Genomic DNA, 142,418 nt, shown 5'->3' with positions numbered 1-142,418 from the left:
ACCTGGAGAAAAGCCAGGATGTCTACTGAAGAGCAGTGGCTAAAGCTGATCTCTTTAATCCCCCATCATGTCCCTACGGCTAAGGGCCCTGCTCACCACATAAAGGTCCAAGAAAAGTCACAAGAAAAGAAAATACTTGCACAGGGGTAAAAAAAAAAAAAAATATATCTACACTGTAGCAACAACTTAACACAGGAGGTAAACGTGAAAGGTCAAACTTATAGTAATAGTATGCCCAATCCAACCCAGCACGGCCATAACCTTACCTTCTAAGCCACCTGCTGAGAGCTGCCCTGGGGTGGGGACTGAGTGGTAAACGAGGAAGCAGGCCAGCATACTTAACTGAGATTCTTCAGTAGGCTGCCCGCTTAGGTAGGAGTGCAGCGAGACGTCCCCTCCAGCTGTAACATACAAGGGAGTCTGCTGAGATTCAGGGACTATCTTCTCATTTGTTGAGAGAACAGAATACAGAGAGGCATTGGAGTGGGACATTGCTCCCTGCCACATGGGTTTGTTGGAAGGATCTCCCCCCAGCACCGACTACCAAGGCCAGGGCTTTGGCTTGTAGCGGCTCTTCATTCAAGGACTACCACCATGACATTCTTCAAACCTAATCCCCACCTCGCTCTCCGCTTCACTTTGCCTGGGCTCACAGGACATCACTGCCCCTCGGAACATTAAGGAAGTCTGAGTCATCTCCTGCATTAACCCAAACTTTCCACACAAGGAAGCAGTCACACAGAGCCCTCAGGGTATCACATACAAACGCTACGTTAAAGCGTTCCAGTTGGAACACAATGTTCTCAGAAGGTGCATACTTGGGACACCAGGTAATTACACAAAATGCAACACACCCAGAGAGAGAAGTGCAGACACATATTGCTGTTCTACACAATACACACTACATGGGGCCTCCCATGACACAGGTAACCAGATTTTGGAGACTATTTTAAAATTCCAGTGGTGGCAGCAACTCAGAGCACCAGCTCAGCTTTTAAGACTACCTGGTTTTGTGCAAATATTTAAGAAAAAAAAAGCACAAAAATCAGCTACAATTCCTTCTCTTGATTACCTGAAGGAGGCAGCATTCACTCTCATAAACTGGCCAATCAGCAGATAAACAGGATTCAAACATGAGCAATCTGTTCTTTATTTCCCCTCCCCCACCTGCACTAAAAACCAAAAAAAAAACCCAGCTGATGGGCAAGATACCAACGAAGCCTGATTCCCAGAAGCTGTACCGCAGGGTGTCAGATCTCTCTCAGTGCAGGGTCACAGACTCACACCCAAAATGTGGCACTATACTCATGCTGCTCTCTTTACCTTGTAGCCACTGGTCCAAAGTATTATCAATAGTGCACTTCATCACAGGCAGAAATTCAGAGTTCATGAAGAGCCCTCGGTTTGGATTTCTCCTCACCCTCTCCTGGTGGCTTCTGGAGCTGAAAAATTCTAATACCAGCTTTATCTGCCACAGTTCAAAGGTCTCAGACATTTCTTTTCTCTCTAATATCCTCACAGCCTAACAGGAGAGAAAACAAAGATATTCTGTGAACTTGATCTGTACTAGAAAAGAAACATCCCCCCCTCATAACTGCAAAATAACTGAACTTCCCTCCCTCAGTGTGTCAATCTGAAAAAACCAGACTACCCTCTCCTGATCTTTATCACCTCATTAGGTTATTTTTCAATTGCTCTCTTGAAATCTTAGAAAGCTGTCAGTAAACCTGTGATGACAGAGCAATTTCCCATTTCTGGTACCCATGATACGTATGAAAGGAGTGAGACTGACATGATACCCTTCTGAAGAGTCAGTGCTGTTAAGGATTTAAAAAACGAACACTGTTCACTCTACCTGATCTATTGCTATGTATGCAGGCAGCATCTCCGGATTCTCTCGAGTAACACACTCATAAAGAATAGATGAGAAGAGGTCCAATATTTCCTGTTTCTGATAAAAGACATGCCTTTCACAGAGTGCACACTGTTCGTATAATTTATTACAAGTTCTCTTACATTGCTCACGTTGGCTTCTGTTATGGTTAATCCCCCACATTATCTGCTGTAATTCATCTTATGGAAAAAGTTGTGTCCCTGTGTATTTATTCATTAAAAGAACGCAAAATGTAGTTAGATTTTTCTCCCTCCCTTAGTATTTTGGAAGGCTAGTCTCCGATTTCGTTCTGCACAAAGAGAAGACATAGTCTTCATTCACAAGACAACTTTAGTGGCTGCCCTGAATAATATCAGTAACCTACTTTATCTCAGTATTCAGGAGATATACCTTGTACAAACCATAGGGAATTCAGGGAATATAATTGTGAGGTTAACCAGTGGCAGAAGGTTATACTGAAAAGCTTTTTAAGTGCAGGTACCATAGTTCTATTTTGTGTTTCTATTTTTGTGTATTCTTTTTTATGTAATGCCATTTTGTTCTATATAGCAAACTCCTCCAAGGAACAAGTCTTTTCAGAACAATTTTTCTTGCATTACTGAATTAGCTCTGCTGTCTGCAACTTAACATTCATTTTCTGAATTTTATTTATGAAAACAAGAAAAGAAACCATTCTTCTGAGCAATATCCCACATATAGGCAATGTGTACCTGACCCATGTTCACAGCTGGTTTGCAGAAATAGTCAGCAAATGAAAGTAGTGCGGGATCAGAAGTGAAAGCAGAAATAGTTTCTGGCTAAAAAGAGGTAAAAATGCACACTTTAGATTAGGAATCTTTTGCTTTCATTGCATAGGTCAAACAATAATTTATACCCTCCCCTCCTTCCCTACTGTGATTCTCCAGAGCTCAGCTGCAGGTCATTGTAATCTACATGACTGATTTAATGGGCAAAATCAAAGTCTCATAACCTTTGCATCTGACCACTGGAAAAAGCTATGCCATTTATTTATTTAGAAAGTAAAGAGGCAGGGGTGGTGGTGTGGGTGCTCTTAAGACAGCCTGGCCCAATGCTCTGTGGCAGCTGCTCGGCTAATTTTCCTAAAGCAATGCATTAATGCCATTTTTAAGAGTGATTTCAGCACTCCTGAAAAGTACTAGTTTGGCAGCACTCTGCCACTTGAAATGCTGAGTGAAACAGGTACAGACAGTGGCTGTACACATTTCTCAGCTGTACCCCAACGCAGCTTGCTCCACCCCTGCTCTGTAAAGGCCACTTCTAGAGGTGAAATTCCCCACTGACATGCCAATTCACTCTCTGGGCTCTGAAGACAGCAGTTTTGTGCCATGGGCTCCTGGCCAGAGGGAACTGGACTGAACCCACTAATTCACTTCCCACAGGCCAAATAGCTGTGAGATAGCAACAGCTTTTCATCACTACCCTCCTAGCCCATATGTGAACCCAGGAAGGCGGAAGGCTCAGGATCTCAACCACTCACTGCCCCAGTACAGTTCTCTCTCAGTTCCAGCACCGTTCAGGTGAGAACTTGTGTGCAGACCTGCCAGTAACCACAGCGGTCACGTTACTGCTTTGTGCTCACTAGCTGAACAGTTAGATGACACTACCTTGAACGTCCGAGTTTCAGAGTTCCTGTGAGTGACAGCCTGTGCTAACAAACTGCGCCAGCCCATTGGGTCCTCTTTGTACGAGAGCTGCCCAGCTCGCAGTTTTACATACAGGATGCCATCCTTAGAAAGGATCGACCTGAAAAAACAACAACATTTACCATTTTGAACTTATTTAAATCTCTTTCCATCCAGCTGTGGTACTGACACATGACATGGCAAACAGATATAGAAATAACTAGCAACCGAGTAACTTGTACATGCTAATGTCCCTATCCAGGGATTTGCTTCCTCGTTATTTAGCTCCTGTATATGCACGTGCATGGGGAGATCTCGATTTCTCTGACATCCAACCACAGGAAGGCAATCGGGGTGGGGAGGGGAAGGGAGCAGCACTGGGAGAGCGAAGAGGAGTGAGGTTTTCCAGCATTACTGATCTATACAATATTATGAATTCCCTCTAAAGAAATTAATACCTTAATGGGTGGTTCAGCCCCCAAGCACCACCCCCTAAAAATGGCACCAGAGGGTTCCATTCACATTGCGCCTCACTCGACAAAGAGTAGCGCCATGCATCAGTGCTTTGCTCCATTTTCCCTAGAGAACAGGCTCTTTCCTCTTACAGCAAGAGATGGCAACGCCAACAACCCGCTGTTCAGGAGCAACCCTACAAGTTAGGGTGAGCACCACATACGTGAAAACAGCTCAGAGCTTCGCTACTGCAAAGCAATTGAGTTTGTTCAGAAAAGTCCTTTACCTTATTTAGATTTATATAAAAGGGCGCTTTATCCCTATGCTCTGGGATCCGTTACCCATAACTGTAAAATACCCTATCAAAAACACCACATCAACACTATCATGCAGCAGTAACCCATAACCAGGGAGCCAGGCAAATAAAGCTAAAACCAGTGTCCCCTGCAGCTCCACCCAGTCACCAGACTCACAATTCCCCCCATTTTAAAGTTGCTAGGAGGGGGAGGAGGACCGCTTTGCAGCATGTCCTGAATGCCATCAGTTTCGGGCTATTGTGGATCCAAGGGGGTTGCTAATTCCAAAGCTGGGAGCCCCCAGAGAGCATGTCCCATTGGCAGCCCCCATGTTACCTGGGGCACTATGGCATGAGAAAGAGGGACTGTCAGGTAGACAGCTCCAAAGCTACTGGGGGAGTTACAGGTCAAAACCACCACCTTCAACCCCACCCCTAAACCCAAAAGGCAGCCAGTGTAGATTACACAGCACTGGCTGAATATGCTCCCGGTGAGATCCGCCCTTTTCCCAAATGGGCCATCACATTCTACTCCAATCTGTGGGTGGTTTTACAGTCTCTCTCTCTCTACAGGGTGGGTTGCTGTATCTAACCTAATCTTGACTGTGTCATTTACATTAAATGAAATAGCAAAATTACTAGTGAAACATTCAAGTGTTCTTTTCATGCCACTCTAGCTTGCATGTGTCATTTACAGAATTTACAATTCCAGGCTGCTATCTATAATGCTAGGAATAATTTTACCTATGATTCCTATATTCAGATACAGCAAGGAGTCCGGTGGCACCTTAAAGACTAACGGATTTATTTGGGCATAAGCTTTCATGAGTAAAAAACCCCACTTCTTCAGATGCATGGAGGGAAAATTACAGATGCAGGCATTATTATACGGACACATGAAGAGAAGGGAGTTACCTTACAAGTGGAGAACCAGTGTTGACAAGGCCAATACAGTCAGGGTGGATGTGGTCCACTCCCAATAATTGATGAGGAGGTGTCAATACCAAGAAAGGGAAAATTGCTTTTGTAGGGAGCCAGCCACTCCCAGTCCCTATTCAAGCCAAAATTAATGGTGTTAAATTTTCAAATGAATTGTATCTCTGCAGTTTCTCTTTGAAGTCTGTTTTTGACTTTTTTTGTTGAAGGATGGCTACTTTTAAATCTGTTATTGAATGTCCAGGGAGACTGACGTGTTCTTCTACTGGCTTTTGTATGGTACCATTCCTGATGTCTGATTTGTGTCCATTTATCCTTTTACGTTGAGACTGTCCGGTTTGGCCAATGTACATGGCAGAGGGGCATTGCTGGCACATGATGGCATATATCACATTGGTAGATGTGCGGGTGAACGAGCCCCTGATGGTGTGGCTGGGTCATCTGATGGTGTCACTAGAGTAGATATGGGGATAGAGAAGGCTACGGGGTTTGTTACAGGGATTGGTTCCTGGGTTAGTGTTTCTGTGATGTGGTGTGTAGTTGCTGGTGAGTATTTGCTTCAGGTTAGGGGGCTGTCTGTAAGCGAGGACTGGCCTGCCTTCCAAGGTCTGTGAGAGTGGGGGATCGTTTTCCAGGATAGGTTGTAGATCGTTGTTGATGTGCTGGAGAGGTTTTAGCTGGGGGCTGTACATGATGGCCAGTGGGTGTTCTGTTATTTTCCTTGTTGGGCCTGTCTTGTAGTATTCCAAAAGTCATCTCTCCAGCACATCATCAGCGATCTACAACCTATCCTGGACTGAACTGGGCTTGTTAACATTGATTCTCCACTTGTAAGGTAATTCCCTTCCGTTCATGTGTCAGTATATTTATGCCTGCATTTGTAATTTTCCCTCCATGCATCTCAAGTGGGGTTTTTTACCCATAAAATCTTATGCCCAAATAAATGTGTTAGTCTTTTATGTGCCACCAGATTCCTCGTTGTTTTTGTGGATATAGACTAACCCGCTACCCCTCTGATATTCAGATACGATTACTGTCCTTTACAATTGTCCAGTGGATGTATTTAAATGTTAATCTGCATTAATTAGTACTGTGCACACTTCAGAAAAATATAATCTCTGGCACACTAGTAAGAGTTAGCTAGCCACTCTATCAGCAGCGTGCCATTTTCAAGGACAGAGGCAATGAGAAATCTCATCAATTACACACAAAACCCAAAACCTCCACATATTAAAAGTCGTTTCTAGCTAAGGTCCCCTGCCCATTTCCCTTCTCTTGGTTCCTTTTTTTTTTTTTTTTTTTTTTAAATGAAAAACCCACAAAACAAGTGAAACTGACTATCCAGAGGAAGAGTGAAACTGACTACGCACAAAGGGCTGTCAAATGTACAAAAGTAGACAAACTGAAACGGAAGAATTTCTTTAATTTCTTTCAGCTATTGTAAATTTTAGGTGTTACTTCTAACCATAGGAGATGATAAAATTTCACAAGTTTACTTCAATGTTAAGGGACATTAACAAATTTAGTCAATCTAGGTATATAGAATCAGGAATACTTACTTCAGCTGGTGTGTCCCCTTGCTTAAATCTATTAGTAGTTCCCAGTATCGCGGGCCTTTCACTCTGATCTGCCAATGTAAATGTTTTAATTACTAGTGAGGAGCATATCACTGATATGGAGGTAACAGTGACTGCAAAAACAAAAGAGCAATATAAATCTATTTCTGCCCCCTTAGACGGGCAGATACTCCCTCCCAGCACCATCTGCTGTGTGTCACTGGAGACTCCAAGAGGACAGAAACTGGCTGTGTCCCCTGCAGAGGATGCCCGGGGGAATCCCCAGTGGGTGTAGAGGTGACAGGGACCACAGGCAGGATCAGGGGTAGGAAGGAACATGTAGGGGCATAACTATGCACTATGGCTATCCCACCGGTAGGAAATGGTCTCTAGGGGCCAGTCAGCGGACATTGGCTAGAGCTAATCCCAGGCTGCTCTAACATGCACTGGGGCCAGGGCAACGAATCAGAGCTGTAACTAGGTCCCCAATAGCCACCCTCCTTTCTGCTCACTGAGTGAATCTTCACTGCATCACAGAATCTGGGCCAAAATGTACATTACTCAGCTGGAGCCCTGATTTACCTGCTTAAGTAAGTGAAGCTCCGGGAGGAGAGTTGGTGCCATCAATTCCTCTGTGGTTTCTTCATACCATTGCGTGCCCTTTAAACACCACCAACAGTCACGCGTTAATAAAAACAGCTTCAGTGCACAGTAACAGAAAGCATGCCAGTCTCCCAGTTACACCTCTGTTCAGCCTGGCTGCACTGCAAGAACCTTGTATTTTCTATATGCATTTTCCCAGTGAAATGGGTGGCTTAATATTACCATTTATGTCACAAAATGAGAGAGACAAGGTAGGGGAGGTAACATTTTATTGGTGTAACATTCTGTTGGTGAAAGACAAGCTTTCAAGCTCCACCGAGAGCTGCTTCAGGTCTGTCACAAAATGTCTATGGGAAAACAGAGGATGGCAGCATGGCTGAGTCAACATGTATAGCACCGTTGTCATGAGAAGGGGACATTTTTCAACCTAAACACCCACCTTTCAAAAATGAGCTACACGGCCCATAAGGGCAATCTTCCAAAGCAACAACAGGAGATGCTTTCACATGTCTGGTCAGATCACTACGGTCTCTGCAGTTCTCTTCTCCTAAAGGCTGGTAAGGCCTGTCCTTATACCCACAGCTTATTCCATGCCTAGGGCCCTACCAAATTCACAGTCCATTTTGGTCAATTTCATGGTCAAAGGATTTTAAAAATAGTAAGTTTCACGATTTCAGATGTTTCAATCTGAAATTTCACGGTGTTGTCACTGTAGGGTCCTGACCGAAAAGAGGGTTGTGGGAGGGTCGCAAGGTTACTGTAGGAGGGTTGCAGTACTGCCACCCTTATTTCTGTGCCCCTGCTGGCGGCAGCCCTGCCTTCAGAGCGGGGCTGCCGGAGAGCAGTGGCTGCTGGCCGAGAGCCCAGCTCTGAAGGCAGCGTTGCCACCAGCAGTATCACAGAAGTCAGGATGGCAGGGTGTGGTAGTGCCATCCTTACTTTTGTGCTGCTGCCTTCAGAGCTGGGTGGCAGGAGCGTGGCAGTTGCTGGCCCCGCTCCGGCCGCCCAGCTCTGAAGGCAGCGCTGCCGTCAGCAGCAGCACATAAGTAAGGGTGGCACCACTGCACCCTCCGAACATAACCCTGCGACTCCAGCGTCTCCCCTGTTTGGGAAACACTGGTCTCCCCCAGGAAATCTGCATAGTATAGGGTAAAGGTACACAAAAGACCAAATTTCACAAGGAAAGACCACTTTCACGGTCTGTGACACGTTTATCACGGCTGTGAATTTGTTAGGGTCCTAACCATGCCACATCACACTTCAGCTGAAGGAAGTTGTTTGATCCTGAATGTATCTTTCTACAACAGTCCATTGTGGAGGACGGGCACTCATCTCAAGAAGTGCCTAATGGGTGTAGCTGGGAGGAATGTTGAGTATCCCATTTTCAAAGCATTGAGATTTTTAAAAGTCAGTTGGAGCAACCAACTTCCACTGACTCTGTGCCTTTGAAAATCTCCACGGTATTTATACAGATAACTGTTACCCCAGATCAGTATCTGCACTGAGTTCTGTAGGACTTCCCTGTGCATTTCACTTGTCTCTGGTTCTACCCTCAAGGTGCTACTCAAAGCACTAGAAACAAAAGATATGGGTTGGGAGGAGTTCCTTCATTATTTGCCTAGACAATCTGGTTTGACTCCACTAGACCACTGAAAACAAAAGCAGGATTGCAGGCCACAACACTGAGATATGTATACACCCTGTACATGAAGTTTTGAATGAACTTCAAGCTTCACAGCCCCATGCCTCCCTAATTCGGATACATTACCTTATAGGTAACCTCTAGGAGCGTGTAACAAGGAGTGTTTGTATCCACATCAACAGGCACCAGGAGCCTTGGTTCTGCTGCCAGCACATACAGGTGCCGTAGGGCCTGAAGGTGATACCTGTTTATGGGAAATAAAGAATTTAGCACAATGGTGTTGCTAAAGAGAGGTCTCCAAACACCTGTGTGTGCTGGCAACCTACACGAAGGGTAAGAGACATACAGAAGCTCTATTAGACTACAGTAAAACTTGCTGCAATATGTACATATATACATTTACTGATTTTACAAAGACAGACGGTTTCCCTAATAAGACAATATTTATTCACTTTTAAATACATTTTTTTAAATTCCATAGAGAGAGATTTTATAGGTGAGCTTTCATTATAGAGCAAACTGTTATAGCCAAGTTGTATTGACCAGGATGCAGTTTGTTAAAGAAATACAGAGTCATAACAGCATCTCTTCATTGATCTGATCATCACCGTCATCCTGTTCTTTACTTATTGCTCCATTTCTCACAACTATTTGAAAGCTGGCACTAGTTGCTTCAGCTCTAATGTCACTGTAGCCAAAAGGCTTTCAGAGCCTTAGCCCTGGATCATTTTTTGTGGAAGTACCACCTATTGTATGTTAGGAAGACACACACAATTGCTAGCCCTTACCTGTTGTCAGAACTGTGAACGGGGAAGTGAGGATACAGAGCACAAAGAAGAGCAGCAATCGAAGAATCTGACGTACTCAGGGAGTATCTGCAGAGAAACATCACCTATTATCTTTCAGCACTGGTGACTCACCGAACTCTCGCATCCATTCCCAGTGTGTTCTCATGAGCCAGAAAACGGGAACTGTGGTAGCACAGTGCACATATGTAATGAATTTCTATAAATATAAACGTTAGCACAGTAAGCCAAATGTTTTATATGGATATAAAATGACAGATATACACTCAGATTTTAACTCCACTCAAAAAAGGCAGATGGATTTTGCTCAATGTAGACGCTAAAAGACACCACTGCATCTGTTCATATTAGGAAAGTTATCTGTGCAACCGTTAGGGATAAATATTTTTTTTAATGAAAATTTATTTCCTGCTCAAATTGAGAGCCTAGAGAGAGCTTCCAACTTGCCAATGGAGAAGTAGGATTTTTTTCTTTAAGACCTGGAAGAGGTCAAAGTCACTTTGGTGCTACTATTCACCTTGTCCCATGTAAAACTAGGGAACTCATTTAAAATGGGGAAAGAAATATTCATGCAGCAATCTTCCTGAGACATTCACTGTCATAGAATATTACTGACGTAATTAGTTTACCAAGATTCCAAAAAGGACTAGATGTTTATATGGATGGCAATACCATTTGCATTTACACAAGTTACAGCAGGTCAAAATGTGACAGAATTCCTGATGAGACTGGTTGCAGTGCGGGAGTCTGACCGTGCCATCTGCACACTAGATTTCTTATGGGGCAGATTTAACCTATGTGCAAGTGAAACACCAAATATCCACTATACGTTGATACAAAACAAGAATTGACTGTGGTCATTTGATTGCCATAAAATGAAGAAGGTGTTCACACAGTCAAAAAGCCTAGACCGGAGGCAGTGTCACTGTCTAGATCACAGCTCAAAGGGAGTTCACTGTTGCATTCAGACACTTGCCCGCTTAGCATTACTGGAGGATTGGGCCTTTCGTGCGGTCTCGTTGCAGCATCAAGCAATAAAGGGAGACTCTTCCTTGGCCAGTGGGAGAAAGGGAAGGAGAGGAACCTGCACCTGGAAGCTCACTGAGCATGGGCAGGTGAGAAGACCATGCAACAGACAAGCCTGTGCTTTAATCCCACTCAGCCTTACCCCAGAGCCCTGGCAGCTGCAGTGGTGGCGAGCCAAGCCTGAAGAACCCACAGAGGCAGAGGATGAGAAGTTTTGTGTGGCTCGACCAGGGAAGAGAGTTAAGGAGTGAAAACGGGATCCCAGGTAAGAGAATAAGTTTGGTGGGTGGGGACAGAAAGATGAGGGAAAAGAGGAAACTAAAAAAAGAAAACTAGAGATAAAAATGAACTTGAGACACTGAAGAAAAGAACAAGAAAAGGAACAGGACAGGGACCACTGAAGGCAGCATTTCCTGTTCATCCATGATACTACACTTTATGGTACCCCCAGGACAGAAAGGGAGACTGCAGAGAAGGGACAGGGGCAGCTTTCAGCAAAGGAAAATGGAAGGCAAGATTCCACAGGCTGGAGGTGGCCATGTGGTGGGCTAGAAAGTAGCACTGTAGCCCTGGCAGACCCCGCCAGGCATTCTGCAGGATGTGTGCAAACCAATGCTTTAAAGCATCGTTTTTAAACCAAAAACTTCTGCTGCGTTAGTCACTCAAAGCAGCATCACCGGTGGGTTTGTAATCTAGTGTCTCTATCTGCAAAAACTTTTCAGTTTTCCTTTAACCAGGAATTAAAACTATTAGCACCAGCAATCGTTTCTATTGTTTGTGTCATCAGCTTTTCACTTATAAGGGCAGTCAAATTCCTGAGGGACGTACACTTCTGGAGTTCCAGTGAGCACGCATTATCAAAAACGAAGAGATCTAAGTAACCAAAGTGTAGAAAGCAATAAGAGAAAATCCACCAGAAGCTGTGCTACTCTTCTCTAAACAGTCGGCATTCTTCTAGAGATTTACCATCCTCGAGAAGCACGAGATAATTCATAATACAAAGCAGGAAAAAGGCGGCTTTGGAAATAACGGGTTACCTTCCTCCTCCCAAAAAAAGAAGTCCAAGAGCCATGTGATGAGCCAGATGGAACCCATAGTTCATCTCTCCACCTGTCTTCTTATGCATGAAACGACAGAGCTGGAGGACCTTCAAGTTGCCAGAGCCCGCCATCACCATTGCAAGAGACAGCAGCACGACACTCAAACAAGTTTCAAGGTTATAGTGACCTGTCTTGAAGTATATGGGGGGGGGGGAGAGGGGGAAGAAGAGGAGTAATTACACTTCTACACTCTTACATGTGCTTCTCATTAGATACAACGTACGACTCGCAATAGAATATCGCAGATTCTCATCAAAGAGGCCTCATTAGCAACCTTAATCTTACAGCCTCACTAACATACTAGAAAACTCACACTATAATGGCCACCAGCACATCAGTATATGGAGGTACATCAGCTTCACACTTGACACTCCCCACTAGTTTACATTCTTCTACCCAGCCCACAAAGAAGAGACTATTTTCTTCATGACTATTTGGTCTATTCCCCAATGTTAGAAAAATCAGACAACACTGTTGTAGGGAAAAATACAAAGGGTCACTAACATCATTAATAATGCTGGTTTATTGAACTGACAGGTCGGTAGATATAGTCAGTAATATGGGAACTAAAGGTGACATTTTGTTTGCTTTGAAGCTTCATTGAGTTTAATCAACGTGCATTACATACCAGGGGTTCATTTTCGTTGAGAGAATCTAAAAGAACTTACTATTGAAGCTGTAGGTGCTGACAAACATTTCATGAAATCTTTTGCAAATTTAAACTGTAAAGAAGAGCAAAGAGAAACACATGCTAAATACAGATATAGAGGACACAGTTTTTATCTTCAAAAAAATGTCAAAAAACTACCCAGCCTCTTACCAAGCAGTTAAATGCAGCTAGGTTTTCTGAACCAGCAAATCGAAAACCCAATGACAAGCAGGCACCAGCAATGATGTAGACGTGAGCTTGCCTAAAAAACAACATAAACAGGAAACAGCTGATTTACTCAAATTAGGAAACGAAAAACAATGATATCAAAGTGTCACATTGATTTTATAACCTTTTGGTTAACTAAAAAGTGAGACTAAAGCCCAGAACAGTGACCAATAGACACTGGCATCTGCGTGAAGAGGTATACGACAGTCAGGTTCAGGGACATTCCTCAGATCTAAAATCTATTTTTGTACAATGTCTCCCAGCAATTCTGTCAGCACTTTATCACCACATTACTTACGCCAGTGTCTCCAAATTCAGATCTTCTGATGAAGGCAATTCTGTTGCATGAAGGGATATACGGTTCTCTCTTATAATCTAGAGAAAGCATGGCAGATAAATAGACATATCTGTTAATTCCTGAGCCTTCCCAGGTTTCTGTGATTTCACAAGTGATACAAGATACAAAGTTCATTTTATAGGATTATGCACTAAGCTTTTCCTCTACTACACCTACATTATAGTGCTTCAACTCTGACCCAGAAAGGCCAATATTTTGTAGTGAAACACCCTAATCTTCTAGTTAAGTTTGGAATGACAGTGAATCCTGCAAATCGCTAGAGTGTGCCAGAAGCATGCTATGATCACATAAACAATCTAACCCATCAGGAAGTGGAGTACCTGACATGTTCAGAGCCTTTTAATCTGTTTGATCAAGATGATTTCAAGTTACTGTAGTAAGGGCCACGTTTGATCCCTGGTCTCAAGAAAGGTTTGGCACTCCTTTTTCAAACACAGGGTAAGGAAATTTGTTTAGTCAAGGTAGGATTTTAAACTAAGCACCCCTTTATCTGCCTTTTTTTTTTTTTTTTTTTAACCTTAAAGGGACACTGAGGTAAAGTTGTTGGGGTTGGGGGAGGGGGGCTGGTAAATGCTTGCTCACATTACTAACACTTTGTTAAGACTGGGATCACACTGCACTCGGCTTACCCATACATAGTAATGACAATCTAATCTTAACCCATTTTATTGGCCAGTCGGATTTATTTTTTTAAATCCTTTACAGTAATTGCACTGCCCATTCTGAGCTACTGATGAATAGCTAATGATTTTAGCCTCTGGTTAAAGCTGTCAAAACCACTGCTGATTGTGTCCATTCAACCAATGTATTATTATATATCGCTTCCCAGCTTGGGGCTTGCTAGTGCCATTTAGGCAAAGCCCTTTCTTGCAGCAGGCAGAGTTTGGGGGACTCATCAATGGAAAAAGGAGAATTGGGGGTGGGGGGGGGTTAAGTTAATATCACAAGTAGTCTGTCAAAGGTTTGTATCTTGTGACGATCACACTTTCAACATGTCTCACACACACTTTTTGGCCAAATGGTAGTTCCAGATCATGAAGGCAGAGACAGCTAAGCTTATTCAATTCATTAGTGGAGGGGTGGGAGAAGGAAAGGAAAGGCTTTCTGCTCTGCTGCCCCCAGTAACCCAGGTCTGTAAACCCTCTCAGTCGTATGCTTCAGGTGAGATCCACAGGAGGGGTGTGTGTAGGGTAGAAGGGAACTGGGGGAAGACACTGTGGAAAGAGGTATGGGAGCACAGCAGAACAGGGGCAGGAGAGGTGGGATGAAGGCTGCCAGCAGACTGGGAGGACAGTGGAAAAGCAATGTTAGGGAGTAGTGGAGCATGAAACATTCCATGCCTCCTGGAGACCTTAAAAGGCTTGTTGGGATCCCTCTGTAAAACTTTATTAGGCTTGTCAGGATCCACCACAAATACTCCCCAACCAAGTGTTGATGGGTTCAGCTGTGGCCAGCACGAGCTTCCTGCTCTGTCTACTCCCACATTCTGACGATTTTTAAAAACTATGGAAATTCCATAAGAAAAAAAAACTTTAAGGTGATGTTCATGTTGAGTGTGAATATCAGTATAAATCTTGCCAAGAACATGGCTGTTAGCCCTACCCTGCTTCTAGCTTCTCCCCCAGTCCCTGCACCTCTCAGATTTTTAAATACCACACTTTCAAAGAAGGGAGGCTGGACATGTAAGGGGCCAGACTGGCTTTTGTTTTCCTACTTTCAAGTGTTCAGGTTTTTTGAAATACCCTAAGTCACAAATATGCACTCTCAACATGAACTTCACTTTAATGAAGTTTTGTCTGATATTCTGCACATTAAGATGTGTATACAAGCGTATCTATATACATACACATACACACACACACTTCAGTTTTAGCTGTATACAGCAGAACCTCAGTTACAAACACCAGAGTTACGAACTGACCAATTAACCACACACCTCATTTGGAACCGGAAGTACACAATCACACAGCAGCATAGACGGAAAAAAAGGAATACAGTGCAGTGTTAAACGTAAACTACTTAAAAATAAAGGGAAAGCAGCATTTTTCTTCAGCATAGTAAAGTTTGAAAGCTGTATTAAGTCAACGTTCAGTTGTAAACACTGTGGTGTTCGTAACTGAGGTTCTACTGTACCAAAACAAGAACTCTTACACCTCAAAAAAACATTACTGCTTACTGGATATAAGATTTTGTGAAGAGGGAAACAAATAGACATCAAACTCCAACTTTTGTTTTCCAGGGAGGAGATGATTAGAGTGGCAGACGCATTTAGCATAGGGACTTACTTGTGGTACATTACTATCAACCCACTTCGAATTGGGCAAAATGTCATCCCACAAAATCAAGCATCGAGCAAGCGTCTAAAAAAGTCAAAATGGGGTGGAGAAAAAAATAAAAAGCACAATATTAGTAAATAGCATTGGCAATGGTCTTTTTAACACACTAAATATATTAGGGGTGACAGGACAGAAAAATCACAGTATTGCATAGAGGCCTCTTACCTCCTCCTCTTTTAATCGGCAGATAAGCTCTTTTCTTGAGCAGTCTGAGAAAATTCAAATTCCATTTGGATACACAGGGACAGTGGGATATACTATTTCAATATACCAGCTAGCATACCTTTCACAGGTAAATTTAGCTGAAATTGCATTGCAAATATGCAGTAGATGCCAATATCTTACAAATCATACATTGGTTTTCAAAATCAGCTGAATTAATCTGGGAAAAGTATAGAAGTTTGCTTAAAACTTTCCATTTTATTTAAAGCTATATAGAAAATATAACACTTGAATAATTGCTCTTGCTAAAAACAAAAGTCACATGACGTGGAAGTTGCAAACAAAATTATTGTCTGGAAGCAGATAGATTTGCTTTGGAGTGTAAGACTGGCATATCCATAACAGATTGTTATGAACAGAGATATTCGAGAATGAGATGTTTCTCAGTACAGGGTCATATATAGATTTTCAAAGTGCATTTCAATACCATTCTAATAAATGGCAAAATGAAACAAAATATAATCCTACCCTCAGCAAAAGAAATTCTGGTTTTACAAAGTCCAGCAAATACATCGTGTCCGGAGCTCGAAGCCAGTCAGCAATAGACCTATTTAAGCACAATAAGGTAAGTTACATTTGTGTTATGTAATATACTTCAGCAATGTACCAAACTTATTGAACCATATATTGAGTCAATAATTAGCTACTTTATTATTGCTATTATTAGTTGACAGGAGAAGCATGTTTAGTGGTTAAAGCACAAGAGATCTACTTTCAACTCCCCCAACCAGTCGAAGGCAACACGGCCAGCATGGTATTAACATCAAATGGGGATGCTACTTGCAAAAGGGTGCCGAGAGATACGTGTTAGTGTTTATACGCTCTGAGATTGCTGAGTGAAGAGGCCACAGAAGTGCAAAGTGTTATAAAAAAAAATTGGTATTAGAGAAGATGGGGAAATGGATTATTCTTTTAAAATAATTAGCCCTGAAGAAAATAAGGGCTTGGATGCGATGATTACAGATGGTAGGTTTATTTGAAATAAATGTAGAAGACCCAAGGTAAAATTAAAATTATGCAGAAGTTTAAAAGCTGATTACAAGTTATAACAAATATTAAAGCCATGCTAAAGTCAATACCTGTTATTAGTCTTTAGGTAGATCATAGCTAATGCCAGAGTTGCCCCTGGACAAGTAACATCCACATTTATGGTATCTCCTTCCTGTCAAGATATAACATGTACTTTCAGTCCCGTTCACTACAAAGTTCTGTTTTACTAGTTATAAAAATTCAGAATTCTCTTTGTGCATTTGAATGCAAACCCATGGTAATGTATAAGAGATCCCCCAGGCTACAGCTATTTCTGCTTAAATTAGCAGCAGTTCTCTAATAACAACAACTACCTTTATCTGATAACTTGGAGACTTGTGTTTCTCTCGGTGCATTCCTGCTTGGAAACGCTTATGACCTCCAACCATGTACTGATAAAGCTGCTCAGGGACATTGAGGTCAGACATGCCTATCAAGTTACTGCCATGCTGAGAAAAGAGGGACAAACAAAAGAAAGATGAATCAGTCCCTTCATACATGACTACTAATGAAAAAAAAAATTAATTCTGAAGCAACTGGAAGAGAAGGGTGAAAAAAAATCACAAACACAGCAGTCTAGCTTCCCACCTCCTGCAAAAAATGATTCGTCCTTGCCTCAAATATTAACAATCAGATAAACACACAATGTTAACTATTCATCTAATTGTGGGCCCTGACAATCTGTAACACCACTACATATAGACAAATGTAGTCTGTTTGCAAACTGTCTCGAATTTCTACTAACAATTCTTAGCTACAGACACAGCAGTTTGAGAGGTTTCAGAGTAGCAGCCGTGTTAGTCTGTATTCGCAAAAAGAAACGGAGTACTTGTGGCACCTTAAATAAATTGGTTAGTCTCTAAGGTGCCACATGTACTCCTGTTCTTTTTTAGTAGTTTGAGAGAATCTGAAATGTCAACTGTGTGGTTAGTTATTATTGGACACAAAGTCATGTGGGTCTTGCTTAGAGCAGTGTAACAGAATTAGGATTTAAATTGAAAAACGTTTACAAATTCAAAGTTTGCTGTTGAGGATTATTCTCTAACATTTATTTTCAATTAATTGTTTCCATCAACATTCCTGACTATAAACCCGTTTCCTACAATATCTGCATAAAGTGAACACTGAGGGGGCAGGAGCAAAGCCAAGCCTCATTTAATTTTTATTTGATCAAATATTTGTGAGGTATTGGCTCAGCTATTACGCAGTCAATTTGAATGGTGTCAGTCTCTCATCAGTTACATTGATAACATCATTCTATTTCTTTTATCCTTGCTTCATAACTTGGCAATTAAATCAGTTTTACCATTTTATTTCTACTATCTGCAGTTTTACAACAGGAGGAAGACTGGACTTACCCCCAAGCAGACCATGCCCAATGCTAAACCAGCAGCTAGAGAATAGGATTCTCTGTCAGTGCAGTACTCCATTTCAGGACCTGGGGGACGTCCTTTGTAAAAAGGAAACAGCATGAAATTAACCTTCTACAATTCTAACCAAACTAACCATTTTGGGATATTACATTTCTAATAAAGTGATAGTAAAATTCAGACCAGTATATTTTACTCAAGTAGATCAGGAAAATTCTATCAATGGAATTAGAGACAATAACTTCTTAACCTCTTGGATTGTCTACAGCCAGCTGAAAGGACTCTCCAAATGCAGCACATATGTTAAATAACATGGAGGAAATCTGAGCGTATATGCAAATGATCATAGTACAGAAGCACATATTGGCAAGGTCTGGACCTAACCACATGTGGGAAGCACATTTCAAAGATGTGTTCTCAGCAAAGATTGTGCATATTTCTCTACTCCGGTTTGTGAAGTGTTAAGACAGCTCACACCCCAAGCTGGCTCACAACTCTAACAAGCCTATATTTTATATATATTGTAGTAGCATATTCTGCATAAAATAACACCCCTTCACAACAGAAAACAGTGTGTTTGAATCAACTGATGGGTACTGAGGGTATTAAATAGCCAGAGATATAGTTTGAAGATGAAAGTGATGTTCTTAAAAGTACCCATTTCTAGGTTTGAAATAAACTGTATTGTCTCTTTTAAACAATATACACACACACGTGACATGTTTAAAGCTTACCTGTAAAACAAAAAGCAGAACCACTTATGCACAGAAAGAGAAAGCAAGTTATAAGTGACATTCAACACAGAAATCTAATAATTTACCATTAAAAAAAGAGTGAGCTTCTCACAAGGTCTGCTGCCATAGAAGGCCTAAAATGATGCATTTGGGGCCATAAGAAACACCAGAAAAAGCAATTGCTACATGATCGCTAACCAGAGGGCCTCAGATGAGCCAGCAGGAACAGCCCTTGTGGGAACTATACAATTTTTTCTAAACATACATTTAAATGATTTCTGCACAAACTGGCAAGCGAGGAGACACACACAACACGTTTCTGTATTTAACTCCAAATGGATTTGTACTTGGAAGATCATCTTTAAGCTTGACTGAAAGGCGACGGAAGAGACATTTTATAATGTGTTTCACCATCTACTTACCTTTAGATTAATGGTGGAACTCACCAAATATGTTTAATAAATAATTCTTTCTGCTATTCAACCGGCCCCAATAGTAAGTTACTTTGAAAGAGACAATGACAATATGTTACAATTGAATACACTACAGAACAGACAGCTTACAGCTGTTTTGTTTCTTTAAACTGCACGTGCCATGGCTTGGGAAAGAAGAGCGGAGCATGGGTGCATAGGTATTTCTCATGTGAACTAGCTGGGTGTAAGGTACATTTTTCAAGTCATGCAAATGTCATATAAACATACATAGGCCCCACACAACCTCTAATTGTAGCGGTTTACCTATTTCAGCTAGCAGAACCTCTGCCGTGTGCCTGTGAGCTGTTCCTTGATATACCAGGCCGATTCCTATCACAGCCGCCACCTGTACATTATGAGGGACGTCCAGCTCTGTTGAAGTTGGTGGTAAGAGAGCAGGTATGTGGATGCTAAGGAGCCGCGTAATAGCCATATCCATTGTGCCTAGCTTGGCAGCAGAAACACCAAGCAGCAGCCCAATACTTGTCATCTCATGGCCCTGAAATGGGGAACAAAGACAGTGATCAAAGAGCAGTGAGAACCTTAAACATAAGTGTGCTTATCTCAGCTGAAATCAAAGTCTTAAGGTCACACACTCGCAGTAATATATGAAGGGACAAGGAGAAGATCATTTCTATGTAGTTTTGACGAGCTGTGGTTAAACACACACTCTTGGGTTGCCTCCCACTAACAGCTAAATGAGTAAAATTCTCTTCTGAGTTTACAATCACATTACAGATTGAAATCTCCTTCAATATATCAAAGTAAAATCCTTTCGTAAATCAAATATTAAACATTGTTAGATTGAGATTTTTGGCTCCAAGTTCTATCATGGCATTCTTTTTAAAATAAATACCCTAGGTTCCCAGGTTAGCTGACTGGATATTTATAATACAAATTAGAGCAGCCCTACACTGGAAAACATTACTCTAAAGCGGTGGTTTTTGACCTGGGGTCCGCAGACCCCTGGGGGGCTGCAGGCTATGTCTAAGATTTCCAAAGGGATCCGCACCTCCATTCAAAATTATTTAGGGGTCCACAAATGAAAACCACTGCTCTAAAGGTTTCTGACAAAGAACCAAGCCTTCCATTTATCATCAACATCTTGATCTAGGTGAGTCTAATCACATTTTTACTACTTTTTTAATCTAAGGCTGGGTTTAAGGAATCATAGAATATCAGGGTTGGAAGGGACCTCAGGAGGTCATCTAGTCCTACCCCCTGCTCAAAGCAGGACCGATCCCCGACTAAATCATCCAAGCCAGGGCTTTGTCAAGCCTGACCTTAAAAACTTCTAGGGAAGGAGATTCCACCACCTCAAATACATTTGATTCTCTCTACCTTTTCATAGTTGCTCAAGAAAACATTGGGCACTTAGCCATCAGACATGCTCTAGGTGTGTTACATAAAAGAGAAGCATAAAACCACAATGTGTCATTCTGAAGGCTTTCTGAAATAAAAATAATTAAAATAATCTTAACAGGCACTAATTTTATGGTCTTAAATCCAAGAGGAACATTATTCCGTACCTAACAATGCAAAAGCGAAGATCAGCAATAGGAGCCACTTCATTAGGAATGGCCAGAACCAGCCCAAGACAATCCCACGTCGTACCCATCTGATCATCTAGGCAATGCAGAAGAACCCAGCAATCCACAGCATTTAATGCTGCCCATAACTTACCCCATGGGGCAGCACAGGCCTCCACTAGTCATTGTGGTAAGCCAATCATCTTGACCGAACACCTCGCTCAGTACTATGCCCACCTTGAAACTAGATTAAAATATATGCCAATCATTGCTGTTCATGTTCCTACAGCTGTCTCACTGTCATAGAAAAGGATAGGCCCCTTTCCATGGCTATACAGGACAGCCAGGATGTTCCAAGTGCACCAAGAAATATGTATGTCCCATACAGTGAAGTGAAACTGAACCTGTTTGTTCCTATCTAGAGAACAGAGGCAGCTTTTCTCATTTGTATTTCAAGGACAGAACTGTTGGAACTAGGCTGGGGAAAAGCAAGCTCCTAAAGTATATGGCTGACAAGGGTTTCCTCAGACAAAGGAAGCCTGTAGAGACAACCCAGTGCTCCAGATAATTCATTATTAAAATGATGTGCATTTGTCACAGGAGATAAAGGGATAACAGTTATGGAACAGTGGGGAAGGTCTGAGACAGCCAAACAACTGTGCCAGCAGTTAGCAGGGTGAGTGATGAAAGCACTGGCCATTCCCTCACACTAAAACTCTCAGTCAAATATTTTAAAAGAAAAAAAAAAATCACTTCCCCCTCTCGCTTTTGAATGAAGGTCTCACCTTGGTCAAGTAGTCGTGTATGTTGAGTGTGGCAAGCTTTGTGAGGTGTCCGTTCAGACCCAGTGCCATGAGGAAGCCAGCGTATTCATTGGCCAGTTCTGCATTTTTGGGTTTGTTATAGACAATCCAAGCTGAGTCTATCTGGGAAGCAGGTGCTATCTTCAGTCCAGCAGCCACTCCGTTGTGAAAACTGGCCCAGCATGCCATATTTGGAGGGACATCAATGTTCCCACTATTAAGGTCCACAGTAGTGTTCCTAGGCGGAGCACGGCCTGCCCAGAAGAGAATCATTACAAAATGTACGACGACGAAAGTTAGCTCACATTTAAAATGGCTTTGTTTAGCAGAGTCCTCATCAGCTGTCAGAGAAAAAATGCGATGCTAAGCTATGCGTCACCAATTAGTGTATATCAGAAATTGCTCTCACAGTGAGCACCTCACATTTAAGAGTTACTGTACCTGAAAACCTGTGGTAGCAACACAGTAAAAAATGCTCGTTGTGAAGACAAGGCCATGCGTGTCAACAGATTTGTTAGAGTACAGCAGCATGGTACAGCAGACAAAGCACTGAACTGGAAGTCAGAGTGCCTAAGATCTAATCCTGGCTTTGACATTGGGCAAGTCATTTCACCTCTTCTGTTCTCCCAATATGCCTGTCATAATGTATCAGAGCACCATGGCATCTCTAGGCTTCCGTTCCCCATCAGTAATAAGGAGATTAATGATATTTACCTTCCTCTGCAAAGCACTTTGAGATCTAAGGATGACAAGTGCTATAAAAGCTAAGTATTGCGACAGTTTCATCCTTGACAGAAACTACAACAACTGTTAGTCATTCAAGAATCATAAAAACATAACTGTACCCGGTAGTAAGCGATCAACTAAAAACCCAGGCTTCATCGAGAAAACACTAGTCAGCCTGGAAACGCTGCCTTTCTTACTCAAAACAATAACATCTGCTTCTGGATAAATATTTACTGTACCGAACTTCCAAAAAAGCATAGTAACCTTTGGTAAGTGTGCACGGACACACAAAGACCTCACTGTTATTTTATTTCAATTAAATTAAAAGGTTCTTCATGATACAGAGGCAAGAAAACTAAAGACAGCTGTTACCTCTGAGACTTGCAAAAAATGTGACCACAACACAACTAAAAATTGTTATAAGCCCAATATTTCAATCTGGAAAAGAAATCTGAACATTCAGTGGGAGTGAGTGGATATTGTCAGTTGCTGGACCTAATGTATAAAGAGCTAGAAGAACTAATAACCTCAGTTGGAACAATTTTTTAAAAAGATCAGTCACAAAATTCTGCAGGTACAATGCCTGCATCATTAATGATAATGCAGAGTTAAAAATATCTGATTATTTTCAGATACTTAATGTTCACTCTTCCTTGTCTTTTTTCCATAATGCTGATTAGAGGGTGCAAAAATTCCTCAAATTCAATTGGACATTAAACCAAAAGTTGAGTCTCTTTTGTTTCCCCAATAGGGCAAAGGTTAAAGAGTGCCTCGGTGACGTAGGAGCCTAAATACCATTGGGGACAAAAAAAATCAACAGGACTTCAGCTCCTAAGTTACTGAGACACTTTTGAAAGTTTTACCACAGTTAGGCCCCTTTCCAATCAGTGACTGCATTGGCAGAACCCTGCACGCACCTGGAGTCATTTGCAGGATAAAGGACCTTAGTGGTAAGAGACTGTATTTGGTCCCTGTTGTAGGATATTTAAATTAATGATATACAGCATCAGGATGAAATCCTGGCCCTTCTGCTGCCAGTGGCAAAACTCCCATTGACTTCACTGGGGCCAGGATTTCACCCTCCAAATGTTAAAGCACAAACCATATTCAGAGGTCTCCAAACTCACTGAATTTGTTTTAGGATTCTTGGATAAGAAGGTAGAATAATTCTCCATCTGGCGGCAGTTCCCTTATTTTATTGATCAGCTGGGGATTTTGGAACACTATATATCTTCTGCTTTATTAACAATAATGCATAGCTGCAGTTAACAAAACACAATAATCTGCTTTAAGGTCCAATCCTGCCAACATTGCTAAGCATAGAGCTTACTACCATGAGCAGTTCTACTGACTTTATATTGGACCCTGGGAAAGCTGAGACATGCTGCATTATCTGGCGATGATGAAAAAGACACAAAGCCAAACAAAATTAACCCCACAAGGGCTGGTTTGTGCTTCTGGTTTGAATAAATGTTACAATGCAAAATGAAATATATATCCAGTGCACAGTGACAGCTTTTACTTTGCAGTTGGCAAATTACCATCTGAGCAGATTTTACATCTTATCTAGCATTTCAATCTATTTGTAATTGGTGAGAACTCCTGTGTGTAGAATTGTTACTTATGATCCATTTCAAGAATCTTTCCAAGTAATTATTTTGCTCATAACCTATATTTTTAATTGTAACTTTATTTTGTTTTTCTAATGATAGTTTCGTGTCTGCCACTTAATCAAGAACACCGCTAACTGAAACTGCCTGGCTTGTCTGGAAACACCAATGTGCTAAACGTCTGGTGAGGAGAACACAAGAGCATACAGAGGAAGTATAGTAGGCTCAGGAATTCCCCCCACAGCAGAGAATATTGTTCAGTAATTGCCGAAGTCTATGAGAAACATACCTTACAAGGCATATAAAATGCTTCCTGGAGCAGTCATAGCAACTACTCCTCCTCATAAATTTGAATTTGTTTTCTACACATTCATCCTGTACATTAACCCTGGTTTAGTACACACACCAGACCTTGCTTAAAGTGGACACTGCACATAATGAAGACAATTGGGAGCACCTAAGTGAGAGTGAAGGACTAAAACCAATTTTTCTTGCGAGCTCCAATTTCGCTCAAGTCCCAGTAGCTCTTAAAGATATTAAGTCCCAGCTCTGCAGAGACGTATGCCCATGCTTCACTGGACACAGTGAGCAGTGCCACTGACTACAACGGCACTACCCAAGCACGTGTCTTGCGGGCTCACGGCATTCTGTGGCTAGCAAATCTAGGTCATTTTAGCTTGTATCATTTTTAACTCAAGGAAGTCAAATCATCGGGAAAATGCTGAACAACATACCAGTTAGATTCAGTTTAGGAATAGGCAACGGTTCTGTTGGCACCGGATGATATGAGAACAGAGTAAACATTCCTCGGCCTAAGGGGAGCGCCATAGTCCGTTGACACAACTGTAATAACCTGTAAAGGAAATCAAAGACGGAAAACAAAACGCTTACCAGAACCATGTTCACAACATAGGATATAGGCAGATACCAGTCATAAATGGTATGATGGGACAATCCTCTCTCACAATGAGAGTAAACAGCTCTTTTGCCAAGCCAATGTTATAAACACAAACCTAACCAGAAGAAGACGGCAAACTTAAGAAATCTACAAATCTCCGTTTCCAGGAGTTAACAAGAACGTCTGAGGAACAGTGGCGGGGGGGGGGGGGGAGAGGAATAAACAAGGGGAAATAGTTTCACTTAGTATAATGACTCAATCACTCCCAGTCTCTATTCAAGCCTAAGTTAATTGTATCCAATTTGCAAATTAATTCCAATTTCAGCAGTCTCTCGGAGTCTGTTTTCGAAGTTTTTTTGTTGAAGGATAGTCACTTAGAGATCAGACATCGAGTGACCAGAGAGATTGAAGTGTTCTCCGACTGGTTTATGAATGTTATAATTCTTGACATCTGATTTGTGTCCATTTATTCTTTTATGTAGAGACTGTCCAGTTTGCCCAATGTACATGGCAGAGGGGCACTGCTGGCACATGATGGCATATATCACATTGGTAGATGTGCAGGTGAACGAGCCCCTGATAGTGTGGCTGTAAATGTGCTGGAAATGGCCCACCTTCATTATCACGTCAAAATGTTTTCTTTCCCCCCACCCCACTCTCCTGCTGGTAATAGGTCATCTTAAGTGATCACTCTCCTTACAATGTATATTTTTTCATGGTCTGTGTGTATATATAAAATCTCCTCACTGTACCTTCCATTTTATGCATCCGATGAAGTGAGCTGTAGCTCAGGAAAGCTTATGCTCAAATAAATTGGTTAGTCTCTAAGGTGCCACAAGTACTCCTTTTCTTTTTGCAAATACAGACTAACACGGCTGCTACTCCAGAACTTCTTGTGTGAACTGTTCACACAAAAGCACCTCTGTCATTGTACTGGATTTGCTGCTGTCCAGTTAGTTAACAACGATGGTAAGATATACTGTTGTACGTGGTTACACTCATTTAAATCTAAGCCACTAAAAGCATTTGCATGGTGCGTACTACTGTACTACCCAATCACAGAGTCACCACGTTAATAGGGCACACACACTCTACCTCCCAGCCCTTCCTACTCCGTAGAAGTGCTTCATTCTCACAACAGAAGCCGCAGCATTCTAGAATCTGTCCCAAAATGCCCTCGTAGGGTACCATGTCTATTCAGAGAAGTAAAATGGAGGAAAACGTAACTTCAAGGACTACGTCTTCCAATCTACAATGACTTTTTTTTTTTTTTCAAATGCACTATACAGTTTCATGACACACTTTATTACAGAAACACTCCCCAGAGGCATTTCAAATGTTGAGGTTTACAAAAATTCCCACCTAAACGAGACGTTAATGAACAGCTGCTAGAAACATGGAGCGTTTACCGGTTTTCTTTTTCTTCTATGTATTCATGGTCACTGACTTCTGGCATCTGTACTACACTGACGCGTACAGGATGGGCACTTTGAAGGAGTCTGCGCACTTCCTGCACTCTCAAATCCTCACTCCATATTAGTGACATCACTTCCTGGTTCATATCATTCATACCATCGTCATCTTCTTCTGCCTCAGCTCCTGAAGGCACATCAGACGATAGCACCTGGGCAACAGACTAATTGAGAGGGGAAAAAACAGAGGAAGAGGGAGGGAATAATTTCTAAAAAGGCAGATTTCGAACATCTAGCTTTATTAAGCCAATCAGACACTAGCACTTTAACGTGAACGTTTGAGGTGTCGCTGTCACCTGCGGCGAGGGTGCTCTGAGAATGGAGTTCACAGAGATCCCTGGGACTTCCCGACTGGGAATCAACTACAGTCATCCACAAAGGCAGGATAAACAACTCCCAAAGATGAGAGAAAATGGTTTCTTTGGCTTCCAAGGTGAAGCAAAGGAAGTTTAATGACTAACTCCTAGAGCAAATTGACAAGTAAGGGACTATGGGGGAGAGAGAAGTGTGACTAGCTGACTGCCAAAGCATTGCAATCTATCTTCCCAAATGAGCTCTTACTGCAGATGTGGTAGATCCTTTCGATCTTTCCCTAAATCCATCCCCGCCCAATTCCCACACACAGAGCTATTGAAGAAGCACATGTAATTGTCCTGCAAGTTGTTTATTCCCCAAGCTCAGAAATAGAAAACAGAGACCTGCACCAATTTTTTTTTTTTTTTTAAAAGACATAGGAGCCAAAAGTTAGGTGCTCAAATCTATAGTTCGGTTCCTCAGCAAGTGGCCTGTCTTTCAGAAGTGCTGTGCACGCACTGACTTTGGGCCCATGGAATCACAGAAATGTAGGGCTGGGAGGGACCTCAAGAGGTCATCTAGCCCACCACCCCCCCATGCTGAGGCAGGACCAAGTATACCTAGACTATATGCTCAAGTGTATTCCTATTCAAGCACGTGCTTAAGAGCTATCCTGCATAGGGATGTTTTCCTGAAAGAGGGCCTTCATTGGGAGCTGAAGGTGCTCAGCACTTCTGAAAATCAGGTCATTTATTCAGGAGCCTAACTTTAGGTACCCATATTTTACATGTTAGTTCCCATGGCATTTAATTCCATTGTTCATTAGCATCTAGGTAGTTGGTTACATTTTTGCAGGCTCCTCCTCTAGGTTTCCCCTCACCGTGGCATCAAAGTGCCTTCAGAGTTCACGCACCAGTACCACCATATGCCTCCGAAATACGGACATTCCAGACGTTCAAGCTCAATCGTTTTCTTGAAAACTTTGTCAAATTCTCATCTGAGTCTAGCTGTCTCCTGTTAGTCTCTAGGTGTCCACATCACCAAAGCACAACACAGTTTAGCAGCACAGGCAGGCTCAACTTAAAAATAAACCCAAGCACAAGAATTACTGGGACCATGTAGCACAGGACAGGAATGTGCTGACAGAGCAGTGTAGGTCAGCTTGCCCAGCACTTGCCTACACCATGCTTGGTTCAAACCAACCTCTCACTTTCGTGAGCACTAAATTAACTTAAATTGTAGAAAAAAAGTTCTGCAGAGGCTCTTTGCAGACCAGAAATTCTGACAAGTTCCTCACAGCCTGAAGAAATGATTTGGAAAGCATACTTCCCTTTCTCCTCTAGCTTCTGTGTACAGAATCTGATTTAATAAATAAAGAGGTAACTGAAAAGATAAGTAGTGCAGTGTGATATAATCTAGGGGCAAACAAAACAAGAGAACCTCTAATGCAGTGCTTCTCCCCGCCCAAGTTCACTAAAATGTTGTATGATACATTAAATATCAAAAAGGGTCTTTATCCATCACAGGATCTCTTTCAGTTCCCAGCATATGACAATATGAGTAAAAATGCAGTTGATGAATGAAAAACAATTTATTTTGATCAGAAATGTTAATATCTACCAGCACCACCCATCTAGCCAGTGCCTGCTTTGAAACAGGAAACTCCACCCTGCCCCTCTGAAAGAGGAGAAACAATTTGGCTTTTGTAGAATATTTTATCCTTTTAAGGTAACATTTATTACAATACCTCAAATAAGTCAGGTGACAAAAGTCAGATTTGATATCATTTGGGGCACAGTTACAAAAATCCCACTTGGGGTGAAAAGGTCACTGGTAAGAGCTAAAATGAATCTTTAATGAATGGTGGCTAAGGCGATGTAGATTTGTTAGTTTGCTTAATTTCATTCAGAAGAAAAAACTGTAATTTAGATTTTTTTTTTTTTGATATGCTGTTATGAGACACCTGGGTAAAACCCAAAGCTGCTTAAGAACATTCTAAAAACCCAAGACAGCACTAAATATTTAGTGAGGAAGGATCTTTGCCAGGCTGTGCAGAGAGCAGGAACTCTTTCTTCCTGGCCTCTTGGAACAATGCACACTGCCATTAAGCAGTTTCATGCAGGCCACTGACAAACTCTCACCCTATCAAGTAGTGTTTTGGCTTGGTACAAAGGCCTCGAAAGAATGCTCAAAGGGACTGTCAACATGTGAGCTGCTGGTGATTCCAGCGATCAGATGAGAGTGTTTTTTTTAAAAAAGGAATTACTCAAAAATGCTCTAGGACTCACAGAATAGAAACATCCTTAAGGGGGAAAGAAGAAAAATATGTAGAAAAAAAAAAACAGTGTTTTTAAAAGTTGTCGCATTTCCCACAATGGACAGGAAGAGTACACTCATGTCAAGCAAAACGAGTGTCATACTAGGAAATACCTGCTTTCCTTTGCTCTGGTGTAACTTTTGTTGCCAGATGCTGAGGGCAGAACACTGAAACTTCTCACTCATCTCTGAAAGTCATATCTTCTTTGGAATGCAGATACAGTTATAGAGGAAACCATGTCGAGATTTGTACTTAAAGGATTAAAACCCATCTGTTTTACACTCTAACAATTCAATTCAGTCTGCATATTTAAACAGACTCACTCTTCTGGCACCAGATGTGTTTTTTCTGTTAAAAACCTTGAATGTTTGTAAACCATATGCCGCTCTGGCTCACCGATCTGGAGTCCTACATACCATATCTCCCACACATAATGAGCTGTTTTGGCAGCTATGAAGTCAAGAGATCCTAGCTCAACTTTTTAAGCATTTAAGCACTCCCAGCTGAGCATTCAATATGATATTGATATCTGCCTTTCTGAAATCCCACTTTTATGTTGATACTCACAGATTTACCCTTTGCCAGGTTCCCTTCACATGCCTGTTTGGAAAGATCTTGACGCCCAATCAAGAGACAGACAGCTTCTGGCCAATCAGAGGCAGGCTGCTCTCGGCAGTGATATACAGCATCTCTGATAGGAAGCGCAACCCCAAAGGGGAGAGACTCCAAATCTCTTAAGGTGAAACCTTAAAATTAGAAAGCAAAAACTTACAAGGGTTTTAAAAAAATGAATATTTCTAAGCTCAGCCAAAGTGACTGCTCAAACATAAGACCATTACATAAGGCTATCGTAAGTGTGCAAAATAGTAAAAAAGCTTTCCTTACCCACACTAGTCATCCAGATAACCAGCTTTTCAGCTAGGTTGGAAACAGATGTGCTGTGTCTGAAACTATATCTACAAAACAACGGGAAAGCAGACCCCAAGTGAATCAGAAACATAGCAGTATCTGAGTGCAAATTCATAATGTATCAACATTAAATTTACCGATTATCATCTTGTTCTGTTTGCTGTTTTCGTTGCCCTAAAATGGAAAAAGATATCTTTTTGCCAGTTGAATGCAGGAACAATGTGAACTAGTGTCTACAAGCATATTCTCATATCACCAGAATGCCTATTACAGTCCACTTACCTGAAGTTATCCTAAACAAATAATGTGATGCTTCGTTTGAAACGGCACTCTCATCGCCAAGTATGTACAGTGCAACACTCTGCATATGAGAAAGAAATTTTACATTACTATATAAATTGCTAATTAAATGACCAATAACTATCCATTTAAGCCAGCAGAAAGAAATATATTGTAAGTGATGACTTAAACAGGCTCTAAGCTCATTGTGAAGACATCAGTAGTGACTCCTCCATTGAGAGTACATTGAAATTTGCACTTAGAGGACTAAAAACTTTTTGTTTTACATTTTAATGATTAGTATTAGTCTCCAAATTTGGCATAATAACCCTTACAAACTAAATTTTCTGTACAAACTTTTCAAAGAAATGCTTATTTAAAATGCTCCCACCTTGCATTTCCCACATTTCATTGGGTTCCTCTAGCTAAATCACATTTTCCACAAACACCAAACTTCTCTCTCAGACAAACACACCCCCGATAGCATTTCAGTCACAGGCCACTTTGTAAATGCTCTACAGAAACAAAGCTATTTCTCAGTTCACACGAACCTCACTGAGTTTCACCACGGTTAGCCAGTGCAACTGCCCTGATCTAGCAGCCACTTCCACTTTCAGACACTGCCAGCCTAGCTGACTCACAGGAGGCAAAATTTCATCTGAAAAGAATATTTGAATTTGTTTTCATCGCAAGTTTCCGAGCAGCTGTATGCCTGACTCATCCACAAGGTTCCGCACATGCTCCTGGGGTGGCAGGGAGCCAGGCTAGGCAGAAGGGAACACAGAGCTGGGCTCTGGAGAGACACTGGGGTGCATACAGTGATGCGACGGACAAGCTAACCGGGCTGGTGAGAGCACGGCTTCTTTCCAATTAACCACAGGCAGGTTGCCTGAGCAGAGCCCCTATTCCCTACACTTGTCCTCCATAACCAGCTCAAGTCCCGCATCTCTGTTCACCATCCTATACACCCCAATGGCCCTAGGCACCACACAGATTTTCCCCCGAGGGAGAGGGTTGAGGCTCATCAGGAGGGCACAAAGGATAGCACTGAGAACTAGCCATGCAAGTAACTATAAATGTTCATATGTATTTGCTAAAAAGCTGGGAAATTCCCTCAGAAGCCGAACTCTGTTAACTTTGAGTTACACTGCTTGCCTGTTTAGCCCACCAGCACAAACAGTAAAAAGCAAGGACAAAAGCAGGTAAGCCAGGAAGCACCCCACCTACACTGCACTCATCAGTTCTCCTACTCAAACCCCTCTCTTCCACCTCCTGCAGCTCAGATCTCTCCAGTCTCACTTCGCAGAAGCTTTGCACTTAAAAATACAAGAAACATAAAGCAGACCAAATAAAGATAAGCAAGGAGGAGAAACTGGGGATTTTTCCCATTTGCTAACTGCATTGTTTTTAACACTTCTATGTTCTATTAACCTAACTTTTGGGATTAAATTGTATTCTTGGTTATGGATTTGGATCCCAGTTCTCAAAACATTTGTGTACATGCTTAGCTTTCCACACCTGAGTAGCCCCATTAGTCAGTGGAACCATTCACACATGCATACAACTAAGCACTTGGAGGCAAGCATTTGCAGCATCAGCACCTTACTGGTGATATGCCAGTATAAAATCTGTGGTCACTACATGTGCTTTCTTCCTACAGTACATACCAGCACGACTAGTTTGCTCCTTTCACAGATTCCGGGTAAGTAAGGATAAGGCAGGGCTCCTTCTCCCTTCAAACAGGAACTCAGCCACTGAAAGATACTGGGAGGCTCAGCAGAAAAAAACGAGGGATGGTGCATGAAACCTGTTTGGGCTTAATCAGATTAACAGTAATTGTACTGAGCACATGGAAAACAAAGACACCAAGACTGCTCCACTATCCCCAAAATACAGACCAAACCCTACAGTACATTGCTATTATTTTTTAAGTAAGCAGGTGTCGTACGTTGAACATTTCCCCAAACAATTCAATGTCTATAACCTCCAGACAGATGGAGGTCTGCAAAAGAACCTTAACATTTCAAGTATGAGACGACAATGAGCCTTTCAACAAATAATGTTATCTATCGATCCAAGGATCCCAAGAAATCTGACTGATTCTCAAACTGCACTGCTTAAAAAGCCCTGTAACGCAAGCAGCTTATATTAACCTGCTTTGGTAAGAGAGAACAACCTAGTTTGATTTCTTTTGCCTTTCCTGTTTGCAAACACCGGGTAGAAGTTTCAAAAGCCTCTTCTTGACTGATGTTATTGGAGGCCTTTGAATTGACCAGAGGCAGCAGCATCTTTTGCATAACTGCCTCCTGCATTTCATTTGCATTCCTGTGGGTGCAAGGTGGACAACCAGAAATGCAAAAATCTAGGCCCTCATTTACCCTTTTTTTAAATTTCCAGGTTTAAAAAAAAAACACCCACAAAACGTAGTTCTTGTGAAAAGTGGATTGCCAGCCCGACAGATCGTAGGCATGTCACCACAGAACGTGGCAGCGGGACGGATTCCTGCGCAGCCCACTCCTGAAAGGACAATTTATAGGGATGAGAAGGTAATTCAGTCCCAAGTCTCTGAGCCCTCTGCTAGACCACAAGGGTGCCAGCCAGTGTCTGCTGTGGCAGAGCTCTGGTGATATGGTCCATTGGCCACTGGACTGAAATCGTCAGTCATCAACTGGTTGTAATTTCAACTCACTACCACGCTGAGGCAGGCAAAAATACTGACAAAACGGGGCTGTGAAGGCACCAACACAACAAACATCAGTAGTGAGCACACAAGGGTACAAAAAAAAAAAATCAGAATATTTGGACTGATATTTACCTCATATCTGTCTCCAGTCCCTCTAACAAATCAGAACAAAATACAACTGCAAGGCACTTGACAAGCACTGGAAAACTGAAATGCTCTGGTTTTGCATTATATGAGTAATGTCACTTTCAGTTGTGGTAAGAACGGTTACCAGAAGTAATTGTACAGTTTACAGAGACACTTCTCTCATCGAGTCATTTACACGTGACTCTTCAGTAATCACCCTGAAACTCACCTTGATCGATTATGCATGTCTGCCTGGAGGTCTTTACAAGTGCAGGATACTCTCTGTAGTAATAATCTATATATGCTTCTAATTTTAAGTCCCTAAAGTGAAAGAGATGAGAAAAGGCAGCTAGAAGATGAAAACCATTGCTTGTGCCTCCGATTTATGAACTTCGACTGTTGAGTGTTTTCTTGTTGAACGTGTCTGGGATGAGTAGACTGGGCATGAGGAGCAATGCGCTCTCTTTCCTTTCCTATCTAACCATTCCCCTGACACACATCTCCCCTTCCCCCACACACCAACTTGGGATTTTAGGCTTTTCTGAATGGGATTCTGTGGCCATGGGCTGCTCTTCCCCACAATCTTCACCACCAATACTAATCTCAGTGGCCTAACTCCTCTGTCCCTGCAGCTTATGCTAAGTATTACTGGCAATTAGTTGTTAAGGCCAAACACACTGGGCTTGGCTCTCTGTACAAAATACAGACAGTTTTTCCCCTGTGGGATTTGTTGTGTTGTGGGATGAGCTTGGACTATTTTTTGGGTTGCCGACCAACGAAGTTTGAGAACCATTAATCTAGAGAGAAGAATGGTCTAAACACAGAACTGGAATCCAAGAACCTCTGAGTTCCATCCTGGTTGTGAGATGGACCCCCTTCTGGGGCTTTGGACAAGTCATTTAAGAACGCTTCCTCAGTTTCCCCCATTCTGTAAAATGGGACTAATGGGGTGTACCTGAATGCTAGCTCTAAGAGGCATTCACTACAGCTAAATATTTTTTGACCCAGGAAGTTCTTGGACACGGACACACTTTCTCTGTTTGCTGAAATTTGTGAAGTTTGCTTAGTAAGGAGAAGGTTTAGGGCTGACTTGATCACAGTCCGTAAGTACCTACAAGGGGAACAAATATTTAATAATGGGTCTTCAATTTAGCAGACAAAGATATAACACCCTCCAATGGCTGGAAGGTCAAGCTAGACAAATTCACAACGGAAGTAAGGCACCAACTTTTAATGGTGAGAGTAATTGGCACAATTTATCAAGGGTCGTGGTAGACTCTGCATCACTGAAAAGTTTTACCTCAAGATTGGATGTTTTTCCTAAAAGCTCTGCTCTAGGAATTGCTCTGGGGCAGTTCTCTGGCCTGTGTTATGAGGAGGTCAGACTAGATGATCACAGTGGTCCCTTCTGGCCTTGGAATCTATGAATTTATGCTCCACTTTAAAGCTTATTCCCAAATTCACTCTCAAAAATAAGGTATGCATGTCATAAAGAGACACTGTGCAGTATACGACAGCTTGAGTTAATTTCTGTGACTTATTACTGGAAGTACCTTGCCAGCTGAACGAGCAGTACAACCAGTGAACGAATGCCTTCTCCCATCAGGCTGTTCAGTTTAAGCTCCTCATAGATCAGATGAAGCACAAAGAAAATAGCAGGAACGTGGGTGAAGAGAAGAGTTGAGGAATCCAAGCTGAGGCTGGGTGAAAAGTCGTCTTTTGGAAATGAGGTTTCCAATGGATCCAACCGCAAGGCTCTGGCCAGAGGGTGAGACTCAAGGTTTCTGTGGTAGTCCGAATTGAGCAGATACTCCCAGTCCTTAGACAAACAAAGAGAGAATGATGTATAGGTCCCTAAATATATCCTCTCTCTCCAAGAGAGTCCTGAACTGTGATTGATTTCACTGGATATTGGCAGGGGTGGGGAGGGACTCATGTAAAATACATCAATTTACAACAGAACTGTTCAAAGTGACATGATCTATAGCAAACATGAACGACCATCATGAACACGCCAAGCTACTTGGCAGAGAGACGCACACGTAATTCCGAATTGTTGAAGAGGCTGGCAATTCTCCCAGTGAGCTGGGACCTACGGACCACCCAGCTCTCAGTCATTTCTGCGATTAATTACAAAAGCTACTAACAGTTCTCAGGCTCTACTATCGAAAATCCACTCGCTGCTACATTCTCTGCGCCATACAGTACATCATGACGTAATACTGCAAAAGGTAGAATAGCATGCAAGGCGCCACTATCCACCCTGAAAAGTCTGTCCAAAGACAATAATCGGAAAAATCCAGATGTCAGCGTTTGGATTCTCTCTCTTCCCTATTCCAACATTTGGTTATTTTAATTAACAGATCTAGAGTAATCAGATTCCCCCTGTCCCCCATCCACCATTCTGCCCAACAACAGTGCCAGCCTTGATGTCTCATTTGTCCCACTTTCTTCCGCACTGTCCCTAGATATGGACCATGCTTCCTGAGCTGGTCCACAAAACTACTCCCTTCTATTTTAAACTCCTCTTGAAGGTCCACTTCTCCAGTAGACCTATGAGAAACTTGCCAATTATGCCTTCTGCCAATAAAATAAAAAATAAAAAAAAATAAAATACAGCGTCTTTGCTCCAACACACTCTGCACAAGCCTTTACTAACCGCTTATCTTACTGACATGGCATCATCCTTCGGTGCCTACCCCCTCAGCTGCCTTATTACATCACTCATGGTGTCAAAGGTCACTCAGTTAGGTCCCTGATCCTGCAGTTTGTACTATGCAGGCAGAACATTGTACCCACGTGGACCCTCACTGAAATAATTAGGACTTTATCCAACGGCACAGAACATGTTACAGGATTGAGGCCTTAGTTTGTACACTCCTTGGCATGTTTTCCTTCTGTGCTGGAAGGTGCCCAGGACACCTTTGGCTGATGATTAAATAATAATAAAGCAGCTGAGGCGTTAGGCTGTAAAGAACTTTTGTTTCTGTTTCGGCAGAAACTAGCTGCTTCAGCCTGAACTCTTTACCAAAATCCACAACAATACATGCAGTTTATGAGCTGGGGAATTTTATACTGCTGGCTTGTTAAAATGTACTGAGCAGACAGGGATGGGATAGACTATTAGTAAAGGAAGAGCGCATCTTGGGAAGATTTCACATGTGCTTGGGAGCAGTATTTGGGCTTGCTGCTGGAATGAAGTGTGAATCAAATATCAACTACTACTTATATGTTGGTACGTCTGACATGATTCACCCTAGTCAGGGACACACTGTGCTAAACACTGCACAGACAGCTGATGACAGTGCTTCCTCCAAAAACTTACAATCCCATGCAAACCCCATTTGAAAGTAGCCAGAGTTTGCTTCCTCTGATTTGCCTGCATTTTAAAGGTATGATCTTTTATTCAATTGGTAACCTGCTTTTATTTTTAGTAAATGCTGACTCCATCTCTTACTTCATCTGATCCTGTCTCAGAAGGTCTAGCCTTCTTGGGAGCAATGACAGGGGAAAGGGATCCTTCCAAATCAAGCTGCAAGAAATAAAAGGGCAAAATTAACTATTGTAAAACCCCTGAAATTACATACATGAATCACCAACAAGAACTAAAGGTGAAACGTAATGTCTGCACCAAAGTTAAGTATTGTTTCTTGGCATAGCATTAAAAATTACATCCTTTACTTTCCCATAAAATCACGTACAACAAAGAAGGGAGGCAATTATCTATGTACAGAAGTCACAAGTGCATTTGGTTTGCGAATTTCATATTCTGACTGGCTAATATTTAGTGTTTTGGAGGGAAAGAGAAATGCTGATATTAGTGCTGGGCGAATGCATGTCTGTGGCGCCCCTGGAGTTTGCTTTCCGTAAACATACTAGCAGATGAATGCTCTGGCAGGAAGGTCCACTGACACGGAAAGCTAGAGGAATGCTCCAAAGTATTGCAAGTATCTGCACCGCAAATCCCGTTTTTAAAGGTATATGCATCCACTTGGAGAACGGAACTATGAAGTGTCACCTGTGTATTCTATCAAAACAGCATGAATATTAACGATTCACAACTGAGAACGATCACACTTTGAAAGCAGCAGTATCAGTGGTGAAAGGGAGCCTATGATCCTCATAGACAATTGTTTATACGTGGCCTAGGTATTAGCATGATGGGCACACAATAAAAGTCACAGACACAAAATACAGTAAGAATGTGTATCTGTTTTTAAAAAAAGGTACATTTGGAAAAGTTCATTTTATAATTCAGAGATGCCTTGTTTAAAATAGATTAAGGCATGCCTGCTGCTGAACTGAATGTATTTGGATAAACATCTTGAACTTTGTGAAATTATTAAGTATACAAACAATTAACTAATACTAATATAAGCCGAGAAAACAAACTACAAAGTTGTGAGTTTACTTACATTACGCGTCCATGCCAATCTGTCAGTATTGTAACCCATCAAATTCATGAGGCAGGTTACAAATAAACTCCACTCAGAGTGATAACTTGGTCCTCCAGGAGCATTGTAAGCATTATACCACTTGACAAGCATTTGTACAGCAATTTCTTTGGGCAGGATAGACTTAATTCCTTGTAAACATCTTTTCACTGTTTTGGGGGGAAAAGAAAATGTTTATACTATTTTGTCACATCCACGCTTGTAGAATGGAGCCATGTCCATGACTCCACAATTACTGTTGTAAACCCATTTCGAGCCCTACTTTTGGCCCTCTGATAACTGTCAAAAAAAAAAAAAAAAAAAACCCACACACAGTTCAGCTCTCCCCATCTATTGCCTGAAAATTCCCATGCATAATCTCAAACCAAAGGAAAACTTGCTTCAAACTGCAAAGCAATCAGCCACTGTTCAGTTTTAGGACACTGGAAACGTAATTCTAAAAATTTTTTTTGCAACATGTCCCTTTTTGCCCACTCCTAAAGCTGTGTTAACAGATCAAATTTCTCATGCTTTTACTCCTTAAATAACAGTGCACACACTTCTTTTAGGCCAGTTTGTCCCCAATTTACCAGAGAATACTACTGGTTCTGAATCAGTGAACCTACAGAGCATAGCTAGATATAGGTCAGCAAGTCTGTAGCTGATCACATGAACTTACAGCATTAGGTGCCGCATCATCAGGGCTCAAATACCAAACTTCACAGCTGTATAATGAAGTGTGCAGTTATGCTTTATGGGTTGGATTCTGTTCCTTACCTAGCTCTGAGGTGGCGATTTCAGGAATGGTAATCCTAACCATCGAGCTATTGCTGAGTTCCTGATAAAAAAAAATAAATAAAATTGAAGTCAAATTGTGAGGGGCATCTTCAGATAAAACCAAGATCACAGTCCATCTATACAGGAAGCTTTGTACATTAAACTTATCCACAACACAGAGCTTTTTACTAAGCTTGAGACTTTCAAAGTCTGTGGAAGAGAACTGTTGGGCTTATAGGTACTCGAATTCCTGTAAGTGATAAGAGGTAATTTTCCTGAAAAGGACATTCTATAGGGTATGGATGTGCACTGAGCATGTGGAAGTGCAACATCTGTGAGTCAGAAGCTCTTTGGAGAGCTTACTACATGGGAGAAACCAGGGCTCATTATACTTGGCTCGCCCTGTTTCAGAAACAATCCACAGGAAAACACCTACCAGAGTTACTCTGTTGTGAACAGGGTCTCGCACAGAGTGAATGAAAGTTCCAAGTTGTTGGAAAGTACAATCATCAATGTAAGAGGAGTCATGAAGTTTGGAAGAATCCCTCAACTCTGGAACTGGAGACAATAGCACTCCCTGCAAAGTGATAAAACAATAGTGAAAAGCTGAAATTGTGGGTGGGTGAGTTAACAAGTCTGGGCGCTGCATATTCTGAAACCAATCCTCATCCTTCAATTTTAGGGTTTCCAGTAAGACACTAATGACTAGGTGTGACACTAGCAGACCAAGCGCCAGCTCATGCCTGTCTCACTTGAACACTGACACATAGCTGGAATCCACCTGGCTCACCTGTCTGTTAGAATTGTTTAAAACAGATATTAGAATTATAAGAATGTGTGTCGTGTTCAGATTCTATTGAATGCTTGTGAGTTGCTGCCAGCATCAATCTCACTTATAACATCTGTATCCCATATTGTAAGGTAATATTTAAGTGAGCCTCTCTGACTCTGTAAATGTCCAGGCAGAAGAGAGACATTGATTAGTGTGAAAGGCTGATCTTCAAAAGAAGGTGTTATACACTTCCCAACAGGGAAAATCCATTGACACCAGATGGACTATTGTGGGATGTTAAAAAGAGCAAAAGATATTTGTTGTGGATTATAGAGGCCTCTATTACCTTTTGAAGCTTAAGATTTTAATTTGTGTATCTATCTTTACCCTGTAAATCTCTAAAGTCCTTTTCCTATTTAATAAATCTGTACATAGTTTACTATAGGATTGGCTATAAGCATTGACTTCAGTGTGAGATCTACAGTGCAATTGACCTGGGGTTGGTGACTGGTCCTTTGGGATTGAGAGTAACCTGAATGCTGTGATCCTTGGCATAAGGGACCATCTAACACACAGGTAGGCTCACTTGGGTGGCGAGCCAGATCGAAGTACCCAAGGGGACCGTGTGTGACTCCATGTTAAGGCTATTATAGTGCCTGAGGAGTCTATGCTTATTAATTGGCTGGTGAAATCTAAGAACAGAACTCACAGCCAATTTGGGGTTTGTGCCCTGCTTCCTACGAATTGGTGCTCATGCTTCTGAATCACTGCAGGCTGCATTATACTAGGTTTTGAGAGAGACATGAGTTTTAAATGACATTGTCAGCTACTGAAAGAGAGTCATGCCACATCCCTCGTCTCCTGCACTACTACACAACATGCATCTCCATTTTTATCGATTTACACTGACACGCATCAGCAGTGACAAGCTGAATGTGGCAGAGGAGTAAGGGACCACATGAGTGAGCCAAGCACACTGAAGAGCGAGGGCTAGCAGAGTTAGGTGTCAAGGGCAAAGGATGAAAGTGGGGATTGAGCTGCAGGAGATGGATGGGAGAAGATGAGCAGCAAGAAGTCCCTCTGTGACAAGCTGTCAGAGGCTCCTCAGAACAGAGATCTTCTCTGACACACCATGAGGGGTTCAGCCCAGTGGCTCTTCTCTCTTCCCCCACAAGCATAAAACCCATTTCCTCCCCATGCTCTCAGGGGGCGGGTGATTTGGCAGGGGGCTTCAGTGGGTTGCGGCTATAGGGATTGTGGCGAGGGGCTAGGGGAGTAAGTGGAGTTTAAGCTGGGGGGACTGAGTGGGAGAAGCACAATCACAGGCTCAATCTCCCTGTTCTCACGACATCCCCATTCACTCCCCAGCAGCACTCACAGCCCACCTCATACCCAACCTGTGGCCCTGTCTAGACTACAGAGTTCCTTCCTTTGCCTAGCTCTGTCGGTCAGGGGTGTGGAGAGATCTGATCCCTGACCGACAGAGCTAAGGTGGCAGAGGCCCTAGCGCAGACGCAGGTATGCCAGCAGAACTGCACTGTTATGGGTATGGCTTGTTTCGTTGGAGGGGGCGGGGAGATGCAAGGAATGAGCTATACCCAAAAACGTGTAATGGGGCCTAGTCCAGCAGAAAACAGACTCAGGCACTCAGCGACATCATGGCTTTTGAAAGCCTATAACAAACTCTTTCAATAAAAACAGTTTGCTTCTCTCACCTCCTCTAAGGGCCCTAGGTGCTTATTCAAAGGCTTGGAAGGAGTATTCAGGCTATCCAGAGGGGTGCTCGGCCGAGGCATTTGGTTCGACATTGTCAGTGACGGTGCTGGCAGGCCAGGAATAAAAACCTTCCCTACCTTTTTATGAAAAGAAATGGTGAGTTTTAACATGCAGACTCCTCTAACACACATAGGTCAATGGCAGAAGCAGCAGCAGTTATTAATACTTCAAAGAAAAAGGTTAAGAAAATTGGGTATATGGTGAAATTCAAACAAACATCAACAGGCAAGTCTAAAGTTGTCCCATTTTAACTCCTTTTTCCCCAAGCTTTGACACATTACAGTATTTTCCAGTCCTACTTCTATACATTTCCACATGCTTGCATCATTGCTGCACATTTAAGTCAACTTAAAGTTAGGACAGTTTCGATTTAAAAAGTCTACTTTTGAACGGTATAAAAATATCTAGAAAAATCTGGTTTACGCAGTTTCCAAAGATAAAGCAAAAAGCACATTATGTCTTTCTTAACTTAAAAATAGCTAACCCTATTTTAACTATAAAAGTGCAAAAAAGAAAGTACAACGTAACAATAGTCTTTTGCAAAGTAACAAGTTTTGATATTTAAAACCCATTGACACCTCACGAGAGACTGAAAGCTTTTAGCTTTGGAGAACTTCTGCTTATTTCTCATATTTTTAGGATTCTCTTTGTTCTTAATAACTCAAAAGCTGGACATGAAAACCACACATCAAGAAACATTATCTCCAAACCTAATGCTTTTCAAACTGTTCTGTGGTGTCAATAACTCAAGAGCAACATTTCCAGCACCGCAAAAGGCAAATCAGACAGCAGCTCCTGCTTTTGATTAGATTTGATCTGATCCGAGGACCTGCCCACCTCCCCAGGAAGTTGATGTCAGAAGTCTCCTAAAATGGCCTAAAGCAGTAACTGTTGTAGCAGCTTACTACATATCAAACACACTTGACATGACACTGGTAACAGAAGTTACAATAGCCCTGTTGTGACACAGGAAATTTCAAACGTGTTTACCTTGGGGTACTAATAATTTTAACTTGACTACATGACGGTACGTACCCGAACCACTCCAGTATACAGCACTAAGTTTCCATTGCCTTCCAGAACCAGCAATGTGTCAATGCTCTATAAATACCAAACAGTGCGTTAAAACTTCTCATATTTGAGTAAACACTATATTTAGACACTGAAAGTACACCAAGGTTCTATATTTAACACACACACTTACCTCTACAGGGGCTGCGTCCTTTGCCTGTATATTGGTAACAGAACCAAAGATCAACTGTGACTTATCGTTACTCTCTTGAAACTTTACACAGCTAAATATTTGGGAGGGGGGGAAAAAAAAAAAAGATTCAACCAAAAATGTTATATATCAGAGACTCTCTCCTACGTGGCGTTCTGACAGAGGGAGAGGATAGTAAACCACTGATGTATGGGAACTAATTTTCACAGTGGTATCATTCCCTCCTTTTCAACACAAGATAATACTGTTTCTACAGAATCTCTAATATGAGGAATGCTGGGTTTTCTGCTGCTAATTAACATCATTCAAAGTAAAAATCTTTGTTCAATTACCGAGAACACTTCCAAGGGTCTAAAGTAGGAAAAGCAAGCATACCACTGGCAGTACAATTAATTCTTTTTTAATCTTAGTTTTCTTTAAATGCGCAAACTTGTGTAGGCTATAGTTGCAAACATTCATGGGACAGAGAGACACATACATCACATTAATGTAACAGATTTCACTATCCCATATCTGACTAGTTTATTTATTCAGCAATTCACAGGTACCCAGAAAAACCCACACATGCTTACCGCAACTGGAGCTGGGATTCCACTAAAAAGCACAAGAACTTTTGTCCACAAAGGTCAGTTGTAATAAACACTTTTGAGGCTTGGGAATTCTTCTCTCTGTCAATATTGAAACAAGAGGAAGTGATCAGCATAGTGCTTTGGCTCACTGCTCTAGGGTCAGTGGAAGAGTGTTACTGAAGAGAATATTAGGCACAGCAAGCTGAGACACATGGCTGGACATCAGCCGAACAGTGGACTGGACAGCCAGAGTTTGCCCACCCCAATGTGTGTCACTATTCTAGAAATTAGCATTCCTAGATCCCAACCTGCATGCTTCCTAGTTTTAGGCACTCAGGGCACAGGCTTTACAGGCCAACCCTAGTGTCAGATTTGTTTTATCCTTACTTTACTGTTTGATTCCAAATGTTACTGCTCTACTTAGGTTTCTACCTTTAGGTCATATTTTCTCAAAGGCAGCTGTCCCCCACCAAAAGCCTGCAGTATCTGCATGAAGTCCTCTTTGAAGTGAACAGCACCAATTTCAATCACTTAATAGCATTAGAATTTGTATAGTGACCTCAGCAGTAGCGTTGGCATTTGGCGTCAAGCTGGCTAAAGGACTTTAGGAGATGATCATAATGAACGATAGTGCTGGTTTCAAAGGGAGGAAAGTTGCCTGGTCAGGGTTGCTTTCGGGCAAAGTTTTCACCTATTACAATGTAAGCGCTGCTGCTACGGTATCCTTGCACATGCCCAGCTGAGTCCCTGGTGATACTAGCACTGATCACTTCTCATGCGGGCTGGAATAAGCTCCCAGCCACCGGCTGGGCACATGTGCCCCACCACAAACTGTCGATGAATGTCATCCCTCCGAACTGGTGCTGATGGCAAAGGCAATAAGATCCATACACTGATTTTGCTCAAGCAGGAACTGGCCCTGCACTGCCTCTCTTGCACGAGCTGTGGTCCAACCCTCTAGAGCAGGGGCGGGCAAACTTTTTGGCCTGAGGGCCACATCAGGTTTCCGAAATTGTATGGAGGGATGGTTAGGGGAGGCTGTGCCTCCCCAAACAGCCGGGCGTGGCACAGCCCCCACATCCTATCCAACTGCCCCTTGTCCCCTGACGCCCCTGCAGGGACCCCTGCCCCATCCACACACACGCACCCCGCTCTCTGTCCCCTAACTGCCCCCTGCCGCCCCATCCAACCCGTCCTCTCATTCCTGACTGCCCCCCCCCAGGATCCTTGCCCCATTCAACCCCTCTGTTCCCAGTCATCTGACCGCCCTGACCCCTATCCACACCCCCAACCCCTAACCACAACCACGAACTCCCCTGCCCTCTATCTAACCCCCCCTGCCCCCTTACCGTGCTGCCTGGAGCCCCGGTGGCTGGTGGCGTGGCTGCACCAGGACAGGCAGCTGTGCAGCACAGAGCACCGAGTCAGGCCGGGCTCTGCAGCTGTGCTGCCCCAGGAGCTCACAGCGAGCTGAGGCTGTGTGTGTATGTGCGCGCGCGCACGCACGGGGGGAGGTGGGTGGGGCGCTAGCCTCCCGGGCCAGGCGCTCCGGGGCCGGGCAGGAGGGTCCCGCGGGCCGTAGTTTGCCCACCTCTGCTCTAGAACCACATGATCTCCTCAGACAGAAAGGCAGAAAGCTTCAGCCCATGGCTTGGCATTGGCTGCAATGATACCAACATTGGTAATATCTCCACTTTGGGCAGCTCACTTGGTATTCTGCCAAGTACAACCGCAGCAGCACTCAAAGCCGCTCGTGATGCTCCTGTGACTTTAGCTACTTTCTTTATTTAGCATCTTCACTAATGCTCTAGGAGAAAAAGAGCATGCTAATTAAATTCACAGACGATACTGAGAGACGCTGTAAACACCAGAGACAGGAAAATAATAAGAACGTGCCAAGAGACTACAATTATGATCAGATATTAACAAAATGACATCATTTTATCACTGAGGCATGACTGCCAATAGGAAGGACGAGCTCGCACTCAACCCAATTGGAACATAACTCTCTCGGATGGGTTGCGAGCAGCAGGGATTTGAAACCAGGTCTCTATTTCCCCATGCAGGAGACAGTCATGCCTTCAGATCCAGAGCTCTTGTTCTACTGCTGATAACCCAGCCAGGGTGTCCTGTTACCAGTAGAGAGATTTCAGCTGCAGCACATCTCAAGCACTTGGGATGAGCTTCCCAGCCAGGGGAGCATGTAACTCACATTTACGCAGCTTGGATCTCTGTCCCCAGACTAGTGGCTGGATCAGATAATGATCAATGACCCAGCTACAGCTTTTGTGCTGACAGATCTGACTCTGAGCTGAAAGACAGTAGAGGCTCGTGCTTTTAGGTTCCAGGTTCAATCCCTTTGGCTGATGACCCATCCATGAGCATTTGCATTATACAACTACCATTACCCTTAAGAACCACAAAACTAAGGTCAAGATGTTCCACCTACCACATCAGATGGAGCCGAGACTCAAGAGTAGGAATCCTAGCGGACACTATCTGTAGAAACTGACGATCTACTACCCCTATTACCATATACTCAAGATCTATGGTGCCACTCCCATGCACATAGGAATTTACTCATAGTTGGGAGGGAATGCAGCGGCTATTTAACAGCAGACAACAGCTTGGGAGAAAAGTGAAGAATATTTCATCCCCTTCCAACAGGAAGAAGAATTTAGATAGGCAGAATGTAATCACCCAAATCAGAGTTTGGCTAAGACATTGTGGTTAATATGATAACTTGTTTAAAAGAGCCATGGGACCTTTAATGTCTCCAGATGGTAAAGATACAGTCTGACAGCTCATCAAACAGACAGCATCTTCAAAAAGAGAGTGCCCCATATCCCATGCCAACGCACTGGTTCAAGTACTGACCTCCTGCGAAGAGTGATACCTACTGAACCACCCACACCACTTCTGCAGCACACTGCTACTTGAAGGCCTCACATCAAAGCAGCAATCAGACACAACCCTGCTCAGCTCATGAGATCCAGTGGGACAATAATCCAGTTCAGAAGGCGACAGGATACAGAGGTTAACATATTGAAAAGTGCCCAGTCCCATTTTCAAAAGTGAGCTGGCCACTTGGGGTAGGTCTATACTTGCAACTGCACATCTGTGGCCGGCCCACGTCAGCTGACTCTGGCTCTGGCTTGCAGGGCTCGGGCTAAGGGGCTGTTTAACCGCGGGGTAGACATTGCCCGAGCCCAAATGTCTACAGCACAGTTAAACAGCCCCTGAGCCTGAGTCCCGGGAGCCGGAGTCCGCTGACACACGCACGCCCTGAGGTTTTAATTGCAGTGTAGACGTGGCCTGGGAGCCTGACCGTCACTGAGTCTTAGTCTCTGAAGCAGTTTTTGACAGAGGGACTTAGACACTTTTGAAAAGGTTACCCAACAATACCAAACGATCCTTCGTTATGAAACATTATGGTGTACTCAGTAGTAAACACACCTGCTGTAAGAGGCAACGGCTTGCAAAAAGTTTGTACTGAGGACAATTTCACTTTAGTCTTTGTCAGTGGAAATGCAGGTCTACTTAACCCAAATATAAGCTTCCAAACCTCATGGTCATGATGGTCTCTGTCCACAGATGGTCTATGCACAGCTCTGGAACAATTGGCTCAGTTTCTGGAGCAAGGAAGGAGTCACTGGAAGCACTGTTTGGAGAATGGCTCGCACTGTGCCTCCGTGGCGACTGGGTGTTACTGGAGAAATTGAATCTCTGCACTCCGGAGAAAGATTGCACCCCTAAGGCAGGAGAGTGAGAACGGCTGCAAAGACAGACAAGGGCCATGACTGAAAACAGATCATAAAGTCGGGCATGCTCAGGTGTGGGGAGCAGAACACTTTTCCACAAGGGGAGCCAGGGAGCTTGCACACTAGCACGGAATTTTCTCACAGTTGCTAATTCAATACCAGCCCATTTGCTCAAAGGAACACACCAACCCTCCAAATACTTCGCTAAATACTTCTGGCAAAGGCTTCAAAAGGAGGGGGAAAACTTAAAAAAAAAAAAAAAAAACCCTCCGCAATGCACAATCTGGTTAGTGAAAACCTATCCTCAGCCTGCCCAGTATGAATATTACCGACTATAAATGCAGTTCTGTGTTTATGCTAAAAGCTCTATCTTGAGCTGTGCTGCAAGTGGAGGGCCCAATCTCCATGCGCAGGACTTATCTAAAGTGCAAGTGGATGATTCTTGAAGGAAATAAAGCTCTCTGGGGCTTCCTGAGGGAGACGTAAGAAGGTGGGTAACAAGACAGTAAAGCGCACAGAGGATGTTGAGCTTTTGCTCCAGAAAAATGTGGCAGAATGGCTGCTGAAGGCCATTGGTGGGCATGGAGAGGACGGAATGACCTCAGGTGCATCACTCTGTGTTTCTAAAATACTTCAGGATCCCTACCAAGGCCCACAGGGCGCTGTGCGAGATATTTAAACACAATACAACTAGTTTTAAGAAGTCAGCATAAACTCAAAATGAACACAACTGACTGAGGGGAAGGGAAGGAGATCAACCATGTGAAGAGGATTAGAAAAGAGACTGCAGGGAAGTTAGAGATGAGAACCACTGATGGGCAAGATAAAAACATGAAAAAAGTTGAGGCAGTTACACACAAAAAACAAGAGAGAGAGAGAGAGAGAGAGAAATGGACCAGTGATATTGGGGGAGCAAATTCCATACCCTTGGACTAACTTCAGCAAAGGTGCCACACTGTGCTGCAACAGCAGGATCTCAAGGAGAAGGTTGCAATTGTAGATGGGGTCTACACCTTTACAGTACAGTTCTACTCTAAAAAAGCAACTATGTTTAAATGGCACCTTCATAGTCAGCTATCTACATGTGTCAGGTCTGCTGACTTAGTGACAAAAAAAATATGGCTTCGCTGCTTTTTACTCCTGAAAATCCTGTGGAGCCAACACAACTGAGATTTGATTCCAATTTGCAACCCAGAGTTGTTTACTCAACTCCATTCAGTGACACATGTGTAGCCCACTGAAGGCAAGGGGGCTGCAAGGAAGGACCAAATTTGGACTGCAGAATACTTATTACTGGTGATGATGCACATAATGGAAAGAACCCAGCTTGACTCAAAGAGCACAGACTGAGTGTGCAGGGCTGGCCAGCACTCCAACACCAAAAGGAGGTTTTTCGCTTGTTTTTTTTAAATGGGGTGGGCTGCTCTCTGGTCGCCCTTTCAAAGGCAAGAGCAGCAAAAATATACCATATTTGTAGGCAAATATCACCAGTAATCTGGCTGAGGGAGACACTACCCAGAGAATAAAATTCTAACTACCCTAATTTTGACATTTGTTTTTATCCTTTGTGAAACCCTCCCTGTTAACTGGAGATATTCCAGCATGTGACAGCACAAATACCAGAGGCCTATGCAACATACTGAAGGTGGCAAGGTACAACGCATACCGATGCCAGAAACCGCCCAACATTTATGTATATGTATATGTATAAATACATTTATGTTTCTTACATGGTTCAGTATTGTCAATTCACACTTCAAATCCTTTCAGCTTGTTCCATAAAGTAAAGTCAGCCATTTAATTATCCCTTGAAGCCAGAACCTTTATTTGCAATGGCTGACAATTTGGGACAATTTTATCCCAATGGTAAAGATAAAAACATTTCAAAAATTATAAAATAAGACTTGACAATCAGCAGAACATGGGGAGAAAGCAGCGGACACCTGAACTTTGACTGGAAGAGCTGCCACGCTGCCACTTTGCCCTGTCTACAGCACGGCGATGTGGCCAGCTTTCTCACTGAGTTAATCAGGCACCATTGCAATGATCAGCTGGAAAAATCAACAGAAAAAGGAGCGTTCAGGAGTCAAGAATACTGTCTTCCACACCTCAGTACTGCCATGCATATGAATTTCAATACCCGCTCCAAGGCAGCGCAGGTGAGAGGGTGGATAGCCCAGTGGCACTGGGACTCAGGAGACCGGCATTCTGCTCCCAGCAACACCACAGATTCTCTTTCTGACCTGGGACAAGTCACTTGGTCTCTCTCTGCCCCAGCTATAACATGGAGATAATAGCATCGCCCTATCTCACAGGGACACTGTGAGAAACAATACATGGAAGACTGAGAGGCACTTGGACACTGATAACGGAGGCCAAGTAAGTGAGATAGATCGGTACTGTTTTAGATGTTGTATTGAGTCTATTGCTCACCCTGCATCAGATGTGCTCATCTTTTACACTACTAGTTAACACATAATCCCGTTAGCACCCACCTAAGAGCCGCCATGTTGGATATGGAAGGGGAGCGGGAGTGCACGCTGGGCGACGACAACGACCTACTCTGGCTGTGAAGAGAGGAATAATTCTGGAAAGGGGAAGCCATGGGTGAGTCTCCTTTCGAGAGACTCCTGAGGTGGGCGGTCAAAGAGCTGCTGGTGGCCACGTGTTGCGGCGTCCCCACCTGCTCAGAGAACTTTAGGACTGTGTTCTGCTCCTGGAAGAGACAAAAGAAGCTGTACGTCATAAGGAACATGAGTGGGTCATAGCAGCCCGAGTGCCCTGGGGTCACTGACGAGCTGTTTACTTGGCCAGCGCAACTCAAGTTAGATGTCACACGCTCAGACGCATTTGCTGCTAGACTTCTCAACCCTGTAGTCTAGTCAGTAATGCTGCAGCAGATTCTGAAGATATGATCATTCTCCAGGGACACAGTCCTTTCAGTCAAGCCCTAAGTGAGGTAGCTCTCACGCAGTAGCCCCACAGAATGGTGGGAAGGGCGTCTGCCTTTCCCCTAGGACTCCTGCATGGAGCAGGGAGAGGAAGACAGTAAGCAGCAAGGCTAGGTAGATTCTCCCTTTATTGGCTTTTCAAAAAAAAAAATGAAGAAAATAAAGCAGGAAAGGTGCAACAGGGCCACTAGACCCACCGTGGAAGGAGCAGAAGGGCCATGGGGTAACCTCCTGGGACCCCTGCCCGTGGCCTAGAGAGAAGCAGGTGGGGATGAAGGAAGGAAGGCAAGGGGTCAGCACTCCCTGACTCCCGTCTGAGCGTGTGACATCTAACTTGAGTTGCGCTGGCTAAGTAAACAGCTGACTCCCTTCATCTGTTTGTCTCTTTCCCACAAGTTTTCCACCTGGCTCTTAATGGCAGCCAGTTGTTTGTTGCCTTTGTTTTAAATGACAGCTGTTTGAAAGCGCTGAAAGGTTTGGCAGATCTTCAGTCAGCAGATTGCCAGGATGACAGCCAAAGGGGCATGATGACAAACGTCATTTCTCAGCCATCATTTATGTGGCAGGTATATCTATGCCCACCCAGACACCCCCAGAAACAGCCACCATTGCTTAAGGCATTTAAACATCAACAAGTGTTCGGGAAACCCGGCATCCTTAATTCTGGAATGGAGAGAGAATTGAAAGAGGAATTGCTCCTCAGAAGTTCCATTGTTTTTATAAGTTTAACACTATCCATTATACGGACTGGACTGTAGATATTATGCATTTTCACACACACACAAACCTCCACCTTTAAGTCAGCAATTATTTCTTACCTCTGGTTTTACTCTACGAAGGGCCCAGACAGCATGTAAACTCTGAACGGTGTCATAGGTCATCACAATGGAAGGCTCCTCATTGAGGAACACAATGCGCAGTGTGTAATCAGCAACATACTGTACTCTAGCCGAGCCAAACACACCTGCTAGAGAAGTAGCGCTCAGGTTAACCCCATCTAAATCAGAAGGACAGTTTCTGTAATAGTGTTATTAATTACACAAAGCTACCATTTCATGTCCCATTTCTGTTGCAACTTTGGTTCTTCCCGTATAGATTCCCACTCTGGGAGTGTTTGGCAGTTAAGAGTATATAGCTACGCAGTCAGACCCAATGGAAAAGGCCACAGTTTGTTGTACCCAAGTCATTTCAAAGTAGTGTAAATAAGAGGCATTACCACCTAATGGCTAAGGCACTGGCCTGGGACTCAGGAGACCTGGGTTCTATCTAGCCGGGAACACATCTAACTCAATCCAAAGGCTAGAAGTTGAAGCTAGACAAATTTAGATTGGAAATAAGGCATACATTTGTAAGTGTAACAATTAGCCATTGGAACAGCTTTACCAAGGGCAGTGGTGCATTCTCCAACACTGACAATTTTTAAATCAAGATTCGATGTTTTTCTAAAAGCTCTGCTCTAGGAATTACTCTGGGGCAGGTCTCTGGCCTGTGTTATACAGGAGGTCAGACCAGACGATGACAATGGTCTTTCTGGCCTTGGAATCTATTAATCTTTTCCCAGCTCTGTCAATGGTTTGCTGGGTGACCTTGGACATGTCCCCAATCTCTTCCTCAGTTTCCCCTTCTGTTAAACAGGGATAATGATGCTGACTTCCTTTGTAGAGTGCTTTGAGATATACAGCTGAAAAGCACATCACTATATCTCCATGGGGTTCCTGGCCCTCCCCAGTGCTGGGGTTTTGCTACTGGCCCATCCCTTTCCTGCCCCCTCCCTTTTTGTGGGACACAGCTCGCTCTGGCCTCTAGCTGTTACCATGAGAGATGGTGCTGTGAATGGGAGGCATCTCCTCCTACACCCCCACTGTCCTGCCTGGAATAGAGGAGAGGGAATAGGCTGGGGATGCAACTTCAAATGGGAGTTGAATGTTGGGATGACAGGCACCCCCTCCCCACATTTCTCCCTACCACCAACCTCCCATATCCCCCACTCTGACAACTTCCTCCTGGCTTGAACCCCCTGCAAACCCCTTTCCCCTCCCTGCCCAGGGTAGGCCAGAACTCACAGTGCATGGCTGCTCAGGGATGTCTAAGGCACGGACAAACTGGGCACCTGTTCAGGACCCCCTGCAGAAAGGGAGCCCCGGCAGTGATGTGTTTAAAAATAAAATTATCTAGTCTTGACACACATTGAACCCCGTGTGCTTCAGGAAACTGAACTTTCAGATGTCATTCGCGACTTTGTGCCCACAAATCCAGACAGTGATGTTTCTAAAGCAGCCAAACACATGTAAAACTTTCTATTACCATTATGTTGTGTTTTTTAAGGCAAGAATTCCTGTTTATTTCCTACCGTAATATGGTGGAGGCCCCAATTAAGATGGCCCCATGGGTGCTCAAACCACCTCAAATTTAGACCACTATCCCACCCCACGTCCCCCAAGAGGACTTGCAGCTTTCAAGGCAATCCAAGTAAGCATGTGGATTTTAAAGCACTTAGAATAATTAACCTTTGAACAACAAGCAAAACTCAATCTTAACTATAGCTACAATTCCACTATAATTTCAAGAAGGATGTAGTTGGCATGGGGAGTCAGCTGCAATGTGCGTATCATGACTCCAGACCAAGTAACATGCGGGTCAATCACCACAGCTCAATGACAGCAAGGTTTCAAATGTAACCAAGCAAGATAGCAACTCTCTCTTTCCTTTATTGAATGCCTCCTCGGTGGCCAGCCATTGAAAGAGGTCTTTTTAGATACCTTAAATATCCTAAAGCTACAATACCAATTACGGGGTTTGTCTACACCGGTGGTTCTCAACCAGGGATACACATACCCCTGGGGGTACACAGAGGTCTTCCAGTGTATATATCAACTTATCTAGATAGTTTTACAACAGGCTACATAAAAAGCACTAGCAAAGTCAGTAAAAACTAAAATGTCATACAGACAATGAGTTGTTTATACTGCTCTATATACTATACACTGAAATTAAGTACAATATTTATATTCTAATTGATTTTATAATTATATGCTAAAAATGAGAAAGAAAGCAATTTTCAGTAAGAGTGTGCTATGACACTTTTGTATTTTATGTCTGATTTTGTAAGCAAGTAGTTTTTAAGTGAGGTGAAACTTGGGGATTCACAAGACGGATCAGACTCCTGAAAGGGGTACAGTAGTCTAGAAAGGATGAGAGCCACTGGTCTACACATATGCATACTATGCAGCAAGCCAGGTTGTAAATCTACACCAACGCACACATGGAATCTTTTACTGCACAGCAGCAGAGTCCATGCGGACAGTTAGCATGTGGCAGGCAAGTGCATTGTAGATTTACACCGCAGCTTGCCACAAACTAAGTATTCGTATTGAAAAGTCCTAACTGACATGAAATCCTAAATTAATTAACTTAATATAAATTAATTTAATTAACATGGCTACAACAACACTGCATACATGAAATCCTAACAGATAAGCAGCTAAAATAATCCATTTCTAAATTCTTAAAAGAGATATTTGAACATTCATTAGATTGTAATTATAGACTATAAAGACAGGGAAGGTAAACAGTCAATGCTGTATTCAATAATATTGCAGCTGAATGACTCATTTCTATTTATGGATTTTTTATATATATTTTTTTTTAATTAAAAAAAGATAACCTACCTCCAGACTTACAGACAAGAGGTGTTATCTCATCTAAAGGATGTAGCATACTGAACATAGTGGGCAAAGGTTCTCTGGAAAGGAAATGGAAAAATATATTTAAAAATCAAGTGTTAACAAGCTGTAAAATCTAACAGATGGATCACAAATACCCACTGCAAGTTTAACAGTCAACTCCTCAAAAATAAACAAGTGACATATATGTTCCATTAACTATAGATTGTGTGGCTCATCTAATACATCAATAAAAACCCCCAAGCTTTGTTTCTCTAGTACACTTTATCTCTGAGCATCTTAGAAAACAAACTGATATTACTATATAACTTGGAACACTTCACCCTCCACTGACATGATGCAGCTATTTAACAGCACAGAGCAATGCTTAACAGTTCAGAATAGGAAATGAGGAATCCAACTGAAATTGCAAGGGAAATTTAGACAGACATGGAGTTACCAGATAAAAATGTGGCAGAACACAAAGACTGAAGAGCCAAGAGATCTCTACTGACCACAACTACCATGAATGTCAGTTTGAAATCTCATTTGAAAGCTGAAACATTTTGTGTACGATTGCCTTTTTACTACAAAGTGTAAGGCAGGACTAGATTTCAAGTGGTGGTGTGCGTGCTCCAAAGTGCAGTTCTAAACTCTACTATTTTTGAGCTTTTTCCACCAGAAAGACTCCTCTTCCCCTGTGGCATGTGCTAAGTGTAAGTTTTCTAAAAAAACATCAATAGGATTAGAGAAAAAGGTTTTCTATTCTTATGGACTTTGATAGCCAGTAACCAAAAAGCAGCTCAGTTTTGTATGTTCAAACTGGATTAGACATGCAGTCCTTATGGAGAACACATGACTTTCACAAGTCAGAAAAAAGTGGAAGTTCTTAATTTAAAACTTTCGAAATGCAGACTGCTAAATGATGGGTCACTCCCTAGCTATTTAGAGCACACTTCTCACTGTGGTATCTCAGCATGGTTAAAAATAAGAACCCATACTCTGGGATGGATGCACACAGCTCCAAGACAGCTAAGCAAGCCGCTCCCTAGGTCCAACCAATGCCGTAACCTGGCTTTATGCCAATGTCAATCATGATTTAAACGGGCGTGCAGGAAACATTGATTTAAATAATTTATTTTAATCCTGCTTTGCATTTGGACTTCTTGTTTTTCCTAAAGAAAAGGTTGATTCTCATTGATTGGTAATCACTAAAATAAGTTGATTGACAAGTATGATTATAGCCTTTACATGACATTCGGTATTTTTTGCTAAACAGGAAGGTTCACTATGTCTATACACATTTATTTAAGCAATTATGCAGCTTAACATATATTTATTCAGAGTCTTGATTTTTACTTTTTTTATGATGTTGGGAAATGGTGAACACCAGGTTTCTTATTGTGACAGGGTGCACATGGCCCTGGAAGGCCCCCTGCTGGAGGCCCCGTGATACTACCCCACTCCACCCCACAAAAGGAGCAGTGAAGGTCAGTTTTAGAGAGGCTGGACTAAAGCAGCCAATTCGATAAAAGGATCAGATAAAAGGAGCTGCTAGGCCTGAGCAGGTCAGTTCCTGGCTGGGACTAGAGGAGTGAGGAAGGGTGCTCCTTGCTGGTCAGAGGAGCTCGAGAGAGAACCAGGTGGCATTGGCATTCAGTGAGGAGGAAGAGGATCTGAGAACTTCTGCCCCAAGGTAAGGGGAAAGAGAAGAGGGCTACATGGGAGAAGGCCCAGGAAATAGCATCAACTAATTAAAGGCAGCAGTATGTGGATGGTGTTTATAGGGTTCCTGGGTTTGGACCTGGAACAATGGGCAGGCCCAGGTTACCCCACCTGCCACTGGGAAAGTGACCTAAGCCCTGAGAAGAGAGCAAGGCTCTGTTGGAAAGCCTAAGTGAAGAACAGGATTTAAAGGGCCCAGAGACAGGGCTGAAGACTCTAACAAGGGCACACCAATAGTCCTCGTTGGACCTTTGTTACCCCAGAAGGGGTTCACCCATTTGACTGTGTGACTTGGCCAGAGGGCTGAGCCACTGAAGACCTGCCTAGCGAAATCAGCAACCTACAAGGGACACATAGGAGTGGGAAAGCTTGCAGTACCACACCTAGCCATTAGGAGGCACCTGAGATGAGTGCCCCCACCACGCTTATTTACAAGAATGTTTTTTTATTCTTGATTTGAATCAAGCTGCATTTGGTGGAAATTTGAATTCAATTAAAACAGCACAAAAACAGCATTTTACAATTATTTTTATTAAATAAACCTACCCTAAAAGTCCTGCATACCAGCTTATTTTTTTACCATCCAAACATGTTTTGCATTTAAAACTAACTGGTTCTTTAAATAAAAGTATTACCTGTAGTTAGCGAATTGAATGGACTGTTCTGGTCACCATGTTTTTCAAGATTTTAGAACCAGATGATCTCACTCTCATTCAGAGATGGGAAAAGGAAAACAAGCTTCCTTGTTTTTTTAAACTCCTAATTGGTTTCTCAACTTTGAATGAGCTAGTTGAATAAAGTGAAAGGAAGAAAATATTTTCTCTGCACCTGCAGAAGAGGCAACTACTGTCAAAAGCTGTTCAGCACGTCAGCAAACTCTGGTCCTGGGTGCTTAGCCAGCGACTCCCACCAGTTCAGTGGTTTGACTTCCTTTAAAAGTTCAGTAGCAAACATGTACTACTTGAATATGGATTTTTAATTGACTATAAATGACTTTAATATACTGTAGTAAGCTTAGGCCTTAACACAGGCTGTCAATTTAAAACTTAATTTTAAATAGGTTTATTTTTAGAAAGAAATTTAATTAAAAAATTTAAAAATCCATTTTTTTAATTTCTGATAATTATCCATCCTGCTTTACGCCTATTGATTGGGGGCAGAATCCTAATCCATCCTTGGCTGTGTTGACGGAGGAAAGCACACACTGAGGTCAGAGAAGGGGTTCTCAGGCTGATCCCCAGTGTCTTGGAGTTAGGGAAGGAGCCAGCTGCTCTTTCTTCGTCTATTCCTGACTGAATTTCCCAACCACCACCATTACTGTGACCGCAGTCCCAGCGCAAAAGATCACAGAACCTCATAATAATAAGGTCCGGTAAAATATTACTCTGCCTCCCCTGAAGCTATGTGAAAAGAGGCTCGGACCTTTGTCAGGCCGCAGGATCATCCCCAGCCTCTACAAGCCTCTCCCTTCAAATTCTTGATATTCCACCCAGCTTCCAAGCCCTTCTGACCAACTCCCCAAAAGCCCTGACCCCTTTCAGATGCTTAAACCCCACCTCCTGTACTGCCAAATGTCCTAATAAATAGGGTGCAGAGGCCTAAGTAGTGGTGAGAGTCCGGAAATGGTGCACAACTGGGAATGGAGAGTTGCCAGGGAGATGTATCCAGTTTACATATATGTATCCAAGGCAGATAAATGTAAGACTGTGCTGACACATCCCATGGCATGTAGGGTACACGTAGCTACACGCTGCAGTGAAGGGCCCTACCATCTACATGCTATTTATACTCATGCTAGTTGTGTGTCCATTGTCTGCACCCTGCACATCGCTGTAAATGTCAATGTAACCCAAGACAGCCCTAACACCTTCGCCTGCATTTGCTTAACAGTGCTACAGTAATTGGAGCTGTACAAAACAGCTTTATCAACATTTTTATTCCCCTCACCCACCCCCGCAAGCCTTAACATGTAGCCAGATACGTAGCAGTGCAGCCCTAGCCACCAGACTAAGCCATGCAGCAAGTTATCTGTGGGAGTTTTCCTTACAGACACAAGGTGGATGAAGTGAGCTGTAGCTCACGAAAGCTCATGCTCAAATAAATTGGTTAGTCTCTAAGGTGCCACAAGTACGCCTTTTCTTTTTAAGGTGGATGAAGTAATCCATTTACAATTTTTAACACCTACTTTATACACTAACATTTTTAATGCACAATTAAAGTGGAGATTTAAATATAAAGAGGCTAGAAGTGCTCAACCTTACCTCAACAAAACTACCATACCCCTACGTTCCTGCTGGCTGCTCTCTCTCCACACACACAGACCACAGACACCTTCCCATTGCCAAATACACCTCAACTCTTCCCTTGTGGTATGTGCATTACAAGATAGGCTTTAATTTCATAACGGAGCCCACACTGACATGTCACCAAGGAGGGTCTTGCACCAGGAGATCAGGAGCACAGCAGAGTCTCCAGCTCATGTAAGGAGGGATATTGCCTCCAGAAGCTGAAAGTCTAATACTGAGGTTGACGCGGGCAAAGGAGTGTGATGGCAGAGTTCAGACCAACGTGGGCACAGTAACCGAGAATGTCTTTACTCTTTCCACACTTCCATACTAAATCTTACTTGTGCATGGAATGGGGACATAACTCAACATGTCCCAATGCCCTGATGCATTTCGTCATCACTTTGGTAGAGAGCAACACTTGTACTAAAAGGACAGTTAAAATTTTATCTCACTGCTTTAGACAGACAACTTATTCCACAACACAACAAAGACACTCAGCAACCACTCTCACTACATACCTGGGTGGACTCAGAGGGACTTCGTGTGAAGTGCTGCTGCGTTCAAACAACAAGCCATATTTTGTTGGCCAGACATTTGCTACCTACAAAAGACAAATATTTTAAAAACTGAATGGCTCATATTTAAAATGCTCCTGCACTTGAGCATCCAGTTACTGTAAAACCAAAACATTTAACCATTGTTTCAGGCAGAATGCAATGTTATGTGTGTAATACAAAATACCTTCTCAAAATACGATGACAATGTATCTGTGCTTTACTACATCCTACTTCTGAACACAACCAATATACAAATCTGACAACATACCAAGAACAAGAGTATAGGTCATTTGATTAGTGTTAGACTGACAGCTGCTCAAGAGAAATATGCAAAAAAGCCATATTTTCTGACTTATATGAAAATTTTGGCCTCTATCTATCTAAAGGTTTTGTACTGTGACCCATCATTGTAGTATCCGAGTATCTTCCATGTAAAATAGACTGGCAATAACACTGTTCATAGTGGGCTTCACAGAGTCTGGCTTATTTTTTTTTTCCAGGTTAGAATAAGGAATAGAAAAAAGTCTTCCAAGTCTCAATCCAACACCCAATCCACTAAGCCATACCCACTTCTGCTTTGTCACACCCTCACTTGTTAGTACAATTATTAAAAATTCACACCAAGGATTACTGGATTATAGCAATGTTTCATCCACACCAAAAGACAAATGAGGAACTACACACAACAACAACGACGACATGCACATTAAAATAAATGAGAACATTTAGAAAAGAAAATACTTACCTGAAAAGGTAAGGAAGCAATGTAATCCTTTCCTTCTATACTATGAACATTTATGCAGGAGCTTTGCAATATGCAGATACATTTTTCTACTATTTCATCACTATCTGAAATTGGGGAAGAACACAAAAATAATTTTTAGCTCTACCATCAAGTTTCTCTATACACAAAGTAGGGACTTTTGTTATTAGCTGTGCAATTCTAAAATGGTTGGTTAGCTTCTGTTGTGATAAGTGGGCCTACAAATTTACCCAAATTGTGAGTGTAACTGTAAAAAGTATGTAATAGTTCATAAGACCTTACAATAACCTCTAACAATAAATGTTGATGGGAAAAAGTAAGAAGAGAGATAGAATAATTGAATTAGTCTAAACAAAAAGCTCAAGTTAATAAGATTCAAGGACTGAAATTATGCTTTTTAAAAACAGGAGATGTGGAGCCAGACGTTAATGAGTCAAACTGGTATGTTAGATATTAGATTTAATTGGTGACCAAATAATGAGAGGATGGGCTATTCCACCCATCACTCCCTTTTGGGTCCTTACGTGAAAGAGATTTTGTAGGGAAGGTATGGGGAAAAAAAATCCACAAGAACAAAAAGAAGAACACAGACAGAAAGAACAGACAGAGGCTACTGGAGTGAGCTACGCTATCACCCCTCCACCATTTTCTGGGACGCCAGGCCTTCATCATCCTGATCCTGATCGGTCACCTGACCAGAATGGGCCAGAGAGGGACCCAGACAACACTGTCACCCCTACCAGCTCCAGCTGAATCCCAAAATGCTAATTGGAATGACAGTTATAACTATCTCTGATACCATCTAAGAGACTGTCAGACAAGGGGCTTTTCCTTCTAAAATTGGTCTACAGCCAAAGGGAAAGGAAACAAGGGATGTTGGTACAATGAAAGCCTTACTTAATACTTTACATTTCAAATGCTTTAACTGTTTTTCCCTCTTTTCTGTATCTTTAATAAAAGGATTTTAAAAGGTGTGTTTGCCATGGTGTCAAGCAGCCTGAAGTCTCCATATCAAGCCCCAGATCTTGTTTAACACCTTTGGCCCATATATCCCATCTCAATTACTACAACACTTCCCAAGTCAAGAAAATTAAACTCAGATAAAATAGTACTTTGGCAGTAAAGTAAAATATGAATGAAACTTACTGTCAACTTTCTCAGATTTTTCGTGTGGTACAGTGAAATCACACCACAAAGCCTAAAAACCAAAAATATTATGCAGTTACTTATGAAAGACAAGCTGGTATTAATACCAATTTCTCTTTTTTAATTTTATGTTGTAACGGAATATCCCCCTGCTCCAAGAGAGGTTTTAAGCCACATTTCAGTTGACTAGTATTGATTAGCTCAGTGGTTCCCAAACTCATTCTGCCGCTTGTGCAGGGAAAGCCCTGATGGGCCAGGCTGGTTTGTTTACCTGCCGCGTCTGCAGGTTCGGCCGATCGCGGCTCCCAGTGGCCGCGGTTCGCTGCTCCAGGCCGATGGGAGGTGCTGGAAGCGGCAGCCAGTACGTCCCTCGGCCCGCGCAGCTTCCCGCAGCTCCCATTGGCCTGGAGCAGCGAACCGCAGATGAACCTGCAGATCGGCTGAACCTGCGGACACGGCAGGTAAACAAACCGGCCCGGCCCGGCAGGGGCTTTCCCTGCACAAGCGGCGGACCAAGTTTGGGAACCACTGGATTAACTAATATGCAGCCATTCAATGGCTAGAATTTCAGAGTTCATACCTGTAGAACAGGGCTGTCAACAGTGAAAGCCTTATAAACAGCAGATGCTTGGCTTTTACTTCCTTTGCTCCAAATGACCATATTGCCAGCCACATACAGTTCTTCATCATATTCCACTTCTTCCCCAACATCACTGACACCTCTCCTTAAAAGCCAACTTTCCTGAAAACCAAGAGGATTAAAAAAAGTCACAACTTCCTCTCAGTGGTGGGCTGATAGACTCAAAGCTAGTGTGATCTGAAAGGGTGGCATAACTTTATATTTTATAAATTAATCAAATCAAGATTTGGGGCAACATTGCAGAGCAGACTGGATTTTTGTTTCAACTTCTAGTTTTCCCTGTTTTAAAAAAATATTCCACACACAGAGAAAAATCTGAACTCACAACCAGATACGAGATCATATCTAGTGTGCCAGACGGAGAACACAGACAACCTTCTGTTTATCGGGGAGTGCTGTGTCTACTATCCTTGCTCCACACTAACAGAAAATCCAACCAGGAAGACACCTCAGGAACCTTCTGTCAGGAAACCCACTCGATTTTCCTGCTTTGTTCATGGTGTGCTTGGGCTGTCTTTGCATGGCTTTTTTTTTTTTTTTTTTTTTTTAAAGTGAGCAGGAGGGAAGTCTGCAGTCCTCAGTGCATTTGCCTGAATCCTGATCAGAGCAGAACATCAATCATATCACAAACCTGTCACACAAACAATTTTTCCTGATGTGTGTGTGTGCGCTGTGACAGGATTTGAGCGGGGCTGGAACGAGCCTGGCAATGATGTGAGAAGCTCCAGTCCTCATGTGAATTAGCAGCTTAGAGCCTTACCTGGGGTGGAACCCCTCTGACTGGCTGCCTTCCCCACATCCTGGGGCAGAATCACCAAAGCTGCTGATTGAAAAGCTCCCTCCCCTGCAACCTGACGCCATTTCACAGGAGGGCATGAGGGAGCAGAAAAAGCCTGCAGCTCAGCCTCCTGTGAGCAACAAGGAAGGCTCCTCTGCTCGTCCCTGCAACACCCAGCCTAGGGACAGGGTGGGGTGAAGAGCCCCTGAAGATGCTCCCCCTGCCTGCAAGGCTGAATAGGAACCCCAGTGCAGCACCTCCCAGACCTGGGTGAGGAGCCTCAGGAGTAAACGTGAATCTGGGGGGGCTGAAGGAGGGACTGAACCGAGGTGGAGACTGGGGGACAGAATTGATTTGGAGGCTGAGGAGCAGAATTAGCTTCTGGGTAGGAGATGGGAAGATGTGACAGTCAGGGTTTTGTTTTTTCAGCCAATCCAAGATTCGTGAGTCAGACCCCAAAAATCATGATCTCTTGAGGCTGGCAATACTGCAATGGGACCACACAGCTGCTTATAGTTAGGCAGGCATTTAACCATTTTGCTGACGTGGGCCATATAATAGCAAGTCAAAATATCAATACCTTTTTATACCCACAGAATGGGAAATAGTGCATTAGAATGTGCTCTCTCTTTTTAATTCATAAACTGCTTGAAGAATACAATCCACTATTCCATCTTTCTCTTGGAGAGGATTGCATAAGTCTAGCATTGCCTCATTTCAGGGCATATTGTGCACATAGAAAAGGAGGACTTGTGGCACCTTAGAGACTAACCCATTTATTTGAGCATAAGCTTTCGTGAGCTACAGCTCACTTCATCGGATGCATACTGTATGCATCCGATGAAGTGAGCTGTAGCTCACGAAAGCTCATGCTCAAATAAATGGGTTAGTCTTTAAGGTGCCACAAGTCCTCCTTTTCTTTTTGCGAATACAGACTAACACGGCTGCTACTCTGAAACCTGCCATTGTGCACATAGTTTACTAAACACATTTTGCTCCAGCTCTTTTTCTAATATTCAAGTGTCTGTTTTAATGACTAAAATAAATGGACACACAACTTTACCTTCTGTTTTTCATGGATTGTAACCTCCTGAAGGGATCCCACCAAACCAGCAGCTCCATCAGAGGACCATAGCTCAGAGGCTGGCTGCAGCTGCCGAAGTTGAAGGTTCAGGGCATTTGGGTGGTGCTTGCAGTGGTCACGGCCAAAAGGAACAAACTCCTGCAAATCCCCTGCTGCTATCATCGTTACCCTCTCTTCATAGTTGTTCGACATGGGTTCCAAATATCAACATTATTTCTGAAGCAAAAACAGAACACTGGTCTGTCTCAATGGCCATTTATAAGCTGTAAAGCATGCCACTTACCCTTATTACATATTGCAATCAAACTTTTCTATATAAAACTTAATTTTCATTAAAAACAAATAAATAAATATAATGGTTCAAAGTCTTTTATTGCTTGTAGCGTGTAATTCTAATAAGTAATGTTATCAGTGATTTCTATTTTAACTTGCATCTCCTTTATAATGCCAAAACTCAGTCTACTAATATTAAGGGGTGAGGACAAGAGAAGGAAAACAATTAAGATGATTTCAGCTGATTTTAATTCTAGTGGTAGCTATGTTTCTAAGGCCTGGTCTACAATAGGAAATTAGGTCAGTGGAACTATGTCACTCAGGATGTGACAAATCCACACCCCTGAGGAACACAGTTAGCTGACCTCCCCCCTGGTGTAGACAGCGCTAGGCCAACAGGAGAAAGCTACCACCTCTTGGGGAGGTGGAGTACCTACACCGAGGGGTAGACATAGGTAGTGTCCTCACTGAAGTGCTGTTGCATTTTAAGTGAAGACAAGCCCTAAGTATAAGACTCCTATCACTGCGGCATCTGAAAGCCTCTGCAAATTCCTACCCAATGATCTTGTGTTTTGCTACGTGCAGGTATTTTAAAAGCTGTGAGGTATGTAAAGTCAGAGGCAAGCAACCATTCGAACACAGAAACATTCATTGGCCTAATTTTATTTTAGCTTCAGTAATGACTGAGTCACAGTAATGTCTCCATAATTAAAGCTAGAAGGTAATTTCCATTATAAGCCAGGATTTTTGGCCCGTACCTTTTTTCAAAGGTCTTTCTCCATTGTATTTTTCACACCAGAACTAGTTATGAGGCTTTGCAGAATGGAGTGCTTTTCTGCTTTTCAGATAAAGCGACGACACCCTTGGCCCGTGCACACGCAAGTCAAAGTGACGTGTTCTAACAATTTCAGACTTGACTTAGATGGCTAATTCTCACGAAGAACTAGCACATAGGAACAAGGCTTGAGAAGTCTGTAAGGCACCTACCCAGCAGTACTCCCCTTACCTCTACACTAAAAGGGGAACAGTGCTAGTAAGAAGCCCAGCCCCATCTTCCCGCAGTTGCTGGGATTCCTACCAAGATGCAGTGCTGGTTCTAGTTTGGAGGCACCATCTTTTATAGGAGACTCTGATTAATAAATATTGGGTGTATTGTAAGCTTTCTGGGACAGGAACCACATTTTCATGTAGGTTTGTGCGGCACCTAACACAACAAGAGCCCCATGCTATCATCCTCTTCTCCTGCAAATAGTTCCAGCATCTGCCTCTGCTGATGCCCTGAAGGTTTCCCTCACAGCAGCAGAATGAAAGTGACACAAATCTGATCAGTTTCGCTGGCGCTCACAGAGATAAAATATACCTTTAAAAAATTCAGCAACAGCTATGAGAGTTTTTTAAAAACACACAGGGCACAGTCTCACTCAGGGCAGGGGGGGCACAGTCGGTCTCTCTCTCGGGGGGCACAGGCAGGGCACGGTCTCTCTCTTGGGGTGGGGGGGCACAGTCAGTCCCTCGGGGATGGGGGGGGCACGCACGGGGCATGGTCGGTCTCTCGGGGCAGGGGGGCACGATCAGTCTCTCTCAGGACAGGAGGGCACGCACGGGGCACGGTCGGTGTCTCTCTCTCTCTCTCTCTCTCTCGGGGGGGTCGGGGGGCACGTGCGGGGCATGGTCGGTCTCTCTGGGGCTCGTGGGGGGGGCACGCCCCCCCACAGTCCGTCTCTCTCGGGGGGGGGCCGGGGGGGGCACGCGCGGGGCACGGTCGGTCTCTCGGGGGGGGGCCGGGGGGGGCACGGTCGGTCTCTCTCGGGGGGGGGGCCGGGGGGGGGGGCCGGGGAGGGGCACGGTCGGTCTCCCTCGGGGGGGGGGGTCTGTCCCGCCTGGCTGGCAGGTCCCGGCGGGGGGGGGGGGCACGAACCTGCGTGACACGGGAAGGGCGGTCGGGCGGGCGGCGGCGAGTCCGGCTCCTGCGGCTCTTCCCCGTGTGTCTCCGGCAGCGCGACGCCCAGCGACTCCTCACACGGGCGCGGCCATTTTGGAACTCCCATCACCCCCCGCGGCGCCCGGCCCGGCGGCCTGTCTCGCGGCGCGGCGCGGCGGGGCGCGGGGCGGAGGAGCGGGTGCCGTCCCCGTGGCGGCGGGGCGCTGGCGGGCGCCGGGGAGTTGCAGGGCACAAGGGAACCTGGGCCGGCAGCGCCGTGGGGACGCGGTGGGAGCTGCCGAAGCGGTCGCTGGAGATTTCCCGCGGCGGCGGGTACACCGTCACCGCCACCGCCACGGGCCGTGTCTGCCGTCCCCGGGTCAGGCTTCCGGAGCGGAGCAGATCCGGCGCGCTGCAGCAGCCGTGCCCCCAGGCTGTCCCTCAGCAGGAATCGCACAGGCGGGGCTTGCGCTCCTGCCCTCAGATTCCCCTCAGATTCCCCTCGTTGGTCCTTAAACCAGCGTTTCCCCCAGTTTTTGGCAGCTGATTCCCCACCCTCAGAAGAATGAAATCCATCACACACGCCCTCTAGCCCACCAGGTGTTGTGACAGGGTTGCCTAAAATGAGCAGACACTCGCAGTAAGTCTGTCCATCTCCCTGGGCCTCTGCCTCTCCTTCTTAATGTGTTTTGATGGGCAGTGAAGTAATTCATTACGCTGACATTTACAGTATCCTCACTGTCATCCGATTTAGCACTCATTACAATGACCAGGGCAGTTCACACTCAGAGCTGTCCTCCCAGGCTCTCCCCGAACTCGCGTCCATTACACTGGATCACATTTTGCAGGTTTTTTCTGGAGCCATAATAGCTAGCGGCAGTGCTGCCAACTCTGGGTTTTATTGTGAGTCTCATCATGCTTTGTGGTTTTCTTAAAGCCCCAGCTCCTGGAGTTCTGTGATTACAGGAGAAACTCATCTGTCATTTGAAAATAAATACAGAAGTTTCTTGCCCTCATGGCTGACAGCAGGAGGCAAATAAAAGGAATCCAAAGTTTTGTTGTTGTTTTTAAAACTCATGATTTTTTAACCCCTGTGGTCAGTAATACGGAGACACTCACTTCTTTTTTAATTGAAAGCAGGAGACTCTGAAGAACCACAGAGAGGCTTTTTCCCCTCATGTGCATTAGCACTTCTCAAAGAGGAGTCCAAACCACAGCCACAAGGGCAGCAGCAGCAGGTCGGGATATGAATTATGCCCCATTGGTCGCGCTGTGTGCCACCCAGGACTGCGTCTGCTGCCCGTGGATTCTTCAAATTAACTCCTTCCTGACTGCTATCAGCTAAAGGAGCTCCCCATAGGAGCTATACCTCGCTAGCCCTCACTCAGTGTCTCACCTGCTTTGAGTATCCTTCTCCATTTGTTTCCTTCCCTGCCTTCTACAGAGCTCCTGTTCTTACTGTTTAGTTGATGTCCTCTGCCTTTCAATTGCCACTGCCCTGGGAGCACTGCTGAGGTGCTGTTCTCTGCACTCTGGAGGCCTCCAATGAAATCTGCTCCTGTGGCCAAGGCTTTATTTCTTTTGCTTTGGCATTTCTGCATCCCTTTGTTTCAGTTCATTGCCTCAAGGCATCAGCTCTCTCTGCACTTCATTCATCTTTGAAGCTTCTTGCTTTGAGCTTTGTTTTTTGAGCAGATAAAAATGGTCAGACCATATCATAACAGGGGTCTGTCTCGTGCCATGTCTTGTCTTTGATGGGGCCAGAAGATGTTTCAGAGCTGTCCTTGGACCACAGCCCAGACTGGGATGATAACTTTAGATAAATACATTTTCATTTCCTTGAAGATTTCTCCTCTGTTTCCTACAGTCTCAATTCCAGTCTGCTACGTTAGTGTCTCCAGTCTCAGTTCCCCTGTAATGTTTAAATCACTGAAAGTCTCATGAGTGTCACGATCCCTCATCACAGCCATATTGAACTACTCCTCTGTCATGCCTTTTAGGATTTCATTCATCTTCAACAGGACAAGTTGTTTTCATCAAGTGATTGATCCACAGAGTCATGATTGTGCATTCTGAACTGCTGTGTAATAGCACCCTACATGACAACAATCATACAGTGTGCAGCCAATAAGTTCATATGCCAAGAAACAGCCACTACAAGGAGTGTCTCAAATGCTGCTCCCTAGCGGCAGAAGTGGAGGCGGAGCATCTGAAGAGAAAATTTATAAGAAATCCCTGTTAAGCAAAGATCCTTCTCTAGGTTTTCCAGTTTGTTTGCCTAGTTCTCTTTCAAGCAAGCCAGCAACGTTTTCATCCATATTCCTGTCAGGCAGCTCTACAATTAAACTCCAGATAAGCAATAGCCAATCAAAAATACAATATAAACAAGGCCATTCTTATGTGTCCTGAACTTTCCACACAATAGACTCATGCCTTTCCTTGTCATGAGTGTAACCTGATCCCTTTTTAAGGTGCTGAGCCCAGCTGGACTCAGTACTATAGCTTACAGAGGCACTGGCAGCTGGGGCTCTGAAATGTCTGCTGGGATTTCAAAGAGAGAGGCAAGGTGGGTGAAGTAATAGCTTTTATTGGACCAACTTCTGCTAATGAGAGAGACAAACTTTCGAGCTTTCACAGAGCTCTTCACACGGCTACAACAATCCTGCATACAACAATGGGACTTGAAATAACATAGTTAACTTACAAATCATACTTCTTTCTACAATTGTTTTTACCTCTAATTGCTAAAACTGACCCCTAAATTACTATAAGAGAGAGGTTTCAGAGGGGTAGCCGTGTTAGTCTGTATCAGCAAAAAAAAACAAGGAGTCCTTGTGGCACCTTAGAGACTAACAAATTTATTTGGGGATAAGCTTTCGTGGGCTAAAACCCACTTCATCAGATGCATGCAGTGGAAAATACAGTAGAAAGAGAACATATACATACACAGAGAACATATCTTTCTACTGTATTTTCCACTGCATGCATCTGATGAAGTGGGTTTTAGCCCACGAAAGCTTATGGCCAAATAAATGTGTTAGTTTCTAAGGTGCCACAAGTACTCCTCATTTGTTTTATAGGAGAGAGGTTAGAGAAATGGATTTTCTTTATTTTTCCCATTGGTTTACTTTTAGCATTTGACAGCACATTGTGTATAGTCAGTTTCATTGTCTCCTCTGTGCAGTCAGCTCAGCCCCAGAACTGCAAACAGCACTACTGAACTCTCATGTCTACACTGCAATGTAAGCCCAGGGTTCGAACTCAGGTTCAGGCCTAACCCCCCTTCCATCTACACACAAATCGCATGGACCCAGAGTTCCAGGACCCACCAGGGTGGAGGATCTAAGCCTGAGTCAGGCCAGGACCCAGATCCCAGCCCTATTGCTTTGCAGTGTGGACGCAGCCTCACTGGACTCTGCTCTGGGTGTCTGCCAACATATCCCATAATCCCACAGGCCGACTTTCATTGTCCTCTGGACAGTCAAGTGTGGTGAACAGTCCAGTTTTCCCACACTGCCCCATGAACAAAGAGCTAGAGCAACCACATTTTGTGGGGGTGCTAGGAACTCTGGGAGATGGGTGATTGGCCCCGGGCCTGCATAATACAGTGCAGATGCAGAAGCTCCAGGTTGGGACCCAGGGTTCAACAGTTCCTAACTTGGGGTTACAAATGAGCGTAGATGCTCAAGTCCTAGGTTAACAAACCCAAGGTTTGCTAACTCGAGTTCTACTACCCCTGGGCTTACATTGCAGTGTAGACAAACCCTATGGGACTAAGTCACCTGAGTATATTTCCACACTTCTGCAACAAGCTTTGTGGCGGGGGGAGGGGAGGGGGCTGGTGGCAGCACAGAGCCCCATTAATTGCAGCCTGGCTCCATGCATGTGCAGAAGTCCACTCATGAGAAGCTCAGGGCTGGATTGGGGCCACAGTCAGGTTCTCCCATTTGTGTGGGTCTTTTACCCTGCAATGTAGGAAGGAAAAACATTTTCCAAACAGGAAAATGTACTTGCAAATTGGCAGGGGAATTCAGAGGCAGGTCTAGGACCGAAACTACTCTTACCACTTTTTTTAAAAATCTGACTAGACCTGCAGTCAAACAGAACCCCTTCAAACCCCACACACCACTATCTGGCTTCGTGGGGCTTTCCTCCACGCCCACCTCCCCGGGGCACCACTGGGGCAAGGTGTCACAGGGCTGCAGGAGGCTTCCCAAACAAAGTGTACACCCATCAGACTCCTCTGCCAGGCAGGGGAGAACGGTAGCGTTTTCAAAGCATTTTAATGATATTCCTTAGAAGAAGCACAACACATGCCGAGAATCTCACATGCTGTAAATTAGCAAAATTCCATTGACGTCTGAGCTACACCGATTTACACCAGTTGAAAATGTCGCCCACTATCTGGGACTAGAGATGGCTAGTCTCTTGGGTTTGGTGGGTGCTGTATTGCGTACTGAAAATTCTTCTGACTATGCACAGAGGTCTCCCGTGACCTTTCGGAAGAATAATGCTCGGAATAGTGACAACCCGATTGCATCTCCAGCTCCCAGCACTAGATGTCAGGCAGCTAACATCAGCCTCTATTCTGATGAAACTAGTCATTGTTCCAGTGAGCTCTTGGAGAATGATAGAATGATGTGCAATTGTACTTAATTAAATGTCACAAACGCCTGCGTGTAGCACCATCCCTTCCCAAATATAGTCTTTTTCCTCCTTCTCCCCCAAAGTAGCAACCCTTAAAATCCATCCTCTCAGCACCTGTGCAAAGGGAGGAGGGAAACTGAGCTGGAACGAACTGCACTGCATTACATTTTGGTTAGGCGGGAAAGAATTGTCCACGATGCTCTTACTCGATCCCTTGCAGTGATTCTTGTGAGCACTATGCCGATGGCACTATGAAACACATGTGCATTTCAGCAGTCAGACAAAGCCCAAGGGTTGCTTCTAAACCAATTTTTAACGTCTTCACTTCCAGACCTGTGCGCGCACACACCTGCATCTAACTGGAGTCCGCATTTAATGATGCAGTGACATTTCCGCCACCCATGCTCAGTATGTCATTTACAAATGTTACTGTCTTCAGGGGGTCTGTCACAGAGCGCAAAGCAAGCAGGATTGGGGCTTGTGGCCCTGACCCTGCAAACACTTACACACGAGAGCAGTCCCATGGCTTACACAGGGGAAACAGGGGAACTGATTACGCACTAAGGGTAAAAGTTTCAAAAGTACCAAGTGACTTAGGAGCCTAAGTCCCATTTTCAAAAATGATTTAGGCACTTAGGGCCAGATTAGTAAAGTATTTAGGAGCCTAAAGATCAGATAAGTGTAGGAGAGAGAACCTGGAGCGCAGGGCCTGGTGCAAGATCTGAGGCCCGAACCAGAGGCTGTGAACCAAAGTCAGGCCATGGATTAAAGCAGATGTTTATAAGTTCACTGTCCGACAGGTGACTTAGGCAAAAGTATTGCTAGCATAGCTAAAACACAGGCACTTCTAAGCAGCAACAGATACTGGGTGTACGTGAGAACACACTCCAGAAGATTAGCCCAGGGACATCCTGAGCTAACACTAGATAAGAGGATGTTTTGCCCAAGACACCTGGAGCATAAATCAAAGGGAGGTAATAAGCAGGTGTCCTGAAACACGTGCGGAAGTTGTTTGTCTCAGTCTATAAATATTGGGGTGCCTCACCTTAACCCTTTGTGCGCCTGAGGGGACAGCAGAAATTTCCATTGCTGGCTGAGCCTCTCCTTACCACTGGGCACTGATGTGTTACTGGGCCTGTAACTCCTATGGTGTGCTAGGACTGTCTTGAGGGCAATAAACCTGGCCAAGTGCCTTTGTCACCGAACTGTGCCAGTGGTCATTCTTTATGAATAACATTTAGGTCTGTTGAATTAGCAAGCTGCATTCTATGCTTTTGTTAACAACATTGGCATCTCGGACACAAGTGCGGAGCAGCTGGAAAAACTCAAAGCAGCCCCTGGACTGCGTTACCATGGCAGCAACATTCCAGCCTTCAGCACTTAACAACAGTAAGCACCTAGTGGGATTTCCAAAGCACCTAGGCACCCAGCTCTGATTGATTTCAATGGGAATGAGGTGCCTAGGCACTTTTGAAAATCTCACAATGTGCCTATCTGCACCCTAAGGCTGCTCAATACCTTTAAAAATCTGGCCCTGAGGATCCTGAGTCCTGTTGAACTTGGCACAAAAAGTGGGAGTGTGCAAATAAAATTTGTAGATGGCGCAAAGGTGGGAGGTATGGCCAGTATGGAGGAGGACCAGATTATACAAGAAGATCTGGCTGACCTTGAAATTGGAGTAGTAGAAATGGGATGAAATTTAATAGTGCAAAGTCCAAGGTCATGCACTTAAGGACTAATGCCAAGAAGTTTTGCTATAAGCTGGGGATGTGTCAGTTGGAAGCATTTATTGGCTGACCAGACAAGACTATGAGCTGCCAATGTGATGCGACCATGAAAAAAAGTCTAATGTAATCCTCAGGTGCATCAGGCAAGGTATTTCCAGTGGGGACAGGAAAGTGTTCCCACCATCATACAAGGCCCAGGTGAGACCTCACCTGGAATACTGTGTGAAGTTCTGGTCTCTCATGTTTGAGAAAGATGAATTCAAATTGGAACAGGTGCAGAGAAGAGCTACTAGGATGATCAGAGCAATTGAAAACCTACCTTACAGAAGATGATTCAAGGAACTTGGCTTGTTCAGTCTAACCAAAGAAAGGCTGAGGGAGATATGATTGCTCTCTCTAAATACAGCGGAGAGACAAACACCAGGAATGGAGAGGAGTTATGTAAGTTAATGGCCAATGCTGGCACAAGAACACATGGATATAAACTGGTCATCAACAAGTTTAGGCTTGAAATTAGATGAAGGTTTCTAACCAGCAGAGGGAATGAAGTTGTGGAACAGCCTTCCAAGGGGAGTAGTGGGGGCAAAAACCCTAACTTATTAAGTTTATGGAGGCCATCATATGATCAGATTGCCTACAATGGCATGTGGCCCATCTATAACAGCCAGTAGCAAGTATCCCCAGTGACCAGAAATGGGACATTAGATGGGGAGGGCTCAGAGTTACTACCGTGAATTCTTTCCCAGGTGTCTGGCTGGTGGGTCTTGCCCGCACGCTCAGGGTCTAACTGATCACCATATTTGGGGCTGGGAAGGAATTTTCCCCAAGGTCAGATTGACAGAGACCCTGGGGTTTTTCACCTTCCTCAGCAGCATGCGGCACTTGTCAGGTGCCCAGAGAACGAGGAATTAGTGATCACCTGTGAAAAGTCTGGTTTAGGTGACCTGCCCAACATCACATAGGAACTGAATGGCAGATGCAGGGATAGAATCCAAATTTTCAGGGTAGCATTCAAATTATTTAACCACAAGACCATCCTTTCTTTTTCCACAGTCCCGTCTCATTCACTATACATCTTCCAACTTCTGCAACAAATAAGGTAGAGAGAGGTCCTGTAGATTCCTTCTTCACTACAAAGCCCTGATTCATCCCCAAAGAAGGTCCATCCTGTGCACCAAATGAGGTAGGGGTATTGTTGCAAAAATAGTACATGGTCATCTAATTACATACAAACAAGGGGGCAAAGTTAAGGTTGCACGGGCAATCTTATCATGGCATTTCCTAACTCTTGGGTGCCTGAATTTGCAACCTCAGTAATGTTCTTTTAACTTAGCTTTTTGTGTGTAATTTCCTAGAATTTAAAAAAGCAAACTGAAAAAAAATAGAAATTCCATTATGTGGCATCATATTGAGACCCACCTAGGGCAGCCGTAGGGCTGGATCAGCAGTAGGGCTGGATCAGCAGTAGGCCTTTAGATCCATGGCATAGCCGCTGCCACTTGAGCTAACAGAATAACTGATAGCAATAGTAGGTTGTCATCCTCTCTATGAACCAACACTGGAGGGGGATGACACACACTTTGCACGTGGGTATCACAGATATTTGCTGACAACAGAGGCAGGGTGAGACTCAGGGATCTTGGGTTCCCTTTCTGTAGTGCACTAAGCAACGTAACTAACATCTGTCACAGGTTCCATTGTTTATGGCACTTGCTGTTCAGGGTTCCATTCCAGACTCTGAAGGGGAGCATGCTCGAGTGGGGATGCAATCGTCTGCCCCATCCCCTCCAGCCTGTCCGAGTCCTGTCTCTTTCCCACCCCTGGCTCCATGTCTGAGTCCCATCCTCCACAGCTAGCCAGTCCCAGTCTCTACTCCTTGGACTTCTCATCCCAGTCCTAGTCTCCTTGCCCAGTCAGCTCCAGTTCCCACCTCACAATTCCCCATCTGATCTTTCGCTGCTTCCCCTCCCATGGCCTCCTGTCACTGCACACCCATGTTTCCCATCCCCCCTGCCCCCCAGTCCCTGTCTTCCTGCCCAGGCTCCTTGTCCATTCTCAATGCTCCCCCCAACTCTTTGTCCCAGTCTTCCTTCCCAGCCAGTCCCAGCCCCCCTGCACCTGACCTCTCATCCAATCTCAGTGTCTCCCACCCAAACACTCCGAGTCCTCCCCATTTGCCTGTATGGCTCCTAGTCACCTTGCCCAGTCAGTCCCAGTCTCCTCTGCCCATCTCCCACCCCTGGCTCCCAGTCCCTTTGTCCAACCAGTCCCAGTCTTCCCCCACCCTCCAGGTTCCATGACACAACCTACTCCCCACCTTTCAATCCCGCTCTACCCCAGGTCTTGTTCTTTCCTCCTCTGCATTCAGGTCAGATGGCTTCCTCTTCCACTTTGCTTCAGTCCCGTGGTGGGGAGAGGTCACTGAGAGTACAGGAGAAACAGGCTCCCTGCTGTCAGTTCCACGTATGCCCCACCCTGTCCTGGAGCAGCCTAGAACTGCAAACACAGGGAAAGTCCTGCATGGAGCATGCTCAGTGTTGATGGAATTAAGCTGTGAAGCTCTAGTAAATCTCTCCCGAGTATGTGCAAACTGTGATTTTTTTTTCTTACAGGCTTATAACCTGGCCAAATTTGGTCAGATTTTCTGGGGACAGCAAAACAAACATCCCCGATACAAAGGCTAGCCCTTTGCAACATGTCCAGACCCTGCTCCAAAGATTGGGGGTGCCAGCATTTTTTAACATGGGTAACATAATGTATTTTTCCCCAAATTCCCTCCTGGAAACACCTAACCCATTTTGCCTGAAATGTATGGGTTGCTTCATTTTAATCAGCCTGAAGCAGACACCCAGGATGGAAAATTTGAGCCCTGGCAACTGAAATAGGGCCCTACAATGGGAAGCGTCAGGCATCCTTAACTGTAGGTGATGGGATCAGCCCCATCTATAATGAGCGTGTCTTTCATTTTTAAATTGCCACGCACACGTATGCACCTCATAAATAAATAATGCTGAGATGAGAAAATCATGACGGCAGCGCAAAAGATGAGGATAAAAGCAGCATGTGCATGAGCATATTTATGTGTAATGTTACATAGGGGTGGTTGTTTGGGATGTGGGAGAGAGGCCGTAATTTTACATCTCTGCTTCCTTTGGCTGGTGAAGTGAGAGATCTTTTCATGTTTCCTGTGGCAACGGCCGGTGGCTGGTTAGCACAAATATTCCAGACATGCACAGGAAATGCCCAGGACAGCAACAGCGACTATGGGAACTGCAAGACTGAAAAGTGCAGCTGGGCTCCTCGAATTCACTGTATAGACAGTGAAGGTCAGCGTGGCAGATTCTGCTCTCCATTTACATCCACATAAATCCAGAGTGACTCCAGTGCAGTCAGTGACAAATTTCAGAGGGCCACAGTTACACCAGTGTAGGTGAGATTAAAATTCAACCTATTTGGGTAAATGACCCAAATTTGCCAACTTAAAACCAATAGTTATCAAGGCCACCTTTAGGCGCCCAGTGAATTTTCTTCCCTTTGGCAGAAATTGGCCCTGCCTCTCTCCTAAGACAAATTAGAACTCATACAACAGCAGCAGCAGGAAGTGAAGTGAGCAGAAGCTGCACCCCTGCAGTAAAGCCTAACTGAAGACCACAGGCTTCCAATAGTAGTTTCCAGTAGCAGCCCTAAGATGACTGGAGGGAGCGGGGCTCTCTGTCTTGGTTATTCAGTGGGTTGAGATACAGTGGGAGAAACACCCCCAAAATCTCTGGGAAGCTGGAGTGCTGTGGGGATGCAGGAAGGGAAGCTGGTCCCTTGGAGTAGATAAAAGATTATCAGCTTTCTTGCAACAGCTGTGTTACATTTTTCTCATTTTCTTTACTCTGGGCTGTGGGGGGACACGTGCCCTTTCTTAGCTGTTGATTATTTCAAGATGCTAGAGGTTGAACTGGACTACAAGCGAGAGAGACTGAAATTGGATCTCTGCCACGAATGGATCAGAAGCTCCACTGAACAAGCTGTTCCCAAAAGCAAAGATGTCTGGAATTGATTTGTTCACTTTTTTATTGAACTTTTGAATTTTCTCCTGGTTATTTTTTAAACTTTCCACTTGGAAAACATTTCAGACTTGATTACATGTAGTTCTTGCCTCGGTAGTGAATTAGGTAATTTACTGTTTTTATAAGCACCTTTATAAATGGTCATACAAGACAATTGGACTGGATTTTTAGGGCTTGTCTACACCTACCGGGGGTTCGATGTGGTGATCGATGTATTGGCAGTCGATTTAGAGGGTCTCGACTAGACCCGCTAAATCGACCGCAGATCGCTCTCCTGTCAACTCTTGTACTCCACTGGATCGAGAAGCGCAAGGGGAGTCGATGGGAAAGCATCTCCCGTCGATATCTGTGTGGACCCTGCAGTAAGTAGATCTAAGCTACAACTACTTGAGTTATGCTATTCATGTAACTCAAATTGCGTAGCTTAGATCGACTTTTCCCTGTAGTGCAGACAAGGCCTTACTGTATGACTCTTACCTGCCTAGCTCAAAAGTGCCCTGATCCTCGATTGCTTCAATATAATTAATAATCTCTTTCAGTGACTTGATTCTTCTTCAAAATATTGATAAACCACTGGGAAACTATGAATCCAAGAGTTTTGAAGGAGCTGGCTGAGGAGTTCACTGGATCATTAATGCTGATTTTCAGTAAGTTTCTGAACATTGGAGAAGTTCCAGATGACTGGAAGAAAGCTAATGTTGTGCCAATATCTGAAAAGGGTAGACAGATGACACAAGTCATTATAGGCCTATCAGTCTGACATTGATCACAGGCAAGGTAATGGAATGGCTAATTGGGACTCAATTAACATAAAATTAAATGACAGTAATATATTTAATGCCAATCACATGGGTCTAAGGAAAACAGATCCTGTCAAACTAACTTGGTATTTTTTTTTATGAGATTACAAGTTTAGTAAAGGGAATAGTGTTGATTTAATAAATTTCTATAAGGCATTTGACTTGGTACCGCATGACATTTTTATAAAGAACTAGGAAGATATAAAATTGCCATAGCATACATTAAAAGGATTAAAAACTGGCTAACTAATAGGTCTCAAAATGTACTTGTAAATGGGCAGGTATGTTTCTAGAGGGATCCCACAGGAACGAGTCCTTGGCCCTGCACTATTTAACATTTATATTAACATAAAATCATCACGATGACACTGCAAATGACACAAACATTGGAGGGGTGGGTAAATAATGAAGAAGACAGGTCACTGACACCAATCACTTGGCAAACGGGATGCCAGCAAACAATATGTGTTTTAATATGGCTAACTGTAAATGCGCCACACTTCCAGGATGGGGGACTCTATCCTGGGGAGCAGGGACTCTGAAAAAGATTTCGGTGCTGTGGAGGGTAATCACCTGTGCATGAGCTCCCCATGAAATGCCATGGCCAAAAGAGCTAATGTGATTCCCCATGAACAGGGGAATCTCAAGTAGGAGCAGAGAGGTTATTATACCTCTTAATTTGGAACTAGTGCAACGGCTACTGGAATTCTGTATCCAGTTCTGGTGGCCACAGTTCAAGGACTCACATTGCTAGGATGGCTTGTCATGTTTTCACTGCTGGCGCCCAGGAATGGGATAGGGCAGCAGTGCACATTGGAGCTGGAGGGCATGGCTGGGCACGGACATATTTACCGTCAGCTTTCCCCACAAGGAAGGGAGTGAATCAATCTTCCCCTCACTCAAGTGGGCACAGCCGAGAGCTGGGAATAAAGTCTGTTCCCTAGATCCACGGGATTTACCATCCCCAAAGTGTTGCTGGGGCTGGATGATGTAAAAGTCTGGTGCGGGCTCTGCACCTGGCAGTGGCTGGGCACCAGGAAGCCCAGAAGCCCCTGCCCCGCAAAGCCCTGTGCCTGGAACCCAGTGCCCTGCACAGGGGTGCCCAGCAGCCCCTGCTCACACAGTCCCATGCCCAGAGTCCCTGTCCGGAGCCCGCTGCCTTGCACAGCCCCGCTCCCAGAGCCCTCTGCCCCACAGAGCCCCCTGACCGGAGCCCCTGCCCCGCATAGCCCCGCTCCCGGAGCCCCCTGCCCCACACAGCCCCGCTCCCGGAGCCCTCTGCCCCACAGAGCCCCGCTCCCGGAGCCCCCTGCCCCACAGAGCCCTGCTCCCGCCCCACACAGCCCCGCTCCCGGAGCCCCCTGCCCCGCACAGCCCCGCTCCCGGAGCCCCCTGCCCCACAGAGCCCCGCTCCCGCCCCACACAGACCCGCTCCCGGAGCCCCCTGCCCCGCACAGCCCCGCTCCCGGAGCCCCCTGCCCCGCACAGCCCTGTGCCTGGAACCCAGTGCCCTGCACAGGGGTGCCCAGCAGCCCCTGCTCACACAGTCCCATGCCCAGAGTCCCTGTCCGGAGCCCGCTGCCTTGCACAGCCCCGCTCCCAGAGCCCTCTGCCCCACAGAGCCCCCTGACCGGAGCCCCTGCCCCGCATAGCCCCGCTCCCGGAGCCCCCTGCCCCGCACAGCCCCGCTCCCGGAGCCCTCTGCCCCACAGAGCCCCGCTCCCGGAGCCCCCTGCCCCACAGAGCCCTGCTCCCGCCCCACACAGCCCCGCTCCCGGAGCCCCCTGCCCCGCACAGCCCCGCTCCCGGAGCCCCCTGCCCCACAGAGCCCCGCTCCCGCCCCACACAGACCCGCTCCCGGAGCCCCCTGCCCCGCACAGCCCCGCTCCCGGAGCCCCCTGCCCCGCACAGCCCTGTGCCTGGAACCCAGTGCCCTGCACAGGGGTGCCCAGCAGCCCCTGCTCACACAGTCCCATGCCCAGAGTCCCTGTCCGGAGCCCGCTGCCTTGCACAGCCCCGCTCCCAGAGCCCTCTGCCCCACAGAGCCCCCTGACCGGAGCCCCTGCCCCGCATAGCCCCGCTCCCGGAGCCCCCTGCCCCGCACAGCCCCGCTCCCGGAGCCCTCTGCCCCACAGAGCCCCGCTCCCGGAGCCCCCTGCCCCACACAGCCCCGCTCCCGCCCCACACAGCCCCGCTCCCGGAGCCCCCTGCCCCGCACAGCCCCGCTCCCGGAGCCCCCTGCCCCGCAAAGCCCTGTGCCTGGAACCCAGTGCCCTGCACAGGGGTGCCCAGCAGCCCCTGCTCACACAGTCCCATGCCCAGAGTCCCTGCCCGGAGCCCACTGCCTTGCACAGCCCCGCTCCCAGAGCCCCCTTCCCAGCACAGCCCCTTAACCCGCACAACCCCCGGCCCCGCACAGCCCCCCGGCGGGAGCCCCTGCCCCGCACAGCCCCTTAACCCGCACAGCCCCGCCCTCGAAGGGCGCTCGCCCGCAGCCGCGGTGCCGGACCAGGAGGCGGAGCCGCCCGGCACCGCCCCGCCCTGGAGCGGACTCTGGAGCGGCGGCGGCTCGGGACTGGCGGCGGCGGGGCAGGGGGATCCCGGCACCGCGCGGCTGCCATGGGCCGGGACCTGCTGCTGCTCCTGCTGCTCGCGACGCTGGGTGAGTCCCGGGGCGGGGGGCTCGGGGGGGGACGTGTGTGTGTGTGTGTGTGTGTGTGTGTGTGTTGGGGGCACGGGGCAGTGTGTGTGTGTTGTCCAGGGGGGCTCAGTGTGTGCGCGCGGGGGGGGGCAGTATGTTTGCGTGGGGGGGCTGCAGTGTGGATGTGGGCGCGCAGGGGGGCTGTGAGTGTGTGTGCGCAGGGCTCCCCAGCGTGTGGGGAGGGCACGGTGTGGGTGTGCGCATGGGGGGCGTAGTGGGTGTCCAGGGGGGCTGTGAGTGTGTGTGCGCGTGCAGGGCTGCCCAGCGTGTGGGGAGGGCACGGTGTGGGTGTGCGCATGGGGGGCGTAGTGGGTGTCCAGGGGGGCTGTGAGTGTGTGTGTGCGCACAGGGCTCCCCAGCCTGTGGGGAGGGCACGGTGTGGGTGCGTGCATGGGGGGCATAGTGGGTGTCCAGGGGGGCTGTGAGTGTGTGTGTGCGCAGGGCTCCCCAGCCTGTGGGGAGGGCACGGTGTGGGTGTGCGCATGGGGGGCGTAGTGGGTGTCCAGGGGGGCTGTGAGTGTGTGTGCGCACAGGGCTCCCCAGCCTGTGGGGAGGGCACGGTGTGGGTGCGCGCATGGGGGGGCGTAGTGGGTGTCCAGGGGGGCTGTGAGTGTGTGTGTGCACGCAGGGCTCCCCAGCCTGTGGGGAGGGCACGGTGTGGGTGTGCGCATGAGGGGCGTAGTGGGTGTCCAGGGGGGCTGTGAGTGTGTGTGCGCACAGGGCTCCCCAGCCTGTGGGGAGGGCACGGTGTGGGTGCGCGCATGGGGGGGCGTAGTGGGTGTCCAGGGGGGCTGTGAGTGTGTGTGTGCACGCAGGGCTCCCCAGCCTGTGGGGAGGGCACGGTGTGGGTGCGCGCATGGGGGGCGTAGTGGGTGTCCAGGGGGGCTGTGTGTGTGTGTGTATGTATGTGTGTGCGCAGGGCTCCCCAGCCTGTGTGGCGGGTGCAGTGGGTGCCCAGCAGGCTGTGGGGCACAGTGTGGGGTCCCTGGGCAGCGCTGCCCTGGCAGGGCCCGGTCCCCACACACTAGCGGGTATCTGTGTGGCCTCGTGGGCAGCGGAGCCTGCCCCCCGCCCAGTGCATCTCTGGGGCAGAGGACCCACTGCAAGCCCAGGCCTGCTAAGTCTGCAGGGTTTAGCCTCCTGTTGCGGCCCATGGGGCTGTCTGGTCAGTGGGATGGGTGAGGGACGCTCTCGCCCCCTTAAAACACAGTTGTCCAAGGCTCCTGGGGCGGGGGGGAACCCACTCCCCCAGCCCTGTTAGAGTTCTTACAGCCACCAGCCCAGCCGGAGCACCGCCTGCCGCTATCTGGGATGAGTTAGACCACGATGCTGGGATAAGCTCCCGTGTGCAGTTTTCAAATGGGCTAGTGTCTATGTTCTGGCCCCCTATCGGACATGCCAGCCTCGCTGGGCATTTCAGCACAGGCCATGGGCTCAATGGGCTCGGGTGCCTGAATTGCCTGCCCATCCCTGGAGCAAATCCAAGAGCACTCAGGTGCAGCAGCTGGGTGAGAACAGCGGGGTCATTGCACTGTTCTGCAGATAGAGGACTTCTCTTAGTCTGCGGCCACGAATGTGCTGACCCGTCCCTCTCGAACACTAGGCTGTTTTGATCTAAGGGCTCACACAAGGGTGACCGCAGTCTCTTCCTCATATTCTGTTGTAAGCTGCTGGGAATTCTGTTCCCCCATGTGGATCAGGAGCTAGTCCTAAGTAGATGGATCACCACTGGTTGTAACCAGTTGAAGATTCATGGTGAATACAGTGGGGTAAAAGTGTGGTACCTATAAGCCTGCGGAGAATTTGTGGAAACGTTCCTGGATTTACAACAGTGATCTGGTAATGGCTTGGCCCTCAGAAGTGAGAAAGTCACCGAAGAGACTGGATTCTTTCTGGTGTCTCTGTTCTGTTACTTGAGATACATTCCCATGAAGCGATTTAGAAAACCGTCTTTTGGGACGGAGAGACTGAAGCTGTTGATGAGATGTAAGCTCTCTTGATGGATCCGTGTGATCCTCAGTGTGAGGAATGGAGATGTGTCAACAACACGTGGGAGGGGAAAGACCCATTTGTAAACACGGCTTTTGGCCCTTAATGAGGAATATAGGGTTAGTGAAGTCATGAATTCTAATTGAATTCAGATAGCTCCTTACTAGAACTGGAGTAGAGAAGTATCGTTTCAAGTGTGGGATGCTTTCCCCATTTCCTTTTAAACCTTTGGTGAAATTTCTTGCATGTGTTAATAGACAAATATTCTTGTTTATGGCTTTATTCCTCAGTCTGGTAACCGGAAAGGAAACGGCCAAGCCCTCTGAGAGCATGGAGAGCTGGTTTGATATCTTTGGGTTTTTTCGGTCATATCTGCTTTTTTTTATGGCTAGTTAGTTGGTCAGTCCGTTACACTGTAGACCACTGCGTCATTGTCTTTTGAAATGTATGAATAACAACAGAACAAAAGGTCTAAGAATAAATTGTAGCTGGCTGGGTTGTGTCAGGAAGGTTCAGTTTCAGAGGTCCTTAGCAAGCAGACAAGAAAGTTTTCTCTGAGCAATCTGTTACAGAGCTGTTCAGGCATTTTTCCTCGGATCACCTGGTCACTGGGTTTTAGTACCATGTAATTAAACAAAAAGTGGCATAGGGAAGGTTCAGCAGCGGTCACATGCTCTTTGTTTGTGTTATGGTTAAGATTATGGTGCAGACTTAAAAAGCTTAGCTATTCTTTCAGCTTAAGACAGTTGTTTTGCATCTTGAACGGGGAGAGCATTTCTGTTTACTCTGTAAGAACAGACGAGACTGGGAACCAATTTTGTGACTTTGCAAATTTCTGTCTAAAAGTATCATTTTTCATGAGTAAAAATAGCAATCACCTTAGCAAAGAAATGTATCCAGCCTCAAACTTAGGTCCTGTTTGCTGGCTCTCTGTAACGTCCCCTTGAATTGTCTGTGCTCAGCTAGTCAAAATGGGGAAATTAATGAGGTGGTAAAATCTTTGAGGTGTTTGATATTCAGGAGTACCAACCAGCTAAAAACTGGACTCAGTTAAGGCATATTGAATGTTCTTGTTGGGTAAACAGGTCACAACTTTCTACTCATTCTTTGATTTACTTTATATTTATAACCGGTGAATATATTTTTGAAAGCGACAGGCTAAACAAGATGGATCAAATTCATGGTGTGACTGAAATATTGGTATAGAGGGGTGTAGAAAGAACAGGCAGGATTAAAAGGGAGGGGGTGTTGCATTATACATCATTTGTTCTGAGATCCAGAAGGAGGCCAGATGCAGACCAGCTGAGAGTCTCTGGGTGAAGGTAAAAGGGGTGAAAAAACAGGGGTGATGTGGTCAGGGTCCAGTATAGCCCACCAAATCAGGAAGAGGAGGTGGATGAGGCATTTCTGGAACAAATAACAGAAATATCCAGAACACAAGACCTGGTAGTAATGGGGGACTTTAAAACCCCCGACATCTGCTGGGAAAGTAACATGGCAAAACACAACATTTCCAGTAAGTTCTTAGAATGTATTCGGGACAGCTTTTTGTTTCAGAAAGTGGAAGAAGTAGTTAGGACAGCCATTTTAGAATTGATTCTGACCAAGAGGGAGGAGTTGGCATTGCATCTGAAGGTGGGTGAAAGCGATCACAGAATCATGAAGTCGATTAGTTCAACGAAAGGAAGGCATGAGAGCAGCAGAATAAGGACAGTGGACTTCAAAAAAGCAGAGTTTAATAAACATGGAGAACTGGTAGCTAAGGTCCCATGGGAAGAAAATCTAAGGGGAAAAGGAGTTCAGGAGAGCCAGCAGTTTCTTAAGGAGCCAGTATTAAAGGCACAACTGCAAAGTATCCGAGCACAAAGGAAAGATAGGAAGACTAGTCAGAAGCCAATGTGGCAGCATCAGGAGCTCCTTACTGACCTGAAAGTCAGACAGGAATCCTACAAAAAGTGGCTACATGGGCGAATTGCAAAGGAGGCGTACAAAAGAACAGCACAAGCATGTAGGGACAAAATCAGAAAGGCAAAGGCACCCAGCAAGGAACATAAAAGGCAATGAGAAGAGGTTCTTTAAATACATTAGGAGCAAGAGAAAGACAGAGGGAAGCATGGGTGCTCTACTTAGCAGGGAAGGAGAGCTACTACCTGATGACATCAAGAAGACTGAGATGTTTGATGCCTATTTTGCTTCAGTCTTCACTGAACAGGTTAATGATGACCAAATACTCAACGCAATTAGTATTAACAACAAGGGGGAAGCCAAAGTTAGATGTATTCAAGTTGGCGGAGTCTGATGAAGGGTACTTGCTGATCCAGCTGCAGCAATCTCTGAAGCTTTAGCAGTTATCTTCGAGAATTCCTGGAGGAGATCTGGAGTCTTGGAGGACTGGAGAAAGGCAAACGTAGTACTTTTCTTTAACAAGGGGAACAAAGAGAACCCCGGGGAATTATAGACCAGTCAGCCTAACATTGATCCTTGGAAAGATACTGGAACAAATTATTAAACAATCAATGTGTAAGCACCTAGCGGATAATAGGGTTGTAAAGAATAGCCAGCATGGATTTGTCAAGAACAAATCATGCTAAACCAACCTATTTTCCTTCTTTGACAGAGTTACAGGCCTTACAGATGGGGGGCAAGCAGTAGACATGATTAGTTTTAGTAAGTCTTTTGACACAATTCCATGTGACACTCTCATAGGCACACTAGGGAAATGTGGTCTAGATGAATTTACTGTAAGGTGGGTGCACAACTGTCTGAAAGACCCGTACTCAGAGAGTAAAAAGAAAAGGAGTACTTGTGGCACCTGAGAGACTAACCAATTTATTTGAGCATGAGCTTTCGTGAGCTACAGCTCACTTCATCGGATGCATACTGTGGAAACTGCAGAAGACATTATATACACAGAGACCATGAAACAATACCTCCTCCCACCCCACTCTCCTGCTTACCAGGAGATAGGAGGAAAAACTTTCTAACTACAAGTGTAGATAAGTTCTGGAATAGGCTTACCAGGAGATAGGAGGAAAAACTTTCTAACTACAAGTGTAGATAAGTTCTGGAATAGGCTGCCAAGGGAGGCTATGGAATCCCCACCATTGGAGGTGTTTAAGAACAGGTTGGGCAAACAGCTGTCAGGATGGTCTCGGGGTTACTTGGTCCTGTCTTAGTGCAGGGGCTACTTGATGACCTCTTGGGATCCCTTCCAGCCCTGCATTTCCATGACTTGGTGGTAAGCAGCCATAACTGTATTGCCATCAACACAGCAGATTGATCCAGCCAACAGTGTATTTTGCCTATCAAATCCAATAGAAGTTTTTAAAAATAATCTAGTAAAATGATTTGTGTGGGGAATATTCTCCAGATCTAGAATCTTAAAATACCCAACTTTGTTTCTGAGAAATTATTTTAAAATGCTACTTTTAGTTTGATGCAAGATTGGCCTCGGGAGTGCCATCAATCTAGGGAAAACTCAAATGAATAGCTCCAAAGGAGAAGTACCATGTAAGGATGGAGGGAAATGAAACCTTTATAGGAGGTTGCTATTAGCTTTCCTTGGGAAAATGTTTGAAAATCTAGTCTGGTTGATGGAATGTGCAGCTGGGAAAGACGAAACTAATTGGGAGGTCTGATTTAAATCAAGGTGATTCAAAACAGTGATTTAAATCACAAATTTTAAGCAACTTTTCCATTTGTACGTGTTATTTTCTAAAGAAAGGTGCATTCTCATGGGTTGACATAACCATTAAAACATGCTTATTTACAACTCAATAGAGCCTTTACACTAGATTTGGTACATTGTTTTGCTACTTAGGAGGGTGCACTATAATTATATACATTTGTTTAAGCAATTATATAGCTTAATAACTTCAGATTCCTATTAATTGTATATTTTTAGTATGTTAGAAAAGGGTGAATGATTGCTTATTTACTAGATAAGAACAGGAGGACTTGTGGCCCCTTAGAGTAACAAATTTATTTGAGCATAAGCTTTCGTGAGCTACAGCTCACTTCATCGGATGCATAGAACGGAACATATAATAAGACAGATATATACACCCACATACAGAGAACATGAAAAGGTGGAGTAAGAGGCTAATTAATTAAGATGAGCTGTTATCAGCAGGAGAACAAAAGTTTTGTAGTGATAGTCAAGATGGCCCATTTAGACAGTTGACAAGAAGGTGGGAGGATACTTAGCTTAGGGAAATAGATTCACTATATGTAATGACCCAGCCGCTCCCAGTCTCTTTTCAAACCCAAGTTAATGGGATCTAGTTTGCGTTAGGATGGTAACTGGAATTACACACAACAGCAAATACAATTTATTTTTATTAAACAAAATGACCTTAAATGTTTTGGATACATAAATGTCTGCTGTAGCTCACGAAAGCTCATGCTCAAATAAATTGGTTAGTCTCTAAGGTGCCACAAGTACTCCTTTTCTTTCTGAAACCTATCAAAACATGATTTGTATTTACACCTAAATGATTTCTTAAAGGAACAGAGGGATTTACTGTAGTCAGTGAATTAAGCTCATTATTTTAGGTCAGCCTGAGCAAATTTTCAAATACGCCTAAGTGAAAGTGACTGGCACTTAAATTCCTACTCCAGTAAGTCTCTTAAAAATGAGACAGTCTCTTAAATTTACTTACATTGACCTACAGAGCTATTTTTATAAAGCTTGACCTCAGAAGTTCCATGTTTCTCCCCCAGTTCTTTCTTTATATGGAAAAGCAGCCTTTAACTCAGAGTTTTTGATAGAGGCTCATGGATTTCCATATTTATTATTTCTGTAAATGTTTTAAGAGATTATAAATGTAGGTGTTAACATATTTTGTATTAAATTTAGACTGTATGTTAAACAGGTTTATTTTTAAAAAGAAAAACTTAGTATAACAAAATTAAAAAAAATCCTATTTTAAAAAAAATTTAAAAATGGTTTTTAAAACCACCCTGAATTTTAGTAGACGTTTACAGGCAATTCTTCATCCTAATCTTCAGTTTTTTTCCCATAAAAGGAGCTCAGGTAAGGCAGCTTTAAGTAGCAGTCAATTGTGCTGCAATTACACTGCAGTTAGCCCCCCCCTTCCCCCCCCCAGGGGCTTGGGCTAAGGGGTTGTTTAATTGCCCTGTAGATGTCAGGACTCAAGCTCTGGGACCCTCCCTCCTCACGGGGTCCTAGAGCCCAGGCTCCAGCCCGAGCCTGAACATCTGCACTGCAATTAAACAGCCCCTTAGCCCGAGTCAGCTGGCGTCTAACTGGGGTGCAGACATACCCTGAGGTTACAAAACAGGGATTGGAATGTGCGGGCAGCATGGTCGGTCGGTGAAGGCACATGGTGAACATCACACGCGAGGTTAACTCCAGGTTAAGGGAAGTGTGTGTTTGTTTGGTCTGGGAGCTCCCATGTTTCTGTGAGTGGGGGATTGGCGTTCCCACCCTGCACTGAACACTCTGGTGACACTGGACCCTGTCAGCTCCCCCATGCCCAGCTAGGGGTTTGGCTTCATAACGCATATCAGCAAAGAAACGCATATCAGCAGAACAAAATCCAGCAAATACAGTCACAACAAATACCAACAAAACACATTTCTGCCTGTGCTTGGCTATTCCTGGGGTCTCTCCTGGTAACATTACACTGTCCCAGACCCTAGATCCCTCCCCACACTGCACTTTATATCCCGTCTGGGATTTAGAGGCTGAACTCGCCACAAGTCAACAGGAATGAATTTGTAGCCCCTGTAGGATTCTAACCCCTGCCGAGGGGTAGCTCAGCAGAAGAACCCTGACGAAGTGCCTTCCAACCACAGATCTCTCAACCCTTTGTGATCATTAACCACTTGTGTGAGGTATGATTTATAAAATGGGGATAAATAAGGGTACTGAGGCACACAGGCCAAAGGACTTACAGACCCCAGGTCTCAACTCCCACTCATGGGCTTTAGCCGCAAGTCCATCCTCAGTGTTGTGGTTCTCTCCGTGGCTCTGCCAGAGAACTGCTGCATGACCCTGCAGAAGTCATGGAGGTTACGATGCTGCAAGTCCTTGGGCAGCTCGCAGCAGTAAGTGCAAGGCTGTCACACAAGGGTGAGCCTAGGCTATGCAGGGACCAAGGTTCATGTCAGCGCGAGGGGTATGTAATCAGGTAGCATTCCCACCCTATTCCTAGCACAGTGTGCGCTCGCTCTCGTTGGATTTGGTCCAAACTTCTCTACTTCCTGGGGTTTGCCTTTATTGTGAACTTCGCAACTGCAAAACGTTCACCTCAGCCCAAATGTTTTCCTGAGCTTCGCTCTCTTCCTAGGGGCTTTCACTGAAATCACCCTGTACTGAATTCTTTCTGCCTGGGGACACTCAGATCCCTGAATGCTCCCAAACTGTAGCTCCTAGAGCCCACCTGAGCTGACCGGGTAGCTCAGCAGCAGAAATCGATTTCTCCCACCTGGCGTCAGAGAGTCCTTGTGTCCTTGAGCCTGCCATCCGGTCACGGCTAGAGCTGGGCGAAGAAATGATTTTTTTCTCCCGTTTTGGTCAGCAAACTGAAAAACCAGAAAAAATCTCCAGTTCTGTTCTGAACGCTTTTGGAATTTGGCAGCTAATCGGAGAAGTCTGTTTGGGGTCCTCAGGAACATTTCATTCCAGCCCTCTACAGAAAGGGGTGCGTGGTTCTGCCCGTTAGCCCTCTGGGTAGGGCAGTGCCTGGGAGACCCAGTCTGACCTCTCCATTCAGAGGAGGGATTTGCATCACATCCCCTCTCGTCCAGGTGAGTGCCTCGATCACCAGGCTGCCGTTTTTTCTCTCTGGCCCAGTGAATGTTTGTGTCTATACAAAGTGTAACGGCTTCAGCTGGAGGGATTGACCCATCCCAGAACAACCTAGCGCCTGGTGACTAGGATGCTCACCTGGGAAAGAGAAAACTGAGGCCAAGTCCCTGCTCCAGAGTGGGGATTCAAACCTGCATCTCCCGCACCTTAAGCCAGTGCCCTAACGTTACTGGGCTAAACCCCCCCTCACCCCCCTCCATGGGCATGGTTTCTGAAGCTGGCCCTGCAAAGCATTTTCCCAGCTGAAACTAATCGGGTCAGGTTGGTGGAAAGTTTCGGGTCAACTGAAGCTGCGTTTTTGAGCGGCTAACCCGTTCGTCCAAAAGATGGAGCCCAGCTCTGGTGATAGCATAATCCTCTGCGCCAAGCACTAACATGCACGGGGCAGGGTGTGGGTGGAGGAGACCTGGGTGTAAATCCTAGCAGGTTTCCCCGTAGACCTTCCTTCTGCTACGAGGCAGGCATGACGTGGGGGCTGTACAACAGTGCTCTCAGCACTGTGGGGTTGGATCCTCTCTCTCCCGCTCCTGGCTTTTTTGATCTTCCACTTAGTGCCCCGCACTCTACCCCAGGACCATGCAGGTTCAACCTTCAGTCCATCCGTGCTTCCCCATCATTTAACATTTCTATGGCAGAGGCACCAGAGGCCCCCCTCAGAATCACACCCCAGCTGTGTCGGGCCCTGTACAAACACCCAGGAGATGGGGTCCCTGCCTCAAGGAGCTCGAATCCATCCTGGGGCAAACACCTGCACCAAGCCCCACTGACTTCCATGGTGCTGCCAGTGGTTACAAAGGCCTTGTGAGATAGGCAGGGCATAGCTCATGTCTGCAGTGCTTTGAGGCACTCTAATGGGATGGGGTTCTGCAAAGCCAGGATCAGTCGAGTGCAGCGTGATGTCTACGGCCAGGGAAATACCAGTTTTGTCTTCATTGCGGGGTGCGTTGGAATCAGTACATAGGAGATGCAGAGCCTCGTGTTAATGGCAGCATCTCGGTCGGTGGGTGCTGGGAAGAGGGCCGTCCGGATGTCAGGAACGTGACTGGTTGTCTAGATGACACATGTGCATGTGGCTGTCTTTGGCTTTTTGGTGTGCGTGGACTGTTGTGGGTCAGGTTTTGTACCGCAGTGAAGGAGACATTTGGGGACACTAGCGGGGTGTGGACAGGACTGACCATAACATCTGGGCCAGACACATCCCCCCTGTGGAAAACACCTGGGAGTATGGCGGGGGGCGAGAACGCTGAACCTCGCCTTTACAGTGCTCTCTTTGCGCCGCCCTCCTGGGGGAGGGCTTCGGGGGCACCAAATTGTCAGGGGGTGAGGCCTTCCACCCCACCAGATCTAGGGGCTGCGTGGGGAGGAGCACCCACAGATCCACAAAGGGAGGAGCCATCACTTATGGAGGCCAGTCCCTTCACACAGCTGTGCCCCTTCCCCCCCGCCCCACAGCTTGCAGTACCTCTGCAGCAGGAGCCCTGCTCTCATTGCCTGAGCAAGGGGCTGGGCTCGGCAGTATCGGTGAAGGGGGTCTCTGCAGCCGTGGATGGTATTTCAGGCCAGGTGGTGGAGCTTCACCAGCCGAGAGTCTGGCTCATGAACACATGCTGCATAGAGACTGGGGGTCTCTGCGGAGACGCCCTGCTAGCATTGGGTCTGCTCCACTGTGGGGATGGGGTGTGCCTGGGTCCACCATGCCTGGGGTGAGGCCATGGAGAATAGAAGCGTTGGGACTTCGGGGCTGCTGAGATACACAGAACGCCGAATACCGCGGCGAGCTTGCTGCTGGCAATGAGCAGGGTCATAAACCTGGGTCTTATTTTGCAGAGAACACTGAGGGAAAGCAGGAGAGGAGGATGTCCCACCTGTCGCCATCCACGCAAGCATTGTCGGTGGACTGGCCGGCTGCGCCTCGACACCCCCGCTCCCTTCTAACCACGATGCATGATACCCCCAAAGCCGACGCACGAACACCCCCCACGGAGCCATATCCTGACCAGGCCAATGCATCTCTCTTGGACAGAGCCTCTGCGGCCCACTCTCTACAGCTAATTAAATTCAATCCCACAGTAGGCCATATAGTAATTAATGAGCATAAAGATTTCACGTTTAACTGCTCAATTAAGGTACCTCATTTCTTATTCAACCAAGACTCTTCTGTCATTTCCTTGTGGAAAGACGGGAAGGAGCCGCAGGAGCCTGGCCGCATGTCCACTCGACATTACCAGGTCATGGACGATGGCGAAATAACTATGATCTCTACCTTCAGGTAAACTAGCCAGCTGTTTAAAAGGTGGTTCGCCAAGTGCCATCTTCAGTTCAAGAGTATTTAGCAGCTAAAAAACTCTCGCCCAGCCCAGTAGCTTAGATCTCTGCACGCAGATCCCTGCAGAACGGCTGCTAAGAGTGCCCCTGGAGCTCAGCCAGCAGGGTCAGGCCCCGGGATAGATTTCTACTTGGGGGGCTGTGGTGTTTGCTGATCAGTTAGGTGTTTGTGAACCAACCCCGGGGCTAGGGTAACAGTCGGGGGCTGGTGGAAGTTTGGCTGTTCCAGTCTTTGATAACAACACAGGCTATTCATACCCTTCCTGACGTGTCAGGCAGGTAAAACTGCAGACCTGAAAAGCTAGTTTTAACCCTTTCTTGCCTGATGGAAAATAGGAATCCGGTGATGACAGAAAACACAGGCTCACCCACAAGCCCTCTGCTTTAAGTCAGCTTCCCCAAAGCAAACCCAGGACCCCGATCTCCCACCCCCCTGCGTGACAGACCAAGGAACAGAGCGGGTGGGAGATAGAGCTCCCAGATGGTCCGGCATGAAGCAGGGGCTGGGATTGATGTAATCTGAGCCCCCAGTCATGGCTTTTTTTTTTAAAGAAGGCAGATCCTCAGTCCCGCTGCGGTCAGGACGGCTGGACCACGAGGCAAGGTTTGGCTCTCGGATGGGACAGAGCTCCTCTCTGTCCTAGGGTCAGATCCACTGGTGATGGCATTCAGCAAGGACTCAGACCCAGGACCATGGCATAACCTTCACTAGGCGGGAATCGGCTGCATGAAACCCACAGTGTAGGGAGGAAAAGGAAAGGAAGATCCACTAAGCCAAACATAGGTTTCAGAGTAACAGCCGTGTTAGTCTGTATTTGCAAAAAGAAAAGGAGTACTTGTGGCACCTTAGAGACTAACCAATTTATTTGAGCATAAGCTTTCGTGAGCTACAGCTCACTTCATCGGATGCATCCAATAAAGTGAGCTGTAGCTCACGAAAGCTTATGCTCAAATAAATTGGTTAGTCTCTAAGGTGCCACAAGTACGCCTTTTCTTTAAGCCAAACATAGACTCCCACAGATACTGTCCCCTCCCGCACTCCTCCTCCCACACAGCTTCTGAGTCCATGGAAAAACCCCGCTTGTCCATGACTGTCATTTACAAGAGGGCCCCAGAGCTGTGTTTTTCACCATTGTGGTTTGTAACAGGACAGCTGTGAGACAATCCTGAAACAAACACATGTGCTGTTCTCAAAGCAAACGTCCCAGCATGCATCAGGTTCTTCTCTTTCAAAAGCCCCTAAAGTCACCTAAGAGTACCCATTGTAAGGGGATGGGGTTATGCCCCTAAAGTGTTTTGGAAAATGCTATCCCTAGGCCTTTCCATCCCCATGCCATAGGGAGAGACTGAGACTAGGAGCTAGGAGGGTGGGGGGGAATCTGCCACACGGTTCCTGTGCAGGGAGGTCACTAAGTGTGTGTTCCTCGTTAACCGGGTGCCTGACTTGAGACCCTGGGGACTGATGTAAAAAGTGCTGAGGTCTCAGAGCACAACTGAAGTCCCCGGGAGCTGGGTTTGGAAAGTATATAATGATAAGCCCTCTGCAAAATCAGGTCCTGGGTGTCTCAAATGGTGCTCCCAGAATTAGTGGGCACTTGTGACTGTATCCTGTCTGTGTATCAGTTCCCCTCCTGTCCTTTGGGGATAATAGTGCCGTGAGAAAATAAACGTTAAGAAATGTGTGAAGCACTTAACGATGGCAGCGATGCCGATGCGCACCATAGAGAAGCCTAGAAGGACGTTAATAATTCTGTTTTCAGAGCAGGGTTTGAATAGTGGCAACCACAGACCCACACATTAAATCCTGAGGATAAAACAATCTATTCGGCAGCTGCTCAGTAAGTGAGCACCAGCCGCCCTGTGGACTGAATGAAGCAGGGTCTTTTGGGGAAAAAGCAGTTGATCCAGTAATTATGGTGGGTCTTGCCCACATGCTCAGGGTCTAACTGATCACCATGTTTGGGATCAGGAAGGAATTTTCCCCTGAGTGGGTGTTTCGCCTTCCTCCACAATATGGGACGCGGTCGTTTCCAGGTTTAAACTAGTGTAAATGGTGGATTCTCTGTAACTTGAAGTCTTTAAATCATGATTTGAGGACTTCAGAACTCAGCCAAAGGTTAGGGGTCTGTTACAGGAGTGGGTGGGTGCGGGTCGGTGGCTTGCAAGGTGCAGGAGGTCAGACTGGATGATCATGACCGGCCCTTCTGGCCTTAAAGTCTTTGAGTCCAGTTAAAGACTGTATCATAATGCATATACACAAGAAGGTTGCATCTTTTGAGTGCTTGACTTTGCAACCGTAACATTCTTTTAATGCCATTTTTGTGGGTAATACCTACTGAGATCCAGCATAAAAGTGTTCCAGCATTTCTCATCTTTTGTGCCAGTGCACGGAAGCTGTTGCTGTGATAAGTCTCGAGGTGAATCCTTTCCTCTCCCCTGACAGCATAACCAATGCTCAGCGCTCTGATAATGGGTCCTACAGCTGCAAACTGAAAATCCACAATGAGGAAATTGAGTCAGACCCCATCTTTGTCCAGATGGAAGGTAAGCCGGGGCCTGAAAGAGGCATTTAGTAACAATGCCAGCGCACTGGCAGGAGAGCTCATGGCAGGGGTTGTGCACGGGGCTGGGCAGTGGGGAGCGGGAGTTGTACGGGAGTGGGCATGAGCAGTCCAGGAGCAGGAGATGGTGGAGCAGGCTGGGCTACCCAGTGTGGGAGGCAGGTGCCAGGGCACACGATGCCTGTGCTGAGAGCCACCATTGCCCTGGCAGCGATGCTGGCAGGCCTGGACCTTTTTGACTAGTAGTATTATTGTTGCAAGTGTTTTTAAGGTGCCCGTCTCCTCGTCTTTCTGCGTAGGGCTCCCCCACTTCCTTCGGCAGCCCCAGAGGCTGAACGTTACCAGGAACAGACCGTTCAACCTCACATGCCAGGCAGTGGGGCCCCCGGAGCCCGTGCAGATTTACTGGTTTTGGAACAGCAGCAGGGTGAATGACCAGCCATACATTTCCCCCTCGGTCCTGACTCTGCCAGGTGAGTGTTGCCCGGGGGCGGTTTCAGCGCATGGGGGGCCGTCGCCACAACAGGAGCGTGGTAAGCTCCGCGGCTGCCCGGCTTGGCTGGCTGGCATTCGCCGACTGAACTCACTGGCGGGCGGTTGGCTGGCTGCGCCTGGCTAACGGCTGGCACGCAGAAGCAGCCAGGAACACGGTGGCCCTTGCCTTCAGCCATCCTGCTCTGCAATAGACGTGATCTCCTCTCGCTGCAGGGCTCGCTCCCGTGTCGAATTGACGGTTACATCCTTGCACTGATAGACAAAGAGTCAAACCCTGCCCTGACGGACACGTTGGCCTAACGGGGATCGTGCCACGCCCCATTCCTCCATATCACCTTAGAATGCAGAACCTGAACTGTGACCCCCACCAGGGGCTGATGCTGCAGTGATTGTTTGCGGGTCTCTGGCGGTCTGCAGGAGGCCCAGCCGGTCAGGGCTGTGCTGATCCCGGCTGGCCTCGAAGTTTATAAATCGAGGGCTCTTCCCGCGTCGTACGCTTCCCCGGTGCAGGGCTGTCTAGCAGACCGGGGAGGTGATGCCGCTGAGGTCAGGGTTCATGCTTTGTTACACGGTGGTGGTGGGGAATGTGGGGCGTGCACTGTGTTACTCTGCCCATTGGAGCGCATGGGACCCAGCTCTAGAACCCATCAGTGAAAGTGAGGAACATGGTGTGTTAAATGAGGAGCCTTAGCTGGCTGTGGAGGGTTTGTTTGGGTGCGTGCTGCCCATAAGGGTATGTCTTCATTGCAGAGTTAACCCAGGCTCTTTCTGGGGTGTCTCCCCAACCCCTGACCCATCCCCACACACTGGCTGAGTGCAATGCTGCTTTCAGCCTGGGCTCTCTGGCCCATCTGGGGCTATAGGCTAGAGCCCCTGTGAGGCTGGTAACCCGCCCGCTTGGCAGCAAGGACACAGGCCAGTGCTGGTAGTCCTCCAGTGCCCGCCTACAACACCTTCTCCCCCAACCCCCCATGTGCCCAGAAGGACAGACGAGTTTTCCCACCGTTCTCACACGAGAGCAGCTGAGCACAAAGAACCGTGGGATAAGGCCCGAGGAGTCCTGGTTAGCCCAGTGACCTGAACTGGCTTTAACCTCGGAGCACGGCATGGTTTAGTGTGGGGGGGTTGTGAGCGCAGGTATATTACAGCACTTGTTAGGGATCTCCTCCCAAATTTGAACAGTGAAACCACTTCAGCTCAGCTAACTCTCTGACTCGAATGAGCTGGACCATGAATTATTTGGGAGGTAACAGGATTTTGCACATCCCTGTGAACTAGGCCTCTTGCATGGCCGCACAATGCCTTACGCTTGGAGTGAGCGCATGGAGAGGGTGTGAAGTGAGCCCTAACTCAGCTGAACTGGTTGTTCCTGAGGTGAAAGTCCCGGCTTTGCCTTCCCCTCCAGGCTCAGTATGGTGAGGGTGAAAACAAAGTCATTGCTCAGGCTTGTCTGATAGTGCAGCTTGCTGCGGGCCCAGGGACCTGCGTGGGTCAGCAGACTCGATCCCCGTTCCTGAGTCAGGCAGGAACACGGAGCCGCGGAGCTGAGGCTTGCGAAGTGGAATGGAAGGGGACACTCGTCATACCCCAAGTAGCTCCCAAAGGGGGGCAGAGGCTATGTCTCCCCACTGGGAGATACAGATCGGCTTTGGTCACGTGAAGCTAAAGGGCTGGTTTTGGGGCTTCGAGCCGGTTTCAGTTTAGGGTTGGAAATTTTTTTTGACGAGGCAGTTTGCACCTACAAACAGACCTTTCCAGCCAGCAGCCCCAGGGACCTGCGAGCACCAAGTCTATGGAGGAGGCTGTTTCTGATAAGAAGATGCACGTCTTGGTGCAGAGAGCCCAGAATCGCAAGGGAAGTCAGCAGGTGGCTCTAGCTTTGCTATGGTGCTTCTGAGGGTCGGGTCCCCTGCCAGCCCATGCAGCAGTTTCCTTAGGGTGTGTCTACACGCCAGTTAACACTGCCGCCCCCGCAGCTGGGCCGTGTCAGCTGACTCGGGCTCACGGGGCAGTAAAACTGCTGTGTAGGCCTCTGAGCTGGGGCGGGAGGAAATGAAGTGAAATGAGGAAGTGAAAGCGGCGTTTCCTGCATGGTAGCTGGGTCCTCTCCATGGCCGGGTCACTGCATGTATTTCCTTTCCTCTAAGGGCTGGATCCTCGGGACTCCTGCTGTAAGCGTCCGTGAGAACAGGCAGGGCTGAGCGGGAGGTGGGCTCTCAAGCGGGCACACGTGGGAGCCGGATGAGGTGCATTCAGTCCGTCCGTGTATTGAGCGATCTGAGAGGGTTATAGTGGGTGCAGGATCCCCGGGGCTCCTGGGCTGGATTTTCCCCTGAGGCCACTGGCCGCAAATGTAGGTCAGAGCAGCTATGGGACTGCAACTCCTCTGAATTGCACCGAGCACTCCTAAGCTGGAGCCAAGGATCAGGGCCCTTGGTCGCCCCCCCCTGGTTTTAGCTTTCTCCCCAGACTCATCGCTCCGTGGGGTTGAGCATTAGCACGTGGTTTCCCGAGAGGCGCTTGCTGAGTTTCACTCTGGCCTACAGCCTGGTGTGAGTGTTGCTGAGATCGCACCTGGTTACGCTCTGTTGCTGCTGCCAGGGGACCCCAGGAGGGAGAACGGATGGGGATGTAGAAGAGCTTTGGATGTGCATGGAGGGTAGGGAGGGGAATGAGACCTGGCAAACCACGATGAGTAAGGGAGAGAGACACGCCCCCTCTGCAACAGACCTTATTCCCACTGTGATGTAAAATCCAGGAGGATTTTGCCATAAAAGATCAAAGAGGGGAATTTGCTTGATTCACTTCCAGCTGTACATGTGGTATGCTATAGCTGGCATGTTTTGGGCTCCAGAGCGAGATTTTAGAAGGCAGCGAAAGCTGGAAGATCTGACTCATCCCTTCTGCATTTTCTGTCTACGTTTAGCAAACTCTAGGTCTGATGGTTGGAGCAGTTTTTCTTGCACAAGTCGCTCTATTGGCATCAAAGGGACAACTTGCATGAGCAAGGGCTGTTTGGTTGAGCAAAGGATTCAGTGTAAGACCCTGACCCCCGTGATTATGGCCTAGAAAATTAGAAGGTAAAAATAAATCCTCTTTCCAAAAGCGTTTTGAAACCATTGGAAAGAATGCTGGGAAATCCCAGCTCTGCCAGGCAGATAGGACTGAAATACAAGGATTGCCTTGTTTTTATGGGATTTTTAATCGAAAACAGGAAAACTTCAGAGATATGTAAAAGTAAGGAAGGAAGCCAGTGAATAACCCCTGCTCCCCATTAAACAATTTTGGGTTATTGTGCCAAGCGTTTCTTAACACTGTGAGAACAGGAGCGTGAATAAGGACTTGTCCATAACATCACATCAGCTGAAAAATATATCCCAAGGAGAGAACGTTGGAAACGAAACTTGCAAAAACATGCAAAAAGCCGATTGCAAATGGTTAAGTCCCATTAGTAAAAGTCAGTGGCTAGGAAGTGAAGGCAGTTAGTTTTGACAAACACCACTGTGCAAAAGGCCTGGGAGCACTATTAGAGCTAGTCGGACCTGTCATTAATTTCAGTGGGAGGTGGGCATACTTTGTTGTCATTTAGGTGTATGCGTGCTCTCTCCATGCGCTCTCCCAACCCTGTGCAAACAGTTGGTTCAGCAGACCTCGATAGCACTACCAGAAAGAACGACCACTGGCATAGTTCAGTGACAAGGGCACTCGGCCAGGTTTATTGCCCTGGCTCCATGGCTACAGGTATGCTAAAACATGAGTACCCTGTGGCAAGGACTCAGCCCAGTCTGCAGCAGGACTTTCTGATGCCCCCTTGGCCACACAAAGGGTTAAGGTGAGGTACCCCAGTCTTTACAGACCGAGACAAACATCTTCCGTGCCACCTCACCTGTTCCAGGACACCTGCTTGTTGCCTCCCTTTGTATTATGCTCCAGGTTTCTTGGGCAAAACATCCTCTTATCTGGCGTTAGCTCAGGATGACCCTGGGCTAATCTTCTGGAGTGTGTTCTCACATACACCCAGTATCTGTTGCTGCTTAGAAGTGCCTGTGTTTTAGCTATGCTAGCAATACTTTTGCCAAGGTCGCGTATCAGACGGCGCACTTGTAAACATCTGCTGTAATCCATGGCCTGACTTTGGTTCACGGCCTCTGGTTCAGGCCTCGAATCTTGCACCAGGCCCAGTGCTCCAGGCTCTCTCTCTCCTACGTACTTTATAAGACTTCTATGATAATTAAAGAGTAGCTATACTGTAGTTACAGCCCAGTTCTAATTACTGATAGCTGTCATTACCATTAATTCATATAACCAAGAGCTGTCCTTCATGTCTGCTTTACTCAGCTTTGCCCAGTTGGTCTCCTGCCGAATTCCTGTCTGTCTTTTAGAATCCTGGTACATTAACTCCATGGTAACCACCCTGTAATTATTGGGAGTGAGGAAACTCCACATTTTCACCTCAGATATTTAACTTTAAGAGAAGGAGTCGGATGCTGAGAAGCATTATGAAAATCTGAATGGAAACTAGGAATTCCTCAGAAACCTGCAACATGTTTCATTTCAGACTTCTCAAGCTCTTCCCCCTGGAGATACCAGGCACAGTGCTAGAATTGGTGGTAATTAGTCTTATCAAAAGTTAGAACAGTTCTGTAACTACACGCTAGTTAATGGTGTTGTAATATGATGTATATCTAATGAGGGTAATACTCCTACAATCGTTAAGCTCTTGCTTGTATAATTGTAAAGGGGATCCAAGTGTGGATGAAATCTTGATATCCATCACCAAATTGCCTCTTGAGCATTGCTCGTTTTTATTTTACATTCTGCCTCCTAGTCTGATGGGAGCGGAAACTGAATGAGCCCTTGTTTACTGAGTGGATTCAATGTGTGGAACGTATATTGGGGTGTGGCGGGAATAAGGGATAATAGTGATAAATAATACGGAGAGGTTGGGAAAGGGGTGATCTGTGGATTTGGGCAGCTTGGAAGATGAGCCAGCGCTCCGGAAGATGTAAAGTGAACCAAGTTCTAACAACTCACTGGTTTGTTTCACTGTTTGCCAGACTCTGGGAAAGGGCAACAGGGGATGGATCACGTGCTAATTGCCCTGTTCTGTTCATTCCCTCTGGGGCACCTGGCACTGGCCACTGTCAGAAGACAGGATATGGGGCTGGATGGACCATTGGTCTGACCCAATAAGGCCGCTCTTATGTGCTTATGTTCCTTACTCTACCCTTTAGGTTTGGAACCCATTGGCCCTTCTGCAGTAGTCTAGGCTCTGAATATGAATAATTCACAACGTTAGGTCTGATTTATTAGCCCACTACACAATAGTCTACTTACAAAAGGCCAAGCTGATGGCAAAGCGTCCATTCACTTTAAAGGGTCAGGATTTGACCCATAACAAGCGCTTGTGTTTCAGTGCTGCAGCAGCCTATGGACCGAGAGACCATTTTCCCTACCCCCGGTGCGCGTCTCTGGGCAGGTGATTGATCGTGGCAGCAGCAGTGCTGGGACTGTAATAGGGCTTGCTGGCAGCTGCCGCTCCGGGAGTCTGTCTGAGAGCAGAACGCACCAGCAGTGCGATGGGAAGATTCCTTTCCCCAGCTCTCATACTGACCAGCAAGGGCTACAGCTTCCCACCCCATCCTTCGAGCGGGCAGCAGGGGCACTGTAAGTAGGAAAATATACCCCTCCCACTCAAATACCCTGCGGTGGACAGGGACACGGCGCCTCCAAATGGCTGCCTTAGACACAGATTGTCCATTGGCAAAAAATGCGTAGGTGGGCAGCTCTGCCCTGCTGCAGAGGGGCTGCTGGGCTCCTCCCCTCGCCGGCAGAGGTGGCTTAAAGAATTGCTGCCCCCTGGTTACTTCAAGTGAGGCACTTAAGTTTGGGCGCCCTCCCCAAACTCCTAAGGAGAGCCCTGGTCTCAGTGGCCTGTCTCTGTGTCCTGCACGCCAAGGAACAGTGTCCCCGGCGTCAGCATGTAGGATCATGCCGAGGAGGAAGTGGGCTGGGAAAGGGGACACCCAGACTCTGAGTCTGCTGTGGTATCCAGAGGATACCACAACATGTTGTGTACATACTTTTCCTTTCCTCTTGGATTCTGGAAGCACTGCCCGGTATTCTGGCCTCTGTCCCACTGGGTAAGCCGCCCTTTCAGATAAGGGCACTGCCGACATTCCTTTGTGATCAGCAAAGGCCAACACAAAGCATAAGCAATGCCTTCATCCTAGTGTTTTAGCTAGAAGCCAGTCAGCCTTAGATTGTCTGTCCCCACTGGAGCGCACCAGCCCCCTCAGTCCAGATCCTTTCCCAGCAGGGGTCTGTCAAATCCCTTCCCTGTCGACCCCGGCATGGACCTGGGCAGGTCGAGCAGTTTCATTGGCAGGGAGAGGGCCAGAATTCTGGGCCCTTCCAAACTAGCGCTAAAATATTTGTTTCAGAGTAACAGCCGTGTTAGTCTGTATTCGCAAAAAGAACAGGAGGACTTGTGGCACCTTAGAGACTAACCAATTTATTTGAGCATGAGCTTTCGTGAGCTACAGCTCACTTCATCGGATGCATACTGTGGAAAGTGTAGAAGATCTTATTATATACACATAAAGCATGAAAAAATACCTCCTCCCACCCCACTCTCCTGCTGATAATAGCTTATCTAAAGTGACCACTCTCCTTACAATGTGTATGATAATCAAGGTGGGCCAATTCCAACACAAATCCAGGTTTTCTCCCCCCCCCCCCAACACACACACACACACACAAACTCATTCTCCTGCTGGTAATAGCTTATCCAAAGTGACCACTCTCCTTACATTGTGTATGATAATCAAGGTGGGCCATTTCCAGCACAAATATTTGTATGAGATTTAAACTTCCCTGGCCTGACTTAAGGGCAGGTAGGGGACTAAAAAGTCCCAGGATGGCCAGAGGCTGAGGTCCGTCTATAAAAGCCTAGGGCCGAGACCGCAGCTGGTGCGTCTCAGCAGAGCCTGTTGACTGCAGTGTACTACATCACGTCACCCCAGCTGAGCATCTGGGCCACAGTGTTCCTCTTTGGGAGTGAGGGTACTGGCAGACAGAGGTGGACCCGATCTAAAAGTCCCGCCTGGAGATTAGCATCAAAGTTCCCCTGCCTTTAGGAACAGGTGCTGCACAGGGCGCGGGGGCCTTTGGTCCTGTGCCCACAGAACAGGCAGAGGGGTGGGCTAGCCGGCTCTTGTCATTGTAGGACGTGTCTTGCTCTTTGTGCCTAGGAAATGCAAAAGAAGGAAGCTCTTCAAGTGGCTCTTTAAACTGGCAGGGCAGCCACCTCTGCTGCATGTTTAGGAGGGAGCAGTGTGAGCCTCACGCAGCACAACCCCTGTGGCCACCAGCAGGTCCTGGGGGGGTGGGGGGGGGTTAAATCCATCCTGCGACATTCCCCAGAACGCACAGGCCCCTTGCAGCGGTCCAGGATGCTCCTTTCTGCACAAGGCTCACGTTCCCATTGGTAAGAAGTGAGGTTTTGGGTGAGGCACTGTTATCTGGGTAGGGGTCACATCTGGACCCTGGGGGGTTCCGCTGCTGTCATCACACTTGGATGACGTGAGCAATCTTTAAAAACAAACCAAAGGGTGAAAGGCTATTCTCATGGGTTCTTCCTCTTTCTGCCTCTCCATTTCTCAAATGGGGCAACAGCCGCTGCTGTGGGCTACAGAACTGGGTCTTCCCCCTTGGTTTCACACTCTTACGTTCTCTGCTTCTTAATTAAAGTATTTGGGTGAAATCCTGACCCTACTGAAGTCAGCAGGAGTTCTACATAGGTTTTTATACCACGCTCATGACGATAGTATCTGGGCGCCTGGCTTCACTGGGACCAGGGTGTCACCTTTCTCCTCCCCTGTTTCCTGGGCTGCATGTGCAGAAATGCAGCCTACGGCAAATTTGAAGTGATTAGTGCAAAAATGGGTTATTCATGTTCATGGGGGGAAAAAATAACTTTTTAAAAATAAAAGAACATAAGAACGGCCATACTGGACCAGACGAAAGGTCCATCTAGCCCAGTGTCCTGTCTTCCGACAGTGGTCAGTGTCAGGTGCCCCAGCGGGAATGAACAGAACAGGTGATCATCAAACGATCCATCCCGTCACCCATTCCCAGCTTCTGACAAACAGAGGTTAGGGACACCGTTCCTGCCCATCCTGGCTAATAGCCATTGATGGACCTATCCTCCATGAATTTATCTAGTTCTTTTTTTAACCCTGTTATGGTCTTGGCCTGCACAACATCCTCTGGCAAGGAGTTCCACAGGTTGACTGTGCGTTGTGTGACGAAATACTTCCTTTTATTTGTTTTAAACCTCCTGCCTATTAATTTCATTTGGTGACCACTAGTTCTTTTGTTATGAGAAGTGGTAAAGAACACTTCCTTATCTACTTTCTCTACACCAGTCGTGATTTTATAGATCTCAATCAGATCTCCCCTTAGCCGTCTCTTTTCCAAGATGAAGAGTCCCAGTCTTATTAATCTCTCCTCATACGAAAGCTGCTCCGTTGCCCCTTTCTGAACCTTTTCCAATTCCAATACATCTTTTTTTGAGATGCGGTGACCACATCTGCACACAGTATTCAAGGTGTGAGCGTACCATGGATTTATAGAGAGGCAACATGATATTTTCTGTTCTATTATCTATCCCTTTCTTAATTATTCCAAGCATTCTGTTCACTTTTTTTGACTGCCGCTGCACATTGAGTGGATGTTTTCAGAGAACTATCCACAGTGACTCCAAGATCTTTCTTGATGGTCTAAATTAGTTGTTACCACTCATTTTATATGTATAGTTGGAATTATGCTTTCCAATGTGCTACGTTGCAGTTATCAACCTTGAATTTAATCTGCCATTTTGTTGCCCAGTCACCCAGTTTTGAGAGATCCTTTTGTAGCTCTTTGCAGTTTGCCTGGGTTTTAACTATCTTTAGTAATTTTATATCATCTGCAAATTTTGCCACCTCACTGTTTACCCCTTTTCCCAGATCATTCATGAACATGTTGAATAGGATTGGTCCCAGAACAGACCCCTGGGGGACACCACTGTTTACCTCTCTCCATTGTGAAAACTTACCATTTATACCTACCCTTTGTTTCCTATCTTTCAACCAGTTACCAATCCATGAGAGCACCTTCCCTCTTATCCCATGGCAGATTACTTTGCGTAAGAGCCTTTGGTGAGGGACCTTGTCAAAGGCTTTCTGAAAATCTAAGTACACTATATCCACTGGATCCCCTTGGTCCACATGCTTGTTGACCCCCTCAAAGAAGTCTAGTAGGTTGGTGAGACATGATTTCCTTTTGCAAAAACCATGTTGACTTTTTCCACCAACAAATTATGTTCATCTATTTGTCTGACAATTTTCTTCTTTACTATGGTTTCAACCAGTTTGCCTGGTACTGAAGTGAGGATTACAGGCCTGTAATTGCCAGGATCACCTCTGGAGCCCTTTTTAAAAATTGGCGTCACATTCCTGCTTCTGATGTACTTAAAAAAATGTTTGCTGTTACTTTTTGAGTCTTTGGCTAGCTGTTCCTCAAATTCTTTTTTGGCCTTCCAAATTGTATTTTTACACTTCATTTGCCAGTGTTTATACTCCTTTCTATTTTCCTCCCTAGGATTTAACTTCCACTTTTTTGCCTCTCACTGCTTCTTTTACTTTGTTGTTTAGCCACAGTGGCTCTTTTTTGGTTCTCTTACTATGTTTTTTAATTTGGGGTATACATTTAAGTTGAGCCTTTATTATGGAGTCTTTAAAAAGTTTCCACGCAGCTTGCAGAGATTTCACTTTTGGCGCCGTACCCTTTAATTTCTGTTTCACTAACCTCCTCATTTCTGCGTCGTTCCCCTTTCTGAAATTAAATGCTGCCATGTTGTGCTGCTGTGGTGGTTTTCCTGCCACCGGGATGTTAAACTTAATTACATTATGGTCGCTATTACCAAGCGGCCCAGCTATATTCACCTCTTGGACCTGTGCTCCACTTAGGACTAAATCAAGAATTGCCTCTCCTCTGGTGGGTTCCAGGACCAGCTGCTCCAAGAAGCCGTCATTTAAGGTGTCAAGAAACTTTATCTCTGCGTCTCTTCCTGAGGTGACATGTACGCAGTCAATATGGGGATAATAGAAATTCCCCATTATTATTATTAATTTTTTTAATGTTAATAGCCTCTGTAATCTCCCTGAGCATTTCACAGAAACTGCAAAGTCTCCCCTTAAATTCTCTTCCTCATGTGTGAAGGAGTGTTGATGATCAGGCATGGTGCATAGCTGGCTGAACAACACCTGGGAATTAGTATCTTTGTGTGGCGAATGAAATTAAATGAGCTTGAAAGAAATACAGGGTGGTGAAAGGACTTCCCTTTGTCCTGCTAACATTCACCACCGCCTGGCCATTGTCCTGTTATAGTGTACTCTATGTATCGTATGACTTTTAAAAAACTAACTTTGTATTTGTGGATAATCTTAGCACTATACCCAGATGTACACACACTCTTTTCCCAATCTATGTATTATATAATTTATTTTAACATTAGCTTTAATAAAATCTTTAAATCTGTTTATTTTATCCGACTGCAGGTCTTAGCGAAACTGCAGTGTTCAGCTGTGAAGCTCACAATAGGAAAGGACTAACTGCATCGAATGAAGTGAAAATCAATATAAAAGGTAAGTGATGAACATGAAATCTGTCTCATTATTTCTGCCAAGGTCTCTGCCTAGTAGACTGTCTGTGGCCCCTACCTGAGCCCGCATGGCAGTGAGGCCATGGAATGAGGTTATTGCTAAAGCTGGTCGGGAATTTTTGGACAACAAATTTTGCACTAGAAGATGCTGATTCATCAAAACCAAGACTGTACGCGGAAAGGGTCAGTTTCAATCTGTTTTGGAAAAACCTTGGAAAACAAAGTTTCAGAATCCAATGTCCCATTTTGACATTTTACAAAACAAAGTGTGGTTGTTCAGGTCAAAATGACGCTATGTCTTAAAATTTAAAATTTGATTTTTCGTTTTAAAAAAAAAACTCTGAAAACAAAAAAATGTCAGTGTAGAAAGAATCCTTTAGAAATGATCTCAGTGTTTCACTTGACCCAATCTGATATTTTTGCATTTTTGGGTGGTGAACAGTTTCAAGATTTCAAGTTTTCATCCCAATTCGGGGTGGGAAAATATTTTCAAAAATCTCAAAAAATTCTTGCCGGACAGGAGAACTGTTTCCTGCCCAGCTCTAGTTATTGCACTGGAAGCTATGCTCCAAAGCCTGGTCTCAGACCTCACCCAGGCCACGCAGAGATTCCTGCAGGTTGTATTGTTGGGGAGAGCAGGTATTGCCCCTAGCCCAGAGGACAAGACGCACCAAACCCACAGATGTTCTAAGATTCTTGGAGAAGCCCCAGAGATCCTAAGGGACTGGAGAGTTGGATGGAGGCACAGCATTTCTGTGCTTTGCTCTGTCTCTCTCCCCTCCACAGCAGAGCATGCTGCCTTCCGCTCCCTTGCTGGCCACTGCAACAACAAAACCCCCTGAGGAGTATGGCCGCAAGGCGGACGCCAGTTCAGCCCGAGGGTCCCCTGCCAGGATTCTGCTAGCTGGAAAGCTGAGCGTCAGCAGGGCTGTGACTGGGGGAGGAAGCACCCGAGAGTTCGCGTGAAAGCAGAGCTGTCAAACTGAGGGGAGTTTCAGAAAGGCTGTGCCATTCCCTCCCTTCCTTCCTTCATGGTCCGAGCCAGCCTCAGCGTTTCCATGGGAAGTGCCGGGAATTCCAGGAATTCCCGAGCGGGAGTCGCCCGGCGGCCCAGGGCGTGTTTTCCCTGAGCCCACGCGCTCCCAGCCAAGGCAGAGCGCTGCTTTCAGCTTGCGGGCGCAGAGCGGGTGCAGACGGCTCCAGAAAAGGTGAAGACGGTCTGTTGCGTTCTGGTTTCCACATGGAGTTTGTGTCCGGCGCTCCTGAACGAGTCCCCGCTCCCACCCCCAGCCTCTCTCGGTTTCTCTTGTCCTGGCCGGCGTGTTCAGAGTAGCCGCCCTGATCCGACCCACAGGGCTGCGAACAGCCACAGTCACTCCCTTAGGGCTTTGCCAGCAGCCTGGCTGCGCTCTTGGTGCTGCTGGCCCCACACACACACGATCGGGCTCGGCTGCCTAGCCGTGTACCTCGAAGAAGCGTGCCCGGGTGGCCTGTATTTTTAACAGTCTGAGTTAGTCAGGTGCCCCCTTTACATTAGGGCTGTAAAGGGGGCACCTGACTAACTCACCCATTTGGTGTTCGACTCCCTGTGCTCCTCCATCCCAGCGAGGGATGGTGCTGAAGGCTCTGGGAAGTCATTTCCCCCAGTCCCAGCACCTCAGGGTGCCACATCCAGGGCCCAGATGGCAGCAACACCCAGGCTGGGGGGAACAGGGCCCAGCCAGCAGCAGCTGTCCCGGAGGCCAGAGAAGGGGAGAGTGCAGGGAGCAGGTATCCCGCATGGAGGGTCAGAGGCCTCATTTCTTCCTTTGGATAACCTGGCCCCTCAGGGGACATTTAAAGAATGGGCAGGTGCTGTTCCCAGTCCGCTGCTCACCATTGGCACAGGGGAGCACCTGGAGACAGCAATAAACTGACGCTACGTATTGTTACATAAACATAATGGTGAGCCCTGCGCTTTGCCTCTGACCTGTCCCGTAGCATCTCCTGGGCAGCTGGGGTGGGCTCAGGGAGGCAGTCCGCGGTCTAGCTGCATCCCCCTCCAAGCTCCCTCAGCAGGCAGCTTTCTCCTGGCCTTCACACACAGCACTGTGTCCCCCTTCTCTGAGAGAGCCTTCCCTTAACCCCTTTGGCACCCCTGCCCCTCTCCCCTGCCCCGTAAGACCATCCTGTCACCCACTTCTGAGCACCGGGCCTGTGAAAGGAGGCACAGTTCTGACTGTCACAGAGGGTACGTCTGCCCAGCGCACGGCAGCCAGACTCCTGACTTGGGCTCGCAGGGCTGCGGCCACCGCTCTGCTGATAGCTGTCTGCCCGGGGTTCTGACTGGCGCTGGGCTCAACCCAGCTGGGTTCCTGCCGTTCAGAGTGGGCAACGGCCAGGGGCAGGTGATCCTTGGCCAGGGAGAGCAGCTCTCTGGGGCGAAGGGACAGAGCATGGCGTGTGAAATCAGTGACGCCCATTGGAGACTCTTGTGCTGAGCACACGCTGCTCCTCGCGGCCCGGCGGGGTCCGAGCGCACCCGAGCTCACGACCGTGCTGCGGAGATGAGCGTGGCCCTAGGACTAGTCTGCATGGGACGGCCACGCACAGCATGGGGTGGTTTCTAACGCGCGCTCACCTGCAGCACAGCAGTTACTCCGTGGAGACACTGCTGATGCACACTGGAAGTTCCCGATCTGCAGGTTCGAATGGCACAAGCCTTCTAGGCAAGCTCCCAGCCCCGGGGACCCCCACGTGCCATTGCTCCCCACCTCTCTATGTCAGGCCACTGCTTGAATATGCCTTCCACGGTGGTGCTGCTTCCCCTGGTCCCAGACAGCAGCCCTGGGACGGACCAGCTTATTTCTCTTGGGGAGGCTTCGCCCCCTCCACAGCACTGAGTTCAGCGTTCAGGTGTTTCTCCTCCAGAGCTTGCACATGCGCGTTTTTGCACCGCAGCCGGCTGGCAGCCTGCATTGTGTTCACACGCATTAGTGCTGACCGGGCCTGGCTTTCTCATGTAGGAACTCCAGCCGCGCCGACTGACGTGCATGTCCTGAATAGAACAGCGCACAGCCTGGTGGTGTCCTGGGTGCCAGGCTTCGACGGCTATTCGCCTCTGCACGGCTGCCGCCTCCAGGTAAGCCTTGGCGTTGTGGTTCGAGCCGCTTGTGTTTGCTGCCGCATGGTGCTTGCAGGGAGGCTGCAGGCAGCTAGTCAGCCATGCTGGGCCTGTCTCTCCTCGCGCATGCACCAGCAGAAGCTGGGGGAGCCCCACTGACGCTCGGGTAAGTCACTTGGTCCACGCTGGTGGAAGAGAGAGGATATTCGGGCCGTCTCTGTATTCGAGAAATAAGAACACAGGCTGCTGTTCCCTCTGCGGGTGGGGAGGCCCTGCCGGACCAGCCAAAAGATATGGGTTGTATCTGTGTGGAGCAGCTGGCGGGCTGTGTGCTTTCAGCGTGTTGCTGGTCTCTTGCTGGGCTGGTGGTCTGGGGTCTCAGAAGGGTCAAGACCCTCATGGGGTTAGGGTGTCAAAGCCATGAGGTCCCTTCTGGCCAGACATCTGCAGGTTGGCAACAGGCAGTGCCAGCTTCCCCGTGGGCGCTGGGGCTGGGGCATCTCGGAGTTGGGGGCATCTCGGATTTGAATCCTGGAGGAAGTAGAAGAAACAGCTTTTAAGATGCCTTCAGGGTGCTTGATTAGCTCTCCCCTGGTCCCAGCACCCAGCTCAGCTGTTTGGCTGGGACGCTGGGCAGAGGAAGAGTGTTGGCGCCAGTAACCGCCTGACACACGGACAGATGCTCACAAGGCAACACTAGATGTTTGAGTCTGAACTGGTCACAGATCCTACTCGGAGCCCAGCTTACCTCAAGGCAGCACTACTGCTGCTGGACTGACAGGAAGAATGGCACTTTTAAAGCAGGGTCCTGGCCATTGCCGGGGGGGAATCCACGCTGGCAGCTACAGGTTTTCCACTGAAGCTGTTTAGAAGCTATAAAAGGTTTATGTTGCGTTAATATCTGTCCCATTTGATGTGCCGATAAAGCATGTCAAAAGCAAAATAAAGCTTTCACAGCGCCCCCAGGGAGACTCAAAGATACAGGACACCTCCCCGCGCTCAGCACTCTGCTGGCCATCAGAAGGAAGTTGGCTTCTTGATAAATGATTGAGCAAGTGCAGATATTCATTTCTTTATCGGCGCTTTGGGGGCAATCCTGCAGGCAGCTCTCCCGTAGCTCTAACCTGGGAAGGCAGGGGGTGCTCCAAGGCCCAGGGCCTTTTTCTGCTCTTCGGTGATTTCGTGACTGTTTATAACGGGTTCGTTTTTACTGTAATCGGAATAATAGCTAGTTTTGCTGAATACGGACCGGCTGAGGGTAACTAAACACCACTCTGTGCCGTGGCTCATTCAGAACGGCAGTACTTTCCAGCCCCGTCATTATTAACCCTTTCAGTCGGGTGCGTACATCTTAGGGCGCTCCTTTCAAAGGTTGCATCTGTTTTCAGGGAAAATGTCCTTTGGCTTAAACGCATTGTGGTGGCGGAAATCTGCTTTTAAAAGTCGCCCGGCACAGCTGAGGGAGTATGCTAGGGTCTGGATGGCGGCAAGAGGAATGCCTGGGGCCTGGATGGAATCCGAGAGGGGTCAGATCACATCTTTAGCGTTCCATGGCACCCCCATGAGTCACGGCTCTGACAGCACCTGGCCTGTGAATGAAGTAAAATCTTGGACAATTTACATAATAAAAATAGTGAGTGAGACCCGGCTTCCTTCCGTTTGCCCTCAGTCACATCCACTGTGTCTGCATCTGAATGACTCCTCCTCTGACACTTCCATAACCCTCTATGGATGAGGGATGGTGAAAGTGAAAGGTCTCTGGGGACGCAATCCAATCTAATGTGAGCGTGGCCTTTAACGTTCCATTCTTACTCAAGCTCAGGAAGTAGGGTGGAGGGACAAAGAATTTCCTGTGACTTAATGTACATGACCTGTCACTAGGAAATAGCCTTTTAAATCCGAAAACAAGATGTGATTCCTGGCAAGAACAACTGCAGTGACTCAGCCACGGTACTCACACCTCCTGAGCAGTTCAGCCTGGCTCCGGTGATGCCGCCTTGCCAAAGGTAGTTAGTTTTTGACCCTGTAAGTGATGATAGCGAGTGCTCTCCTTGCCCCAGTTAGCAGGAACCGAGCCCTGTGTTCCAGTTCCGAATGATCCATGTCTGACTGCCCCTCTCTGGAAAGGTTTCAGAGTAACAGCCGTGTTAGTCTGTATTCGCAAAAAGAAAAGGAGTACTTGTGGCACCTTAAACTAACCAATTTATTTGAGCATAAGCTTTCGTGAGCTACAGCTCACTTCATCGGATGCATACTGTGGAAACTGCAGAAGACATTATACCCAACTTGATGATCACTTTAGATAAGCTATTACCAGCAGGAGAGTGGGGTGGGAGGAGGTATTGTTTCATGGTCTCTGTGTATATAATGTCTTCTGCAGTTTCCACAGTATGCATCCGATGAAGTGGGCTGTAGCTCACGAAAGCTCATGCTCAAATAAATTGGTTAGTCTCTAAGGTGCCACAAGTACTCCTTTCCTCTCTGGAAAGAATCTACAAGGCTCAGAGGGATTTAGAATTCGTAATTGTGACCAATCCACCTGCATTTTAGGAATCCATTTGCATGTCTGGTCGCTGATCGTACGTTCTAGATATACGTATCTCAGCCTTATTCGGAGTAACATTGCTAAGGTTTTGCTTAGGATTTTGTGAACCAAATTCTACCCCTAGGCATGCACAGCCACCTCCTGCTGAGGTCAGGAGGTGTTAGGGACTTGTATCAAAGGCAGCACTGGGCCCTCTGTATTTAGCACGTGTTCACCGCTCAACAAGACGATGTAAATCACATCCCTCAACCCCCTTTTAGCAGTCAGTCCCTGGAAAGTGCCGTGCATCACCTTGACCAGTACTGATGGGGGGCCCCCGGTGAGCCGTCTGCAGGAAGCTAATCATAGAATATCAGGGTTGGAAGGGACCTTAGGAGGTCATCTAGTCCAACCCCCTGCTCAAAGCAGGACCAATCCCCAATTTTTGCTATCCCTCCCCCCATGGTAACATCACTGCAGGGAGAGCACTCTGAGGGAAGATGCTGTGGGATGCAGGGTTTCCCCCAGAATATTCAGAGAATTGGGTGTCAGTGTCTGGATGCAGGGTGTCTCAGGGGATGTTCTTTCCTCCCCCCACCATCTACTTAAAAAAGATCTGACTTGTGGTCATGCAGGTGCTTTTCAAAGATCATGTTTCTCTCTGTCACCTCCTCCCTTGATTCTTACTGTGATCTAACAGTAACGGGGCTGACTTCCGGAGGTGCTGATTGGACAAAGCCAGCGAGGGCTGAGGGCATGCAGCACCCCTGGGAATCGGGCCCATCACAGCTGGTGCTTTCTTTTGCCCCTTTGACTCTTCATAGCACATTTGACTGCGTAGGACTGAGACAAGGGGATACAGCAGCTGGAAACATACTATGATATTTATGACAATACATGAGCCAGCATCAGCAGCAGATGATTTTGGTCACTGTTCTAAACATTCTTGCCAAAGCATCTAGCAGCATCTGATGATCTTCTGATCCTGCATTTCTGTCTGGTTTGGGAATCCGACATGAACTGTCCTCATCTCTGCTTATGAATGTTGCCCCCTGGCCACATAGTGAGCCAGTGTCAATGCTGACTCCAAGGCCCTTGTCTCCTGGGCTTGTGCACTAAGCACTAGACATGGTGGCCCTCTCTTTGTTGAATGCAGACCGGTGCTACTGGCTGTCCTGCAACAACCTATGTGGAGCACAAGGCCTCAAACTCAAGCTGAGTCGGGAACTTCCTATTCAGTGGTTCACTCTAAAATAGAGTGGGGAAGAGAAGAAATTGCATGCTTGCCTGAAGCTAGGAAATAGTCTCCTGGGGGAGCCATTCAAGACGAGGTAGCTCTAGTGATGATAGATAGAACTCCAGTACTGTTGGTAAGGTTGGTGGATAGCTTGAGTTTTCTGCTGGTTAGATTACTTCTTCTGGTTCCTCTCATTCTTACACCCTTCAGAGGTCCTCCCACAACTCCAGCCCATGCTGCATACTGGGTGAGAGTTTTGTTCTGTACTAGGATCTCGCTCTGCTGAATGTGTAAAGGAGGAAAGGTGGAGCGCGCATGGAGGGCTGCATAACATCCATCCCTCTTCCAAGTGTGGTTGACTGCGTTGCTGGCTTTCCATACAGCAGCGCCAGGCCCAGGGGTGGTTTTGGTGAAATCCATGCCCGTGCTTTCAGACCGGACGTGTCTAAACTCTTCTTCCATTTAAAAAGCTGCAGTCCCGGGCATGGGAATTCTGAAGCAAAGCATGATGCATAGTGTGCTGGTTTGCATGCAGGAACCCAGCTGAAGTGCTGGTTTTTAATCTCGGGGCACTAACTAGAAGGTTTGGAGTACTCTGTGTGTTCAGTCTTCTCTGTATGTCAAAATTCTGGAAGACTTTTCACATTTTTAACCTGATACTTTTCACTGGGCGGTTTCCCATCTCGTAAAAGGCAGAGCATTTTAATTCAGCTAAGGGGATAACTCACTAGCAGATTCCAGAGTGTTAATTGGCTTCATGCTTTGTTCTTCTTCAGCAGCAGCAGCATGGGGCAGCTGTTAGGAGTGCAAAGTGAGAGGTGACATTTCATACGGTGTGAGGTTTGGGTTTGTTGCAAGAGTCCATCATAGACCTCACGAAGGAGCGTTCAGCCGGAGGTGGTACCCCGAAAGTCCAAGTCAGAGTACAGCTGAGTCAAATCCTTGTAGGGTCAAGATAAGATCCTGATCTTTCTGTGACTCCCATCTAATCTCACTGCATCTAGTTCTTATTATGACTGGCTGCTTCATCCCTTGTCATGCCTTTCACCTGACAATGTATTTTGGTTCTGAGTAATTCAGTGCAAGGAAAACGACGTGTTAAATACATTGACCTGCCACCTTCCATGGTCTTTTTCCCTCATAATGCTGCAGAGTCCTCCTTGTTTAGGGTCTGTGCAGGTTTGGGAGGCTTGTCAGTAACAAAGAAGTTTCTTGGAATAGAGCCTTGCTGAGCTTTTAGAGTGGGAATTCAGGACCAGGAGCGACGGCTTCCAAGTCCTTGCGTCTGCGTTACGCTTTGTGTTTATTCCTCCGTTGACATCAGGGCGCACGCAGCAGAGCAGCTGTGCATTTTACCATAGATATTTTGTGTCCTCCTCTAAAATGAGAGCACGGGCAACCCCATGCTCTGGGAGTCCCTCGCCACTGTCTGCCAGAAGCTGGGAATGGGTGACGGGATGGATCACTTGATGATGACCTGTTCTGTTCATTCCCTCTGGGTCACCTGGCATTGGCCGCTGTCGGAAGACAGGACACTGGGCTGGATGGACCATTGGTCTGACCCAGCATGGCTATTCTTATGGTAGTCTGTGTTTATTAGAAGTTTTAGCCTTGCTGCCTACCATGAAACTTTCCCCCCAGTCTCCTCCCCATAAGAGTTAAGAGAGCGTGGAGGGAAGAGCAGAGGAAGGACAGAATTCTGGATCCTGTTTACAGACTTCAAATTCCTAACGTGCCTCTGGCATGGCAGATTCTTACTGACTCATCCGTGTCCCTGTTTGATTTCCGACGAAGGTCAGGGAAGCGGCTCCACTGAGCAACGGCTCATTTCTGACCTGGAACACCTCCGTGCCGCCTCACCTGTACCGAGTCCAGCAGCTGCAGCCCATGACAGAGTATAGCATCCGTGTTTCCTGCGGGAATGAAGTTGGCTGGTCTTCGTTCAGCCCCTGGATTCTGGCCAGCACAACTGAGGGAGGTAGGACGAGACGGTCCTTCGGGGGCTGTCTGTGCTTTGGGGGCTCTCTGCTGCACTCTGGTGAGGGGTTCAGTTTGCCGAGAGGGCACTGACCGCTCCATGCCGAGGCCCAAGGGATGGGTCACCAGGAGCTCCTTCACCAGTGCACGGCAGCACTGCGTGGTCGCTGGCACTGGGAAGTGCAGGCCGGCGGGTGCGTGGGCCAGCTGGCCCTCACTGCCGTATTTCCTCCGCTCTGGGGGAGGCGGCTCCCCTGTCGCTTCCATTGCCCTCAGCGTCCAGCCAGGCCTGGGGTGGCTGGGGGGAGCTGGGGGCCATGGTTGGGAGGAGTATTTGGGCTCTGTTCGGTGCAGTGACTTGCACACTCCCACGCTGGTCTGCTAGCGTGTGACACCACTCCCCCCCGCCCCCCCCCCCCCCCCCCCCCGCGCTCCGCTCCCTGACTGCAGCAGGCACAGGGCCGGGGGAATCAGCCCTAGGCCAGCTGGGCTTGGGCTCTCTCCTGATCCATGGGAATCGGGGTGCAGGATGGGCCCCTTAGAGAGAAGCACTGCACCTACCAGCCAGCGCCTGACTGTGCCCCCGACAGTGCAGATCCTGGCTCTTTGGGGCTGTGTAAGCCCAGCCGGCAGGGCAGTAGGGCACCCCCGGCGCTTGCTGTCAGGCCTGAGGGAGGACCCAGGTGGATGAGCTGAGGGTGAGGAAAGAGGCTCCTCACACTCCTCATCGTGCGGCTGGCTCTGGCCCTTTCCATGCCAAGCACAGCCCCCTCGGGCTGGGACCATGCTGGGCCAGCAGCGCCCACTGCGTAGGAGAGGAGCGTCTCGGTTCATGCTGCGGGGGCCTTTGTAGGGAGACACGGCCTGGGAGTAAGCCCCCTCCCCCCGTCCACGTCTTGTCTGCAGGGAATCCCAGCTAAAGCAGCCGCTGGTGTCACCCCGTGGTGACGGTGCTGGCGCCCTGGGTCGCGTGGGGGTTATGAAATACAGCTTTTGTCTTGGCTGCTCCCTGCTCTCGGAGTGGGGAAGTGTGGGGTGGGGGAAGCGAGTCGGGGTCCCCCCAAAAGAGGGGAGTGTGCAGCCTCAAGATAGGGGTTTTTCCTATTCAGTCGCTCCCCTGCCCATCCCCGCAGCCTTCTGGCACGTGTGCGCGGCAGCTATCGCAGTGCCGAAAGCAGCAGCTAGACGTGTGAGACTCAGGGCCTGGAAAACCACCCACTCCCCATGGCTCTCCTGCCACGGGGTGCGCTCAGGGAATCTGAACAATATGGCCGTTTGGACAGAGTGACTTAGAGAGGGGATTATTTAAAGAACTAGCCTTGAGCCTTCCATGAGCTCCGCGTGAGTGCCAAAGTCCCTGCAGGATCAGGGCTTCCCTCTGTGAGACACAGAAGGTCCCAAGTTCAGTTCCGTGACCCAGGAGCCCTACCACATCCACATGGGTTGCTGATGGGCACATTTGCCTGGTTTTCTTAGCTCTGTATGTGATTCTCTTTGTGTCTTGTAGCCCCATCTACTCCACCTCTGAATGTCACAGTGTTCTTCAACGAGTCCAGCTCCTCCCTGGAAGTCAGATGGGTAAAGCCCCACCTTGGGCGAAAGCATGGAGAACTGCAGGGCTACAGGCTACTGCACACCTGGCAGAACTCGGAGATAACGGTGAGTCTGAAAAGAAATATAAGAACTAAATGTAATGTGATGGCCACAAAAATCTCGACAATGGCCAGGCAGCTGCGACGCTGTCTTTCTTGCCGATAGGTGTCCTCTCAATGATCCCTGATGGTCCCCCATCTGTCTGTAGCTACCAACGCTGTCTATAGCCATACACAGCATTTATAAACTCTTTGGGGCAGAGACTGGCTCCGTGGTGTGTGTTTGTACAGAGCTGCCCTGGCTTACCAAATACAGTTCATAACGAAGAATATTAGCCAGTGCTGTTGTGCCAGTTCTTGTCTTAAAGGGGAGCTGCAAAGCAAGAAAAAGTGTATGTTCGTTATCGCTTCTTTATGGGGTTTCTTTAAAAAAAACAAATAAGACGTTGTTTGCATGTGATGTGTTAGTATTTTGAGGGGCTCTTCCCTGTGCTGGAGGGTTTGTTAAGATCTCTGGAGCAGGAATTCGGATTCGGTAGCTTTTACAGATGGAAATGGCGATGAGGTACATGGCCGGGGAGAATCTGGCTCTTGGGTTCCAAGTTGGATCTCGTTTGCGTGGGATTTATCCCAGTGTGACTCCGTGGATCTCTCCCGAGTGTATGCAGGAGGGGAGTCTCTTCATTTGGAGGGCAGAATGAAGGGAGCATTTGGGATCTTGGGTAGAACTTGGCAAAAAAATGCAGTGAAACTTTTTTTTTTTTTGTTGGAAAATTTCCTTTCGTCCTAACAGAAACATTTGGCGGAAACGTGCCGATTTTGACACCGTTTCCCTAGGGAAAGTTTCTCAGGTCCAGGCTGGAATTTCAGAGGATAAGTGAAGGAGCCAGCAGACAGAAGAGCCTGGTGGTGAGGACAGTCCCCAAGCATGTGGGAGATCAGGGTTGAAGTCCCTGCTCCAAATCTCTCTCTCTCAGATTTTCATGAAAGATTTCCAAAAGTCTCAGTCTTGCTCCATAGCCGAATGGAAACAAATTCCGAAGTCTCACCATTTTTTGTGGAACAGAATTATTTTCCGGCCAGCCCTAATCCTGAGCTTAAAATTCTGACTTTTTTGTTGTTGTTTTTGCTTGTTTTCTCTGGGCTACAGCAATGCCAGTTACAAAAGCCTTCAAGACCCAGAGCTACTAGCCTCTTCTTCAAGCCAGACTAGCCAGAGCTGTCCGGCTGCTCCTGGGTCACCGCTGATGATGGGCAGAACAGCACGTGACCTTGGAGCCATTGCATTGTGGGAAATCCCTGCACGGGAATGAAGGGAGTTGCATAACAAATGTGAAGCAAATGGAGCCATTATAGACCAGACAAAAGGAAGCTGGCAAGCCGGACACATGTTCCCATCCAGATGTTGCCTGCTTATTTGCATACTTTGCTGGGCTGTTTCTTGCCCTCTGAATAATCCAAAGTTTCGAACACAAAGAGGCGCTGAATGCGTACATTTTTGAAATCTGCATGGAAATGATTCACACTCTTTTTGTAAGACACTGCGATTTCTGTTCCCCTTTAATCCTTGCACAGACATCTATATGGCCCACGCACAATGAAATTGGGAAAACAATATTATGATCTTGTGACTAACACTGGAAAAAGATGCTGACACGTTTATCTTCTCACAAGCCCGGGGAGAAGGGGCTTTTTTTATTATTCTTTTTTTTGTGAATTTCCAACATAAGACTATTAAGCAATAAAAAAGGTGTTCTACTTAAGGATAACTACACACCATAGCTGCTTACTTTTCCTAAGTGATCTGTATTCAGTGTGGAAAACCTGATGAGCTGAAGGAAGATATAAAACCTCTGCTAGTGGGTGAGTGGCTCCTGACCGTAGGAGATCTTGGCGAGGTGCATAAGAATGGGACTTTGCCGGACAGGGCAAAAGCTCTTTGCAGAATTGGGGCTGAAGTCTATTTTTGTGGTTTATGGTTGATTCGTTCCATCTACTTACAGCATTCATTGCAGGGCAAAACATCATGTTGCTGACTGTCATGTAATGCCGCAGGGTTAGAATTCAGGCAGCCCAGAACACACATTTCCTACATACACATCCCTACAAATATCCAAATGTCGGTATTCGCAAGCCGGCTTCCAGGGCGCGCACACATCAGATCAAAACCCAACCGAGCCTTGTAATCACAGAGAGTGGCGACCTGTCCCAAGCTGTCCTAGCAATCCTTGCTTTGGCCAACATTTCTCAGGCGAGGGTGGAATCATGGGGAGGGCGTTCTCAATATGCAGAGGACACCCCGTTTTACCTCTTTCTTGTCCACCCTGAACAACGGGGTCAGGTGCCTTCTCTAGCTGGCCGGAACTGGGGCACGGATGCGAGGACCCGCAACACCTTGCAAATCAAGCCACCAAGGTAGATGTCTAAAAGTGGGTGTAGGATCCCAACTTCATTCAGGACCCGTTCTGGAAAATCTTGACCATAGGGTTATCCAAATGAAGTCTCATTCAGTCCGGACACTTCCCTCCAGGCTCTGGATCAGGGACTTCGATGCACCAAGAGGATAGGGTCAGATGAGATGGAAATCGGGGCCCCGATTCAGCAAGGTACGTAAGCATGTGTCTGGCTCACTTCAAGCATGTGAGTAGCCCATTGAAGCCAGTGGGATTCATCGTGTGCTTAAAGTTAGGTACGTGCTGAAGCACTGTGCTGGCCTGGGGCTGTGGAGCAGAGAGATACTAAATCACATATACAGATACCTGGCCTTGCACAGGCTGTTGGCTGAGGGAACGGCTGCCTGCCTGCCGGCTGGCCTGCAGACCCCTGTTTGTTTACAGCTTTTACTGCGACATGGCAGCTCTGAGCTGAGGTTTTCTTGGTTATTAAATCCAGCGGGTCAGAGCCAGACAAGCTGCCTTTCTCCCCCCCGCCCCCAACGCTGGGGCTGGGTGCAGCCTGGGGGCTGCTCTAAGTTATGCCCGCAGTCATGGAGCCCTACGGATCTCTCCAGCAGCCAAGTTATGCTGAAACCTTTCCCCTCACCAGCACTCCTCCAAAAATGCAAGGGCAGGAAATGGATCTTGCAGAGGTGGCTCTGCCCATTTTATGCCACTTGGCAACTTCCCTATGCCAGGGGATTCTCCGCTGTCCTGTTAAGTCAGCCTGAAGGGGACCAGAGGATCTGACCCAGTGGGTGTCTCACGTGAGTTGAGAAGGCTTCACTTGGTGCATGTGTTGTACATGACCAGCTGAATATCCCTCCAGGCTGAGTCCTCACATGGCGCAGCACAGCTACACGAGCGATTTAAAGAATTTAGACGTCCTTTGCATTGACTGATACTCAGCCACACAAACACCGCCTTGCAGACATCCCTTTGCCCCAGGGCGCCAGGAAGCAAAGCAGGAGAAACCCGGGAATGTTGCAAAAGAGCAGGAAAGCATCCCTCTATTCACGTGCATAACTGGAGGCCAAACCTTCTTCAGTGATGTGCCACAGGACAGAGCTATTTTAGCAGCACCTGCATCCATGAGGCCTGTAAGTGTGTGTGTGTGTGTGTGTGTGTTAATATAGCAGTTTCGTTTCCATTTTGGGGGTTCTTTTGTCTAATTGCAAATCAGATTTGGTTCCTGCTGACCTCGCACTTCACCTAGTTTCCTGTTGTTGCTGTATCACGACCACACTGTGTTTGAAAACTGTCCGCAGATGTTGTAGTCAGCATTTCAGTCTGCCAGCTGTATGATCTGTCACAGAACGGTTGTTTTTCAGTAACAGGTTGTCATGGAGCAATGCCAGTCACTTTCTCAGCTGTCCAGCTGACTCACAAGAAATGCAGGAAATAACCATGAGTTTGTGGGAAAGGGAATCACTTGTACAGTTGATCAAGAAAAACATCTGTGATAACACTGAAAGAAATCTAACGTGGTGATGGGGCCATGAAAGGAAACACAGGGTAAAACTAGAAATGTCATTAGCATGACATGAAGCCACATTGGTAGGAAACAATCGGCTACAAAGTCTGCCTTCCCCTGCTTCATTATGGTTGCACTTTGTGCGTGGAAAAATGAGAGAGGCCAAATTCTCGGTGGGTATGGATGGTCCCCGTTTCACTGACCTCGGTAGAGTTTTGCTAATTTACCCGGGCGGGGAAATTGGCTGGAGAACTCTGGCAGCGACAGTGAGCCCTAAAACGAGAAGGAACAGAAGCAAGGTATCCGTGAGAGGGGAGAGAAAGCAGGCCGTGTGTGTGGCAGGCCGTATCTGAGCAGGGCAGCAGGGAGAGAGACGCCTCTCGGTCGAAAGGAGCGATACGCAGAAAACAAATCCCAACAGATAAGGTGCTGCACTGAGTACTGGCATGAGGCGATGTGCCTGGGTTCCTCTAAGAAGCCCCTCCCTGACTGAGAGCTTCACGTCTGGAGTTTTCAGCCAGGGTACTATGGAGGGGCCAACCTGCCCTGTGGGGAAAGCCTATTCTTCTTTGCTGGAGAGAGGAGCAGCCTAGTGAGGAAGACCAGCCCCACGCAGCACGCTCCCAGAGAGCCTGTCCCTCCCCCAGCAAGGTCAGTTTGTGGTAACATGGTCACAGGTGGGGCCGATAGGAGCTTTTGCAGCCAAACTGGTCGCCCTGCCGGGGCCAAAGTGCGGGACGCCATGTGTGACAAACCTGGGGCGAGGGGCCCAAAAAATGGTTCATGCAGAAAACTTAGACGGCTGCTGGGTTCTTGTCTCTCCCCCCCCCCCCCCGGTCTGGGCTAGGAGCAAAGGTGCAATAAGCTCTTTGAACTAGCAGGCCGGTGACCGGCGTGTGGCCAGGTGCAGGTCCTGGCACGTGCAGAACGCTGGGCAGGTGGCGTTGGGGGGGTGGGATTTGCCTTCGCCCTTTCAGCACGGAGTAAAGTCTACGCTAGACTTTTCAGCCCTGGCAGCTAATACCATTAAACCCTCATCTAGACAAGGCCTCACTGTGACCGGCTCCATATGTAATCTCTGCTCGGTGAGTCTGTATCTTGGTTGTAGGTAACTTCAACAATACAAGTAAGGGGCTACAAATCTGCGTGGGAGGTAGACTCCTTTGGCTGGGCAGAGAGTGTAGTGGGGAGCTGGGGGAGTGTTGGAGTCACTTCTGCAAGCCCCGTGGCCCCAGCAGGGGCAGATGATAGCCTGAGGACAAGAAATAGAGACCCATGAACTATCCCTCTCCCCACCAGCCCCGTTGCCTGGCTCCCTACTGCTTAGTGACTGTATTTGCTCTTGTGTAGGTTTCCCTGGCTCCTCCGGTAGGGTATTTCACCTTGCCAGGGAGGCTGCATGACAATGGGGTTGAATCATGCCTCGATCAGTGAAGTGGTTTCAAAAGGAAATCCTGTTCAGCTACTTTGTTTTCATCCGGTTCTTGAAGAACAATTATTCGCTATAAATAGCTCCCAGTCACATTACGCAGGGTCATAACTCCTACTGGCTATTAAGGGTCGGCAACCAGAAAATTTAATCGGGAAAGAATGTTAGATTAAAATAAATCTTGAGTTTTCATTCTTTGGCAGGTCCAGTGAAAACAAGCTGTTCTTCTCCACGGTGCTAGCTTCTTTCTTTCTCTCTCTCTTTTCATTTTCAGCAGAATCATTCTTCTGAAGCCCAGCAGAACGCCACCATCGCCACCATCGCGATCGTCGTCACTAACGCCACGTGTGCTGTGCGCGTAGCCGCCATCACCAAGGGGGGGACCGGGCCCTTCAGCGACCCAGTGGTAGTTTTCATTCCAGGGGACGGTGAGAACAAATAGTATGGTCGTGTCATTAAAGAGGCATTTCATTTCAAAGAGCCCACTTTGTTTGTGGCATTGCCTGGCTTTGGAACCTGGACAACTTCCTTGTAATGTGCATGTTTGACGTGGAGAATCTGCCTAGCTATCTAAACGTGTAGTTCACACACACGGCTCTGTCTGATTGCCTCTGCCCCAGCAAGTCGGTGTGGAATTCGCCCCACTGCAGCTCCAGCAATGGTAGCAGTTGATCAGAACCGTAGTGTGGACAGGCTACGTGCGTTTTTTACCACCGTGTCCTCGTTAGCGTGCCCACGCCCGTGTCTGCACAAAGCTTCCATTGCTGGAGCCTCCCCGCAAGCCGGAGCGTGCATCAGCCTCTGCTTGCTCTGGTCGCTGCAGCCAGCTAAAGATCAGACCTGAGGGGGTGGGGGCCTCGTGCCCCTCGCAGAGGGGCCCGTTCTCCAAGCCAGCCGCCTCTGGGGGAGGGACCAGCTTCGAGGTTTTATGAGCTTCCGAAGCCTTCTCCAAGTGGGCCCTGGCTCTGCAAAGGCCCCAGCACGGTGGCGGTGGGGATGAGAGGCACGCGTCTCAGCTGTGATCCTCCACAGCTGGCCCTCCCTTCAGGTCCTGGCAGCTCACGCAGCTCCAGCCGGATTGCCTCTTTCCCAGAGGCCCTTGTTGCTCTTCCACAGACCTGGCTACTCCTCCTAATACAGCCACCCCCCTGCTCCAGCTCCTCACCCAGCGCAGTCTCCAGGCCTGGGTTCTCCCCAGCCTGCCGCCACCTGGGATTCTGTTGGGTGGCGGGGTCAGAGGTCATCCAGATGCTGGTCGCTCGCTCACACACACGTGGGCACGCGCGCGCACACAGAGAGCCTCTCTGGGGCCCAGTCCAAAGCCCTCTGGATGCCTCCCCACCACTTCCGTGGGTTCGGCCCAGGCTCCGGAGGGCTTCTGGGCGGGATGTGCATGGCAGAGCCTCTCCCAGCGCTCCTGTAGGGGCTGGTGACTAGCCAGAGCAGAGGGCGGGTGCAGAGTGTCCGAGGGGGGCTGCCTTCTGCGCTCGGGTCTTTCCATGCCCTGTGCAGATTGGCTGTTTGCCCCAACCTTCCCCCTCCAGCACAGTCTCTCCACCTGCCCCTCTTCGCTTCCTCTGCCCCTCACCCACTCACCTTGTCATTCCCCTCTTAACAACCCCCCTCCCCAACAGATTTCACCCGCCCACCCTGGCAGAAAACAGCCGTGCCACTCACAGCCGCCCCCTGCTCTGGCTGCGTGTGTGGAACAGCATTTCCCCTGTCCTGTGGCTGCTTGGCCGATTAGATCGCAAGCTGCCCCAGGCAGGTCTCCTATTCTGTGTCTGGGCAGCACCTGGCCCAACGGGGCCCTGATCTCGGTTGGCCCCTGGTTGCTACTGTAATAGAGATAACAACATGCCCAGCATTGGGAAAACACATCCCCAAATCCCTGTACACCTGGGTTTGTTGTTCAAATAAAGCCATGCAGTGATGTATTCCATCCCCATGCAATGTTTTCCTAGTGCTTCTGTATTTCTTTCATGCCTTTTGTGGTTTGAATGCATTGTTTGGTTTGAGTTGTTTAAAAGCCCTCCACGTGTTGTTTATGTTCTTTACTTTGGCCTGTTTTAGTAGGTTTGACAGCCTCCGCGCCTTCCTCGACTCCAGCCCCGGGAAACAGCCACTCCTTTGCCATAGTCCTTGGCTTTCTCCTTGGGATCGTCGCCATTGGGTTAATCCTGTATTTCTCAGTGATGGTCAGGAAAAGACGGCTGGAAACCAAGTTTGGGTAAGTCGCAGAAATAACGGCTGCGGTAGCACTGAGCGCTGGCCAAAGGGAGCGCCTTGCGTGGGGCTAGCAGGTGGCCCTGGGGTGGGGCAGAAGTGGGCTGACCAAGGGGAGTAGCGGGAGGTGTCCTACCTCCGGTTTTAAATAAACCTTCACCTCTCCTATTCACCCCAGTAGCTGCCAGCACACACAGCCTCGGCTCTGAGGGGCACGGCCAGATCTTCGTGTTGTATGGAATGTGACATATACTCTGCTCAGGGCAAGGGTCCTGTCACCACCTGCCCTGTACCTTGCGGGGCCTTTAACTGGGCAGCTTTGGCTCAGCATCCCTCTGTCTGGGTGCTCATGGAAGTTGCTCAGTTCCCTGGCTCCAAAGAGAACACGTTGGCCTGACAGCGCTGAGATGGTTTGGGAAGAAAACAAGAATAAGGTGCATAATGAAGAACATGGGAGGGAAGTGATTTCCACAAGAGCGAGAGAGGCGTCAAAGGGTTCCAAACCAAACCAAACCAACATGCTTTCTAGTGTCCAAAATGTAATTCTAGCACGAGGTGGCCTTGCCTAGCACCGTTTGTTATTCACACCATACTGACCGTGTGCTTCAGCCCGTCTGGTGGGAGGACCACCTATTACAGACACCAAGCGCTGGCTGCTTTGTTCTCCCAGGGAGTACCGATCAGGTTTTCTCCCCTTCTTTTTATAGTCCAGTAATCCTTGGAAATGGATTATTTCAAAAGTAAGCCACTGTGAGGGCGCACGGTCTGTCACTAGGGAGAAGGGGCTGCCTGGCAGGTAATCCCTGAGGATGTCCACAGCCCACTTGCGTGCCAGAGCTGCCTTCTCAGTAACCGAATACGCTCTCTCCCTGGGGACCAGCTTTCTGCTCAGACGTGAGCCTGGTGCTTCTCACCTGCAGAGCCTGCTCCCAGCCAGCGTTGCCTCAGTCCCGGAGCCAGCACCTTCAACAAAGCCCCACCGTTCTTCAGCAGCTGAATTTTCCCCACTCGTTACCCAGCATCACTGAAAAGGACAAGCCAAAAAAATAAAGGCTAAATACACTGGGTCAAGTCTATCCCCACAGTAACTCCATGGAAGGCCTGGGATGCCATCTAAGACACATTGGATCCATTTTGCCCTATGCCGCATCCCTGAGGTGGACAGAACTCCCTCTGAGGTAGTTGGGAGTCTTTCACAAGAGTGGAAGGGCCAAAACGTCCATCTCCTTTCTCGGCGTTTCTCTTTTCGTTCAAGGTTCTTTTCCTTGCTTTGGAACAGCCTGGAAGGAAAGTCGCCCCGGGGAGCCTAGTCTCTCACTGGCCCTTCAGCTCTCTCAGCTTCAGCTCAGTAGCAAGAGAGAGAATATTCAGCAGCAAGCAGAGTTTTGCAAATGGACGATGAAAGCCCCTGGCTCATCTCCTACAGCACCCATGTAACACTCTCCTAACCCTTGAGCAGCATAAGTAACTTCAGTATGTGATTGTCAACTATTATTATGCAAACATCGTTTTCTTTGCTATTTACGTTGCACCATCGGTATTGGAAATTTCTTTATAAACCCAGCATTAAGGGGCTCTGGCTAGCTACCGAGATCTAACCATGAAGAAAAGTTCTATACGTCGATAAAAATGAATCAAGATTATTTTAGCTCACTTAAAAAACAGCAAACCTAGGGATTTGGTTTGGTTATTTTGTAGGAGGAGAGGGGGGATTTTTGTGCATCTCTAAAAACCAGCTGCATTTTACATCAGAATTTGGCCTGCGTATGCTCAGTGCTGTGGAATAGCGCTCTTCGCTGTATTGAAAATACGCTGTGAAGGAAGAATTTGGTTGTTACAAAGGCAGAGGAATACGGCCGTACTGCGGAAGAGTGAGACTAGTTCTGCCTCGCGTCAGGGTTTGTGGGCTGTGCCGTTTTCTTGTGCAGCCCTGCTGCTGATACTCTTCTAGTACACTTGTTCTAATCCTTAGCCTGTCTGAGCAGAGTGACTGCCAGCGCTGCATTGTGTGGTGGCTTTTAATATCCTGGACAATGGTCCCTTATTAACAGCACGCATTCTCCCTTGTGACCTTCTAAGCTGGGTTTCAAAGTAGGCCAACCCCTGCACTTTTTGTTCATAAACAATTTGATTCTTTCTAGTCAAAACTTTTTAAATAACCAGCTCTTTACGCACGTGCAATAACATGCTTCTGGGAATTCAGCCCCACGGGAATCTTGATGTAACGGCTGTTGGTTGTCTTCGCACGTCTGCAGTCGTGGTAAAAGCTCCTCCCCTCTGAGAATGGTCACTGCAGCTTTCAATAGTGAAACCCAACTTGGGTTCCTGTGGCCGCAGAGCACTGGAGTAAAGGAGTTTGCAAAAATGGATAAATGAATCCTAACTGCTCTGGCTTTCCCAAGGAGTTACACTGGATCCCAGTCTGGCAATGGGTGGTGTATCTGGATCCCATCCGCCTACTGGGTGAACATCCTGTAAATGTCTCTTCCCACACACGTCTGTTTGGCTAACACGTGTTAAAATCGGCACGTTGGTTTTCCCTGACGCTGCCTTCCTGCAAAAGGCCCTGTAGGGTTCAGTGTCTGCTACAGTCAAGTCAGAAAGGTTCCAGAGCACATTTCAGTCTCAGGCCTGCAGCATTTTGAGCTCTGGGATTCCCTGCTTGTTTGGCCGTAATCCACTTTTGTTTCTGAAAGAGGAAGGGGCTGAAGTTTTGAGATGACTGGCTAACGCTGAGAATGGGAATTGGCTCTGCTGACAATAGAGAAACTCTTGGTTTCTTTGTGAGACGTGGCAGTGTGGGTGAACAAATACCCAGTACACCAATATTTCACAGTGGGCTCTTCAGTCTAGCAGAGAAAGGTCTAACACCATCCATGGCTAGTAGGTGAAGCTAGACAAATTCAGACTGGAAATAAGGCATCAATTCACAGTGAGGGCAATTAATATTGGAACAGTTTATCAAGGGTTGTGGTGAATCCTCCATCACTGACCATTTTAAAATCAAGATTGGGTGTTTCTCTTAAAAGATCCGCTCCAGGAATAATTTGCAGGTCTCTGGCTTATGTTACACAGGAGGTCAGACTAGATGATCACAATGGGGCCATCTGGCTTTAAAATCTATGAAAGGACAATGATCACAGGGCCATATTATTATTAATACACACTCTGCTGTGTGATTAGGAAAATGAGCCATTTGTGTGGATGAAGTGGTGTTTTCCCCCCACCATCCTTTATAGAGTGGCGTAGGACTAGTGGGCACTGCAAAGTTACATCGGCATAGCTGTGTTTCTCCGGGGTGTGAAAAATCACATCCCTGCGAGACGTAGCTCCACCGACCTAACCCTGTTTACGCAGCGCTGGGTGGAATGCCTTCAGCCATCGGAGAACCCCTCCCATCATTGTAGTAAGTGGCTGCACCGAAGCACTGGCTGTATCAAGTGTAGACGTAGCAAATGGCGATTTTGACAAGACCTTGTGAACAAGGGGATGGTAGCATGCAGCAGGAGGGAAAGGCACTGGGTGGGAGAGAAGGTGTGGTTCCTTTTGACCGTAGCCATCTCAGGGAGGCAAATGTACTAGCCTGGGCAGCTGCGGCCCTACGCTCCAGGAAGAGAGAGGAAAAGTCCTTCCTCTGGCACACGTTCTGTTTCTGTCCCCTTAGGGATGCTTTCCACAGCGATGATTCAGAGCATGCTTTCAGCTACACGGCAAAGCAGTCCTACAGCCGGAGAGCCATTGAACTGACACGTAAGCTCCGATGGATGCCGTTGTATGGGCTGTTGTGGAGAGGGCGGTGGAATACGTGGGGATTTGGGCAGAGGGCTGATGGTGAAGCAGGACCACAGGGAAAGAGCCTGTGTGTGTGCATGCAACCAAACGAGGCATCGATTAACCACAAGGGACCTGATCCTGGCCCCGCTGGAGCCTCCTTGTGCTGGTCCAACACACAAAATAGCCACAAAAATGGAGTAACTGGCTACCTGGGGATTCTCCTGGCCTCCTTGGGCCTCCCCCACTCCAGCATGCACCGGGGCTGGACCAGGCCCACACGGAGGGGCTGAGCACCTTCACATGCCATGGGCCTCAATGGGAGCTGGGGGCTGGTACGTTGGGGGGCAGCTTGTCCCTGGAGCGCTGTGGAGAGAGCGGTTCTGCCCTCCCCCGCAGGCACCAGGGCAGGATTTAGCCCTGAAGGTGCCTCTGATGTTTTGTCCACCTGTGGCGACCGTCCCGGGTTTGCAGCATCCGGAGCACCTGCTGAGCTCCCCAGCTCACCAAGGGCCTCTCTTACAGTGGCCAGCCTGGGTGTCAGCGAGGAGCTGCAGCAGAAGCTCCAGGACGTCGTGATTGACAGGGATTCCCTCACCCTGGGGAAGATTCTGGGAGAGGGTGAGTGGTGCTGAATGTCCGGAGCGCCGTGGGGGGTTGGACGCAGTGCTGAATCTGCATGGTGTTAGCTGGCACCGTTGCTTCTGCCCATGTGCGGGTTTCCCTGCATCCTCCCAAGACCCAGCGCCTGGTGGGGAGGCAGGGTGGCCTAGAGGACAAGGCACTGGGCTGAGACCCACGAGACCTGGGTTCTCTTCTTGGCTCTGCCACTGACTTTGGGCAAATCCCTTCATGGCTCTGTGCCTCAGTTTCCCCTCCCACCCTTGTCTAAGTTGTGAGCCCTTTGGCACAGGGACGGCCTTTCGCTGTGTGTCTATTCGGCTCCCAGGACAAAGGGCCCTGATCTCTAGGACTATTGTAGTAGACGGGAGAACACGGAGGGCCAGCGTGTGCTCAGAATGCCTGCCCCAGGCCCTCACTGCACAGGGAGCCGGACTGCTACTACATAGCTAGCACACTGCCCTGCCGGGGAAGCATGGCCCCGTCTCTTCCCCATCCCCACGGGGATGATGTGTGACCCCAGCAGCTGCAGGCTGTAGCTGGGCATGGGGGTGTGGAAGGCTCCAGCCCCTCCCCTTGCTAAGCACCTTGTTATTACCCAGCCCTGCTCTGCCAGAGCCGAGGCCCTGCCGCCATCCCCAGCTGCTACGTCCTTTACTCTCTGGGCTGGCCAGCGCCACACTGCCTGTGTGAGTGGAGCAGAGCTGCAGCCTGGCCGTGCTCCAGCCCCGTGTGCGATTCCATCGTCCCCCCGGGCTGGGGACAGCCGGTCGCAGCAGCTGTGGTGTATCCAGCACAATGCACCGTCTCTCCTCTGTGTGTGGTGTGAGCCAGGCACGGCATGGGCCAGAGGTGCTCTGCCCTACCAGCATCCCTGCGACGGCCTTTGGGTCTCTCATGCAGAGGCTGGGTGTGGCTGGGTGGTGCCGTGGGGCTGTGGACAAAGGAGACTGTTCCTTCTCTCTCGTGGTACAGGAGAGTTCGGGTCAGTGATGGAAGGGCACCTCAGCCAGCCCAGTGGCACTGTGCAGAAAGTCGCCGTGAAAACCATGAAGTGTAAGTAGCGGTGACGGCTTTGAGATCTAGTGCTGTTTGGGTTTTGTCGCACGATTTGCCCAGCTCTGCCCAAGGCCAGGGACGAGAGTGCCTGGCGCTGCGGGTGAATGCCAGCCCAGCCCATGGGACCATTAACGTGGCTTGTTCTAGAGACTGCGTTGTCAGGCAGGGGATTGTCAGCCATAGCTAAGCAATAGCTGCTTGGATACAGGGTATTTCATGGGGATCAATGAATAACTAGGAGGAGGAGATAAGGACTCTCCTCCCCAATAATCCCCAGGAAAGGGCCCCTGGGGTCAGTGTCAGGTAATCAAATTGAGGGTAAGGGAAGACCTAGGGGAGACATTTGCTGTGCGGTGTCGCTGTGTGTGTCCGTCCCTTTCTAGAGAACAATGCCCCGTAGCCAGATCAGCCAGTCCGATTTCTGGAAAGCGCGCTCAGTGCTCAGCCCAGAATTGCAAATCCTGAAAAATGAAAACGAAGCAAAAGGATCTGTTCTCTGTGGGGGCAGGGAGCTGCTGGATGGCGACGGGGTTTCTTCTTACCCTTCTCTATTGAGTGGAGAATTCGCTCGCTGTTCTCCAGATTTCATTGAGTTATTATTGATTATCTGCGTTACTGTAACGTCCCCCGTGTGTGTCTCTTGTTTGCTGCCCCAGACAGTTCATTCCCCAGGCACTTTGCTTTTCTGCAGAATTTTAGGTGCGTGTTTGCTCCCCACCCAAGGGAAATGTCAAAACCCACCTCGTGCTGGAACTGCCGCGCTTGCAGAATCTGCCGTGGATGTGGTGGTGTGGCCATCTCATAAAGCATTTCTGGTGTGTGCTGTGGGCAAGAATGCTGGAAAATGTCATTGGATGGGCTGCATGGTGCTGCTTCTCTTTCCAGGTCTCCTCCCCAGAGCCAACCCCTGGGCTCATGTCTGTTGTAGGTAAATTGTCCCTCCCCACGTCAACAAAGGAAAGCGCAAATTGCCAGCGTTTTTATAAGCAGTGCTGTAAACTAAAGGGACCCGGTCTGGGCTGTGTGCCGCAGGATTTACAGTAGATGTCGCACACCGCCCTGGGAGAGCACCCCCTGCTGGACACTCGCCAGGCTGCTGTGTTTGGGTCCCACACTCCAGACCTTTGTGGAGTTGAACTCTTCAGGGATCCGTGCTGCTTGAAGCAGACAGACAAGCAGCTAGACTTTGCAAAGGTTTCTAAACACATGTACTCTTTGCTTAGATAGCACAGAAGATAGACAGATCCAGACAGACCCTATAAACGGTTCCCTGACTCTGTTTCCCCACCACTCTGGAGTGCTGTCTGCCTTAGGTCAGAGTCCACTAGGGGGTGGAGTTTCCTCCAAGGCACAGAAAAACTGGCCAGTCACGCAAGAGTTGAAGAGATTCAAGGGTGGGGCTAGGGCGCTGCTTCTTGATTAGCTGGTGTCTGCTCCGGCATGCTGCATGCATGCAGAGCAGGACCAGGGTGCCGAATGGACCCTTGGGCGGCTGCGGTGCACGTCGAGCTGTGACATGCATGGCCAGCGTTACCAGATTGCTGCACACGCGGCCACCCATGCAGATAGCCAGAAATACCCAGCAACAGCAAAACACCTGGCAAACAACGTCTTTGGACCGGCAACCAACAAGGCGGTAGAAAAACCAGCCAGGCCAGTCAAAAACCAGCCAGGTGGCAGCCCCATCAGGGAGTCAAGGATTCTCCTCTTGGTCATGGAGTTTCGCTCCCTCTACTTTGTGGCCAGCTTTCTTCTTTCTCGGCTGGTCCTGCAGTTAAATCAAGACCATCACACACACTCCCACTATGAAAGCATGCCCCCTCTCCTGCCCACCTTCCCTGTGTGTCTGTGAGTCCACTGTGTTTCTCAGTTTCTCAGCCTGGGTGTTTTGAAAAAGCTGGCCCAACACCTGGTTTCTTTGTTCTGTTCTGGAGATTTTCCACTCTCTTGAATTCAGGCTCCTGCAGACAACTGGGAGAAACCAGCTTCTCCCAGCCTTCAACCATCTGTCTGGGTCAACATGCCCTTAATGACTGGCTCTTTCAAAGAGACCAGGTCAGGGAGGGAATACCTTTTACTGGACCACCTTCTGTTGGGGAGGAACACAAGCTTTTAAACTACACAGAGCTCTTCTTCAGTTTGTCTTCTGACTCGAAGAGCTGTGCATAAGCTTGAAAGCTTGCCTCCTTCACCAGCAGAAGTTGGTCCCATAAAAGGTTTTACCTCCCCTGCCATTTCTCTCTAGGTTGTACATGGACAGCTTCCCCAAATGGCCAGAGTAGACCAGGGAGACAGAACGCAGATCAGCATTTTACAGCGGCGGGACTGGAAAAACCAGGCAGAGTTTAGAAGAGAAACTGTCTTCCTGGGCTCACTCTGCAGCACCTGCAGATAAACCGAGCACCCGTCAGGCACTCCAAGCAGGAGTTGCACCCAGCCCTAGAGCGATGATACAGGTGATCCAGGAAATGTAATAGACAAGGTGCCCAGAGATCACACAGACCTTCATGTCTGGGCCTGGGCACGGATCTCTTCTGCTGGAGCTCAGGGTAGCCAAAGCATTGCTGCACTCGGCTGGTGCACTGAGACAGCGGCACGCTGCATTAACACAGCCCACACCGTGCGCTCTGTGGGAAGCAGGCCGTGCACAAACCCACCCGCCCAGCTGTGTGAGCGCTGGACGCGATATTCCCTGCTCGCTTCTGAACCCTAAACCGGAATAACCCTTTCCTCTTCCGTCACCCTCCCCCTGCTCCGACTGCTGCCCAGGAATAAAATGAAAGCCATGCAAAGCCCACGCTCGCTGCAGCGAACATCCCGATGCAGGCCTGCTACCCATCTCTTGCTTTCTGCCTGGTAATGTCGTTCCTTTCTCCCTCGCCTAGGAGGGGGCTTCTCTGACAATTACCCAGGGTAGGAAGTCCTGGCAATAAGACCCATCGCAACAGAAATGATCTGGGGAGTTTAATCTTTTTTTGTTTTAAGTGACCTCCCTTTTCTGGTGTTTTCAGTGGAGAACTTTTCCCAGCGAGAGATCGAAGAGTTCCTCAGCGAAGCAGCATGCATGAAGGACTTCGATCACCTAAATGTCATCAAACTCCTAGGTACATGGACAGCCCCCGGGGGGAGGTAACTTTTCCATCACAAGGGAATTTTGCCATTAGCAAAAGCATAGGGTGATGCTCCTCTCCGATCTGCATTGCCCATCTGCTTCCAATATTTTGCTCTCCCGAAATGCACAGGTTTCTGACTAGTGCATGTTAAATTTGACAGCACGTCTACATTCCAGCAGAGCGCGGCAGTCCAGATCCGAAGACGATTGCCTGTAGGGAAAGGGCCTGGTGGTGGCAGCTGGGGAACAGTTCCGGGTTGGTGCTGTGTATTGCACCTTTACCTTTCTAGGCCTCTGCTCTCGGCAGCAGCCACTCTGTAGCTCAGAGCCTGCTCGGGGCGGGGTGACGCTGGGCTCTCGTACGGAAATCTGGCTTGGGTTCTTTTCATCAGACTGACTGACAGTGACTGCTGCTTGTAGCTGGGTACGCCCAGCACAGGGACCCCAGGATAGTGGAGCTGAGACCTGCCGGCCCAGCATTGCCAGAGCACGCGGACACCCCTGCCCTGATGTTCCCCTGTACCCAGTGAAGGGGACAGACAGGAGTGGGTATTGAAGAGCCAGCTACATTAGCTCTACAGGACCCACAGATTGCCCAGCCAAGGGCAAGCCCCAGCTTTCTCACCAAGCCCTCCTAGGACTCAGCTCCAGGATGGGTGTCAGTCTAGGCAATGGCCTGGCCTGGTGCGCGATGCTCCTCTTCCATTTGTTCCAGGTGTGTGCATAGAGCTGAGCTCCCGGCAGATCCCGAAGCCCATGGTGGTTCTCCCGTTCATGAAATACGGTGACCTGCACAGCTTCCTGCTGCGCTCGCGGTTTGAAACAGGCCCCCAGGTAACGAACTCAGCTGTTGCAAAGCACTGGCGCGCTTAACCAACAAGGCTGCTAGGAGGAGCTGATGCCCGGTTGTATTCAGCATTAATTATCAACCCAGAGCCAGATCTTCCAGTGCCTTACGTTGAACTGTAAAAACTCTGGCTTTATTTTTCTGAAACATAAAAAGGACTCCGGTTTCAGAGGGGTAGCTGTGTAAGTCTGTATCAGCAAAAAGAACAGGAGTACTTGTGGCACCTTAGAGACTAACCAATTTATTTGAGTATAAGCTTTCATGGGCTAAAACCCACTTCATCAGATGCATAGAATGGAACATATAGTAAGAAGATATTTATACATACAGAGTACATGAAACAATGGGTGTTGCCAGACCAACTCTTAACAGACCAATCGATTAAGGTGGGCTATTATCAGCAGGAGAAAAAAACCTTTTGTAGAGATAATCAGGATGGCCCATTTCCAACAGTTGACAAGAAGGTGTGAGTAACGGTTGGGGGGGGGGGGGGGAATTAGCATGGGGAAATAGTTTTACTTTGTGTAATGACCCATCCACTCCCAGTCTTTATTCAAGCCTAATTTAATGGTGTCCAGTTTGCAAATTAATTCCAATTCAGCAGTCTCCTGTCTTTGCAAAACACCAGGGAAGAAATCCCACCCCGACTGAAATCAGTGGGAGTTTTGCCATTCACTTCACAGGGGCCAGGACTTTGCCCTGGAGATAAAGATGGCAAAGTGTTTTTACACTCCCTTCGTACAGCTGAGAAACTGAAGCACGCAGCGGCTGAGTGACTTGGCCCATGGAGTGTCTGAGCTTTTCATGGTTTATGAAGAATAAAACCGAGCTGCGCTTCTCCATAAGAAAAAGCAAAGGGAGGCGGGATAACGAACATCCACTGTTAGTGCAACACGGTCACATTGGCTCTTGGCTCTTCGGCCTCTGGGTCGCCCTTTCCACTACTCACAACACTACCAAATAGCACAAGAGTGTTTTGCAGTCACATTGCCTGGGTGGGAACGCCTGCCCCGGGGTAGGGCAATGGGGAATTGGGCCCTCCATGTCTGGCTCGCTGAGAACCAGATCGTGAGGTGCTGCCGTGGTTTAAAGCTCAGAGATGTGTCTGTTTCTAAAAAAGGGGAATTCCTGTTTAAACCTTTTATCTGTAAAATTCATTGGATGCTGACAAACGAATGAGATAAATGCCTTCGAGAGAAGAGGACAGGCACCCAAAGTGTGTCTGGAGACTATTCTGGCAATAAGATTAGTCTAAGTGCATAAGAATGCAAAAAATAGTCTGTCGGGTGCTTGTGAGGTTGTCCCATCCCCTCAGCGAGAAGGCCCTGATCCTGCCCCGCTGCAGTCAGTGGGAGCTTTGCCATGGGCTTCAGTGAGTGTCACTTCAAGCCCCGTACGAGGGAAAGCACGAGAGATCCACCTCCCAGAAGCTTTGTTAATGCCGAGTTCAGTGCCCAGACACCCCTGGTCTCCGGGGTCGCATTGCGGGGCTGGGAACGGTGGTTTGGTTTCCGTTCAGCAGAGCAGCCAGCAGTAGTATTCCATTTCGTTGCAGTAGCCATGGTGGTAGCCTGGCAGATAATGCCTCCCATTGTTTCTGCACTGCCATGCCTGGCCCAGATTGTTTCCGTATCTTCCTAACTAAATAGACCCTGTTGTTTTGGTGAGTTAACCCCCGGCGGAGCACCAGTAAGACGCCACACGATGCTGAGAATCATGCAGCTGTGAGCAAGCGGAGTTGCTTGTGCTGTTCCTATTGGGCCGTGCTGAAATTGTTTCATTCACTCCTTGTGTCTGACAAAGAAGAGCTCTGACACTAAACTGATACGGTTTACCAGGCCGCCCTGAACAATGAAGTATTTCAGTGCTCCCACCGCAAACAGGTCTGCCTGGGCTATGAACCACGGGAAAGCTCGCTGGTAGCTTGGCATGTAATTATGCACTGATCAAAGAGAGCCTTGTCCGACTGGCCGCTGTGTAGAAATGGAAAATGTGTTTTCTCGTTTCCCTGGGCCCTGGCCTGTGAGTGTCTCTGCTGAGGTTTTCAAGTGGCCTTAACTCTTGTTGGGCTACATGGGAGTTGCTGGGGTCCACTTGCAGCAGTGTTTGCCGATAATGTTCCAGCCTTCGCATGCTTCCTGTACGTGCTAACCTCCTCCCTCTCTTCCCAGCACGTACCACTGCAGACCTTGCTGAAGTTCATGGTCGATATTGCGCTCGGAATGGAGTACCTCAGCACTCGGCAATTTCTCCATCGAGATTTAGCTGCTCGAAACTGCATGTGAGTTTGGTTTCTCTGTTTCAGTGCAGATAGTCAAATGCCAGCCTGTGCAGGCTCTTCGTGGTGTTTCTGACGCACTCACTTTAGAAAGAAACCTTTCACTTTCCTACCAAATCTCCTCGGTCTTGAGAAACAGGCAAGTGAAAACAGCTCATGTTTTAACTCAGAACGTGGTTTGTCAGACTTTCTCTTTCACTTAGTTTTCACGGGAACGGTAGTAGGCAAAAGGAAGTCCTGTGGCCTGTGCTATGCAGGAGGTCAGACTCGATGATCACAGAGGTCCCGTCTGTCCTTAACATTTGTGATGGAGGGTGGGCGGTAGGAATAAGACCTTTGCCAGCTGTTCCACTTTAAATCTTGGCATGTTTACCCTAGTAAGAAATAACATGGGGGGAGGGGTGCTTGGAGGCCCTGATCCTGGAGAAGTGTGAGTAACTTTACACCTCTGAGCAAGTAAACATAGTCTCGTTCGGCATTCATTTTAACATTTCCTTGTAAACACGGACAGGTTACGGGACGACATGACTGTGTGTGTGGCAGACTTTGGCTTGTCGAAGAAGATCTATAGTGGCGATTATTACCGTCAGGGGCGCATTGCTAAAATGCCTGTCAAGTGGATTGCAATTGAGAGCCTGGCTGATCGGGTGTACACGACCAAGAGCGACGTGGTATGTGCACCAGGTGCAGGGTCCCCGACCCTACCGTCAGAACTCCAGTCCATGGTAGAAGCGTGTAATACAGCCAGTCGTTGGAAATGTTGATCGCTGCGGGTGTTTCTTAGCCCTCTGATTTTCATATTTGGATTGTTTTAATCGGCCTGTGTTGTTTTTGGGGTGTCGCCTACATTAGCTTCATTTGTTTTTGTATCCTGAAAATGGAAAAGCCAAATAAATGAAAGCATGAGGATTTGACAGTAAACAGAGCCACATTGATGAGTGGTGCACAGATCTCTCTTTGCTTGTAAAGGCTCCTGGAATAGGTTTATTGAGTGAGCCACTGAGCTATTGTAGGACATAGCATGTTATTTCCAGCTTGGAAACATATTCACACTATGCATATAATTATCCACATTATGCAAGATCCTGATGGGCTTTAGGAAATGACCTTTCCCCGTGAAACGACTCATTCAGTCCTTCTGGAAATGTCATCTTAATAGGCTTTCCCTTTGTTCTTTGTAGTGGGCGTTTGGGGTTACGATGTGGGAGATAGCCACTCGAGGGATGACTCCGTACCCAGGAGTGCAGAACCATGAAATCTATGACTACCTCCTTCACGGTCACAGGCTGAAACAGCCAGAGGACTGCTTGGATGAGCTGTGAGTATTGATGTGATACATTCGTACATGTGGACTCACTTTATTCACAGGAACATGTTTGCACTTGTCAATCTCAACTGTTTCAATAACACCCAGACTGTCAGCATTTACCCTCGCTCAGTTGCAGAGTCCTTGCTATGTATCATTCTTCATGCTCTTCCCATGGTTTTGTGGCTCACTGTAGCTAATTGGACACAGCAACTAACGGCTGTCATGGATGTGTGGCTTAGCTTTCAAACGTGAACTTGGCTGAAACTTGGGGAATAAAAAGCTCTGGCTGAAAGCTTATTGACACAAATTACTTCCATCCGTTTCTCCTTTACAAAATGGCAAAAGAAACATTTGGGGCCAGATTTTCAGACATTGTAAATTGAGGTAGACCCACTGATTTCAGTGGAATTGCACTGATTCCCACAAGCTGAAGGCCAGAGCCCACTGACTGCAGTGGTGCTCCATGGATTCACACCAGCTGAGGATCCGGCCCTCGGTTTTTAGGGTTTCTGATGATTTCGGCATCAACCTCAGACAAAAATGTTTAAAAATTTGAGTTTTAAAAATTGCAAGCCATGAGCCTTTAATTGTGCAGGGGTTTAGTGAACAGCTGCTGTAGAGGGACACGAGGAATGTATTATAAATTAATGTAGAGTTAATCGGCATATCAAGTCAGTCTGTAACTTAACTCTTTTAAAATTTTGTTTCAGCTTGAGGGTGTTCTGGCTGCTAACTACCCCAGGCTGGAGTTGCCAGGAACTTTGTAAAGCCCAGTCTGGGGGTGTGCACTTGGAGTTTGGCTCTCAGGAGCTGAGCTGCTGCGACGTGTAGGGCTTCCCTAGCGTTCCCGAAGGAGCTGCTCCTGGAGGGGATCTTCAGGGGGCGTGCTGGGTGATACTGTTCACGTGCGAAATCCTATTGCTTTAAAAGGAAACTTGGATGATAAGGGGCCAGTTCTGCTCTTGAGCTCTTGTGCACAACCCCACTGAGGCCCAAAGAGATGTTGGGCATGGGTCCTTCTGTCCTTAACATCTGTAAATCTATGGAGGAGAGACCTTACAATGTGGGTGAGCTCTGAAGGCGTTTTAAATGTCTGGGCAGCTCACAAAGGGGTTTGTATTAAAAGTTGGCTGAACTGCCGGAGTCTCTGAAGAATTCTTGTGTGCAGTCACAGCTCAAAATGTTTAAAACCCCCACAGGCCAAGGGGAAACCATGTCAATAAACAGGCCTCTGGAAGTTACATAATAACCGTCCCTAAAAGGGAAGCGCTCAAAGATAGTGGCCAAAAGCCCCGACCTCACTAAACAGGCATTCCCTTTGCAAAGGTCTCTCCTGCTCTCTCCCCTTCTCCGTGCTGCTGCAGCTTGGTAGAGAAAAGCAGCCCGTCTGCGAACTCTGCCTGGCACACTGCTAGAGCCTCCTCTCACGCTCTGGCTCTGGGCGCGCTTGTTGGAATTTAGTCGCAAGAGTAAACCGGACCGTTTCCGCACCACTTTCGTGCCGTTGTAACCATTGTTTGGCAAAAGATCTGCATGGAAAGTGTGATTGCTGCCAGGTTATGGCATCTTGGCATGAATTCAAGCCCTGAAGTCTTTGTGGGTGTGCTATTTTAAATGCCCTTCCCTGAAGCGAGTCATGAATAAACCGTTGATTTGGATCAACCTCTTAGATGGCAGACGAGGGCGAATGTCCAAGGATTAATGGTTGTAATGTGTCACTGTTAATTTCCAATTAGTTATACCCTCCAGTGTACACACAAGGAACCTGCAACACTGTTTCTCATCAGGAGCAGATCCAGCAAAGTGCTACGTGCCCTCAACTCCCAAAGACCAGTTGGCCTGTAGCTTGGCCTGGATCGCTGCACTCTCGCTTGTGGCATCCAGCAGTACCTTTTTTAGTATTGTATTTGGGGCACTGAGGTCAGTAAGCATCAAGTCTTAAAAGACATGATATCTTCCACTGTTGTTTGCAGCCTTGCTGCAGCCATGTTGGTCCCAGGATATTGGAGAGGTGAGGTGGATGAGGGTTTCTTCACCTAGCAGGTCTTAAAAGAAACAAACGTCAACTAATAATCAATTAATGATACAGAAATCCATGTAATTGGGCCCCTGAGTGTAGTTGTCTATAAAATTTAGAGAGAGAGAAGGTGGGTGAGGTAATATCTTTTACTGGACCAACTTTTGCTGAGGTACAAGCTTTTGAGCTACAAAGAGGTCGTCTTCCGGCCTGGGGAAGGCGGCAGAGCGACTGAGGTAAATACAGGTTGGGGCAGATTGTTAAGCAGAAGGGGTAACGCACGTTGGTGGCAGTCATTTGAAATGAGGTGGGCAGTTGCGGGTTACGTAGCTGTGCCTAAAGGGTTTGAGCGGGACAATGCTGGCAGTGTTGTAGCTGTGTTGGGCCTGGGAAATGAGAGAGGGTGTATCTCGAAAGCTCGTCTCTTCCACCAGCCTCGCCCACCTTGTCTCTCTCAAATTTAGAGGCAGCCTGGAAAATTGTTGGTTTTGTTTTTTTTAAAGGAAAAATGACCCATAGTTAAACTTTAAGTTGTTTTCAGCTGATCAGGGAGAGAAACGAGGGTTGATTAACACACTCTTCACATTCTAGTTTATACCAAAAGAGTGAAGAGAAATGTGCAGAGCATCAGAAGACCATAAAGAAGCAGAGGCATATCTTTGCTTTCAAAAAGATTCCTCTCTTAGGCCCTACCATAAGGTACTAGCTGGCCGTGTGCTGTCACTGCTGATGTCCTGGGTTCAAATCCCTCTGCCAGCCCAAAGGGGTCCGTTTCAGTTGCACTGAATGTAAAGATGTCTTCCCACCACCCCAGTGAAGGAGTTAGCTTCATTTTACAGACGGGGAGAACTGAGCTATAGAAAGGTTACAGGTCACCGGCTCAAGGCCACCCAGTGAGTTGGTGTCCGAGCTAGGATTAGACCTTCACAATTCCTGGCTCTCAGTGTTGTCCTAGACTATTCTGCTTTTCCTACCGCTGTCAACTTCTGCGACTGACCGTACTCAAGTGGCCAGTCAATGATTTCTCTGTGAGCAACAGAGCGCATAGCAATAGTGAATGTGACAACAGCTGCCTTTCATTTCTAGCCCGGAGTCAGCTTCTGTTGGTCACTGTAGGTGGTGGCACCGGAAAGTCTACGCTTGCCTGTCACCTCCGAGGTAGAAGAGTTTATCTAGATTCCTCCTCAGAACACTTTACTCGGAGGACATTCCCGTCCCCATCAAGCAAGAAATACTCTGCTGCCCCTGGGACTCGAGGGCGATAAGAGAGGAACTCCGATTGCAGGAGAAAGATCTATTTATAGGTGTTGGTCAGGTGCTGGGCAGAGCCCCCTAGTTGAGGTTTGCTGTTAAATTATGGAATCGACCTCTTTGTTGACATGTGAAGAATGCAGCGTATCTTCCCCCAAGTGACACCATTTGCTATCGGAATAGCGATGGAATATTCTGAGAATTTACAAGTAAAATAAAGTTAAAATTAATATCACAAGGACCCTTTAAGGGCTGTGTCACCTTGAACCAGATCCTTTTTGTCCTGTGTGGGCTCAGCTGAGGCATTTTCTAGCTACACCAAAGTTGGTGACTCTGGAGTACACCTTGTCTCTCTCATAGTCTGGGCCCACAACAATACTGCATAGGCCTATAGCAGTAATTTTGGAAGATAAATGGTTAGGAGCAATGGTCATTTTTCTCATAAATGAAAGCCTCTCCTTCAGCAGAGCTAGAAGGATGAAAGGATGTTCTCTTTCAACCACGGCTGTCCTGTGTGTCGTTCAGCACCGTTTAGTGAACAGTGCAGCTTCCTGAAGAACTGTTCTATTTCCTTGTGCTTTCAGGTATGAAGTGATGTACTCCTGCTGGAGAGCAGACCCCCGGGAGCGACCTGCATTCCCAGAGCTAAAACTCCACCTGGAGAAGCTATTGGAAAGTTTGCCCAAAGTGAGTGGGTCTGAAGACGTCATTTATATCAACACAAGCTTGCCGGAGGAGAGCGAGGAGCTGATGGAAGAGTCCGAATTCCCTCAGACAGACATGGCTCTCAATCCCAGTTACGTAACTGTGTCCCTTTCCCCCAAGCCAGACACCACGGTTGTCACTGCAGATGTCCATGAAAGTGAGCAGCAGGAGGAAAGGTATATCTTAAAGGGGGAGACGGACGAACAGACTGGCAGCACCCTAACTCTGGAACAGGGGCACGCCCCTCTTCTGCAGGGCACTGTCTCCCGGAACGGGGCCATGTGGTGTCCAGCCAGCCTGATGCTGGGCAGCTCGTTAGGAGATGAACTGCTGTATGCAGATGACTCTTCTGAGGACTCTGAAGTTCTGCTGTGAAACGAGAACTGAGCTATTCGGAGGCCAGACGTTTGCAGCAAATGTTTCACTTGGCGTATTTGTGTCTTACAGAAAGAGCATTGTAAGGTGACTGGGCCATTCCAGCCGTCTAGCAAGTGGCCAAGGCAACACAAGCGATCTGAGTTTGTACAAAGTGATGTCTCTGTCGATCGACACCAGAGAGTTGGCAGGATTATGTTTTAATAAATCACAACCTGTGGTGGTCTATTTTATTTCTTCTTCCATTGCTGTCTTGGAATTGGAGTCTTTCCCTCCCCTGCAGCCGTTCCCTACATTATAGCTCAGTGTTAAAACCCTGGTGTTCATGCTCTTCTCTTTTTTATTAAATGGAGTAAGTGATAGTTCGGTCTTGGGATGTTTCTGCTGTTTAAAAACTGCATGAACAGGGGCTAACAGTGTCAGAGCTGTAGTTACACTGTCCCCTGATACACAATCTGCCCTGCCCATGGGATAGAGCTGTAGAACTGAGCTCAGGATTTGGTATTTGGCAGGTGACTGGTGAAAGGGCTGTATTAACAGGTTACAGCCCTGGCAATGCTGTACGGTGCCAGATCGGTTCACTCACGCACCCCCTCACCTCCTGCACAAGCGCCAGGCAATGCAGGGGCTTCTCCCGCGTAGCATTTCCCTTGTAGGAGACAGCCCAAGGCGGCAGGGGTGGAGGCAGGCCGTAGCGAAGGATGTAATGTGCACCGTCCAAAGGGATTGTGTGGCAAGCTCATTTCCTGCTTGTAGGTTGCTACGGATTCCGAGGAGCCTCCCAAGTGTAGCGTTCAGTCCCGTCCTGGAGCTCATGCCATTAGAAACCCCTGATCCCTGCCACACACCCAGAGCTGCTGGGTCAGAAGCAACAGAGAGCGACTGAGCAGTGCACCTTCGTGGACTGTGATCAGATGGACGTGGGACAGACTGACCTACGCTGTCCTTCGCCCCTCGGAGACAGTCAGTTGATATGTTTCTGGTAGAACGTTTGAACCGTGCCGAGGAGCCATCCTGCTGACAACATGAGAACAGCTGAGCCGGGACCTGGGGCAACTGCAGTGGGTATTTTTCATTTATTTTTTGTTTTTTTATTTTAGAGCACATAGCTAAAATTTCAAACCTGGAAATCTAGTTTGGCTCCTAAATCCATATTCAGGCACTGGAATAAGTGGCCAGTTTTCAGGCGCCCAGAGCACCTGCAGCTCTGCTCGCAGGTGGCCTGGAGTATCAGCATGTCAACAAGGGGAGTAGGGCACCCCCCGAAAATCAGGGCATTTATTCTGCATCAACCTGGGTCTGGGAGCCAGCCTAAACTTCAGGCGAGTGCTGATGGTGTTGGCTGCCAGTTTTGGCCCCCGGTTCGGCAAAGCACTGTGCCATGTGCTTAATGAAAGTCCCATGCTGAGCCTCCGTGGAAATCAATAGACCTTAAACACGGGCTTAACTGCTTTGCCGAATTGGAGCCCGCACTGGTGTGGACCCAGTTCAACAAGGCCCTTTAGCATGTGCCCAACTTTATGCAGGTGAGTAGTAGCATTCATGTTACTAGGACTTCTCACTTAATCACAGTTAAGCATATGCTGAAATACCTTGCTGCACTAGGGTCTCCGTGAGTGTCGTTCATGCTTCCTTCCCAATCTAAATTATATGTATTAGTACCAATGTCACCACAAACTTGCAATAACAGCAACATCTGTCCAGTTTATAGAGAGTTGTTAAAGCAGAGAATGGGATCACATTTTTTGACAAGAATCAAAGGTCTCTTCTTTAATAAAATGCCAGCAGTGATGTTTGTTCCCTAGATTTGTCCCCAGCTGTGGAGTCGTGCTCTTTGTAAAGCACTAGGAGTGCTTGCCTCTGCAGGGCCAGGGTGGAGTCTGACCCGAAGTGTGAAAAAGGTGGAACTTAGGTTGGAATCTTTGCGGTGTTGCCTCCTGGTCATATTGAAACTGTACAGATGCCAGGGGGCTATTTTTAGAGCACTCTTTGTTCCTTGTTAGGAATTTGTTTGCAACTTTGGCCTAGGTTGTCTCAGAGTGAAACCCATCCAGATGCGTAACTCAGTACACCCTTTGAAGATGTACATTTTCACAGTTCAGCCGAAAGTCAGCGTTTACCCAGTCGCGCTACCCAAGACAGTGCCGTTATTTGCAGCTCCTGTGGCATCTCGGCTAGCCCAGGCTAGGAGCGCTTGGGGAATGCTGCTATCTCGCTAGCGGGGTGAGGCCGACTGGTGCAGTTCTGAGGAAGCTTTCATAGTTTTGTGCCATGCTGTATGACTTGCTGTATATACTGTATTAAACTAGGCCAGCTCCGTTACCAGAATCACTGGACTCCGAGGCACGGTGCCAACATCTGTCACCCTGCCTGCCTGGAAAAAAGGAGGAGTCCATGGGACACTCCTAGCCCCTAGGGAGCTGTGCAGTCCTATGGATCTGTGGTGGGCAGACCCTTGACGTCCACACATGTATCCAGGTCCCAAAGCCGGCTGGCTGGCTTGCTCTAGAAGGCCAAATGGGACCCCCGCTCCTGAGTCTGACGAGAAGAGGAGCTTCACAAAGGAAGCAGAGAGTGTGTCGATTCGCTCAGCCCCGCACCCGGGTCTGCACTTCCCTCTCCTTCCCTCATCCTGCTGGGCACCTGTCAGCCTGCAGGTGGCACTGCACTCACTCCGCACTGCCCCACTGGGTTGGGGGCAGACTGGCAGACATGCCCCCCACAGTTGCTTGAGCCTCAGAGCTAATATTCAAGGGTTGGTTCATGGCCGAAGCCGTGTGGACCAAACTGCAGTCCTGACTTCAGGAGCCGCACCACGAAGCAAAGCCCCAGGCTGTGCACAGCTGGTTGAGACGACGCTCAAAACCCTAGTGCGGCAAACTGGGGGTAGCAATTGTTGGTTATTTCCGATAGTAGCCGCCTTTTGTTACTTCCTGGGTAAACTGCCCAAGGTGCTGTGTGGCTCTGGGTACAGCCAGATGCTCGTCACATGTGTCCGCATGCCGCCCGCCTGGACAAGGTGCGGACAGGAAACTGAAACCTCTGTGTGTCATCAGTATATCACAGGCCTGGGGGAGCTCCTGGGCGGGACACTCACTGGCTAGTGTGCTAGGGTCCTGTGTGCTCTTAAGCTCTCCTTGGTCTGGGTAGGGTCCAGCGTTGTCCTTTTCTTTGGCCTCTGTGGCACACTTCCTGGACACAGACTCTCCTTGTGTTCCCTCCCTCCCCCCGGCTTGTGTTCCCCCCTGGGAGTGGGACCTCCTCATGGTCCAGCTGCCCTAGGCCCCCAGGGCCAGCGCTGACTCCCCAGTACAGCCCAGTAACCTAAGCACAGCCTTTCCCAGGGCTCCACCCTTGTGGGCATTCTGGCTTAAAGTTTCCCCCTCCAGGTCCAGAGTCTTGAAAGCTGTACCACATTTACAAGCTGTCACTTTAAACGTGTAAGGGGATTCCTGGTCCTGCTTGCAGGCAAGGGAGCTGTGTAGAGAAATGTGCGAGCTGCGGCTTTTGCAGTTACTCTGCAGAAGCCATCCTAGACTGAGACGGGTGAGTTGTGCCTCTCTGCTTTACAGAGCAGCCTGCTTTGTCTTTCTGTGTTTTGGGTTATTGCGTGTTACCAATCTGAATTCAAAGCAATAGTGCAGTGTTGCATTGCAACTTTCCAGCAAGAGTATTTTGTGTTTTTATCTAACTTCTTTGCCATGAATATAACACCAGGGACTCATGATAATTGAAGCACATAACACACTGGCTTGTGAAGGTTTCCAGCACAATCACTCTTTCTTTATTTTAGATAGCTGAAGAGAGAGACAGATCCAGACAAATCAATGGAACACCTGTATGCATTTCCCTGCTAGGGTGTCCTCACTGCTCATGAGCATTCTCTGGGCTCAGGTCAGAGTCCTGTAGGGTGTCCAGGGTCCCTCTCTAATACATGGCTTTTCCCCTCACACATGGCATCTCCTCTCCTTCTTTCAGCCAGCTTCCTTCTGCTCCTGGGCTCTTCTCCCTCTCTCTGAAATGGCCACCAAGAGACCCTGGCTTTTGTAATCTCCAGTCCCTTTTGTCAGGTGACTCCATGAGCAGCCTCATAAAATAATCAAGGTCCCCCCACCAGGTGATCCATAGCTTAG

At 47.3% G+C, this 142,418-nt stretch overlaps 2 protein-coding genes across 5 annotated transcripts in view; one reads left to right on the top strand and one right to left on the bottom strand.

The window, feature by feature from the left end:
• ANAPC1 (anaphase promoting complex subunit 1) overlaps positions 1–64,222 on the bottom strand; it is a 66,326-nt gene extending 2,104 nt beyond the window's left edge. The window contains exons 1-47 of one of the 2 annotated variants that reach the window (XM_074949825.1): positions 64,095–64,222; positions 61,883–62,119; positions 59,982–60,143; positions 59,402–59,453; positions 58,238–58,341; positions 57,454–57,536; positions 52,929–53,002; positions 50,079–50,227; positions 48,805–49,025; positions 46,114–46,323; positions 42,552–42,647; positions 41,962–42,052; positions 41,793–41,858; positions 40,697–40,834; positions 38,646–38,786; positions 38,210–38,270; positions 37,415–37,602; positions 36,457–36,531; positions 34,553–34,818; positions 33,229–33,320; positions 31,858–32,006; positions 30,194–30,272; positions 30,049–30,085; positions 29,888–29,958; positions 29,570–29,748; positions 26,329–26,555; positions 24,756–24,874; positions 21,668–21,939; positions 19,618–19,852; positions 18,135–18,226; positions 17,091–17,225; positions 16,827–16,909; positions 16,216–16,294; positions 15,475–15,549; positions 13,130–13,206; positions 12,775–12,865; positions 12,623–12,676; positions 11,892–12,085; positions 9,811–9,897; positions 9,149–9,266; positions 7,360–7,437; positions 6,781–6,848; positions 3,520–3,658; positions 2,605–2,691; positions 1,856–1,951; positions 1,324–1,522; positions 267–401 (exon numbers count right to left, since the gene is read on the bottom strand). In XM_074949825.1, the coding sequence (XP_074805926.1) occupies positions 267–401; positions 1,324–1,522; positions 1,856–1,951; positions 2,605–2,691; positions 3,520–3,658; positions 6,781–6,848; positions 7,360–7,437; positions 9,149–9,266; positions 9,811–9,897; positions 11,892–12,085; positions 12,623–12,676; positions 12,775–12,865; positions 13,130–13,206; positions 15,475–15,549; positions 16,216–16,294; positions 16,827–16,909; positions 17,091–17,225; positions 18,135–18,226; positions 19,618–19,852; positions 21,668–21,939; positions 24,756–24,874; positions 26,329–26,555; positions 29,570–29,748; positions 29,888–29,958; positions 30,049–30,085; positions 30,194–30,272; positions 31,858–32,006; positions 33,229–33,320; positions 34,553–34,818; positions 36,457–36,531; positions 37,415–37,602; positions 38,210–38,270; positions 38,646–38,786; positions 40,697–40,834; positions 41,793–41,858; positions 41,962–42,052; positions 42,552–42,647; positions 46,114–46,323; positions 48,805–49,025; positions 50,079–50,227; positions 52,929–53,002; positions 57,454–57,536; positions 58,238–58,341; positions 59,402–59,453; positions 59,982–60,143; positions 61,883–62,095 (5,737 nt within the window). In that variant the 5' untranslated portion in view covers positions 62,096–62,119; positions 64,095–64,222. The remainder of the gene's footprint in view (positions 1–266; positions 402–1,323; positions 1,523–1,855; positions 1,952–2,604; positions 2,692–3,519; positions 3,659–6,780; positions 6,849–7,359; positions 7,438–9,148; positions 9,267–9,810; positions 9,898–11,891; positions 12,086–12,622; positions 12,677–12,774; positions 12,866–13,129; positions 13,207–15,474; positions 15,550–16,215; positions 16,295–16,826; positions 16,910–17,090; positions 17,226–18,134; positions 18,227–19,617; positions 19,853–21,667; positions 21,940–24,755; positions 24,875–26,328; positions 26,556–29,569; positions 29,749–29,887; positions 29,959–30,048; positions 30,086–30,193; positions 30,273–31,857; positions 32,007–33,228; positions 33,321–34,552; positions 34,819–36,456; positions 36,532–37,414; positions 37,603–38,209; positions 38,271–38,645; positions 38,787–40,696; positions 40,835–41,792; positions 41,859–41,961; positions 42,053–42,551; positions 42,648–46,113; positions 46,324–48,804; positions 49,026–50,078; positions 50,228–52,928; positions 53,003–57,453; positions 57,537–58,237; positions 58,342–59,401; positions 59,454–59,981; positions 60,144–61,882; positions 62,120–64,094) is intronic. The other variant, XM_074949826.1, reaches the window with a different exon arrangement.
• A 13,630-nt stretch (positions 64,223–77,852) lies between these two features.
• On the top strand, positions 77,853–138,471 carry MERTK (MER proto-oncogene, tyrosine kinase). Of its 3 annotated transcripts, none has more exons than XM_074947211.1 (19): positions 77,853–77,991; positions 88,682–89,123; positions 91,623–91,723; positions 92,040–92,213; positions 102,840–102,926; positions 105,949–106,064; positions 111,602–111,785; positions 113,292–113,443; positions 118,992–119,142; positions 120,788–120,944; positions 124,605–124,690; positions 125,237–125,332; positions 126,308–126,388; positions 129,403–129,495; positions 130,219–130,337; positions 132,522–132,631; positions 133,140–133,299; positions 133,810–133,946; positions 137,790–138,471. In XM_074947211.1, the coding sequence occupies exons 1-19, from the start codon at positions 77,949–77,951 to the stop codon at positions 138,283–138,285; spliced, it is 2,985 nt and encodes a 994-aa protein (XP_074803312.1). In that variant the 5' UTR covers positions 77,853–77,948; the 3' UTR covers positions 138,286–138,471. The 3 variants fall into 3 exon arrangements, with proteins under 3 accessions (XP_074803312.1, XP_074803311.1, XP_074803310.1); XM_074947210.1 differs by having other exon boundaries at positions 118,989–119,142; positions 120,791–120,944; XM_074947209.1 differs by having other exon boundaries at positions 118,989–119,142.
• The last annotated feature ends 3,947 nt before the right edge of the window (positions 138,472–142,418 follow it).

This window comes from Natator depressus, chromosome 3 (assembly GCF_965152275.1).
Source record: "Natator depressus isolate rNatDep1 chromosome 3, rNatDep2.hap1, whole genome shotgun sequence".
Classification (NCBI taxonomy): domain Eukaryota; kingdom Metazoa; phylum Chordata; order Testudines; family Cheloniidae; genus Natator; species Natator depressus.
This window is presented reverse-complemented; position numbering and strand designations above follow the sequence as displayed.

What these genes read in the sequence shown, in the direction of transcription:
- MERTK (XM_074947209.1), top strand. Translation starts at nt 77,949, where the DNA reads ATGGGCCGGGACCTGCTGCTGCTCCTGCTGCTCGCGACGCTGG. An exon ending in GGCCAGCACAACTGAGGGAG is followed by an intron (nt 111,786 to 113,291) that starts GTAGGACGAGAC and finishes TGTGTCTTGTAG; the next exon opens with CCCCATCTACTCCACCTCTG. An exon ending in AAATGTCATCAAACTCCTAG is followed by an intron (nt 129,496 to 130,218) that starts GTACATGGACAG and finishes CATTTGTTCCAG; the next exon opens with GTGTGTGCATAGAGCTGAGC.